Source organism: Pleurodeles waltl, chromosome 11 (assembly GCF_031143425.1).
Source record: "Pleurodeles waltl isolate 20211129_DDA chromosome 11, aPleWal1.hap1.20221129, whole genome shotgun sequence".
NCBI lineage: Eukaryota > Metazoa > Chordata > Amphibia > Caudata > Salamandridae > Pleurodeles > Pleurodeles waltl.
Window position 1 is genome coordinate 14447942 of NC_090450.1, and position 144179 is coordinate 14592120.

Genomic DNA, 144179 nt, shown 5'->3' on the forward strand with positions numbered 1-144179 from the left:
AGTGGATTGCCATGGTCCTGGTGGCTGGAGACTAGGGCTTCCGTGACAGTTTTTCTGGTGATGACGGGGAGCCGTTTGAAGATGTTCCAGAGTTGTGACTTCCTTAAACACAAATTGTTATCTTAGTTAACTTTGAGGAAATCTAGGGGATTGTTGGGTAGGGGGGAAGATGGATTTATTCCACTATAAGCTAAAGCATCGTGGGAGTAGCGGGAAGCAGTATCTCACTGGTAAACTCTGAGCCTTCTCTGTCCCTGGGATCAAGCCAACACATTCTCATAGATGCCACAATCCAGGATCCTAAGGTTCACACTGCCCGAATCAGGACCATCAGCACCAGGTCTGCTCTCTCCCTAAACACGGTAACATTGCCTCTTACCCAATTGGCATATTTAATGTACTTATAAGTTCCTACTAAAGCACACTGAATGTTGCCGGGCCTGTAAATTAAATGTTACTAATGGGGGTGCAGGGCTGATTGTGCCACCCAATTAAGCAGCCCCTTAACCATATCTCAGGTCTGCCTCGCAGAGCCTGTGTGTGCAGTTTACACCACTTCGACCTGGCAAGATAAACCACCCACCAGGACTAAACCTTCCCTTTTATACATATGTCATCCCTAAGGTAGACCCTATATGGCCACAGAGCAGGGTGCAATGTATTTAAAAGGTAGGACATGTACTTTTAAGTTTTACAATCCCTGGTAGAGAAAAACTCACAAATTCATTCTTCACTACTGCAAGGCCTATCTTTCCTATAGGGTAACTTTGGGATTGCCTTATGAGCGTAGGATAATTCAGAGTGTGTTATGATGTACCCTGACTAGTGCTATGGTCCCTACTTAGACAGGTTGCATACCTCTGCCAACTAGAGACCCTATTTCTAACACAGAGTATATGGTGTAATGTCTACTGGGGTTGAGTTGTTGACCTTGAACCCTCAATGGAGAGGTGGAGGGACCCAGGCAATGATACCCAGTTAAGCAGGAGGGTCATGTCTCTTGCTTGGAAGCACATCTAGAAGTAGTGAATATCACTACCGGGATGGCAGTGCTTGTGTCACAGATGTCAGTGCTTGAGACAGGGATGCCAGTGCTTGTTTCATGGATGTCAGTGCTTATGCCAGGAATCTCAACACTTGCACCAGGAATGTCAATATGTGCTTCAGGGATGTCAGTACTTGCATCAGACTTCAGCACTTGCACCAGGGATCAGTGCTTGCCACAGGGACGTTTGTGCTTGCACCAGGAATGTCAGTACTTGCATCAGAGACGTCAGTACTTGCACCAGGGATCAGTGCTTGCCACAGGAATGTTCGTGCTTGCACAAGGGATGTCAGTACTTGCCTCAGGGATGTCAGAGCTTGCATCAGAGACGTCAGTACTTGCACCAGGGATGTCAATGCTTATGCCAGGGATGTCAGCTCTTGTGCCTGAGATGTCACTGCTTGCACCTGGTGTGTCAGTGTTTGCTCCCAGAGACTTCAGTACTTACACAGAGGATGGCAGTACTTGTGGCAGAGATGACAGTGCTTGTGCCTGGGATGCCACTTCTTGCACCAGGGATGTCAGTGCTTGCATCAGGGGTGTTGGTGCCCACACAAGAGATGTCAGTCTTTGCATTGGGAATGTCAGAATGTACAGCAGGGATATCAGTTCTTCTATCAGGGATGTCAGTGCTTGCACCAGGGATGTCAGTTCTTCCACCCAGTATGAAATTGCTTGCAACATAAATATCAGTGCTTGCAGGAGGGATGTCAGTCCTTGCTCCCGGAATGAAATTGCTTGCATCAGGGATTTCGGTGCTTGTGCCAGGGATATTAGTGGTTGCACCAGGGATATCAGTGCTTGGTCCAGGGACATCAGTACTTGCCGTGGGAATGCCAATGCTTCCACCAGGGTTGTCAGTTCTTGCGTTTGGGATGAAATTACTTGCACCAGGGGTTGCGTCAGTGCTTGAGCCAGGGACATAAATTCATGCACTAGGGATGTCAATGCTTGCACCTGGTGTGTCAGTGTTTGCTCCCAGAGACTTCAGTACTTACACAGAGGATGGCAGTACTTGTGGTAGAGATGACAGTGCTTGTGCCGGGGATGCCACTTCTTGCACCAGGGATGTCAGTGCTTGCATCAGGGGTGTTGGTGCCCATACAAGAGATGTCAGTCTTTGCATTGGGAATGTCAGAATGTACAGCAGGGATATCAGTTCTTCTATCAGGGATTTCAGTGCTTGCACCAGGGATGTCAGTTCTTCCACCCAGAATGAAATTGCTTACAACATAAATATCAGTGCTTGCAGTAGGGATGTCAGTCCTTGCTCCCGGAATGAAATTGCTTGCACCGGGGATTTCGGTGCTTGTGCCAGGGATATCAGTGGTTGCACCAGGGATATCAGTGCTAGGTCCAGGGACATCAGTACTTGCCGTGGGAATGCCAATGCTTCCACCAGGATTGTCAGTTCTTGCGTTTGGGATGAAATTACTTGCACCAGGGGTTGCGTCAGTGCTTGGGCCAGGGACATAAATTCATGAACTAGGGATGTCAGTGCTTGCATCAGCGATGTTGGTGCTTGCACCAGGGATGTCAGTGCTTTTAACAGGAATATCAGTTCTTGTCCCTGAATGAAAGTGCCTGTGCTATTGATGTTGGTGTTTGCGCTGTGTATGTCAGTGCTGGTGCGAGGGATGTAATGAACGCACCAGCGATGTTAGTGCTTGTTCCAGAGATGTTAGTGCTTGCACGAAGGATGTCAGTGCTTGCGCCAGGGAGGTTAGTGCTTATGTCAGGAATGTCAGTGCTTGCCAGCAGCAGCAGCTGCAAAACTTTAAAATAAAACGATAATAAACAATGTTTATTATCATTTTATTTTTATAGGGGCAGGGCCATGGGGGGCGGCCGTCTCAGGATGGCTAAACACACATGCGCACTGAGCTGTCTACAACCGGAGGTGCGTTGCCTGGTTGGAGACAAAAGGCACAGGCTCCTAGTTTACCGGGGAGCGCAAAGCCAGGTTGCTCAGGCCAATCCTGATGCTGCTTTCATGCTGCCAGCAGTATGAGAGCAGCATTAGGATTGGCTGCAGGGCAGGTTGGAAGCTTGTGCCTGCCTGCAGTAGTGACCTGAGTAGCAACGGTGCAGCAGTGATCGAGGTAAGTTTATTTATTTTATTTTTTTGTTTCGTTCACCCCCCACCCCGCCTACACCCACCACTTTGCCCCACCGCCAGCCTGACTGAAGCTTGCACCAGGGATGTCGATGCTTGTCACAGTAATGCTTGCACCAGGATGTTGGTGCTTGCACAGGGATGTTGATGCTTGCACCAGGGATGTCGATGCTTGTCACAGTAATGCTTGCACTAGGATGTTGGTGCTTGCGCAGTGATGTTGATGATTGCACCTGGGATGTCGATGCTTGTGCCAGGGATGTTGGTGCTTGCACCAGGGATGTTGGTACTTGAAGCAGGCATGTTGCTGCTTGCACTCGAGATGTCGATGCTTGCGCCAGGGATGTTGGTGCTTGCACCAGGGACGTTGGTGCTTGAATCAGGCATGTTGGTGCTTGCACTGGGGATGTCGATGCTTGCACCAAGGATGTTGATGCTTGCACCAGGGATGTTGGCGCTTGCACCAAGGATGTTGGTGCTTGCACCAGGGATATCGATGCTTGCCTCAGGAATCTTGGCACCAGGATGTTGGTGCTTGCACCAGGCTTGTTGGTGCTTGCACCAAGGATGTTGGTTCTTGAAGTAAGCATGTTGGTGCTTGCACTCAGGACGTCGATGCTTGCACCAAGGATGTTGATGCTTGCACCAGGGATGTTGGCGCTTGCACCAGGGATGTTGGTGCTTGCACCAGGGATATCGATGCTCGCCTCAGGAATGTTGGCACCAGGATGTTGGTGGTTGCACCAGGCTTGTTGGTGCTTGCACCAAGGATGTTGGTGCTTGAAGTAAGCATGTTAGTGCTTGAAGCAGGCATGTTGGTGCTTGCACTCAGGATGTTGGTGCTTGCACCAGGGATATCGATGCTTGCCTCAGGAATGTTGGCACCAGGATGTTGGTGCTTGCACCAGGCTTGTTGGTGCTTGCACCAAGGATGTTGGTGCTTGAAGTAAGCATGTTAGTGCTTGCACTCAGGACGTCGATGCTTGCACCAAGGATGTTGATGCTTGCACCAGGGATGTTGGCGCTTGCACCAGGGATGTTGGTGCTTGCACCAGGGATATCGATGCTTGCCTCAGGAATGTTGGCACCAGGATGTTGGTGGTTGCACCAGGCTTGTTGGTGCTTACACCAAGGATGTTGGTGCTTGAAGTAAGCATGTTAGTGCTTGAAGCAGGCATGTTGGTGCTTGCACTCAGGACGTCGATGCTTGCACCAAGGATGTTGATGCTTGCACCAGGGATGTTGGCGCTTGCACCAGGGATGTTGGTGCTTGCACCAGGGATATCGATGCTCGCCTCAGGAATGTTGGCACCAGGATGTTGGTGGTTGCACCAGGCTTGTTGGTGCTTGCACCAAGGATGTTGGTGCTTGAAGTAAGCATGTTAGTGCTTGAAGCAGGCATTTGGTGCTTGCACTCAGGATGTTGGTGCTTGCACCAGGGATATCGATGCTTGCCTCAGGAATGTTGGCACCAGGATGTTGGTGCTTGCACCAGGCTTGTTGGTGCTTGCACCAAGGATGTTGGTGCTTGAAGTAAGCATGTTAGTGCTTGCACTCAGGACGTCGATGCTTGCACCAAGGATGTTGATGCTTGCACCAGGGATGTTGGCGCTTGCACCAGGGATGTTGGTGCTTGCACCAGGGATATCGATGCTTGCCTCAGGAATGTTGGCACCAGGATGTTGGTGGTTGCACCAGGCTTGTTGGTGCTTACACCAAGGATGTTGGTGCTTGAAGTAAGCCTGTTAGTGCTTGAAGCAGGCATGTTGGTGCTTGCACTCAGGACGTCGATGCTTGCACCAAGGATGTTGATGCTTGCACCAGGGATGTTGGTGCTTGCACCAGGGATATCGATGCTTGCTTCAGGAATGTTGGCACCAGGATGTTGGTGGTTGCACTCGGGCTGTCGATGCTTGCACCAGGCTTGTTGGTTCTTTTACCAGGGATGTTGATGTTGGTGCTTGCACTCGGGATGTTGATGCTTGCGCCAGGGATGTTGGTGCTTGCACCAGGGATGTTGGTGCTTTAAGCAGACATGTTGGTACTTGCACTCGGGATGTTGATGCCTGTGCCAGGCATGTTGGTGCTTCACCAGGGATGTTGGTGCTTGAAGCAGGCATGTTGGTGCTTGCACTCAGGATGTCGATGCTTGCGCCAGGGATGTTGGTGCTTGCACCAGGGACGTTGGTGCTTGAATCAGGCATGTTGGTGCTTGCACTCGGGATGTCGATGCTTGCACTAAGGATGTTGATGCTTGCACCAGGGATGTTGGCGCTTGCACCAAGGATGTTGGTGCTTGCACCAGGGATATCGATGCTTGCCTCAGGAATGTTGGCACCAGGATGTTGGTGCTTACACCATGCTTGTTGGTGCTTGCACCAAGGATGTTGGTGCTTGAAGTAAGCATGTTGGTGCTTGCACTCATGACGTCGATGCTTGCACCAAGGATGTTGATGCTTGCACCAGGGATGTTGGCGCTTGCACCAGGGATGTTGGTGCTTGCACCAGGGATATCGATGCTTGCCTCAGGAATGTTGGCACCAGGATGTTGGTGGTTGCACTCGGGCTGTCGATGCTTGCACCAGGCTTGTTGGTTCTTTTACCAGGGATGTTGATGTTGGTGCTTGCACTCGGGATGTTGATGCTTGCGCCAGGGATGTTGGTGCTTGCACCAGGGATGTTGGTGCTTTAAGCAGACATGTTGGTGCTTGCACTCTGGATGTTGATGCCTGTGCCAGGCATGTTGGTGCTTCACCAAGGATGTTGGTGCTTGAAGCAGGCATGTTGGTGCTTGCACTCATGATGTCGATGCTTGCGCCAGGGATGTTGATGCTTGCACCAGGGATGTTGGTGCTTGCACCAGAGATATTGATGCTTGGCTCAGGAATGTTTGCACCAGGACGTTGGTGCTTGCACCAGAGATATTGATGCTTGGCTCAGGAATGTTTGCACCAGGATGTTGGTGCTTGCGCCGGGGATGTCGATGCTCGCTCCGGGGATATCGATGCTTGCACCAGGGATGTTGATGTTTGCACCAGGCTTGTTGGTGCTTGCACCAGGGATGTTGGTGCTTGAAGCAAGCATGTTGGTGCTTGCACTCGGGCTGTCGATGCTTGCGCCAGGCTTGTTGGTGCTTTTACCAGGGATGTTGATGCTTGCGCCAGGGATGTTGGTGCTTGCAACAGGGATGTTGGTGCTTTAAGCAGACATGTTGGTGCTTGCACTCGGGATGTTGATGCCTGTGCCAGGCATGTTGGTGCTTCACCAGGGATGTTGGTGCTTGAAGCAGGCATGTTGGTGCTTGCACTCGGGATGTCGATGCTTGCGCCAGGGATGTTGATGCTTTCCCCAGGAATGCTTATGCCAGGATGTTGGTACTCGCGCCAGTGATGTCGTTGCTTGAGCAAGGGATGCTGATGCTTGTACCAGGGATGTTGGTGCTGCACCAGGGATGTTGTTGCTTGAAGCAGGCATGTTGGTGATTGCACTTGGGATGTCGATGCTTGCGCCAGGGATGTTGGTGCTTGCACCTGGGATGTTGGTGCTTGAAGCAGGCTTGTTGGTGGTTGCACTCGGGATGTCGATGCTTGCGCCAGGCTTGTTGGTGCTTGAAGCAGGCATGTTGGTGGTTGCACTCAGGATGTCGACGCTTGCGCCAGGCTTGTTGGTGCTTTTACCAGGGATGTTGGTGCTTGAAGCAGGCATGTTGGTACATGCACCCGGGATGTCGATGCTTGCGTCAGGGATGTTGATGATTTCACCAGGGATGTTGATGCTTGCCACAGGAATGTTGGTGCTTGTACCAGGGATGTTGGTGCTTGAAGCAGGCATGTTGGTGCTTGCACTAGGGATGTCAATGCTTGCGTCAGGGATGTTGATGCTTCCACCAGGGATGTCGATGCTTGCCACAGGGATGCTTGTTTCAGAATGTTGGCGCTTGCACTCGGGATGTTGGCGCCTGAAGCAGGCATGTTGGTGTTTGCACTCAGGATGTCGGTGCTTGCACCGGAGTTGTTGATGCTATGGCACCAGAGATGTCAGTGCTTGCACCAGGGATGTCAGTGCTTTCACCAGGGATATCAGTGCTTGCTCCAAGGATCAGTGCTTCTCACAGAGATGTCAGTGCTTGCACCAGGGATGTTGGTGCTTGAAGCAGGCATGTTGGTGTTTGCACTCAGGGTGTCACTGCTTCTGCCCGAGTTGCTGATGCTATGCCAGAGATGTCAGTGCTTGCACCAGGGATGTCAGTGTTGTCCCCAGGGATATGTTGGTGCTTGCACCAAGGATATCGATGCTTGCCTCAGGAATGTTGGCACCAGGATGTTGGTGCTTGCACCCGGCTTGTTGGTGCTTGCACCAAGGATGTTGGTGCTTGAAGTAAGCATGTTGGTGCTTGCAGCAGGCATGTTGGTGCTTGCACTCAGGACGTCGATGCTTGCACCAAGGATGTTGATGCTTGCACCAGGGATGTTGGCGCTTGCACTGTAGTGTGGTCAGTTTTACGTATATTTTGCGCATTAGCCTCAGGCCTTAGGCCTCTGTGCACTTTGCCCTAAATATATTTTATTCATTTGCTAACAGCTTAGAGCCTCTGTGCACTTTGCTCTAAATGCTTTCTATTAGGCTTCGTACTGTTATTTTACAGAATAGCCAGTTCTACGGTGTTGTTTTTTATTCATATCACACTGTTTTGCCTACTTCAGCACTGGAGTTCTTCATAACATATTCACTCTGTGCTTTAGTCAAGGATACAGTCTGGTACATTGCCGATACACGTGGTAGGAGTCTAGACTTGCCATTCCTGCGTAGGAACATTTTGTGATCACGATGACATGTTAGTTATAAAATCACTTCCTTGTCCCAATACATGCGAGAGGGAGATTCCGACCAGGGAACCACAACTAGACGCTGACTGCCTCGTTGCAGATGCTGAACCAGATCACAGGCCTTTGCTCAGGTATGAGTGTGTCCGTCTCCCTAGTGATACAGAAAGGCAAGCTGAAAGCTTAACATGCTGTGCTCTAAATAGAACAAGCAGAGGGAGAGTAGAAACGGTTAGGAATTATGATAGCTTTATTTCTATGTTTTACTCTCCTGGTTACTATATCAATCCTACTATGTTGTATTGTTCTGGTTACTGCGGCTCACGCCTTAATATCTAAAATACAGTCGTTTTATTAAAACATTATATAAAACTTATACTGTCTTTGTCATTTGTATATGAGACCATATAGTGAATGAGAGAGTTGGTTTGGATCTGAGTGACCACGACTTCCCTGAGAAGTTCCAAAGATGTCATGCGCTCGGCTGCCCAATCATTTCTTCCCCGTGGGAGAAATGAGGCACTGCTAGTTAGCCGGAGCAACAACCGGATTTAGGGTGACAGAGTTCCTTACACGTGGGTCAGACTCAGTCCCCCACACCGTTATCGATCCTGCTGCCTAGAAATCCAGTAGTCTCATTTAGGATAATGAGAGCCCACGCGACATGGTGCCGCCAACGTTTGGTCTGGCTCTAATGTTTGGGTCCGACTGACTCTCTCGGTCTCGTATATATTTTGACTCCTCGGTTCCGTATGCGGAGACGTCCGTGGGGCTGAGGGTTTCCGCCACCACAGGTTGGGTACATCCTATTACTTAGTGGTTGGTTGTTCAAGCTTGAACTTTGAAAGGAAATACCCCGATATTGGTGTGCCTTCTCTGTCCTAGAGCTATTATTGTTATACTAATGGCGAATCCACTTGTAGTAGATATACCGCTTAATATGCGATTTCCGCTCACGGGTTATCTGATAGCACATGGACTGACGGTCCAGGGGGGTCCGGTCACTTTTGTGGTGGACGCCCATGCAGCCTATAGATCAGAACTTTTTTATTCTTGGGTCGTATTTCCAGCAGCTGATGGGGGTACAAATACTTTTCACGAATATACTGTTGCGAATGTCCCTGGACAATACAGGGCTTATGCATACTTAGAAATACCTTTATCTTATCAAGAACACCATAATTGGCTTGATGGCGCCCTCCCACATTCAGTAACACCAGTACGGTCCGTTGAGTAATGATGGTCCGACCTGGCCTTTATTGGCTACATATACACCATATCCTGGAGTGGCAAATGTGGCAGTGGCTGAAGTGCGTCGTTTATATGTGGAATTAACTGCAACGTACAGACGATTAGTTCAGTTTGTGATGCAGACATTAAATACTAATGCAGCGCATGCTGCTCCAGCTCATCCACATGCGGTGGTGCCGGGAATAAATCCGGCCACTGTACACTCTGTAATGGGCAAGGTACCGGCTAAACGTGAGGAGACTCCATTTTGGCTGGCGCAAAAAATTAATACGCTGGAAGCAGTATTTCCCCATACGGGACCTCAGGATAAGCATAGAATTTTGACGATGTGTTTGCCGTATGGGATGGTTCCTACGGTGGATCTTTGTAATACTTGGGGCACGGTGTTTGCCGCTCTCTATACTACAGCACACGGTACACCGACTTTGGCTAATTTGCCGGAGGTGCTTAAACAAATTCAGGATGAATATGGGGCTGCCCCTGCCTTGGATTTAGGCATGCAATTGATGGGTAATTTTGACGCGGTTTCTTCTATTATTTTGAGTAATCTCAAGGGGGAGGCTGTAGCACTAGCAGTGCGAATGCATCTTCGGGACGTTCCGCAGATTAATCAGGAGCGGGAACTTCCGAGAATAATAGCTGAAACATATTCTAGTATTGGTCGTGATAGCCTAGGGGCTCGACCGCAGAAACCACAATTGCAGGGTAAAAATAATAAGGATAATTCTAAGCAACAGCAACCTGAGGGTGCGAAAAAGCGCTGGGATAAGAAACAGCAAACACCTAAGAAAGATGGTGGGCAGTCCCCGCAACCGGAGACCCCACAAAATAAGTATAATCTCAGGAATAGGGATACTTTGAAGACGCCTGATAGATATCAATATACTGATACGCGCCAATCTCGTTCCTTTCAGGACTCCTCGGAGAAAAGAAGTGAGAGAGGTGGGCGGTCAGAGCGGAGGACGGAGTACGTGAAACCGAGACAGGATTCACAACGCTCAGCGGAGGTTTCTATTAAACAGGAAGAGAAACCGCTGCAACAAAAACAGCAGTTTAAAAAGAAGAAAGTGGCAGCAGTCTCAGTTAGACATGCCGCTCAAGAAGAGAGTTCTCTTGACGAACAAGACATGGGCGTTAGCGCTGTTAGACAGCGCGGCAGAGGTCACAATAGTTCGCCGGAGTCTTCTAGAGCATCTGGAGGCGAAAGCAACTGATGACTTCATACAAGTCGAGACGGCGGATATGCGAGTCTCTGATCCTGATCAAGTATATCTTGTGACTCTACGATTAGAAGGGGACATTGACCGCGTTGTACACGACATCTTTTGGGACCATATGGTGAAATCATATGATGTCCTGTTGGCCGAACAAGATTGGCCACCTGACTTTGTTCGCGACTGTCCAGTTGGGGAGGAGGTTATTGCGCCTTCCTTTTCACCACTTGTTCCGAGAGAACTAGCGGAGTCATATGGTAAATCATGGGCTCTAGCACAAGCCCCCGCCCTATATAGAAATAATGTGGGGTGGGATAAACAATCACCTTATCATGTAATTCCCATTAAAGGAGAACCTCAGCCACAGCCGCAATATCCTATTAAATTTGAAGCAAGGGCATCGGTTCGGAAAATTTTTACACAATTGGAGTACCAAGGTGTGATTGAGCCTTGTGTCTCGCGGATGAATAATCCCTTATTTCCGGTTGCTAAACCGGACCATTCCTCTAGGATAGTGGTGGATTACAGACATTTGAATAGTCATACACGCACATATGCTATACAGAATTCACATAGCGCTGCGCTTATGAATAATATAGTGCGTAAAAAATACAAAACAACCTTGGATATCTCGAATGGATTTTTCTGCCAGAATATAGCACCCGAAAGTCGGGACTATACCGGTTTCAGTGCGTTTGGCTCTCAGAAAAAGTTTTGTCGTTTACCTCAGGGGTATAAGAATAGCCCAGGACTGTTCTCGGCTCGTGTGACTGAACTTCTGCACGAGTTGGACCCTGAGGCGTTATCATATGTTGATGACATTTATTTGACGGACGATGAGATTCTACAACATCTCAGTCGCGTATCGCGCATTGTTGTGGGTTTTGCTGATATTGGTTATAAGATTAATTTTAAGAAATTGAAGATTGCCTTCCTCAGTGTTATTTTCCTGGGATATGAGTTATCGAGTGAGGGCAAGAGCCTGGCGCCACATTTTTTGGAGAAATGTGCTTTACTACAGCTTCCTAATATGGTTCGGAAGCTCCAGTCTTTGTTGGGGTTTCTGAATTTTGGCAGAACTTACATTCCTGATTATGCTACACGTATAAAACCCTTATATGAACTGATTCGCCCGAATTTTTCAAGTAGATTTTGGACGATTGAGCATACACACATACTGCGAGAGCTGCAGAATGATCTCTTAGCAGTTAAACATTTACACACGCGGGACAATAAAACTCATTTGGTCATCAGGGTGATTCCTGGGGCTCTTGGATTTACGTATGTCACCTTTAATGAAGGGGAGACAGTCCCGATAGCATACAAGTCCCACTTGTATTCTGCTGCAGAACAACGTTTTGCACAGACTGAGAAAATTCTCACTGCAGTACAGATGGCTGTGATCAAAGAAAGACCGCTAGCCCAGGGCCAACGCATTATTGTCGTTTCCCCAATTCCAGCCTTGGAGGCTGTTACAAAAGCGAGTGTTCCTAATTCGAAAGCTTTACACCCGCGGTGGATACAATGGGCTACGTCTTTGACGGCCACTGATGTGGATTACATATTTGACCCTAAGCTGCAGACTCAAGAATTTCTTCAATATGAAATAGAGTACCCAGTTCCTGCTGGCACATTGCCTATTGACCAATATGAAGTGGTCATGTATACCGATGGCTCTGCGCAACCGGCGGTTGGGACTAAACAACAGTATTCTGCTGCATGTGCGGTGGTGAGCGGGACTATGGAGGGGGAAGTCTTCTGCCCCCGACATACTTATACTAAAACCTTGGGAGATTGCACGGCGCAGCTGGCTGAGCTCAAAGCTCTTTTGTTAGCGTTGGAGCATGCAGAGCCGGCGATATTGACCTTGCTGGTCTGTGACTCCTACTACTGTGTGCAATCCTTCAATGAATATCTGCATTATTGGAAAATGAATGGGTTCAGAGATTCTAAAGGCAACACCATTAAACATAAATTGTTGTGGGGTAAGGTTGCGGGTCTGAAAGAGACGCTTCCTAAAGTCCATGTTGTACATACATTTGGACACCAGCGCGTTGGAATACACGTTGCTGGGAATACTTTGGCTGATGAGGCTGCAAAGTCGGCAGTGGCTATCGCCACTGTAGCCGCGGTAACTCGTTCGAGTTCAAAACCAGACATAGAGATTTCGGCTGCCATAAAAGCTACGGCTGATGGCACGCCATTTCCTAAAGGATTCCCTTCTAAATATAGTTACTGCTTGAGTGGTGCACTAAATGCTGTTGTTAATATTCCAGGCGTTGGTGTACGTGAGTTACCGAATAAGATTGAGAGACCTCGATTAATTTCTGCAGCGCATGAAGGGGTGGCATCTGCGCATGCTGGTGTGGCTGCCACGATTTCGCTTTTACAGGCCCGTTATTGGTGGCCTGGTCTCTATAAGGAGACAAAGCAGTATGTCCTTTGTTGTGACGTCTGTCAACAAATTAAAGCATCGTCGGCTAGACGCCCGCAGCAGACTCCTCTTCTGATATCAAATAGACCATTACAGTGTGTGTACTTGGACCATTGTGGTCCACTGACACCAGATAGTGCATACAAATACATATTGGTTGCTGTAGATTCGTGCTCCAGATTTGTGTGGGTCTGGCCACAGCGCTCGGCTGACGCTCGGACTGTTATTAAAGATTTGCGTATCTTTGTCGATACATTTGCAGTTGCGACTTTTCATTCGGACCAGGGCCCTGTTTTTGCCTCTAAGGCATTCAGGGACACCATGGCTTCGTTGGGGGTCCAACTCCAATTCTCGTCTCCATTTCATCCCGAGGGAAATTCTGTCGTGGAGCGTTTAAATCGTGATTTAAAGCAATCCTTAACAGCCAGGGTTATAGGTACGGGTCGTAGTTGGCTAGCCCACCTGTATGGAGTACAGAGAGCACTTAATAACTTGCCTAGAAGGTCACTGGGGGGTCGTACTTCATATGACTGCCTGTTCGGAACACAAATGTATGTTCCTGATCTGGATGGTCCTGGTGTGGAGGCGGCAGATACGCCCTTTGACATAAATGATCGTGTCACTGTTTTGCAGGATTTACAACAATTCCGTGAAGATAACTCTTCTGCAAGTGCTGCCTCCTCTGGAATTAAGGATGAGCCAGTAACACCTACTGGTTGGATACCCAGGATTGGGGATCTAGTGCGTGAAAAGGTCGCAGTAAAGAAAGAATTTGGTCCTTCTTATCGAGCACCTGTCCCGGTGTTGGGGGTAAGCGGCACGAGAACTGTGATTTTGCCGCCGCTGCAAGGGGCCAAAGGAAATCGTTTTGTTTCCATTGATAATGTCAAGTTACAACATGTGGCCGATTCTGCACAGCAGACCAAGAGGGACACCCAGTAGTTCCGTCATCCCTCTCACTACTGGGGAAGAAGTCCCGCTGCAGGTGATTTGCACCGACCCTGTTTCCTCTCCGAGCTTGGGGAGGGTGGAAGATGATCTTGCGATTGTTCCACAGTCAACGATTGATATCGATTCTTTTTCTCAAGTTGCTGTACGTTCAACTGATGTTTCTGAACATGTGATTTATAGCGTACCTAGGAGAGAACCTCCATCAGCTTCCTTGTTCACAGTTGCGCCTTTTGCAAGAACTGCCTCTGGCTGCTTCAACGACGTGGATGCGGCTGTATCCAGCTCTTCGTCTTCGCTGTCTTCAATCCGAGGTCCACGTAAGCTACTAAGTTGGCTTAAACGTACATATTTTGTTGTTCCTTGGAACTATTTGTGGCTTTTTATGGCTGTACTGACTATTTTTTTATGGTTGGGATTTGTGGTTACCTTTTTTCTGGTAATACATGGTCATTTTCTTCCTGATCGATCAGACATTGAGCACGTGGAGACTGTGTTGAGACCACATTTTTCGTCTCATATGGTTCGAAGAGACTTATCCAATGTGAACATTTCTGCAATACCAATTCCGGATGGAATTGTGTGGGATAAAGTAATGTTTGATATATATGGTCCCACTGAATTGATTCAAATACCGTATGTTCTTAAGTTATCAATGAATGATATTGTTATTCCAGGCATTGTTTCTGATGATTGGGATGTGAAGACAGTAGATGCTATGCTAAAAGATTTGCAATATTATACTGTCTATGACGATGAAGATGCTTACCAATTTAAAGATAATCATGGTGATATGTTTTGCTACACCTATTATGGACACCACTTTATTCACAAAGCGAGTAGCCCTAAGTCCATCTTTAATTATGTACAATGGGAACATTGCTCGACTCCTCCACAAGGGAGTTCGAAAACGTATAATGATAAATTTGCATATTTTTCTGGGCATGATCAGCGAAACGCTAAGTCTTACTATTTTAAAGTGACACCGTATTCTAATAAGCAAATTTTGTTGACCGATACTAAATTACTGTATTCTAATTCGTTTGTATCTAAACTTTCGGTCGAAGGATATGAATACTGGTTGAAGACTGTTGACTTGAAAAGTGTTTGGGGTACGAAAAATTGGCAGATGCAAGGCAGAGATACCTTATTTCGAGCATGCATTATCCCTGTGCAAATGATTTTCCTCAATGACACAGTACAACAGACTAGTTGTTTGGGCTTGGCGTCGATTAGAGAATTTACTTTGCCTAGAATACCTGTCCCTTCTAAATTAAATAACTGGCAGCACTATGTGAATGCTACTTTTAGTGAATTTACGCATTGGGTCCAGAATGGTACGCTTAACGCTTCATCGTTACATCCGGGCGGGTGGTTATTGTGGCCTGTAGACACTAATCAGTGTCATCAACGTTTTGTTACCTCTTCTGGGGGGTTCAGGACTAGTAGGGCAGACCCTCGTTACATTTCACCAGAACATGCAGATATAATAACTACATACAGTGTGGGGAAACTTTGTCAACAATGGTTGAAGTACTCCACGCTGGGTGCAGTTAAGTCACACCTCAAGTTACTGTCTAATGGTACTGATTTACAAGATTTCTTGTCAGGTCCCAAGGTGCCCCGGAAAAAAAGGTTCTTATACGAAGTGTATAATGAGTTTTGGAAACTTTCCCAGCAGGAGGCTGCAGCCCGGTTAAGACAGATTGATCAAGAAAATCTGCTGCAGACTTTGTCTGTTGTTGATAATGGCATGCATACCCTTTCTGACCGTGTTTACACGATTGACAGCATTGTCTCTTCTGCTATTGACATTATAAAATCAGACATGTCTTCTTTATATCATGGGCAGAGTCAGACACGATCTATCATGCAGCTGGGTTGGACTCTTCAGACCTTGAAGGCGGGTCGCGTTCCATGGCAGCACATTCGTGCCAGAGAGATCTTTATCTCCTTTAATTTAACTCGTCAACAACAATTGATGGCTAAGAAGGAAGCGACGTATGTTATGTTAAATATTGAAAAGTTGGAGAAACTGCCTTTTACGGTGGCTGAGATTCCGTCAGCTGAGTGGTTGATTCATGGGGTTATTAATTTGCCTATCTCCACTCTGCAATTTACTTCTTGTTTGAAGCACATTCCGGTGGGTAGATATGAACTATTGGGTGACAGTTACATACACGAGGTGTGGGAGCTTCCTTTTCAGTACAGATGTGTTAATGGTTTGCGGGAAGTTTTTCTTAGCGGTAGCGAATGCGAAGCTTCCGTTAGCCATTCCATGGTTGGTAAACAGCTGTCCTTGCACGGAGCGTGTAATGCTTCGATTGCTAACTTAGCTTGTTATCTGAAGGGAGTTCCAGTCCCGGTAATTAAAAACACTTTCCAGGTGCTTTCTAACGGCAGTTACATTGTTCTTAACAGCGAACGCTGCTGTGGCATGCGTGCCGGAATAGTTTACGTCGTTGTCGTCAACAAGGCCGTTACGTGCTGCGGGAATGTGTTGTTTCCCCCTACTGAATTTAGGGAGGTAGCGGACATCTGGCCTCATATTGCTACTTCCAAGGTTGATTTCGACAAGTTGAGTCGGCTGAAAGCTTTATTGTTTCAAAAGCATGTGGCCCTTACATCTGCTAGCGAGACCTACGCACTTCAAGTGGCAAGGTCATCGGCGGAGATACAGTCCCTTTTGAATACTAACTTTCCGAGTCACTTCGGTGAACTTGTGGGACGTATATTTAATGCATCCAGCACTGCTGGTATTGCTCATTTTTTCAAAGCCGTTGGTGTTGGTTTCGTTCACACCTTCTCTTCCATATTCGGTTTGATACCTTCGGCTATACACTCTATTTTCGGAAGCATTTTTGGGGGTTTCCCAATTACTTTGGCTTTATTGGCTGGAGTTTTGCTATTGTTGCTATTTTTTCGCAATGGCTGCCCCGCCGCAACGAGATCCTGTATTGCTGCTCCCGTCAGCGCAGCTGTGTCGTGAACACATGATGCAGTGTTTTGGAGCAACACTCCTGGCTCATTTGGAGTGTGACTGGTCTTTGTCGTTCCGACCGGTTTTGGATTGTGTGCAACCCGTGTTTCGATGCCTTTGGTGCTCGTTTGAACATGCACTGGCTTTCTGTCTCTCACTGCAGCGCTCTCCAGTGGTTGATCTTGATCTGTTGATGTTCCCGATTAGGGCTCATTCCCAGACTTGTGCACTGCGGTTGCGTTTGCTTCGTGAAGCGGATTATGAGATTCCCTTCCTGGAGGAAGATGGTTTTGTCTCTTTCCGTGGCACTACACGGGGTGCCGCCCTGAATGGTTTTGGGGCTTTGGTACACACCTGCTCCATGGTACTTTGTGGCGTGGATCTTCCGATATTGACATATCTCGAAGTGGAGGAGCTTCTACGTTCTATTGCTTCTGTTTGACAATTGGATTATTTTTCTCTCTCTCCCGACTAAATTGACACTATATTGCAATTCGCTCTATCGTCACATGTTTCCTAAATTTATGACTTTGTTGTCTTCTCATCTTGTCGAAATGTTGGGTTTAAATTTAGGTCATGTTTTTTTTTTTATGTTGTTGGAACCACTTGCTTCCGACAAGGGGAGGGTGTAGTGTGGTCAGTTTTACGTATATTTTGCGCATTAGCTTCAGGCCTTAGGCCTCTGTGCACTTTGCCCTAAATATATTTTATTCATTTGCTAACAGCTTAGAGCCTCTGTGCACTTTGCTCTAAATGCTTTCTATTAGGCTTCGTACTGTTATTTTACAGAATAGCCAGTTCTACGGTGTTGTTTTTTATTCATATCACACTGTTTTGCCTACTTCAGCACTGGAGTTCTTCATAACATATTCACTCTGTGCTTTAGTCAAGGATACAGTCTGGTACATTGCCGATAGACGTGGTAGGAGTCTAGACTTGCCATTCCTGCGTAGGAACATTTTGTGATCACGATGACATGTTAGTTATAAAATCACTTCCTTGTCCCAATACATGGGAGAGGGAGATTCCGACCAGGGAACCACAACTAGACGCTGACTGCCTCGTTGCAGATGCTGAACCAGATCACAGGCCTTTGCTCAGGTATGAGTGTGTCCGTCTCCCTAGTGATACAGAAAGGCAAGCTGAAGGCTTAACATGCTGTGCTCTAAATAGAACAAGCAGAGGGAGAGTAGAAACGGTTAGGAATTATTATAGCTTTATTTCTATGTTTTACTCTCCTGGTTACTATATCAATCCTACTATGTTGTATTGTTCTGGTTATTGCGGCTCACGCCTTAATATCTAAAATACAGTCGTTTTATTAAAACATTATATAAAACTTATACTGTCTTTGTCATTTGTATATGAGACCATATAGTGAAGGAGAGACCTGGTTTGGATCTGAGTGACCACGACTTCCCTGAGAAGTTCCAAAGATGTCATGCGCTCGGCTGCCCAATCATTTCTTCCCCGTGGGAGAAATGAGGCACTGCTAGTTAGCCGGAGCAACAACCGGATTTAGGGTGACAGAGTTCCGTACACGTGGGTAAGACTCAGTCCCCCACACCGTTATCGATCCTGCTGCCTAGAAATCCAGTAGTCTCATTTAGGATAATGAGAGCCCACGCGACAGCACCAGGGATGTTAGTGCTTGCACCAGGGATATCGATGCTTGCCTCAGGAATGTTGGCACCAGGATGTTGGTGGTTGCACCAGGCTTGTTGGTGCTTGAAGTAAGCATGTTAGTGCTTGCACTCGGGCTGTCGATGCTTGCACCAGGCTTGTTGGTTCTTTTACCAGGGATGTTGATGTTGGTGCTTGCACTCGGGATGTTGATGCTTGCGCCAGGGATGTTGGTGCTTGCACCAGGGATGTTGGTGCTTGAAGCAGGCATGTTGGTGCTTGAAGCAGGCATGTTGGTGCTTGCACTCAGGACGTCGATGCTTGCACCAAGGATGTTGATGCTTGCACCAGGGATGTTGGCGCTTGCACCAGGGATGTTAGTGCTTGCACCAGGGATATCGATGCTTGCCTCAGGAATGTTGGCACCAGGATGTTGGTAGTTGCACCAGGCTTGTTGGTGCTTGCACCAAGGATGTTGGTGCTTGAAGTAAGCATGTTAGTGCTTGCACTCGGGCTGTCGATGCTTGCACCAGGCTTGTTGGTTCTTTTACCAGGGATGTTGATGTTGGTGCTTGCACTCGGGATGTTGATGCTTGCGCCAGGGATGTTGGTGCTTGCACCAGGGATGTTGGTGCTTTAAGCAGACATGTTGGTGCTTGCACTCGGGATGTTGATGCCTGTGCCAGGCATGTTGGTGCTTCACCAAGGATGTTGGTGCTTGAAGCAGGCATGTTGGTGCTTGCACTCAGGATGTCGATGCTTGCACCAGGGATGTTGATGCTTGCACCAGGGATGTTGGTGCTTGCACCAGAGATATTGATGCTTGGCTCAGGAATGTTTGCACCAGGACGTTGGTGCTTGCACCAGAGATATTGATGCTTGGCTCAGGAATGTTTGCACCAGGATGTTGGTGCTTGCGACGGGGAAGTCGATGCTCTCTCCGGGGATATCGATGCTTGCACCAGGGATGTTGATGCTTGCGCCAGGCTTGTTGGTGCTTGCACCAGGGATGTTGGTGCTTGAAGCAAGCATGTTGGTGCTTGCACTCGGGCTGTCGATGCTTGTGCCAGGCTTGTTGGTGCTTTTACCAGGGATGTAGGTGCTTGCACTCGGGGTGTCGATGCTTGCGCCAGGCTTGTTGGTGCTTTTACCAGGGATGTTGGTGCTTGAAGCAGGCATGTTGGTGCATGCACCCGGGATGTCGATGCTTGCGTCAGGGATGTTGATGCTTTCACCAGGGATGTTGATGCTTGCCACAGGAATGTTGGTGCTTGCACCAGGGATGTTGGTGCTTGAAGCAGGCATGTTGGTGCTTGCACTAGGGATGTCAATGCTTGCGTCAGGGATGTTGATGCTTCCACCAGGGATGTCGATGCTTGCCACAGGGATGCTTGTGTCAGAATGTTGGCGCTTGCACTCAGGATGTTGGCGCCTGAAGCAGGCATGTTGGTGTTTGCACTCAGGATGTCGGTGCTTGAGCCGGAGTTGTTGATGCTATGCCAGAGATGTCAGTGCTTGCACCAGGGATGTCAGTGCTTTCACCAGGGATATCAGTGCTTGCTCCAAGGATCAGTGCTTCTCACAGAGATGTCAGTGCTTGCACCAGGGATGTTGGTGCTTGAAGCAGGCATGTTGGTGTTTGCACTCAGGGTGTCAGTGCTTGTGCCCGAGTTGTTGATGCTATGCCAGAGATGTCAGTGCTTGCACCAGGGATGTCAGTGTTTTCCCCAGGGATATCAGTCCTTGCTCCAAGGATCAGTGCTTCTTACAGAGATGTCAGTGCTTGCACCAGGGATGTTGATGCTTGTGCCAGGGATTTCAGTGCTTGCTCCTTGGATCAGTGCTTGCCATAGGGATGTCAGTGCTTGCACCAGGGATGTCAGTGCTTGCCAAAGGGATGTCAGTGCTTGCACCAGGGATGTCAGTGCTTTCACCAGGGATATCAGAGCTTGCTCCAAGGATCAGTGCTTCTCACAGAGATGTCAGTGCTTGCACCAGGGATGTTGGTGCTTGTGCCAGGGATTTCAGTGTGTGCTCCATGGATCAGTGCTTGCCACAGGGATGTCAGTGCTTGCACCAGGGATGTCAGGGCTTGCGGCAGGGATGTCAGTGCTTTCATCAGGGATTTCAGTGCTTCCTCCATGGAGCGGTGCTTGCCACAGTGATGTCAGTGCTTGACCAGGGTTATCAGTGTTTGCTCCAAGGATTAGTGCTTGCCACAGAGATGTCAGTGCTTGTGCCAGGGATATCAGTGCTTGCTCCAAGGATCAGTGCTTCTCACAGAGATGTCAGTGCTTGCACCAGGGATGTCAGGGCTTGCGGCAGGGATGTCAGTGCTTGCGGCAGGGATGTCAGTTCGCGCACATTTCCCATTCTGTGATTTGTGGCTCTTCAAGATGTCCTCACTCGTGCTCCAAGCTCAGGGTCCGACACGTTGAAACTACCTCTAGGCGCTTCTGAAATTCCAGCCCAACTCCCACTGCACTGGGCAAATTAGATCACCGCACAGTTCACTGTTGCAGCAAAGATGCAAACGAGGCACCGCTCAGTTGGGGGGGGGGGGCAGAGAGCAAGCAATAAAGAAACTGCAAAGCGACGGATTCATGAGATTGCACTATTCTAAGGGCACTTAAATCTTCCATTAAAAAACTTTCCAGTGCAAGGCCCGGCCAGGACTTTACTGAGCTGAGGCTTTCTGAAGTTTTGAAGGCAGGCCTATGCCATGGTGCACATGCATGACCTGTGTTTGCCAATGTGAACAAAAACCACCATTAGATATCAAGGCATCAGTACAGTTGGGCACAGGCAGGGAGGTCTTCGGTTTTTCTTCCCCATCTTGCAGTACTGAAGTTGGAAAAACTTTACTCTGGCACCCCAAAAACTGGGAGTCAAGGTGTGGCAACAAAAATGGGGTGTGATCACACGGGGCGGAGCCATGAATACCAGATTCTGACAGTCAACTTAAATGTTTACTTTTTAATGACTGCCACAAAGAAATTGGCAAAAAGGGCAAAAGTGAATGGAAATCTGTTCTGGTTTAATTGCTTGATGAAGCTGCATTTTAAAATATCTTGTGAGGTTAAGGCACATAATTCAGAGAGCTTTGTGTGCCTGGTAAATCTCAGGGAATGATAAAACTGCGAATACTCTGGTGGTTAATGCACTTGCTGCAGAGATCTGTGTTTTGTCGAGTCAGTTTTGACTCATAAAATAGCGTGGGCGTTACAATAATTAATATTAAATGTATATGCTCTTACATAAAATACATTTGTAAAATGCACACTCACCACTTGGCGCTGAAATAAGAGATGTTTATTATTAACTAACTCAATGGTGCTCAACCTTGGAAGTAAGAGGGGACCAAGCAGAATTTGAACCTGCAACCATGATGTAACAAATACAGGTTTGTGGAGCGGACGCATTAACCCACTGAGCTACCAAGACCCATCTTTTGCAGTGTGCCTTTGCGTACTACCTCTATTGCGATCGAGTAATATTTCCTATGCCAATTACTCCACCCACCACCCATTTTTAGGAATTATTCCCTGCATTTCGGGTTCAAGGGAGAGCAACTTTGGTGCCTGATGCTGGTGGGTTTGCATTACCCAAACCTAATAAATGAGGGGTGCACCCACAGGTTGGAGTATGCCACAAGCATCATCCGCAGGTCACGTTCAGCATCTGGCCTCGGTGTGGCTGGCCACATGAGCTGGTGTTGGCCTCCACTAATACTGCAGGGATCCCACCTCTGAGGGATGGAGGACCTTTCGGAGTAATGAAGATTACCGGTAAGAAACCAGGCTCAGAATGTGCTCCAGGATAAAGCAGAGATGCTACAAAGCATGTTTCGTACCTCCTGTTACTGCAAAGGCTGTGTGTGGGGCTAAGCATGCTTCAACAGCGAGACGCTCTCCTGCTCATTGTGGAGTCGCTGAATAGAAGATGCTTTGGGTACAGAGCACAATGCGATTGAGAGAGCAGAGTTTTTTATTCTTTGTGAAATTCTCTAACAGGCTTCCAAGAAAGAACCAGAACATACAGAGCGGCCATTGTGAGTGCCCTAAGCGGTATCTGCAAGCTTGAAGGTGTTTAAAAAATATATATATATATATATGTTTGGCATATTGTGTTCCAAGCTCCCACATCAATCAATCAATCAGTTTTTGTAGAGCACGACTACTCACCCGTGAGGGTCTCAAGGTGCTATCAAGACTTCCCACACACATAGAAATTAATTTAGTCAGTCACAAGTGCCAGGAAGATGAGACAATCAGAGCCAGTCTGTGGGCACCCATTTGCATCAAGGCTGGGAATGTGATGGGCAAGCATTGTGCCATTCTGCCAACGCCGGGCTTGTTTTAACGAGTAGTGTAGCAAGATTGCCACTGGTCCTGGTGCAAGCAAGGAAAATGGCTCCTTTGACTGCTGCTCGAGTGGTAAAATATACCAACTATCAGGGTTCAATCGACCCTCAGGGCTCGAGGGCCTGGTGCCACTACACCTGCTCCACCCATGAAAACTACATTCCTGTGTGCTGCGACTGTGGCAAAAGTGCAAGCAAAAAAATAGTGTTACTCACCACTGACAATGTGTGAAATCATTTGTCCTGGGGCAGGGCGTGGTGTCCAGTGTCGTGGCAGTGGCCTGGCAGGACTTTATCCAGCAGGGGCATAGGGTTCTTATGTCGTGCCACCTTAGACACACCTCTGAAGTGACAGCTTCCCCTTTCTTGTAGGGGGTGACACAACACCACAGATGAGGTTCCATCTCTCTGGATGCTAGTAGGCCAGGATATCTCTGACTCTGCACATGTGACTGGGGTGACCGCTAACTGTGACTTCTGAAGAAGGTTCTACCCTGCAACCCTCATGGACGCGCACCATGGTGGTGGCCTCTTCTGCCCTACGGAAGCTCGACCACTGCCACAGCTTCTAGTGGTCTCCAAGACTACCCCTTGGAGGTGCTCAAAGGATGCAGGACTTTGATTCAAGAGTGGTTGGAAGGCTTCTCAGATATGATCATGTGTCAGAAGCAGGTAGACATCAGCACGACAGCCTCAGATCACTGCATGGGTCTTCCACGTCATGGAACCATCCGAGCTCTTTCCTGATACATTAAGTATGTTCTTTCAGGCTCTTTGTGTACTGCAACCCTATGCGGTTTTGGGCTGCCACGGATAAACAAAGATCACACTGGATGACATTTCCTCTTTTTATTTTCTGCAGTTTTATATAGCGCAAACTTGATTAGAAGGTATTAGAGCACTTTACATGGGCACCTGTCACATTAGACGATGACGCATCCATTGTTTTGGTAGCACGGGGAGATTAAGTGATTTGCCCACAATCAGAGGATGCCCGAGCCGACACCAAGACTAGAACCTGGTTCCCTAGTTCCAAAGTTGGCAGCTCAGGCCATTAGCCACATCCTCTCTGCCATCCTCTTAGTAGACCCAGCACCATCTGCTTGAAAATCTCTAAAGAGGGAAAACATCTTCCAATTTGTGAAGCTCTTCACATCTTCCTCCCATGTTAAACAACTATTCCATCAGAAGTGCTGCACCAATCTGATGTAGGCCAAGAGTGAGTTAAGCACACATCAGTGGAACTTTTAAGGTGAGTGAGTCTGTAGGCCTCACTCCAATGACACAGGGTGATAAAAAAAAGTCCTGTTCATTTCTCCTGATCAGTACACGGTGTGCTGCCACCCCGCTCGCGCTGTTTAACTCCTGGTGCACATGCAGCATAACGGATCCAGACATCAGTACAGTTGGGCAGTCAAGGCAGGGGTGCACGTCTCTTACAATTTAGAGGACTTTTTTGTCCCAACACAACAAAGGAATTAATTCTGTGTTTTAATACAATTTAAGAGGATAACTTTACAAGCACTCTGACACGAGTTGCAAGCATTCCCCAAACGTGCCAGTGGGCCGCATCAGACGTGCAGTGGGTGGAAGGTCCTTTTTGGCTACTGACTCTAACCCACGCGTTTTGGGTGACCATGCGTCCCGGATTTGCCAGGACAGTCATGGTATTTCAGCAGCTGTCCCAGCAGGATTCGGCAAATTTGATTTTTAGAGGGGGCGAAAACAGTAAAAGGCACCTTGTGCTAGTTAGCAGCTTTATAAGTAAGCAATTTAATTAACAGGTATGATGCTGGTTTTAAAGATTACATTTTTTTTCTATTCATAGTGCATCTTCTGTGTTCCTATGTTGACGAGAGCTGCTACATTGACATAAATTCGTAGTCCTTCTTCTATTTTTGCAAAATGTCCAGGCAGTAGTGGCTGCTAGTGATGATAGGTGGCGGTGCAGAGGGTGGGAGGTTGTTGCGGGGCATAAAAAATAAATCAAATTTTAAAAAGTACTTACCTGCCGCTACTGTCCGCCGTCTGTCTTCTTCGGCTCCTGATTCCCCAAAGGCTGGAACACACAGCGCAGGCTCCCAGATGCCAATCACGACACTGCTCTCATGCTGATAATACTGTTTACCAGCATGAGAGCAGTGCTGTGATTGGTCTGAGCAGGCTGGTTTAACGCTTGCTCAGGGCCTGGATGCCTGTACCTCTTCTACACCAGGCTGTCAGCACAGCCGGGTGGAAAGAAACAAGTACCCATGTCGGTTTGGCTGCCTAAGGACAGTCTTCCAAACCGACATGCGCACTTACTGTGCGCACTACTCCTCCCCCTGATGTATAAAGGCCCGCCTCATCCCAGACTAGGCTGACTCTAGCCCACTACAATAAATAAAATTATAATAAAACGTTTTTATTAGCATTTTATTTTTCACTTTTTTCACTTTTTTCCACAACGGAGGTGTCGCTGCTGTGTCCCGGTTTTCTGTTCTCAAATTCTGGTGACCCCAACACTGTCACACACATTCCCATGAGCTCCCCACACAGGCACTGAATGCACACACTGGAAGGAAGCCTGTAAAGGGAACAGAGAAATGCACACACTGGAAGGAAGCCTGTAAAGGGAACAGAGGCTCAATTACGCCTCCTTCTAAGAAAATGCAAATCAGAGTCCCCCCTTAACTCCCCCCCACCCCCCATCGTTGATTAGACGCTGACCCTGCATCTAATCCCTTTTAATAGTGAGAGAAGAAGTGATTTACTCCTTTGAAAAGAGACGCCTGTAATAAGAAAGTGCGCCAGGTGGTTACCAGGGACAAAGGCTTCTCTGCGTAAAACAAAAGCGCACAGATTTCAGGGGTTTCGCGCTCCCACAAAAGAAGTTCAGGAACCCCCTGCGGTACATGACGCCGCGGAGACAATGCCACACTCTGGAGCACAAAGCAACGGGAATCTGATATCAAACGAGGGAGATAAAGCGCCTTGAGGAGAAAATTATAGTCCTTCTTGGAACACGGACACGACAGGCAGTTTCTTCGTTGAAGGGTGTTACAACCAGAGTGGGAGGGATTGTCAGCAGTGTGGAGTAACTGATCCGAAGGTAGGGAGTGAGTACAGATGTGATTGCACGGGCCTCTAAGCGCTGGCGAAGTGTAGACTAAATATTCAGTCCTTCGGGGCAGAGGTAAGATGAGCCATGGCACAACCACCAATATTAACGACTTGCTTGAACTACATATCCCAGAATGCACTGGGAAGTCTGACACAAGTTTGTACACTGTGCGAACCACATCTGCGAAACCTGTTTACGCCCTGCTGCCAGCAGGAGGGAGCTCTCCTTGGTTGTCTGTGTTGGTAGGACGTCGCTGAGCCCGGTTTATAGCTCATCAGACACTTAAATGAAACGTTGTGAATCCCAGAAAGGGAGTGCTTTCCTCGGGGGAGGGGGGCGCTGTACCAGATGATACCCAAATAAGCGATTTACATATCTGCCAAGTTACCCAGGGTATAATGGATTTCACATGACTATACAGGTCCCAGAATTCAAAGGAAAAGACCTGGACTTGAGCAGCACATCACACATGGACCTGGGAAACATGGCAGGGCTGGATCTACAGTGCTCTCTGTGGAAATGCTGACTATGACAATGTTCCTGTGAGTGAAATGACGTGTTGGAACTGACTGTCCCAGCATGCATTGGGAATACTAGTGCAAGGACGCAAAGTGTGAGAACCAGAACTGTGTAAAATGTTGAAAGTCGAATCCTATCAGGAGGGAGGTGTTGCTTGTCCGTTCTAGTGGGTGCCCCTGAGCTCGGCTTTGTGTTCACCAATACATGCTGTGCACCCCTGTGATGAGTAGAATTTACCCATAAAATAAATGCAAATAACTACCAGCACTCACTACGCATCAATCAATCATTCATAGCATTTGTAAGGCGCGCTACTCACCCGTGAGGGTCTCAAGGCGCTGAGGCACTTGACTGCAAGAACCTCCGTACTGTGAGTCAAATGACGTGTACAAACTGCATATACCAGAATGCATTGAGAGGACTGCTGCAAACCTGCAGTTTGGGAACCCAACTTGCGTGAAGCTGCTCCATATCTAGGTGTGAAATGCTGGGCATCAGCACCGGACTAGTGAATGGTCAGAGAGTGAGGTCTGTAGGCTGGCTCCCAGCCCTGGGGGGGTGGGGGAGACATGTAACGACAAAGCCATGGGGCCAGACCGTCAGATAATGCTCAATGTGTGAGGTTCTGGGGTAATGACACCCATCCCACGCAGGTCCATCAAAATATCAGGGGAAGCATAAATGACATCCCTCACACTGACTGTCTGTGACGTCACAGAAGTGACCCCTGAGCCCTGCTGCAGGGGTCACTATGGCCCCGGCGGTGAGTGGAAATGTGGCAGTAGTACCACCAACAGGCTGGCAGTACATACCGCCACATTATGAGAATGGGGGGTTTGCTGCAGCCAACCAGCCACTTCTCCACTCATACCACCATGGCGGTATCAGCTGCCGGGGATGTCAATCTCCAGCCTGGCGGCCGGCACAGTACCACCGGCGGAATTATGAGCCTGCCTACCACCATGGTTTTCGTGTTGTTAGCAACTCCATGAAAACCATGGGGGTAAGGCCTACCAGTGACAGGGAATTCCTTCCCTGTCACTGGTAGGGAACTCCCCCACCCCCCAACACTCACCAGACGCCCCCACCCTCACTCCATCCAAACTCCCCCCCCAAACCCCCTCCATCCAAACTCCCCCCACCCCCTCCAATCAACACACATCCCTCCACCCCCTCGATCAACACACACACACCCCCACCCCTCATACACACACGCAGACACACACCACGCATACACCCAATCACTCACACAGGCATACACACATTCATACACGTATCCTTCCAGACATGCTTGCGCGCATTCTTACACACAATCACAATGATATGCAGACACGCACTCACTTCACCATTCTTACACGCATTCACTCACACGCATACAACCACGCATGCATCACAACACACACAGACGCATACACACACATTCATGCACACAACCAGACATACACAAACACAACACCCCCCAACCCCCTCCCCTGTCGGAAGCCCGACTTACCTTTGTCGAGGAAGTCTTCCGTCAGGGAACGGGAAGGGGCGCTGCTACCGCCAGCAGCACCCCGCCAGCAGAACACCGCTAGGCCGTATCACCGTTCATGATACGACTGGCGGCGTTCAACTGGCGTGGCAGTGCTGGTGGTAGCAGCGCCAGCTTACCACCGTCCACCAGCATGATCGCTGCCGGATTTCCACCCTTCTTGTGGTGGAAGTCCGGCAGTGATCGTAAAATGGGGGACGGATGGTAGCCGCGGTGTTGGTATTTTGGCGGCCGTCACTGCGGCGGTAGGCGGTTTTTACCACCAATGTCAAAATGACCACCATATTGTCGAGGCACATATATGTGGAGTTATGTATACTAAAACATTGCTTTCCCATAGAAACCTACTATCACAATATTTTTGTCCGGGATATTCTTGACACAATATTTTGTCCACTCAGTGTTCTTTTCCGATGTTTTTTCTAAGCACCAGTGGTGTACTGTGTGAGGTGAGCGGAGAGGACAGGGCGGCTCCTCTGCTATGGCGGAGAAGCGTCTCCCCCTGCAAGCAGCAGCCGAGGCAAACCTTGAACAATAAAACGATAATAAACTGTGTTTATTATCATTTTATTGTTAAAGGCTGAGCCATGAGAGATGATAGGGACCAAGGGGAATGCACAGCACTCCCCCTCAGTGCGCATGTATGTTTGGCCGGCCAAACACACATGTACATGGTGCTCTCCCTGTGTTGCCAGGCTGGAGAGAGTAGGCACAGGCTCCCAGTTTGTCTGGGTCCACCCAGCCGGGGGCTCCATCCAATCCCAATGCTGCTTTCATGTAGCGTTTGGATTGGCCGCAGGGCAGGCTGGGAGCCTGTGACCAGGAAAGAGGAGCGGCGCGGTGGCAAGGCAAACACGTTTAAAAAAAAAAAAAAATATTGAGTGTTTATTTTGTTCCCTGCCCCTTCACCGCGCAGCGAGCCGCAGTGGGAGAGGAGTCTGCCTGGAGCGTGCGGGTGACGGATACAGGAAGTGAGGTCATCTCTGTTGTTATGCTGAGAGAGGATGGTGAGGATTGACTCGCATGTGCCAAAGAAGGGTCCTGCTGTGGTTTTGGATGTCCACCGTATTTGTGTGTGTTATCCTGAGGGAGCTGAAATGTTGTTCAGAACAGTCTATGGGCATCTGGTACTAAGAGTTAAAGCAGGGTCAAATCGGTCTCCAGGGGTCTTATCACACATAAGGCACATTTTCCTTGTTTGCAAACAGAAAATGCACCGTATCTGGGAGCAGCGCATTCATGAGAAAAATGGAGCGTCAGCCGTAAAGCCGCTATGTTTTTCACTGTGCAGGAAGAAACCCACCTGCACTATTAAGGGGGATTAGAGATCCCCTTGCAGATGGGTGCAGTGAATGACTGCACCTGCCTGCATGGGGATGTCTGTGGGAGCCATGAGACCCATTTTCCCCCCTCCAGAGGGCTGCCATTAGAGTGCACACTGACAGTGCGCCCACCTCTATAATATGGCACGGGTGCACAGGCAAAGGGATTCACTCATGTGCAAGGGGCCATGCCCCCATGCACATGAGGGATCACCCTCTGGTGTTAGCGCTGGAGCTATCTGTGCGCCTGCGCTATCAGTCTTGTAGAAGGAGCTGCACAAGCACCTGCGGCCCCTTCGTGTAATACCAAAGTGCCGCAGGGGCAAGCAAAGCAGAGGCACATGCCCGTTGTGCCCCCGGGGCACATCTGTAATGCGGCCCCAGGATGTTACCTTTTGAGGGAGCTGGGGCGGTTACACGCAGTGTGAGCTCTTGTGACTTGATGACAAAAGCAAAGGCATGTTTTGTGCATTTTGTGGTTGTTAGAATTGGGGTCTCTAGTTTGCAGTTCGTTTACACCCTGTCCAAACAGGGACCCTCACTCTAGTCGGGATAAGGGAGATACCTGCTCAGATAACCCCTGCTCACCCCCTTGGTGGCTTGGCACGAGTAGTCAGGCTTATCTCGGAAGAAATGTGCAAAGCATTTGCACATAACACACAGTAATACAGTGAAAACACTACAAAAGCACACTACATCAGTTTTAGAAAAATAGACAACATTTATCTGTGTTAAGAGACACCAAAACGAGAAAAATTCAACATACAATAATAAAGATATACATTTTGCAAGAATTGACTTAAAGATAGAGTTCCATAAAGTTGATAGCTCCGTCTAGGGCTATCACAGCGTCATGAACAACAAATCCAACACTTCAGTCCAGCCGTGGCATTGCAGGCCAGCTACTAAGTCAGGAAGAACTGCAAACAGTGCCTTGGAAATGCAGAGTGTTGTGATCCTTGCGATGAGATGCAAAGTGCGGCGTCACTAACATCGCAGGCGTCGGTTCCGTAGGTCGGTGAGGGTGTCATTGGGCCCTTGAAGTCACACGTGTTGCAGAACAAACTCTGGGCTGATGATGAAGTCAGGAGTGCTGGCGTGGATGACTTTGGGGCTGCAGTGCGCAGTGCACAGAGCACTCCCCGCAGAGCGCATGTGTGTTCGGCAAGCCGTCTCGGGGCGGCCCAACACACGTGTGCAGTAGGCTCTCTCCAGCCCAGCAACACAGTTGCCTGCCAAGGCTCCCAGTCTGCCTGGGAACGCCCTGGCTTGGGAGCCTGTGCCTGCCTGGCCCGGAGACTAAGCAAAGGAGCGTCACGGCGCGGTGGGCGGAGAAGGTAAGTGTAAATGTAATGTCTTCCCCACCCCTTCACTCCCGCGCTCCACCCCTCCCCTTTAGCGACCCTTGAGCCACAACTGCATGCTACATTAAAATAACCACTGACTTCTTGGTGAATATCTCCTCTTCGTATTCATGGTATGTACATTTATCTCATGAGGACATCCCAAAGATTTGTCTGGGCTGCAGCCCTCATGGACCGCTGTCCAATATAAACACTGTAGAAGATCATGGCCCATAATTATTGTTTACTGCACATGAAAAGTATGGAATAGAATTTATAACAGCCTGATTCTATTAGTAAATTAAGTTTTCCAACTTGACAGAAAGTAGTCTTCCAAAACAGCTAGGCGCAGGCTCTCAAAGCAAGTAGCATTGTGTAAAAGTTCCAATACACAAAAAAATGATGATATTCAAAGACACTATTGAGAGGCCTTCATCAGAGCGTCTTTAAGAAAGGATCTGACTATAGGTGCCTGGCAACAATGGAGCCGAAGGGAAGGTAAGTGGGAAACGAGCGGGCCAAGAAACAAAACCCAAGTACCGCAGGCACTTCAAGAAGAAAAGATCACGATTCCGCCATCGAGCGCGGCACCGACAAGCGGCGGCATGTTTAGTCGCTTCTGTCAAGTCCACCAACACTCTTTATACAAGAACATGTTTCCTGCCTCCAGACATCTTCTGAATGAAAATCAGGTTTAAATGGAAAGGCTAGAAGAGAATGGTAAGAGCTATGGAGGTGGATTCCTCTGAGATGGCTTGAAAAAAGAGAAGCTGGAAGACATCTGTGGGATAATGAAGAAACAGAAAAATGTGAATTGTAGACTAAGATTATGGGCACTTATTTAGCTTTTTCTATAACACAAACACCATTGAAGAAGGATGTTAGAGTGCCTTAGAAAAGAAAGTACAACCAAGGCCCACGATGAACAACCACCGGGAAGAAGGAAAAAGTTGCAATTTTAAGACATTTTGACTGGGTAAAAGTCACAGGAGAGGTATAGGTTCGAGCAATAAGGAGCATAAAAACAGAGCAATATTGCAGGCCTAGGGTACAACCATGTACATCATAAGATGCAAGTGGGGGTTCATAGCTAACTAAATAGATTCAGGCAGCAATGGTGTGTCTGGAGCTTGGTTAAATGTGGAAGTAGCGAAGGGCAGGTGGATTGAGTGTACACAGAGTTAGTGCACTTAGGCGTAGTTGCCACTTTCCGCAAGAAGTGGTGTTTCAATACATTGTTTCAATGTGTTTTTGAATATTGTTAAAAATGGGTCTAGTGTGATGCTTAAGGGGATGTAATCCCAGACCTTTAAAGAGAACCTTGAAACTAATCTGATTAGGGGGAAGATTTTTTATTTTTTTATTTATTATTTACTTTCAGATTTTTCTAGAGCGTGGACACGGGCCATGGGTATCAGAGCGCAGTACGAGACAGCCAGCTTCAACTCACACAATATTCAATTGAAGATCAAAGTTTGAGAGAAGGCAGTAGTGAGATATTGTAGAAAGTAGCAACTGAACAGTTATGCTATACAATACGCAGCAACCATTGTGCCATTGGTATAGAACAAGTAAACAGCCCATGGCATCCGGCAATGTGTACCACACCTCGTGATCCTTGAGTCGGATGGAGCACCAAGTGAACTTCTGTTGTGTAGCTTACTGGGGGTGAGGTGATGCAGGAGCCTGGATCCTCCATCACTGAGTACATTGGTAGAGCATCAGTGTGGGAACATGTGCTGGCCATCCATCATTGTGTACTTTGACTCGTGAATCCTAATTTAAATGGGGTCATGTGGCTTTCTGAAAGGGAAAAGGATGCTGAGGGATTCATACCTCTTTCCTAGTTGGTGGGGCAAGATGAAATCCCAGGGATGCTTGGCCATGGGATCTTCATTGAAGCTGGAGGTTCAGACAGGGAGGACTCTGTTCAACAAGATATTTGTGGCTTCCTCTTGAATGTGATAGCAGGTAGGTAGGTGTGAATGTTCAGTTTGAGGGAGTGCCAGATTCCCAGAGCTGCACCGGAGAAAGTGTGAGTGTGGGTCCTTTTTTTTTAATCTCTTAGGTTGGAGTTTGAGGGAATTGAAAATGCATAGCGAGTGGCTGCAGGAGTACATAGCAAAATTTGCGTGCTAGGTATTTGGGGGTATCCGCATGTAAAGCTTTATGGGTTAGACATCTTCTTGATCCATAAGAAGCCATTGGAGATTTTAAAGAGTTGGTTTTCTCCCAGCAGTGGTAGAAAAGGTAGAATATAACTGAGAATTTCCTTGCTGAGAAGAGCTCAACTTCCATGTATTCAGAGGTGGGAGGGCGTCCACGCCAAGGGGGTGATATTTAGGGAGTGTCAGTGTATGACTGCAGCCCTCCTCCTGGACAATCTTCTTGTTCAAGTTGTTTGATAGAGAAATTAAGTGGTGCTACGATATCCATTAAGGGAGCAGAGGAATGACTGTGCCACGTTTCAGACCAAAATATGATGTCTAACCCATTTAAGATGATCAGCTCAGCAATGTCTGAAGCATCTGTGACAGTTCATCTGCAATTGTACAGCATCCATTTGAGGCCGGGAAGGAAGTGTGAGCTCTGGAATCAGAGGGATTGTGATGAGATTTGTAGGGTTATGTCTGTGGCCTCCTCCCCAGCCCGGGAGCGACACACGCGGAGCTCGTAGTTAACATCTTTATTCATCAGCGTACAACATCCACACGTGGACCTCATAGTTAACATCTTTATTCATCAGCGTACAACATCCACACATGGACCTCGTAGTTAACATCTTTATTTCATTCGCGTATAACGTCCACATGCGGAGCTCGTAGTTAACATCTTTATTCATCAGCATATAACATCCACAGGCGGAGCTCATAGTTAATATCTTTATTCATCAGCATACAACATCCACACGTGGACCTCATAGTTAACATCTTTATTCATCAGCGTACAACATCCACACGTGGACCTCGTAGTTAACATCTTTATTTCATTAGCGTATAACATCCACATGCGGAGCTCGTAGTTAACATCTTTATTCATCAGCGTACAACTTCCAACTGACTTCTCATTATCTACTAACTGTTAATAACCACACCTTAACACCTCCCAGAATGGTTTGCATATCCCTTCATCAAGTTCACCCTGGGACGCCAGGTACTAATGCTCACAGTTCTAAGATACTACAATGTCCAGTTGTACTCGTGTGGGGTCTACCCATCTTATTGTTGGTAATGTACAAGATGCCGTGTGCTGAGGGCCAGAGAGGGATTGCTCTAGGATTGTAAGAGAGTCAGTGGCCACTTCTGTGAGTCAGAATTGCAATCGTGTGGGTCATTGGGTGTTGTTGGGTGTGGGTATGGGGAGCCAGGGCTGAGAAGGAGATTTATTTCCATGGGACAGAAGCCACAAGGTTCTGTATGTGCTGACTGTAGAGTCATATTTTACTGAGGGTAATGGAAATGTCCTTTATCACCCCACTAAGCCTGTCGAATTTGTTTTCAAGGTGTGTGCAAGGGTATTGTACAAGGACAGCTGGTGTGTGACACTCACTGAAAGTCCAGAACTGGTTTGGGTTGTCTGGTGCATAGCTTGTTGAGAAGGATCATAGACCACTCTGGGGCCAACCGATTGTTTTGTGTCCCTGACTGACACCATGTTGGGTGGGATAAAGGGCTTGGGATAGTTTGACGAGTGAGATGGGGTTGGTGCGGGACATGGTTGGGAGTTGCACTTGGAGATAGATGCTAAGTGTTGGGAATTGCCCAGGTGGGATGATGCAATACAGTGGTGCTTGGGGCTTGGAACATGGACATTTTCCAGGTAGGACCCAAAGAAAGTATGCTCCCTTTAGGAATTGCCCAGAGCCAGTAAAGGAGGTGGAGGGGCTGAAGCCCTTGTTTGAGTGTTCAGCCACATTTGTGATTCACAAAACCTGGTTTTGTACTTTTACAACTATTTAGTCATAAGAACTTTATGATTGAGTACATCTTCTTTCAGAAATACCCTGGAACGTTTGGAAGGTACTTGCTTGTGGGTGCATGGGATTTACCCCTACCAAGGACAGGGACAGATCCAAACTTCGATTACATCCCTTGGAGACATTTTCCCATAAGTCAATTTAAACTGTGAACATTGGTGTACAAGACAATCTCTCCACATTGTCATAAACCGTGATCCAGCTAAGGTTACCCGAAGTAAGCCTAGGACTCTACGGCTACTGCAGATTCCCTGTCATATCTTCAAAAACCTTCACAACAAAGATGAGAAATGTTCTCGAAATGTAGAAGGAAGTAAATTTCCATTTTGGTGAGTGATACTGACCCACTCTTTTCATTGATAGGGCTGTTAGAAGTCATCTGACTGGTGGTTTTTAGCTGAGGTTCCACTAACAGACGTTGCAAAGAGGAGGGGATTGGGACGTATGTACACAAGGATGCACAGGGGAAGGTGGTCGGGTACTGTGCCGGCGTTCTTATGGGAGAGCTCTCTGAAGAGTGTGATGTGGGGGAGCTCAGAGTAGGCCAGGTGAACTGGTTGGCCCGCTCTTCTACATCTCAGTATGCTGTGCAGAGGGGCGGTGAGATGTGAAGTTGGGAAGTCTGACCTGCTGTGGGCACCTGCCGATGAAACAGTAGGTTTGGTAAGGCAGTACCACTGACACAGTTGAAGTTAGCCCCTCCTGCCCTACCGAAGGGTGATATTGAAGGATTAGCTTTGCTTGGCCTGATGTCACACTTTGCACTGATGAGTTGCCAGGCTTGTTGAGGGTGAGGGATGAAGGGATAGTTAGAGGGATGGGTAGTGGTGCAGCTCCTGGTAGGTCAAGCTTTTGGCTGACTGGTACGCTCAGCGAATGTGTAGTCAGAGAAGTGGTTCAAGGGCGAAGCATCTGGTGCCCTGTCAATGTAAGAGAGGCTTTATCAGTTTCTTTCCTTTAGGCAGCTTCTTCTCTTAAGGGAGTGGCTGGGCCTGTTCCTGGGAGAGGATCAGGCAGAGGACCCTCCTGTGGTCGGCCACTTATCTAAAGACAGAGCAGATGTAACCACAGCCATCACCTTTCATCCCGGAACCACAGCCCTTTGGGCTACAGAATTCCTGTGACTCGTGCCACCATCATCGGGGATTTCATGCAGCCCATGCACCTCCCTTTGACTGACTGTCTGCTTGCCCTACGTTTGGGTGGACATCGGCTTTAAAGGATGTGTGGGTAGCTCTTTCGGTGCAGAGTCAGTTTGTAGCAGGTGACCAAAACCTCATAAGCACTACAAATTTAACAAGGAGCATAGAAGTACAAAATTCAACTGAGGATGCAAAAAGGTACTTTGACCGTTTGAAGTTTAGCAAGAGGGAGCACCAGCAAATGAGCGACTGTGATTGGGCGTTATGCTTTGGTCTCCTGAGGAACATGAAACAAGCCTTCGAGAGACTGAGGGGGAAATGTATGAGGCCGATTGCGTCACTCTTGCACCACGCAACGTGGGGCAAGAGCGACGCAAACCTTAAGACAGATTTTTGATGCCACGCAAAGCCACTCTGTGTGGCCTTCTGTAGCTCCTAAAATCTGGACTAACATAACACAGCACAAATTGCTTCACTATCAGAGTTTAGTGCAATGTGATGGTATTTCTGTGATTTGAGGCTCAAACTCACACCCTCTCCGTGAGAGGCCTTTGGCTGCTCTGTCTCATTACCAATGAGGGTCGGTGTCAAAGTGGGGCACCTGGTGATTCCATCTGGGATCCAGTGGTGAGGTGGACCCAGGACCCCAGGGGTAAAAAACACCACTTGCTATAGTTGGAGCACAGGAATGCTCGATGGGCCTTGGACTACCCAAACCAAGTCCTACAGAGTCAAGCCGGGGGGTTTGCCAGCAAGTGTCCTAACCCTACCCAAATAAAGTTTAATTCCCCCCTCCAATAATTACAGTGTATAATTGACTTATTTTCAAGTGCCCTGAAGTAACCTATAGATGACAAGTCATGGTTTAGAAGGCGTCCAAATAAAAGGTCCAAGCAGCCCACCTTGCTAATTCAATTTATTTTGAAAATAATGTGGAATGAAGTTTGGCGGAGTAAGTTGCCTCACAAGGTTTTTATTGACATTACAAAACACTGCGCTTTATAATACACTCGTAGCCCACTGTCGAGGCCTATATAGGTTGTTAAAGGCCCTGAACCTGAGTGATAGTTCAGGCCACAATCGCGAGCGTCTATCGGGGGGGATTTAATCAACTGGTATACCCTGTGGGCAAAGGACTATAATACTACTATTTTAACTATTGAGGGTAGAAAGTTCTAAATTAGAAAGGAAGACGGTCACTGGAATGTCAGAGTGAATGGGCAATACCAAATATTATTGGCCCTGCGCCACATTTTGTCCTTGTCACTGAAGCTCTCGACATTACAGTCTTCTAATGGGGATTAAGCCCGCAGACACTCCATTGTTTTCAATCGTCACAAGCGCTGCAATTATCATAAAATATCCCATCTTAATAAGTGACATAACAAAACTTGAAAGGGTCCCCTGCAAAGTACATGGAGGGGGCCCCTACCACCGGACCCATTCTGGAGCCTGATGCCCGTGCACAGGGTACTATGCTGAGGGGACACCCTGGAGCTCGGAGTCCCCCCCACTGCATGGGCTGCGGGGGCCTTTGTTATGCCACTGATCTTGATAACTATTACAACATTGAACAATGGAAGGATAATGAGAATAATATTAGAATAGCATGGTTTGAGTCTCTTTGCGACTGAAAATTATTGTCTTATCTGCTACTCATGCAACTCTTTTAAAATACCAAACCAGAAGGGCGGCCAAAGGAATAATGTGAAAAGATTGCACTCGGGTGCCATTTTCCTGCTCCAGAGCGCGCGGCAGTGTGATCACATGAGCTCTAACTGCTCAGCCTGCACCAATCAATAAAGTTAAATATTGACATTGCTGGGTTCCAAAGGACTCTCCGCCTCATCATTCACAATTAAGGGCTGAAGTGTGAGTTTACATAGAGGGGCACAGCTGTGTTAATTCGGCAATGATAAGCTGGTGTGGCTTCCAAATGGAGCATCATGATCTGCTGGGAGTCGCGCGTTGGGCCTGTGTACACCACAGCGCGCGGCTCTTCAAACATGGCCGACAGATAACGCCGCAGGAGGACTCCATAATACAGTGTGTTCACCTGCTTCTGCTGAGAAAGAAAACACGTGGCCAGCTCCCGCTAAAGAACCATTGCAATTTATAAATTGAGCGGGTAGAGGCACGCCGTTCATGGACACGTTTCCTACAAATGCCTTCAGATGAAAGGGTTGGCTCCCCGCTGAAACAGAGACCCAGATTTACTAATTTTTCATGCAACGCAGCACAGCACCCAAATTTGATACGCTGTATTAATCAAATAAGAAAATGCAGTGCAGAGCCACATCGGCTACGTTTGGCCTTCAGCTGCTGCCAACACTGTCCGCCGTGGCGCTCAAAGAGGACCGCTTGCATGGGGCAGCCTCACCCAGTGGCAGGGAGGAGAGTGTGTGATGTCTAGCACAGGATTTGTACTCGAAGCATACCCTTCTTGCATGAATTCATACGCCTGCTGCACACATGCAATGCCTCTGTTTTTTGGTTAAATTAATACATTTGTTCATGTCGGATTCCTGTTGAGATTAATTGTTTTGCACAAAGCTTCATCTGGGTATATCGATTGGCCAGACTTTGACTCAAGACCTTCAGTTGTTTGCGCTGATGCGCCCCAGTAACTCCCACCTGGCTACTCGCTCAAACATGACAGCCACCACGGCAGCCTTCCGGCTCACAATACCAGGATGCTGGGATGATATACCCCATAAATTATGTTGTGTTCTGTTGTGTTATTGTGAGAAAGTAGCCTCTTTCTAGCCTTGTTACCCCCACTTTTGGCCTATTTGTGAGTGTATGTCAGGGTGTTTTCACTGTCTCACTGGGATCCTGCTAGCCAGGGCCCAGTGCTCATAGTGAAGACCCTATGTTTTCAGTATGTTTGTTATGTGTCACTGGGACCCTGCTTGCCAGGACCCCAGTGCTCATAAGTTTGTGGCCTATATGTATGTGTTCCCTGTGTGATGCCTAACTGTCTCAATGAGGCTCTGCTAACCAGAACCTCAGTGGTCATGCTCTCTCTTTACAAATTGTCACTAACAGGCTAGTGACCAATTTCACCAATTCACATTGGCATACTGGAACACCCTTATAATTCCCTAGTATATGGTACTGAGGTACCCAGGGTATTTGGGTTCCAGGAGATCCCTATGGGCTGCAGCATTTCTTTTGCCACCCATAGGGAGCTCTGACAATTCTTACACAGGCCTGCCACTGCAGCCTCAGTGAAATAATGCCCACATTATTTCACAGCCATTTTTCAATGCACTTAAGTAACTTATAAGTCACCTATATGTCTAACCTTCACCTGGTGAAGGTTGGGTGCCAAGTTACTTAGTGTGTGGGCACCCTGGCACTAGCCAAGGTGCCCCCACATCGTTCAGGGCAAATTCCCCGGACTTTGTGAGTGCGGGGACACCATTACACGCGTGCACTATACATAGGTCACTACCTATGTATAGCGTCACAATGGTAACTCCGAACATGGCCATGTAACATGTCTAAGATCATGGAATTGTCACCCCAATGCCATCCTGGTATTGGGGAGACAACTCCATGATCCCCCGAGTCTCTAGCACAGACCTGGGTACTGCCAAACTACCTTTCCCGGGGCCTCACTGCAGCTGCTGCTGCTGCCAACCCCTCAGACAGGTTTCTGCCCTCCTGGGGTCCAGCGAGGCCTGGCCCAGGAAGGCAGAACAAAGGACTTCCTCAGAGAGAGGGTGTTACACCCTCTCCCTTTGGAAAAAGGTGTCAGGGCTGGGGAGGAGTAGCCTCCCCCAGCCTCTGGAAATTCTTTGATGGGCACAGATGGTGCCCATCTCTGCATAAGCCAGTCTACACCGGTTCAGGGATCCCCCAGCCCTGCTCTGGCGTGAAACTGGACAAAGGAAAGGGGAGTGACCACTCCCCTGACCTGCACCTCCCAGGGGAGGTGCCCAGAGCTTCTCCAGTGTGCTCCAGACCTCTGCCATCTTGGAAACAGAGGTGCTGCTGGCACACTGGACTGCTCTGAGTGGCCAGTGCCAGCAGGTGACGTCAGAGACCCCTCCTGATAGGCTCCTACCTGTGTTGCTAGCCTATCCTCCTTCCTAGGTAGCCAAACCTCCTTTTCTGGCTATTTAGGGTCTCTGCTTTGGGGAATTCTTTAGATAACGAATGCAAGAGCTCATCAGAGTTCCTCTGCATCTCTCTCTTCACCTTCTGCCACGGAATCGACCGCTGACTGCTCAAGACTCCTGCAAAACTGCAAAAAAGTAGCAAAGACGACTACTGCAACCTTGTATCACTGATCCTGCCGCTTTCTCGACTGTTTTCCTGGTGGTGCATGCTGTGGGGGTAGCCTGCCTCCTCTCTGCACTAGAAGCTCCGAAGAAATCTCCCATAGGTCGACGGAATCTTCCCCCTGCAACCGCAGGCAACAAAAGACTGCATCACCGGTCCTCTGGGTCCCCTCTCAGCATGACAAGTGTGGTCCCTGGAACTCAGCAACTCTGTCCAAGTGACTCACACAGTCCAGTGACTCTTCAGTCCAAGTTTGGTGGAGGTAAGTCCTTGCCTCACCACGCTAGACTGCATTGCTGGGTACCGCCTGATTTGCAGCTGCTCCGGCTCCTATGCACTCTTCCATGATTTCCTTCGTGCACAGCCAAGCCTGGGTCCCCGACAAACTAACCTGCAGTGCACAACCTCCTGAGTTGTCCTCCGGTGTCGGGGGATCTTCTTTTGTAACTTTGGGTTCACTCCGGTTCACTCCTCTTTGTAGTGCCTGTTCCGGCACTCCTGCGGGTGCTGCCTGCTTCTGAGTGGGCTCCTTGTCTTGCTGGGCGCCCCCTCTGTCTCCTCACGCAATTGGCTACATCCTGGTCCCTCCTGGGCCACAGCAGCATCCAAAAACCCTAACCACGACCCTTGCATCTAGCAAGGCTTGTTTGCGGTCTTTCTGCGTGGGAACACCTCTGCAAGCTTCTCCATGACATGGGACATCCATCCTCCAAAGGGGAAGTTCCCAGTCCTCTTCGTTCTTGCAGAATCCACAGCTTCTACCATCCGGTGGCAGCTTCTTTGCACCCGCAGCTGGCATTTCCTGGGCATCTGCCCAATCTCGACTTTGTCGCGACTCTTGGACTTGGTCCCCTTGTTCCACAGGTACTCTCGTCTGGAAATCCACTTTGGTTGCATTGCTGGTGTTGTTCTTTCTTGCAGAATTCCCCTATCACGACTTCTGTGCTCTCTGGGGAACTTAGGTGCACTTTACACCTACTTTTCAGGTTCTTGGGTGGGCTATTTTTCTAACCCTCACTGTTTTCTTACAGTCCCAGCGACCCTCTACAAGGTCACATAGGTTTGGGGTCCATTCGTGGTTCGCATTCCACTTTTGGAGTATATGGTTTGTGTTGCCCCTATCCCTATGTGTCCCCATTGCATCCTATTGTAACTATACATTGTTTGCACTGTTTTCTAATACTATACTGCATATTTTTGGTATTGTGTACATATATCTTGTGTATATTTGCTATCCTCATACTGAGGGTACTCACTGAGATACTTTTGGCATATTGTCATAAAAATAAAGTACCTTTATTTTTAGTATATCTGTGTATTGTGTTTTCTTATGATATTGTGCATATGACACCAGTGGTATAGTAGGAGCTTTGCATGTCTCCTAGTTCAGCCTAAGCTGCTCTGCTAAGCTACCATTTTCTATCAGCCTATGCTGCTAGACACCCCTCTACACTAATAAGGGATAACTGGACCTGGTACAAAGTGTAAGTACCCCTTGGTACCCACTACAAGCCATGCCAGCCTCCTACAGTTATGTTAAATAATATTTCTAAAATGCATCATTTGTCCAGTGTTATCTTGGCACTAGCGGTGTCATAAGGAGGGCAAGTGGTAAGATGGCCCACATAAAAAAAGTTTATTCAAATACTGCTTAAAAAGCCATGTCTTAAATGCCCTCCTGAATGGAGCCGGCTCAGTGATAGAGACATGTCTCAGGGAGAGCATGGGCAGTCCACTCCTAGGAACAAGTACTGAAGAACGTTGTCCTCCCGCCCTAACTTTCTTGAATTTAGGTGCCACCAAGAAGGCTAGCTGATGCAGATAGAAGACTCCTTTTAGGAGAATATATTAGCAACTGATCTTTCGGAAACTCTGGAGGCACTGCCTTAAGAGACCTTGACCCATATGTATGAAAGTATTTAGCATTACTTAATGGACTGAATCACTTTTCTGGGCTGTTAAAAGTTGCTAAATAGCCTTTGCTGCTGTACAAAAGGTAGAAACGCAGTCGCAAATTGCGATTTCTACCCTGTAGAAATTGCATTTTGCGAATACCGAAATTGGAAATCGCAAATAGGGTTTTCCTATTTGCGATTTCGCATATTTGCGATATGTATATAGCATTTCCTCAATGCAAAATGAGAATTTAAGATGTGCTATTATCATCAAATCCAGTCCTATGGTAACCAGGTGCAAATGTAAACAAGCATTTGCAATGCAATCGGTCCGCGTTTGCTCGAGTCAGAAATGTTAATGTTGTAAATTCCTAACTGATCTTTTTCTTGCCACTTAAATTGAAAATGAAAAGTAAAACAGTTGGCATAAGCGAGCTGATTCAAAGCGCCATGGCCACCATGAGTGTGAGCACGAAGAAAACACACAAAAGGAAAAAGAAATTAGCTCTCAGTCAAACATATCGGCAATTGTGCAATTATTCATGTAACAGGGTTGATGTCCAAGGCGGTAACCAAACCCCCCCAAGCAGGGACAAATGTAAAGCATTTACCAATGATAACAAAGAATTTTTGAAAGGCAAGCCCATTGACGAGCGATAGAGATGGGTGTGCGGTGGGCGTGGGTAAAAGCCCACAGATAGATTACAACAGGTCAGAGCACTTGCGCGTTCGACCTAACACCTTTGAAATCAATACGCTGTTTGACTGGCAGCCAGTGAAGGCTCTTTAGATGGGGACATGTGTGTCCTTTGATATATTCTGAAGACCAACCTGGCCGCCACATTCAGAATCAGCTGTCATCTCTTGAGATCATTGTCTGGGAGGCCAATATATCTGCTGTGAGCACAGAGCAATCTAGCGCCTATACAGGTGCCATAACGGACTTCAGATAGAGAATACCACAGGAGTAACCCATACACCCAATAGAGACCTGGGTAATCTTTGTATCAGACAACTATATCCCAAAGGGCATCAAAAGAGAAGAAACTATTATATAAATCCTGACAATACTAAACAAACATATATTGTAGAACCAACTAAATTATGACACAAACAAAGAGTGGATACAGATATAGCCAGGTAAAAAAGAGTCAAATGTATTTGATCTGTTTTCTGTATAAAACTAAGAGAAGTATCAAATATGAATCATGATGTCCATATGGTACCGTCCATCTGTGTGTGTGAGGGACGCTTGTACAGCTGATGCCAATGTGGTACCATCCATCTGAGTGTGTGGGCAAAGCTTGCATTACTGATGCCCATGTTGTGCCATACATCTGAGTGTGTGAGGGAAGCTTGGATTACTGATGTCCATATGGTACCATCCATCTGAGTGAGTAAGGGAAGCTTGCATTACTGGTGTTCAGGTGTAATCATCTCATAGAGGGAGCGAGGATTGCTTGTGCAGCTCATACCCGTGTGGTACCATCCATCTTACTGTGTGTGTGAGGAAAGCTTGTGTTACAGATGCCCATGCTGTACCAACCATCTGCTTGTGTAAGGGAAGCTTGCATTACTGATGTCCATGTGGTACCATCCATCTGAGTATGTGAGGGAAGCTTGCATTACTGGTGCCATTGAAGTACCATCCACCTGAGTGTGTGAGGTAAACTTTCATTTCTGATGCCCAGGTGTAATCTTTTCAGGGAGAAAGAGAGGAAAGATTGCACAACTAAAGCCAATATGTGGTACCATTCATCTGAGTTTGTAAGGGAAGCTTGCATTACTGATGCCCATGTGTTACCATCAATCTGAGTGTGTGAGGGAAGCTTGCATTACGGATGTCCATGTGGTACCATCCATCTGAGTGAGGGAAGTTTGCATTACTTATACCCATGTTGTACCATCCATCTGAGTGTGTGAGGGAAGCTTGCATTACTGATGCCCGGTGTAATCACCTCATAGAGAAAAGAATGCTTGCACAGCTGATACCCATATGGTACCATCCATCTGAGTGTGTGAGGGAAGCTTGCATTACTGATGCCTGGGTGTAATCATATAAAGGGAGAGAGGAATAATTGCACAGTTGATATCCATGCGGTACAATCCACCTGAGTGTGTGAGGGAAGCTTGCATTACTGATGCCCATGTGCTACCCTCCTCCTGAGTGTGTGAGGGCAGCTTGCATTTCTGGTGCCCATGTAGTACCATCCACCTGAGTGTGTGAGGTAAACTTGCATTTCTGATGCCCAGGTGTAATCTTTTCAGGGAGAAAGAGAGGAAAGATTGCACAACTAATGCCAATGGGGTACCATCCATCTGAGTTTGAGGGAAGCTTGCATTATTGATACCCATGTGTTACCGTCAATCTGAGTGTGTGAGGGAAGCTTACATTACTGATGCCTGTGTCCTACCATCCGCCTGAGTGTGTGAGGGAAGCTTGCATCACTGATGCCCATGTGCTACCCTCCTCCTGAGTGTGTGAGGGAAGCTTCCATTACTGATGCCAATGTGCTACCCTCCTCCTGAGTGTGTGAGGGAAGCTTGCATTACTGATGCCCATGTGCTACCCTCCTCCTGAGTGTGTGCGGGAAGCTTCCATTACTGATGCCCATGTGCTACCCTCCTCCTGAGTGTGTGAGGGAAGCTTGCATTACTGATGCCCATGTGCCACCCTCCTCCTGAGTGTGTGAGGGAAGCTTCCATTACTGATGCCCATGTGCTACCCTCCTCCTGAGTGTGTCAGGGAAGCTTGCATTACTGATGCCCATGTGCTACCCTCCTCCTGAGTGTGTGAGGGAAGCTTGCATTACTGATGCCCGCGTGTAATCATCTCATAGGGAGAGGAATGCTTGCACAGCTGATACCCATGAGGTGCCATCCACCTGAGTGTGTGAGGGAAGCTTGCATTACTGATGCCTGTGTGCTTCCCTCCTCCTGAGTGTGTGAGGGAAGCTTGCATTACTGATGCCTGTGTCCTACCCTCCGCCTGAGTGTGTGAGGGAAGCTTGCATTACTGATACCCATGAGGTGCCATCCACCTGAGTGTGTGAGGGAAGCTTGCATTACTGATGCCTGTGTGCTACCCTCCTCCTGAGTGTGAGAGGGAAGCTTACATTACTGATGCCCTTGTCCTACCATCCCCCTGAGTGTGTGAGGGAAGCTTGCATTACTGATGCCCGTGTCCTACCCTCCGCCTGAGTGTGTGAGGGAAGCTTGCATTACTGATGCCCACGTGCTACCCTCCTCCTGAGTGTGTGAGGGAAGCTTGCTTTACTGATGCCCATGTGCTACCCTCCTCCTGAGTGTGTGAGGGAAGCTTCCATTACTGATGCCCATGTGCTACCCTCCTCCTGAGTGTGTGAGGGAAGCTTGCATTACTGATGCCCATGTGCTACCCTCCTCCTGAGTGTGTGAGGGAAGCTTGCATTACTGATGCCCGCGTGTAATCATCTCATAGGGAGAGGAATGCTTGCACAGCTGATACCCATGAGGTGCCATCCACCTGAGTGTGTGAGGGAAGCTTGCATTACTGATGCCTGTGTGCTACCCTCCTCCTGAGTGTGAGAGGGAAACTTACATTACTGATGCCCTTGTCCTACCATCCCCCTGAGTGTGTGAGGGAAGCTTGCATTACTGATGCCCGTGTCCTACCCTCCGCCTGAGTGTGTGAGGGAAGCTTGCATTACTGATGCCAATGTGCTACCCTCCTCCTGAGTGTGTGAGGGAAGCTTGCATTACTGATGCCCTTGTCCTACCATCCCCCTGAGTGTGTGAGGGAAGCTTGCATTACTGATGTCCGTGTCCTACCATCCGCCTGAGTGTGTGAGGGAAGCTTGCATTACTGATGCCCTGCTGCACATCTTCTCTCTGTGTTACTGAAGCATGAGAAGATCTTTTTGCTGTATGAAGGTTGCTTATCGAGATTCAGCTGGATTTTCATGGATCCTAACTCAGATGGAGTGAGATCCCTGGATCAGGTGTCCACCAGGGTCTGGTCTACTGGGAGAGATGCTTCTGCAGGGCCCTGTGTGAACGACATTACATGTTGAGTTTGCAGGTCCAACTACCACAGTAGTGCAAACCTGATTTACAACCAGAGCTTGGTGAAGGGCTGGTGTGGGGTGGAAGTCGTGTTAACGCTCCCAAAACTTGGGGCTCTTTCCTGCACCTGAGACCTGCCTCTCCCTGTGCCCTTGTGGTGCATACAGATCGAAAGTGGAGGCCCTTACACCAGCCAGGTCCCCCCTCTCCCCTCGAACACCATATCAGCCACCACTCTTCACCCAGTGCTTAATTTGAGCCAGGGTTTTCCAGTGCTCGATACTGGCACTTAATTATCAATGCCCCCTCCCTTTCTGTAATGTGAAGATGAGCAGATCACCGGTTGTTTATTCATTCGAGTTATTTTATTTCACGATTTGGAACTCCAAAGAGGTCCACGTGCACACTCATCATCAGCACAAAAAAATGAAATAAGAATAGAAACGAAGTCCATAAAAAATATATATATATTATCTTGAATACTATACTTAATATACATAAAATCAATGAAAAATGTAAAACGGGCTTATCTTTAAAATACAATATAATCAGGTCTCCACCCATCCCTTGTGACTTAAAATACCGTACGATATTTACATGAAGGAAACAACAATCGCAGAGAAAACTACAGTTTGATCACTTTAGTTCTCAACCCCCTCTAACAAATTACACAAATAGAATCTAATGCGGAACATTGTGATATAAAAACCCAGCAACAAAAGAACAATCCAATACCAATCTACAGAGAGTTTAGTGCATAATCCAGAGAAAACAGCTTATTGGGGGGGGCAAAAAAGCACGTCCCAGTTTGTGCTGTTATGCGCCCCCACCCCCCCCCCCCACACACACACACACACACAACAGCATTCAGTTCAACTGATTCAACATACATTAAAATGACTGATATCTGCCTCCCAAGCCATTCTTGTAGCTCTCGGTGCCCGGAATAGTCTGAATTGTCCCACTGATGGTTAGAAGCTGCGTTGGTCCTGCCATTGCAGCGCTAGAAAGGGCAATGGGTGGTGCAAGGCGCTGTGGCCTCCTGCCAACAGACCGATCACTGGTGTTCACGGATTACGCACTGATTCACCCTGGCCTGACATCTAGTCAGCGGGGCTGGGGACAGGTCAGCATCACCACTGTCCCGATCAAGGCTACCCTGTTACAAGGATTCCCAGACCATGGCTCCCCCCGCCCCCGCTGATGACGTCATCATCATGGCACCAGGTACAACCGGAAGCCCCACCGCTCTGGTCCCGCCCTAACACAATCAGTCTTGCTGCGACTTCGACAAACTGGGCACCTGGGACTCCCTCTGCCCCTACTACACTATTACGGATGTTGGCACAGCCCGACTTCGCCTCTCTGGGGAAATCAGGCTGCAGGATTTCATCCCATAGAACAACCGAGGCTGTGAAAGAATTTCATCAGTGTTCATGTTTTCCTAAGATGCACTAAGCATACTACTCCAGATGCCAGAAGTGCCCCCACCCATCCTCTGCCCAACCGTGCCTATCTAAAAAATTATAAATTTCCATTTAATGTTCCGTCCCATGAAATCTGTACCTGGTTAGTTCCAGAGAAGCTGAATTGTGATTATAATAACGACATTTGGAATTTGTCAGATCTGCTTACCTTCAATTTTGCCTTGTCGCACCCCATTACCCCGCTAAGCCCGGGCAGCGGCCAGGATGCTGAATCCTGCGCGGACTAGACAGAAGAGGAGGCGTTAAAAATTAATTTCCTGGCACAGTAGCGCTGCGTGATGCGCCGCTAGGCGCGCCTGTAAGATTCTGGGAAGAGCGCGTCTCGCTTCCGCAGCGCCACAAAATTGTGATGACTTCCAATATGAGAGGCGGCCTCGCAGGAGACCCTTTGCCCGGGATTGTCTCGAGGAACGTGGGCATCAGTGTCACGGTAATTGGCAATTTTTTGCGACTTGTCTGAAGGCGGCACAGGTGTCATTTTCACATTCCTTATAGATTTTTAACACGCGCTGCGGGAGAATTCCCGAGACCTGAGTGCGTAAAGTTCCATGTACTGTGGGCCTCGCAAAGGCACCCCTGCACAATGGCGTAACAAAGGCCCCCGCTGCTCTCGGTGCGCGTGGGAGGGGGTGGGGCGAGCCCCACGGGCCCCCCTCAGAACAATACCCGGCCTGATAGCTCATGAGTAAGTTCGAGGGCCCCCCGCAACGTACTTTGCAGGGGGCCGGCTCAAGTTTCGTTACCCCACTGGCCTGGCACCGTGTTGGTTTTTTTTTTCTCACTAAAATAAGGCTAGAAACTCTTCAGACTTCGATGCCAAAGATTCCCCCATTTAAAGGATCTGGTCGCCCCTTACTCCAAACAACATAACTGATCATTTTATTTTTAAAAATTATTATGGCCAATGTCAGATTAGGCGAGCTCGGTAAACGTTGTGGCAAATCTAGGAATTGACTCATAGGAATGTGAATACAAACTTTTCTTCAGTAGTCACTTCTGATTTCTCCAAAGAAATTGATGTAATTAAAACCACTGCCAACAATTCAAACTTCCCAAGTGTGGAGCCGCCGGGGGTTATATTAGACTAAAAGCTCAGAAACATATTGTCTTAAAATTTTATTAATATTGGTGTTTTTTGTGTTATAATTTTGTACAATCATTGCAGCTGAGAATTTGAAGCAGAAAATATTGCAATCAATAAGTCAAAATAACTAAGACACTCTGGAACAGGCAGGGTGATCTCTTCTATGAAATTTTGACAAAGATTTTTGTTTTTTAATAGTTTGTATTCTCTTATCATAACACATGTAACATTTTCGTTCACACATTGAAATATTGTTTAGTTCTCTCGCTTAAAAAGAAATATTTTTGCCAAATGTGTGCGATCAATCTTAATATTAATCAGCGACACCAGTCAAAGTGGCTGAGGTGCCCCAGAACTTCTTGGCAGGACCGTGTGTCCCCGTTCTTTAATGCCCCCACGTGGTGAGTGGGGTTGGGGGCTGGGTGGACACCAATGGCTGGCACATGCACAGTCTACTGAATGTTTGCGCACACACCTTAGGAAATATTTGCACAGGTAACGGGGGAGGTGTGTGCATTTTGATATATCAGTATTTAAATTACTTTAATAATGAGGCTGATTTCTGTAAGCAATAAAAAATCACTTTGATATTAGCATATTTATTACCATGCAGTATAATTGCCCAAGCCAAAGGCAGTCTAATTTAAGGCTGTGTAAGGTAGAACAATATTTGCATGTTGCATGGACTTCGCTCTGTCTCTAAATGTATTCATTTCCCACCTATTAGCAGTCCTATTGGATAGTGAAGGCTTCAAACTCTGGGCTCATTTAGAAAGAAATTACGCAGTGCGGCGCTGCAAGCCAGCTCGCAGCGCTACGCCGCTCTAATTTGGAAGTGCAGGGGATGCGTCATATTTACAGAAATAAGACGTATCCCTGTACTTTCCTCTGCGCTGGAGCACAAACCGCTGCCTAACTCCAACGCAGACACGCTTACACCACATGCAGGGGTGCCTGCGTTAAAGGGATGATCGTTTCTGTGCAGGAAGGGGCTTCTTCTTGCACATAAACAATCATTAATGGTGTTTTCTTCTTTCTATGTGTGCTGCAGAATGTAGTACACATAGAAAGAGGAAATAACAGCAAGAAATAATCTCCCTGTTGCTCCACTTTAATGCCACCCCTGAGGTGGCATAGGAATCTGACGCATTTCCAGCCTTGTAAATATTACAATGCGTCAGATTCCATCAGGTTCCATTTGTGTTGCGTGGGAACACCCATAGCAACACCCATGGAACACCCCATTCACATAATGTTATGCAAGAAAGGGGGCCATATATACAAGGCCATGAAAAACCACGCAAGGTGGCTTTGCGTGGCCTTGTAAATGTGGGTCGCCACACTGCTCCACCAGAGCGTCAAAAAAACTGGCGCTCCTGTGGCGCAGTGTGCTGCCAGGGCCTTGTAAATGAGGCCCTCTATTTCAGACGCTTTAGAAGTTTCCCTAAAATCAATCACATTGTCTCAAACTGCAAAAAGCACTTAAAATGTTGACATTTCAGTGAAGCTCTTCATTTAGGAATAAACTGTGGGCCGTATCTACAAACCTCTCAGGCAACTCAGTGTAGCAAGGCAACTTCCTGCTCTGTGTTGCGTAGATGGGAGAGAGCAGAAATGCATCATATCTACTAAGATTTGGCTCACTTCTGCTCTGTCATAGCGATGGCACATTTTAGGCAGCCTAGCACCAACGCAGGGCACCATGCACCATAGTTCAAGGGTGCCTGCATTGCATGGAGAGGTTTTTTTAGTGCATGAAGGAACACCTTCGTACAAAAACAATCTGTCCAGGCATTTTCTTCTTCCTATGGGTGCTCAGATTGCAGTAAACACAGAGAAAATAACAAGGCGAATAAAATATGTTTCTTCTGGCTATTCCATCCTCTGGGAGGTGTAACGATTTCATGCAATCCCAGGTTTCCAAACCTTTGTAAATCTGGGACTGCGTGAATTCCATGGGCGGATGCATGGGAACGCCCATGTTCCACCCGTGAAATGCTTCCCAGTGAAATGTAACGCAATGAGGCACAAGCCACTCCATTGCGTTACATTTTTCACAAAGCCATGCAAGGTGGCACAAATCGCCTATTGCGTAGCTTTGTAAATATCGACTAGCATTTTGCATGAAGGATGCCCCCAAAAAAGTGGTGCAACCAAGATGCAAAAATGTTAGTACATCTGGCCCTGTGGCTCTCTGGGTCCACCTGCTTGCATTGTGTCAATGGACCATAGTGGGAAGCCTGGGCCAAGGAGTCTTGTGGCCACTTTCTGCCTGCCATTTCCAGTGGCAAGAGAACTCAAGCCCTCATCACTTCCGGTGCATGGACCACACCGCCAGCCCAGGAGGAGGCCATGGAAATAACCTGGCCTCATTCCCACTTTGGTTTACTCATGGCGGTACCATCAAGGTGATGTGGGCGCGCTTGCTAACAAGTGGAGAGAAGTCAGAAGTAACAGACGCATTAAAATCAATACGGCGCCCCAATGATTGGGATAACTCTCTGCAAATTGGCCTAGCTGTTCCTGAGAACGACACCGTGTAAGTTACAGCACTGCAACACCACCTTATAATGAGACTGACATTCTGCAGATGGCATTTACTGTGATAAAATTACATTTCATGACAAGTGCCACTGGTTACACAGCCCTAGAGAGCACTTAAACCTTCCATGTACATCCCTGCTGAGTGTTCAAGCACAGGCGTTTAGAAACACAGCTCGTAATACTTGTATATTTCATTTGGATAAGGTACCTCCAACAGTACATTATCACAATATGGAACGCCACCAAAGATTTCTCTGAACAATTAGGCGCCCATTACGAGTATGGTGAAGGAATATCCCCGGAAGGATACCCTTCACCTTAATATCAGTCATTCTTTAACTCGGGATCCAAAATTTCCAGATCTGAAAACACTGGACTCAGTATTACAGCATGTAATGTAATGGATACCTGTAGAGTGCACGTCACCCGAGAGGGTATCCTGGCGCTGATAAGGGGGGACTGCGCTGGCCATGTCGGAAGTCCAGGCGAAGAGCCACATCTTCAGCTTCTTGTGGTATTCAAAGTTTGAGGGTTCACAATGTGCACGGAGAGGTTATTTCAGGCTTTAGGCGCAAGGTATGAGAACGCTCGACTGCCGGCACTGGCTTTGCGTATTCAAGGGATGTGTGCGAGTAAGAGGATGCCCGAGCAGAGGATTCTGATCGGGTGTGGTAATTAATTCGGCTGTTGAGGAGCCTAGGTTGTGCAGGGCTTTGTAGGCATGTGTTGTGTGTGAGGAGTGTGAGCGGGGCACACCTGTGAACGGAGACCCAGCAGAGGTCTCTCAGGTGTGCGGAGATGTGTGCGGGGTGGGAGCCCGAGTCTGGCTGCTTTGTGTTTTGTAAGGTCTGAGGTCTTCTGGTCAGTTTAGCGGTGTTGCCATAATCCAGTCTGCGGGTGATGAGCGCCCGGTTTACAGTTCTGTGTATGTTGAGCAGCCGCTATTTAAAGACTGTTTTTCAGGATCTTGTGGAGGTAAAAGCAGCAATTGACTAAGTAAGTCCACTTTAAATGAGTGGCATAGGCAACAGGCAGAGGTACATCCTGGCTCCTTCTGGCCACTCCAGCCGGAGCTCCATGTGGGAGTATACAACTCTTTCCCCAGCATTGGCATGTCCTAGTCTCCACCCAACCCAGAGACCCCACACACGCATTTGCTCGAGTTAGAGCTATTAGCATTGTAAACTCCTAACCGGACTTTTCTTGCCACATAAATTGAAAATGAAAACTAAAAGTTTCATGTAAGCGAGCCGATGGCCGCTATGAGTGTGAAGGCGACACAGAAAAGGAAACAGAAGTTTGCCAGCAGTCAAACGTATAGGCAAAAGGGCAATTATCCATGTAACAGGGTCGATGTCATGCAAAGCGCTTGCCTACTGCCCAGTGAGATCGTGCTGCGTAGGAAATAAAAACAAAAGGTAGTCCAGAAGCCATGCAAAAAACACAGAGCCTTGTATGTTTTCATTAGTTTACCAGTGCTCTTGAGGAGGGCTAAACACTGGTAAAGGCATGACATATGCATGCCTTTCACTGATTAAATCAAGTGAATTTAAAAAGGCAAGCCCACGAACTACCCAAACTGATGGGGGCGTGACATGGGCATGGTTAAAAGCTCACAATGAAATTACAAGAGGGCCCAGAACGCTTGCGTGCACAATCCTAAAAATAGTCTGTTATTCATCCTGGAAGGGGAAATTTCACACAAAAATGACCTAGTCGGTCCACATGTATTATTCAGTCTGGGTGGAATAAACAGTAATGTCTGTTATTTGGGGGGGTCACTAAGTGGAACAGGAGATGCTGTCCCTCAGCTGTCACCCCAAATGATGGGCAACTTGTAATGAAGTCCGTAGAGACCAGAGGCCAGGGTTAATCTAGGCTCAAGGCCATGTTCAAGGTACATTTAAACTGAAATGAGTGGAACAAGTGCGCTGTCCCAACCCTTGAAGCAGTGCTGATTTCACTGTGAGCTAGTTTGAAGGTTGGGAGATCAATCAATCAATCAGAAATTTGTTAAGCGTGCTACTCACCCGGAAGGGTCTCAAGGCACTGGGGTGGGGTACGGTGGGGCTACATCTCGAAGAGCCAGGTCTTGAGGCACTTACTGAAGGTCTGGAGGTCCTGGGTCAGATGTAGGTTGGAAGGGAGGAAGTTCCAGGTTTTGGTGGCAAGGTGGGAGAAGGATCTGCCGCCGGTTGTGGTACAGTGTATGCGGGGGACAGTTGCGAGGGTGAGCTTGGCAGAACGGAGCTGGCGTATCGGGATTTGGAAGTTAAGACGCTCATTGAGGTAGGCCGGTCCTTTGTCGTGGAGAGCTTTGTGAGCGTGGATTAGGAGTTTGAAGACGATCCTTTTGTTGACAGGTAGCCAGTAGAGGTCTCGGAGGTGGCCAGAGATGCGCTTGTGGCGAGGGAGGTTGAGGATGAGCCGTGCTGAAGCATTCTGTATGCGCTGGAGTTTCTTCTGGAGCTTGGCTATTGTTCCCGCGTAGAGGGCGTTGTTATAATCCAGTCTGCTGCTGACGAGGGCGTGGGTGACCGTTCTTCTGGTTTCCACGGGAATCCACCTGAAGGTCTTGCGGAGCATTCGAAGGGTGTTGAAGCATGAGGACGAGATGGCGTTGACTTGCTGGGTCATAGAGAGCGAGGAGTCCAGTATGAAGCTGAGGTTGCATGCGTGGGTGGTGGGCACTGGGGCCGACCCCAGAGTAGCAGGCCACCAGGAATCGTCCCATGCTGATCTGTTGGGGCCGAAGATGATGATCTCGGTCTTCTCTGAGTTCAGCTTGAGGCGGCCTGCTTTCATCCAGTTGGCGATGGCGTGGAGTCCGGTGTGGAGGTTGTCCTTAGCCGTTGTGGGGTCCTTCGTGAGAGAGAGGATGAGCTGAGTGTCATCCGCGTAGGAGACGATGTTGAGGCCGTGGGATCGGACGATGTTGGCAAGCGGAGCCATGTAGACATTGAAGAGGGTGGGGCTGAGTGAGGATCCCTAGGGAACTCCGCAAATGGTTTAGGTGGCCTTAGACAGGAATGGGGGGGAGGCACACTCTTTGGGTTCTTCCCGAGAGGAAGGAGGTGAGCCAGTCCAGGGCACTGTGGCAAATTCCGGCGTCAAAGAGGCGTGTGCGAAGGGTGTGGTGACAGACGGTGTCGAAGGCTGTGGAAAGGTCAAGGAGGATGAGGGCCTGTATCGAGCCTGCTCCTGATGACGTCGGTGCAGGCGATAAGGGCAGTCTCGGTGCTGTGGTTCTTTCAGAATCCGGACTGGGAGACATCGAGTAGGCTGTTATCCTCCAGGAAGCAGGAAAGTTGGTTGTTGAATATCTTCTCGATGACCTTCGCAGGGAAGGGAAGTAGGGAGATAGGATGGTAGTTTTTGAGGTCTTTGGGGGTCAGCTTTGGGCTTTTTGAGCAAGGCGTTGACTTTGGTGTGTTTCCAGCTCTTCGGGAAGATGGCAGTCTTGAAGGAGCTGTTGATGATGGTCCAGGGCTGGGGAGCGATGATTTAGCTAGCTTTATTGAAGACGTGGTGAGGGCAGGGGTCAGCGGGAGAGCGGGAGTGGATGGTGCTCATGGTCTTGGTGGTTTCCTCCTCGTTGGTGGGGGTCCAAGTGCTCAGTACGTTGGTGTGGATGGGTGGGTTGGGGTCGGCCTTGGCAGTGGTGGGGGTGGGGGGCGGCGGTGCGAAGGTTTCATGGATATCTGTGATCTTGCGGTGAAAGAATGTGGCGAGGGAGTCGCAGAGGTCTTGCGAGTGGGGTGGGTCAGCGGAGCAGGACTTGGGGGTTGGTGAGTTCCTTGATGATGCTGAATAGCTCCTTGCTGTTGTATGCGTTGTTGTCAATTCGTTCTTTGTAGAAAGATCTTTTGGTGGTCCGGATGAGCTGGTGATGTATGCGGATGGCTGATTTGAGGGCGGAGTGGTTGCTTTCTGATTGTTCCTGGCGCTAAATCTTCTTGGCTTTCCGGCATTCTCGTTTGGAGGCCTGAAGGTCTGCGGTGAGCCATGGAGCTTGCTTGTTGGCATGGATGTTGGTGGTTTTCTTGAGTGGAGCGAGGGTGTTGGCGCATTCGTCGAGCCATTGTTTGAGGTTGAGGGCGGCAGTGTTGGGGTCGCTGGTTTTGGGTGGTAGGGCGTGGGCGAGGGCGATATGCTGCTGAGGCGTCATTTCTCTGTCTCAAAAGACTCAAACTGACAATTTAAAAGCATTGAGACATTTGGCGGGAAAATGAAGAACAAAAGACTGCAAAGTGACTGCTAAGCCTTTGGCTCGGTGGAGCTTGAATGTGGGGAACTCTACTGGGAATTGGCAGACGTGGTGACCTCTGGTGAGAAGGTTCTGAAGACCACGTATGATGGGTGACTGGTTGAGGTAGGTAGAGTCCGGGTGCCTGGATTATCCGTGGCTCCTGTCGATGCTGTGCGTAGCTAGCGGGCTGGCAAGTGGCACGTCTCTTAGCAGCATCCCGATGCAAGTTAAGCCATCTCAAATGCTAGCATGACGTAGGGAATGCTGATGGGTTGAAAGTTTTAGGGATAAGTTGCCAGGTCTAGTATATCATTTGCAGTTCTTCTCTCCCTTGCAACTCGGCTGTGTTTGCACAATTTAAGCACCATCACAGGCATGCACCAACTGGACACTGCACAGCCAGTGTTGGAAACCAAGTGGTCCTCATTTTGTGATGGCAAAGCCGGCTTGTTGTACCCATGGATTCTCTTCCTCCTCAGCTGTGCTGTGTGTCACATCTCCACACCTGCTCGATGCGCCTCTTCACCAAGGTCCACCTTGTAAAACATCCAGGCAGAAACACCAGCAGTTCAGGGACCATGGAAAGGGCAATATCCTTCAATTTTTATGCCATTATCTTTAACTACAAAGACACGGTCTTCAGTCACAGTGCGTGTAAGGACTGATCTTCTGGAAAGGAATGAGAGCGAGACCGTGAAACCCCCCTCAGAGCGGCGCATGCTTTCTAAAAGCCTGTTCAAGAAGGAAAGTTATCCCTGGGGCTGGGCACTGGGGATCCCCGCATCCTTCTTGTCTGTATTTATTTCTGCTTTATATAACCTCCAACCAGATAGCCTTCCACCCACTTCCAGAGCCTCTGAGGAAGGTTTATTGAGGCAAAGTGACCAGTAGAGCTGAGTTGGTGCCTTAGAGGCATTGTGGTGATGTGTGTGAGCTGCCCCGAGGGGCGTCAAAAGGGGCAGCTGCCGGGGCTTTATGCCCCAGGCCCCACTTTTTCAGGGCCCCGACCTGCTAAATTTGTTTATATACCCCGAAATAATTGTCTATTGGCAAGTAATCGTAGCTGCCACTCAGGGGGCATTAGGGCAGTGCAACTGGTGGGGACTCACTGGGCGCTGACCTGTGGAGGGGGGTACTGACCAAAGGGGGAGGGACGCTGTGTTTAGCAATAACTTGCGATTTAAAAACACCTACTGCAGAGTTCCTTGCGCATCCAGCTTTCGGCCAGCAATAATAAATATCAAGATAACTCATGTGATTAATGTTCCTGCTAGAGCAAAAAATCGGGGTTTTGTCCAGTGGTAGTTTTGACTCAGTGGCAATTTTATTTTATGTACTAATCCACGGTGGTGGACATCACTTAGAGAGGTCAAAATAAAATAGTGAATGTCACTTGCACAAAAGAGCATTTCTTTAAGCAGAGAGGCTGGCAGCAACATGGAGCTGCCAGCCACTGAAATAGCTAAAAAATAATCAATGAACTGACACCATAGTATTTTTGATAGGAGACCACACTTCTTCTGTCCCATACTTCACTCCGTTCCACCATAACATGCTCGACTTTAGTCTCCACCCGTCAGTGGTTGAAGGCATTTTGGGGGCCATTTTATAGTGTCTGCAACCCATCCCAACTGTAAAGGGTCATCATGCCCTGGCCACCAATGTCCCATCCTGTGCCAGTGAAAAGAACACATGACTGAGGTCATGCTAGAGGCAGGACACAGAGTGGATGTGCTCCAGAGCTCTCTGTGCTCAGGTGATGTATCAGGTGATGGGACCCATCCAGGCTTCATATCCAGTCCACACCCCTGTACATGCCTTAGTCCAGGTAAATCTTCCCAGCACCACAACTGTACGAGAACCAAGTCCTGACTCCCTCACTAGGAATGTGGTTTGCAGTTTGGAGCCTATAACTGTGTTTACTTATTGGTACAAAATTCCACGTCTTGAATCTTATCTTCTTGTGTTTGCCAGCCACAAAACCACGCAGAGACTGAGTCTTATCAGCTGTTTCCACACTTCAGCTAACAGGATGGCACAGGGAGCTTTTCAGCAAGAGAGTTCAGCAACTAAAACATAACTTTGTCACTTTCATGAAGAAAGGATTTATTTGCACCCCAGAGGTTATTGTTATTTAATTCAGATTTCTAACACACAAATCTACATTCATTAAACTGGGTCCTAATAATCAATCCAAACTTCTCACAGAACTCACAGTGTGTCCTCATGTTTACAACACTGTTAGCCACCCAGATGAGGCAATGATGAGCTTTAAGGCTTATATATATCTTTATCTCGTGGTTAACAGAAAGTCTATGCCGCTGATCATCATACATACATGTATGTGGGTGTAACAACGTGCAGCCCTCATGATGTCCGTGGCTCTTATAATCAATGAATGCAGCAACAATAGTCTTATGTGCCTGATCACAGCATAGGTACACTGCCACAGTTTCGTGGCTGAACCTATTTAAGTACATGTTTGTGGCCCAACACGTGTTCCAGGACATATAGTTGAGAATCATGCTGGAGATTCATCCTGGACATAGTCTGCGGTCTGTAATGTGTATGTGGAACCACTTCTAAAGTCCAGTTCAGACACGCCCCAGGGTAAAAGGATCTTCACAGGTACAGCAACACTTTCCCGCTGTCAGAGCACAAGCACATGTATGTACTCAGGACTACACCTGCGAGACATGACAGTCTTGGACCCAAAATTAACCTTGTGCAAACTTTACAAGTAGAACACAGATACACAGCAAAGTAAGAGGGTGAGTAGAGCCAGCAGAAGAAAAGAAACCTTCTTTATTCTAGGTCTTAGACATTCACTACTATGTCAAGGTACACACAGCAACAAACACAATTCAAACATCGCAGTGTAGGGCTCACTAGGCCTCATATACCTAGACTTTACTTGAACCAATCGTTAAATCAGTCAATCAATCATATTGATAGAGCGCAACTACTCAACCGTAAGGGTCTCAAGGCGCTGAGGGGATCAGTCCTTTGTGCTTCAGTCGAAGAGCCAGGTCCAAAGGTCCTTCCTGAATTAAGGCAACGAAGGTGACCGCCTGAGGTGAAGAGGTGAGCTGTTCCAGCTCTTTGCCTCTGCCGAAGTCTTCCATCTGCGGAGTACGGTGGCTGGTGCTTGTCGAGCGAGTGGAGAGATCTGGCGGGGGAGTAGACGGTGATGCGGTGGTTCAGGTAGGTTGGGTCCTAGGTCGTGGAGAACCTTGTACGTGTGGACGAGGAGTTTGAAGTTGATCCTCTTCTCGTCTGGGAGCCAGTGGAGGTCCCTTAGGTGTCTGGTGATGTCTTTGCAGCATGGGACATCCAGGATGAGGCTGACGGAAGCATCTTGTATGTGCTGCATGTTCTTCAGGTTCTTTTGGGTGGTGAACCCGCATAAATATGTAATTAAAGAAGCTGCAAGGACGATAGATCAGATTTATCATAATCACAATTTGCGAAGATTCCAATGGACCCTCAGTCTCAGAATTTAATCTCAACACTCAGTGCACTGCTAGGATACGTATCAATTTATCGCTAATCCTGGCTTGCCAGTGTCACATGTGTCTGGAACTGGCAAGGAGAAAAAAAGCACTGCACTGTGCTTCAAGTCTGCTGGATCAATGAACCACCAAGCCACCACAGAACCACAGGACTCAAGAAGCTTACAGAAACACAACCTGCAAAGATGATATTGTGAATCAGCTGGTGCCTTCCTGGACTTGTTTTCTAGAGACAGAGACCAAACATGGCCAACAAATGATGAGATCCCCTGATACACCGGATCAAAGCTGCCCATCAATGATGAACCGATGGACCGTTTGAAGATGGCCACCAAAGATAATAGGAGAACCTATTTAAAAATGCCCGCCAAGGACAAAATGAAAACCCTTTTCAAGAAAGTTAGTTATTAGGAGCTAGGCTGGCCCGCTAGCACTGACCACCTTTTGCTGTGACTTTGGCCATAGGATTTAAAGAGCAGTGATCCCATGCACCGCAGGTTGCCGCCGTGCACAGGACAGAATTCTGGCCAACTACCACACCCATGTTGCTCCTCAAGCATTTGTAAGTATGGTGAGGATGATTTGGTGTGGGAAATTTTGAATTAAATCAAGTGAAACAGATACTACCCAGGCTGGACCCATTTTGAGTCTAGGAGTACAGTAGATACTTGGAAGTAGGCATCTGTACATGATCAGGCACATATATGTGTTTACATATTTACAGGACCCTCACCCACAACCCTTTCCCACTCACACATACATGTCTCCGGTTACGCCTACCAATGCCATGAAAAATCAGCTTATGGAAACAAGTTTACTTTGTGCTCATGGGCTTTGACCATCATTACTGTCAGGTTTGATCCTGTGTTTTTAAGAGCGCCTTTTACAACGACGCACTGAGACAACAGAACGGCTTTACTAAGTGCCCCTGACTGTACATCTGACAGCTTTGCTTCTCTCCCTCGGTCATGGCTTGGACAGTCAATAAGCGTTTACTCCCTGCTGTGGGGGCATCTTAAACTGTGCATCACATGTGGCAGGGATTCCAGAGAGGTGTGTTTGAAATGTGAACCTCAGGGCGTCAGAGCTACATACAAGGCGGGAGATGAGCAGGGAGTTCAAGTACTGGGGTACTGATAGTAACACCTGCTGTTAGGGGGTCAAAGGTAGTGATGGATTTACTGGGACCGAATAGTCCTGGCCAGAACATGCACCACTTTACAGGTTGTGGAGGTCTCGTGATCCACCTTCACGTGAACATGGATGCTTTTAAAGGTGGCAGGGCTCTGTGCGCCCCTTCAATAAAATAGTCCAAACTCTCAAACATGTCAGGGGAGGAACAAGGGGGTATGTTGAGGTGCAACCTGCAGCATTATCAATGGAAAGCTCATTGAGGAGGCATGCAGAGGGCACATCGGCTAAACATCTGTAGCTGCCAAGAGTTTCCTAGCAGTGTATTTGAACATATATTATAATAATCATGCGCCAAGAAACTGACTGGTGTACGTGTGCTATAAAAATGCTTATAACATAACGTAATGTAACGTAACATGACATACTATGGAGGTGGTATCTGTAAAGCTGTGACTCTTGTTTGGAAAAGATGTTTTGTTCCTTGTTGTCATCAACAAGCCTTTAAAAATGGTCATCAGCTTGGGCATGGATCAAGGGATGAGTCCACCTGTACACAGAAAGAGAGCTCGCAGCCTTAATACCTGCAGGAATGTTTTCCTCGTTAGCTAAGCCTACAAAGTCCACAAAGTGGTTTACCAAGTTGGATTTAGAAGGTGACTCCCATGATTACTGAAAAAGTTGTGGAACGTTTTTTTAATCAATCAATCAGGATTTATAAAGCACAACAAATCATCCGTGAGGATCTGAAGGCGCTGGAGTTGCTAGCTGCTTCGCAGTTTATAATTGTACAGCAGAACAATCACCTCTTCGACACTGAGTTTTCCATCAGTAGGCATGCATAATTAACAATTCTGTAATTGTATTTATATAAGCTGGACAATTATTGCAGACGCTCTACAAAGAACCATCTCTTGCATTTAATGCTGGAATTATCAGACCGTGGACACCGTGAAAGGACTGATCAGGCGTCTGGCATTCAGTGGCAATTTCAATGAATTCAAAGAAATCTTGAAAATGAGCAGCCCCTTCTAGTGAGAAGCTTATAACAATCCATAACCTGTATCCATCCAACTGAACTAGGATATCTGAATCATACTGAACATTTAGAGGTCAATTATCCACTCTATCCAATATAGTCCTGAAGATGGTCCTATTCATTCATTAAGACAGAGACCGAAACGTCGCCGGTCATTCCACTTCTTGTTTAAAAGGGAAACAGCAGTCTCATCCATAACCGATGTGATAAGCTCTGTGGACTATCTTTTTAACAAGCGTAGAACAGAATACACATGTATAAAAGAGATTTTTGAACCTAGGTTTATTGTGCTATTGTGAAATTATTCATGACAAGTATATGTTGCATGCTAGAAAATGTTCTGTGTTGTCATTTGCGTGTTTCCTGATGGAACCCTGCAGTTTATTAATTGCACACCTTTGCATTTGTACACCTACTCTTCCATTTCATTTTCAATAAAACATTAACTGCTTGATTAATTCTACTTATCTAAAAATATACGTATAATAGAGACTTGAATAACTTTTGAATATTTTTTATGAATTATCCGCTGGTTTGATATTTACCCCACCGAGTATAAATCCTGCAAGCCACTCAGCACATAAAAATCCTTGTTACCCACCCCACGCACCTGTGGCTTTGTAAAAAAAACACCCCCTGCTGCAAGGGTGCCAGTGCTGCAAACATTGGCACACTGGACGCCTCTGTGGTCTACCTTGAGCGGGCCAGACAGGCTTGCTGGGCTTTGCCTGCTGGCACACAGGCCTGTCCCTCTTTGATGGCAGAAGGAGGGAGCGGAAAGGTCCGTTTTCCCAGGATTTTGCATTTTTCAGGCCACTCTGGCTATCTGTATAGTGAGTGGGTCCCAACCTATGGTCCAGGGACCCCTGGGGGTCCACGAAGCGTACTCAGGGGGTTCGTGACTGCTGAGAAAATGAAATAATATTGACAGATTAGGTCCCCAGCTTTCATTAAGGACTCAGTGGTGGGTCCCCGGGTTCCAATAATGATTCAATGGGGTCCCCGAGTTCCTGTATTGATAAAGTGGGGGTCCACAGAAGTCAAAAGATTGGGAACCACTGGATAGTGCAGAAGGCTCTCCACCAAGCGAGTCCAGCTGGAATCAGGGAGATGTTTCATCAGTACAACCCAGGCAGAAAACTCTGTTCAGCTCATCGCAATCTGGTTCTCTCGCCTAGAGTTCGCAAGAAGAGATGGGGGGCAGAGCCTTTTCGATTGCTGCTGCCAGACTCTGGAACCCAACCAGTCTTTAACTTCAATAAATGGACACTAGCCTTTTAGAAAGGCACTTAAGACCTGGTTGTCCACTATTTAGGCAGCTCCTACTAACATACACAGGTGATTTGCAGTCGACTGCATCAGACTGCTTGATTATAGTGCCTTGATGCCTAGGGTAGTTGTTGTGCTTTATAAATTTAAATCAAATTACTTGTAGTGTCAAAAAAATAAACTGCCTTAAATATGTTTCTGTTTTTTATATCTGAAGATATACCTAGTATTCACATGTGTTCATTCATATAACTCACAGCTTGTATCACATTTCTGGCTGCAAAAATAGGACCTGTCCTATTAAAGTGAGGAGTGTGACAGGTTATGGCGTCGTTTCCTGTGACGTCACTTCCCGTGACGTCACTCCACAAGGTGTTGTTCAGCACAATCGCCTTTGCTCATTGGTTTACTACACTTGCTTCCTGTGTCCTGGAAGCAAGCCATGTCTACAGCCTCCAGGACATGTATGGTTCCCATGATTGCCCAGGTCTGAACCCAAAGCATCCTGACAACCTGAAGCGAGGTGGCAGCCCTGGGTGGGGCACAAGGGTCTCTTCTTTCCTGCAGAGTCTGGACTTGAACTTGCCCGGGTGTGGCAGCTTTAAGCCATCTCCCAGTCAGAGGTCCAGCTCATGCAAGGTGTTTGCTCTATGTGGGGCTCCTGTGGCTGGCCTGTGCGTTGGGCGTCAGGGCCTTCAGCCTTTGCTCATGCATGGATGGTTCTTTTTGTCTGAAGTGTCCTCGGGTGCCCGGTGTGATTGCTGCTTGTTATAGAAGGTGGTCGTGGTGTGAGGTGATTACTGCAGTTAGGTGGGTTAATGTTGCGTGCCTAACCGTGGGATTGTGCGTGAGACAGGTTCTGCTGGCGCACATGATGCGTGTCCTTTTCAGAACAATAATGATCGCCGCTGATGGCACTTGGAGCGTCTTTGGCCTTTCACTTCGCAGCCTTGCTGTGAGCACAGCCGGCGGTGCGGGGGCGCTGTGCATCCCTTGGCTACCAGTTCGCACTGCAAGGCCTGGTCCTCCTTTCTCTGAGGCCTTAGGCATGGAGGCTGCACCTTCTAAGAAGTTTGTTCTTTTCTTCCATTGTATATTTGACTTTGTGTGTTTTTGAAAAGTGCTAGAAGTGCGCAACACTAGCAAACAATGTGTGTGTCATCCGTACACTTCTGGCGGCGTCTCCAGGTGTTCTGTTGTGTATGTTGCTTGGTGAAGGTCTGTACTAAAGGGTGGCCTTGTGCACGCCCACCGTTACCCTGGCAGTATGTACTGATGGGCGACCTGGTGCACGCCCACCCTTACCCTGGCGGTATGTACTGATGAGCGACCTGGTGCGAGCCCACCCTTACCCTGGCGGTATGTACAGATGGTCGACCTGCTGCACGCACACCCTTACCCTGGCGGTATGTACAGATCGGCGACCCGATGCACGCACACCCTTACCCTGGTGGTATGTACTGATGGATGACCAGGTGCACCCCTACCCTTACCCTGGCGGTATGTACTGATGGATGACCAGGTGCATGCCCACCCTTACCCTGGCGGTATGTACAGATCGGCGACCCGGTGCACGCCCACCCTTACTGTGGCGGTATGTACAGATGGGCGACCTGGTGCGAGCCCACCCTTACCCTGGCGGTATGTACTGATGGGCATCCAGGTGCACGCACACCCTTACCCTGGCGGTATGTACAGATCGGCGACCCGGTGCACGCCCACCCTTACCCTGGTGGTATGTACTGATGGATGACCAGGTGCATGCCCACCCTTACCCTGGCGGTATGTACAGATCGGCGACCCGGTGCACGCCCACCCTTACTGTGGCGGTATGTACAGATGGGTGACCTGGTGCGAGCCCACCCTTACCCTGGCGGTATGTACTGATGGGCATCCAGGTGCACGCACACCCTTACCCTGGCGGTATGTACTGATAGGCGACCTGGTGCACGCCCACCCTTACCCTGGCGGTATGTACTGATGAGCGACCAGGTGCGAGCCCACCCTTACCCTGGTGTCATGTACTGATAGATGACCTGGTGCACGCACACCCTCATCCTGGCGGTATGTACTGATGAGTGACCCGGTGCACACCCACCCTTACCCTGGTGGTATGTACTGATGAGCGACCATGTGCGAGCCCACCCTTACCCTGGTGGCATATACTGATGAGCGACCTGGTGCACGCCCACCCTTACCCTGGCGGTATGTACTGAGGGGCGAACTGGTGCACGCACACCCTTACCCTCGTGGTATGTACTGATAGATGACCTGGTGCACGCACAACCTCACTCTGGCGGTATGTACTGATGAGCAACCTGGTGCACGCACACCCTTTCCTTGGAGGCATGTACTAATAGATGACCTGGTGCAAGCCCAAACTTAGCCTGGTGGTATGTACTGATAAGTGACCAGGTGCGAGCCCACCCTTACCCTGATGGTATGTACTGATGAGCGACCAGGTGCGAGCCCACCCTTACCCTGGTGGCATGTACTGATGAGCGACCTGGTGCACGCCCACCCTTACCCTGGCAGTATGTACTGATGGGCAAACTGGTGCACACACACCCTTACCCTGGTGGTATGTACTGATAGATGACCTGGTGCAAGCCCAAACTTACCCTGGTGGTATGTACTGATGAGCGACCAGGTGCGAGCTCGCCCTTACCCTGGTGGCATGTACTGATGAGCGACCTGGTGCACGCCCACCCTTACCCTAGTAGTATGTACTGATGTATGACCAGGTATACGCCCACCCTTACTGTAGCGGTATGAACTGATGGGCGTACTGGTGTGAGCCCACCCTTACTGTGGGTATGTCTGATGGGCGACCTGTTGCACGTCCACCTTCTCCCTGGCCGTATGTACCGATAAAAGACCTGGTGTGAGCCCAACTTACCCTGGTGATATGTACTGATGGACGGCCAGGTGCACCCCTACCCTTACCCTGGCGGTATGTACTGATGGATGACCAGGTGCATGCCCACCCTTACCCTGGCGGTATGTACAGATCGGCGACCCGGTGCACGCCCACCCTTACTGTGGCGGTACGTACAGATAGGCGACCTGGTGCGAGCCCACCCTTACCCTGGCGGTATGTACCTATGGGCATCCAGGTGCACGCACACCCTTACCCTGGCGGAATGTACTGATAGGCGACCTGGTGCACGCCCACCCTTACCCTGGCGGTATGTACTGATGAGCGACCAGGTGCGAGCCCACCCTTTCCCTGGTGGCATGTACTGATAGATGACCTGGTGCACGCACACCCTCATCCTGGCGGTATGTACTGATGAGTGACCCGGTGCACACCCACCCTTACCCTGGTGGTATGTACTGATGAGCGACCATGTGCGAGCCCACCCTTACCCTGGTGGCATATACTGATGAGCGACCTGGTGCACGCCCACCCTTACCCTGGCGGTATGTACTGAGGGGCGAACTGGTGCACGCACACCCTTACCCTTGTGGTATGTACTGATAGATGACCTGGTGCACGCACAACCTCACTCTGGCGGTATGTACTGATGAGCAACCTGGTGCACGCACACCCTTACCCTGGAGACATGTACTAATAGATGACCTGGTGCAAGCCCAAACTTAGCCTGGTGGTATGTACTGATAAGTGACCAGGTGCGAGCCCACCCTTACCCTGGTGGTATGTACTGATGAGCGACCAGGTGCGAGCCCACCCTTACCCTGGTGGCATGTACTGATGAGCGACCTGGTGCACGCCCACCCTTACCCTGGCAGTATGTACTGATGGGCAAACTGGTGCACACACACCCTTACCCTGGTGGTATGTACTGATAGATGACCTGGTGCAAGCCCAAACTTACCCTGGTGGTATGTACTGATGTGCGACCAGGTGCGAGCTCGCCCTTACCCTGGTGGCATGTACTGATGAGCGACCTGGTGCACGCCCACCCTTACCCTAATAGTATGTACTGATGTATGACCAGGTATACGCCCACCCTTACTGTAGCGGTATGAACTGATGGGCGTACTGGTGTGAGCCCACCCTTACTGTGGCGGTATGTCTGATGGGCGACCTGTTGCACGTCCACCTTCTCCCTGGCCGTATGTACCGATAAAAGACCTGGTGTGAGCCCAACTTACCCTGGCGATATGTACTGATGGAAGGCCTGGTGCAAGCCGACCCTCACCCTTGCTGTATGTACTGATGAGCGACCTGCTGCAAGCCCACCCTTACCCTGGCGATATGTACTGATGGACGGCCTGATGCAAGCCCACCCTTACCCTGGCGATATGTACTGATGGACGGCCTGGTGCAAGCCCACCCTTACCCTGGCGATATGTACTGATGGACGGCCTGGTGTGAGCCCACCCTTACCCTGGCTGTATGTACTGATGAGCGACCTGCTGCACGCCCACCCTTACCTTGGCGGTACATACTGAGGGATGACTAGGTGCACGCACACCCTTACCCCGGCGGTATGTACGGATAGATGACCTGGTGCACGCACACCCTTACCCTGGCAGTATGTACGGATAGATGACCTGGTGCACGCACACCCTTACCCTGGCGATATGTACTGATGGACGGCCTGGTGCAAGCCCACCCTTTCCCTGGCTGTATGTACTGATGAGTGACCTGCTGCAAGCCCACCCTTACCCTGGCGATATGTACTGATGGACGGCCTGGTGCAAGCCCACCCTTACCCTGGCTGTATGTAGTAATGAGCGACCTGGTGCATGCTCACCCTTACCTTGGCGGTACATACTGAGGTATGACTAGGTGCACGCTCACCCTTACCCTGGCAGTATGTACTGATGGACGGCCTGGTGTGAGCCCACCCTTACCCCGGCTGTATGTACCGATCAGCGACCAGGTGCGGGCCCACCCTTACCCTGGCGATATGTACTGATGGACGGCCTGGTGCAAGCCCACCCTTACCCTGGCTGTATGTACTGATGAGCGACCTGGTGCACGCACACCCTTTCCCTGGCGATATGTACTGATGGACGGCCTGGTGCAAGCCCACCCTTACCCTGGCTGTATGTAGTGATGAGCGACCTGGTGCACGCACACCCTTACCCTTGCAATATGTACTGATGGACGGCCTGGTGCACGCCCACCCTTACCCTGGCGGTATGTACTAATGGACGGCCTGGTGTGAGCCCACCCTTACCCTGGCTGTATGTACTGATCAGCGACCAAGTTCGGGCCCACCCTTACCCTGGCGATATGTACTGATGGACGGCCTGGTGCAAGCCCACCCTTACCCTGGCGATATGTACTGATGGATGGCCTGGTGTGAGCCCACCCTTACCCTGGCTGTATGTACTGATCAGCGACCAGGTGCGGGCCCACCCTTACCTTGGCGGTACATACTGAGGGATGACTAGGTGCACACCCACCCTTACCCTGGGAGTAAGTACTGTTGCTAGTTGACTCCCGCATGACTGCAATCACCAACTCATTGCACCTCAGCCGTGTTTTTCAAATCCTTTCTGAGATCATCTCTTTAAATCCAAAGTTCTGACAGGTGCTCTGTAGTGCAAGGGTTGGTCCTCACTGGAGCAGATGGGTGGACCTCATCCCTGACTTCCACCTCCCCTGCTCCCTTTCCACCCTAAAAGCTATCCTTCCTGACACTCAGCATCTTAACCTTGATATATGGATGTTGCGAATACACCTCAATCTATGCCTCTGAAGGCAATCAGTGCTTTCAAAATCAACTGCTGTTGTCTTCAGTGTCACTGAACTACGTTGCCTGCGTCCTGCTTCAGGGATGGAGTTTTGCTTCAAATCTTAGCATAATTCAGAAAACCAAAGACTATGGCATTTGCCGCATTCATTTTTGGATTTGACTCAAGAGACATCCAGTCTCAGAGATCAGTCAAGTTAAGTGGAGCATCCCCGGATGTTCACTGAATGGTTTATTGCATGGACCCTTTGGGGACTATTCCATAGGACCATTTTGGAAACCTCCAGCCGGAGATCTCTGTCTCAGGCTCGCCTAACTTTTCTCTTCAGGCGAGATCTCTGCACATTGAAGTTTAGATGTTAGTAATAAATGTGGGAGGAACTATTAGGAATGGTGTGGAAAAGGGAAAAAAAAATACAAATAAAAAGGTGGAATTTAGGAAATTTAAAGGATTTAGGTAGGGACATACCAATGCAAAAACACTCCTTCAAATACGTAAGACAATATCAATTCACAAAATACACACTGACATCTACTGCAAAAGAAGCTCAAACTACTCCAGCCAAGACAAAGTCAAGTATCACACAAGACCAACCACACTCTTGTAGAAATCAGTGGAGGCAGGGAATAATATTAAAACATATATCGTAGTAAGTGTTCGATAAAAGCATATAAATTACATTTTGAATAATTCATTTCTACATGCTGAAATCTTTTTTTTTAAATAATATAATAGCATATTATAATACAACATATTTATTTTTTCAACTAATACATTATATTTGTATTTATTTTAAATGGCAACTTAATGTAAAATTAATTTAATATAATGTTAACTTAAAATATGCATTCCAATTATGCTTATAATAAATTTACTGTACCTGATACCATAAGAGGAATTAATACTGTAATTAACATAACATGAACGTTAATTTACAATATAATTGAATGGGATTCAGAGATGTTTGAAGGCATGGGTAAAGTGGGCTCTGGCCCAGGGCCTCCACCCATCTAGAGGCTAAATCATTAAGCTTTGAGGACAGTCCCAGATAGAGGTATAACTCAAAGATGATGGGTGTCCCTGCACAATATGAAAAGGGGCTCCCAGGTCTCCAATAACTCATAAGTATTCAAAGACTTTGCACTGAATGGGGGCCCCCTGAAGAACTGAGGTCCCCCAGTGGTTAATTTGTCAATAAAAACGTGCCGGGACCCAACGCCCTACTCTTAAACATGCGGCTGCTGCAATTAAATGTGCAAACAGGCAATACTGAGACAGCGTAATCCTGAATCCATTTCAGTCCTCTGCAATCCATTTAAAGCCACTCCCTGCCCCTTCAGCTCACTCTTGCAGCTTTCTGCTTTCTCCTAATGTGACACTTTTTCGTTTTTCTCTTCCTCTGCCTTTCTCATATGTGTCTTTTGCTTGCAGTAGATGGCTGAAGCAGAGAAATAAGCCCCGGCCCTCAAAAATAAGTGCTGGTGCTCCGCACCAGAAACAACAAGCACAAATTAAGCACTGTGTCCCCCTAAAGGTTTGAGGGCCAACAAAGAGGATTGTCAATTATCAGACCATTGTTGCTGAGGGCTTCGATGAGCTGACAAAGGATAATAGATTCAGATTAGCTCAGAACAGGGGGATCAAATTATGTTTGGCCCGGGGCCCCCAAAATTCTTAAGATGTCCCGGATGGGATGTTAAGTTTTTAAGCTGGTGTGTTGTGTCTTTTTAGTGCCATAGTCCTATGTTGAGAGGAGGTAGCTAGGGGGGCTGGAGGGTATATGTTATATTAATATTTATTTTTATTTTTCCCTAAATGTAGTAATTGTCCCTGTTAGGAGCTCTAGAGTAGTAGTTCCCAACCTTTTGACTTCTATGGACCCTCATTTTCTCATTACTGGAACCCGGGGACCCCCACTGAATCTTTCTTGGAATCTGAGGACCCCCACTAAGTCATTGCTGAAAGCTGGGGACCAATCTGTTAATATTATTGAATTTTCCAAGCAGTCGCAGACCCGCTGATGAGGCTTCCCAGATCCCCCGGGGTCCCCGGACCACATGTTGGGAACCACTGCTCTAGAGCCACAACAAGGGAAGACTCATCATGTCTTTTGAACAAAATACACTTAGAGGAGCAATAACACGAGACTCATTGTGCTTTTTGACAAAGGAGATCTTGAGGCACAATAAAGAGAGACTCATCATGTCACTTGAAACAAAGGAGATCTAGAGGCACAACAATGGGAGACTCATCACATCATTTGAACAATAGACACTTAGAGGCATAATAACGGGAGACTCGTCGAATCTGTTAAACAAAGGAGCTCTAGAGCCAGAACAATGGGAGACTCATCGCATCTTTTCAAAGGAGATCTGGAGCCACAACAATGGGAGACTCATCATGTCTTTTGGACAGAGGAGATCTAGAGACACAGTAATGGGAGACACATCGCATCTTTTGAACAGAGGAGATCTAGAGACACATCAATGAGAGACTCATCACAGCTTTTGGACAGAGGAGATCTAGAGACACATCAATGGGAGACACATTGCATCTTTTGGACAGAGGAGATCTAGAGACACATCAATGAGAGACTCATCACAACTTTTGGGCAGAGGAGATCTAGAGACACATCAAGTGGAGACTCATCATGTCTTTTGGACAGAGGAGACCTAGAGACACATCAATGGGAGACACATTGCGTCTTTTTGGGCAGATGAGATCTAGAGACACATCAATGGGAGACTCATCACAGCTTTTGGACAGAGGACATCTAGAGACATATCAGTGGGAGACACATTGCATCTTTTGGACAGAGGAGATCTAGAGACACATTAATGGGAGACACATCGCGTGTTTTGGACAGAGGAGATCTAGAGACACATCAATGGGAGACTCATCACAGCTTTTGGACAGAGGAGATCTAGAGACACATCAATGGGAGACACATTGCATCTTTTGGACAGAGGAGATCTAGAGACACATCAATGGGAGACTCATCACAGCTTTTGGATAGAGGAGATCTAGAGACACATAAATTGGAGACTCATCATGTCTTTTGGACAGAGGAGACCTAGAGACACATCAATGGGAGACACATTGCGTCTTTTGGACAGAGGAGATCTAGAGACACTTCAATGGGAAACTCATCACAACTTTTGGACAGAGGAGATCTAGAGACACATCAATGGGAGACTCATCACATCTTTTGGACAGAGGAGATCTAGAGACACTTCAATGGGAGAGTCATCACAGCTTTTGGACAAAGGAGATCTAGAGACACATCAATGGGAGACACATCGCGTCTTTTGGACAGAGGAGATCTAGAGACACTTCAATGGCAAACTCATCACAACCTTTGGACAGAGGAGATCTAGAGACACGTCAATGGGAGACACATTGCATATTTTGGACAGAAGAGACCTAGAGACACATCAGTGGGAGATTCATCATGTCTTTTGGACAGAGGAGATCTAGAGACACATCAATGGGAGACTCATCACAACTTTTGGACAACGGAGATCTAGAGACACATCAATGGGAGACACATCGCGTCTTTTGGACAGAGGAGACCTAGAGACACATCAGTGGGAGATTCATCATGTCTTTTGGACAGAGGAGACCTAGAGACACATCAATGGGAGACTCACCACAACTTTTGGACAAAGGAGATCTAGAGACACATCAATGGGAGACACATTGCGTCTTTTGGACAGAGGAGACCTAGAGACACATCAATGGGAGACTCACCACAACTTTTGGACAGAGGTGATCTAGAGACATATCAATGGGAGACTCATCACATCTTTTCAAAGGAGATCCAGAGGCAGAATGATGAGAATCCCATCGCGTTATTTGGACAGAGGAGATCTAGAGGCAGAACAGTGGGAGACTCATCACCTCTTTTGGACAGAGGAGTTCTAAAGGCAGAACAATGGAAGACTCATCACCTCTTTTGGACAGAGGAAATCTAGAGGCGCAATCTATGTTTCTTCATTATGTCATTCATGAGTGTAGCTATCAAGAGTGCAGCAGGTGCTATGGTGCTATCGAACCAAGGGATGAGGGCCAGTTGTGTTGCTTGCATTGGGACACATCACTCCTTTGTTAAAAACGGCCTTCATCCCATCATCTCTCCATCCCTCTCAGCCTCCTTTCCTCCTGGTCACTTTTTGCCTCCCTTTTTTCTATTCTCTCTGGTAAGTGTCCTTTAATCTATTCTTCCAGTGTCCCTCGGTCCTTGGTCCCTTCTTCCTGCCTCCTCTCCTGTTCCCCCCTCTTCCTGCCTTTCCCTAAGGCATTCTTTCCTTCATCCTTTCCCTCTCCAGCCACACAACCCTCTTTACCTCCCTCACTTTCATACTTCCTGTCTTTTTTCTTTCCTTCCTCTTTCCTACCTCATTTCCTTCGCTCCACCTTTGTGCTCTCTCGATCACCCTCCCTTCCTGTTCTTCCCCTACCAGCCTTTCCTCTCTCCTCTCCACCCATCCTGCTAAGCCAACTCCTTTTCTTTTCAGTGTTATACCCTGGGTACTTGGCTTGAGGGCATTAAAGTGCTTTACATGAGAACCAGACTACAATAATTTTTTTTTTAGGCACAGGGACATAAAGGGTCTGATTTATATTTTGGCAGAAAGGCCGCTCCGTCACAGTGGCGACAGATATCCCGTCTACCAAAATCTAAATCCCACAGGGCATAATGGATTTAGATTTCAGTGGATGGGATATCCTTCACTGTTGTGACAGAGTACCCCGTTCACCGAAATTTAAATCAGGCCCTGAGTGATTTGTCCAGAATCACAGGATCTTGTGCCGAGACCGGGATGACTCAAACCTTTGTGTAGTTCCTAATTTGGCAAATCTGCCGTCAACAACACTTCCCCTCTGTTCATTTCACAACAATCAGAAGGAGCACTTTCCAGTTCTCAGGCTTTCAGGACTGTCCTGTCTTTTTCTGTGCGGAGACTTCACAGTCGTAAAGACACTACTAGTAAAATTCCTCTGTGAATAACAAACAATTGTAAACTTACACAAAGGTGTAAGTTTATCGTAGTGTATCAGGCCCTCAGGACAGGATGATTGTCAACTCCCTGGCTCTAGGAAACAATGCTGGCTACGGATACTGCAAAGCGCCGAGATACCCGTAACCTGCGGATGGCAGCGCATCGAATTAAAGAAGACGGCGAGCCGCGGACTGGTTTCCAGCCTGACACCGTGTGTCATGTTTGTGTCAGGCTGTGATAGGGAAAGCGTTGTCAAGATGGGGTTTCAGTGAGTCATTCATAGCTATGGTTTTCATATCACATTGGAGAAAAGAACACCTATGCCAGGTCTTATTCAAGCAGGACCTGAAAGCTACTGATAATGGTCATGTAGTCATAATGATGGGTGAAATCATTCTCAGAAATGCTAATGTAGTGGAATCCGCCTTTTTAGGTCTTGCTACTGCCAGCTTTAATCATCTGCTGAACTCATGCAACCAACACAAAAAACAAACATGGAGAGAGACGTTAGGCCAGCTCCCTTTACCGTGGTTTCAGGGGACGGAAAAATTGCGGGGTCTCTAAAAGGGCGAGAACCAAAGAAGCCGAACCAGAAATCCTTTACAAGAGGTATACCATATGTAATTAAGTGTATGTCCCAGAACTTGTCAACTGGAACCCTCTGCTTGACAGAGTGTGCCACCTGGCTGGGATATGGGTGCACCTATGTGTGTTTTATATTAGTGCAGCCAAACATATCCCACAAGAAACCGATGCTACAGCAAAGAACGTATAGAGATGTGTCTCATGCTCTGTGAACTCTGCCCGGTTGCCAAGGATCGGATGAGCATGACATCCGACCAGTGTAATGAAACAGTGACAATGAACCGAGAGAAACTGTCACTGCCTTCATCCTGAACTTCCGGGCTCGAGGTCGTGGCCAGTCGTGAACACCAATCTACACAATGAGGTCCAACAGACACCTGAAGGCCAATCAGTTTGTAGTGCATGCTACCAAAGATTCATATGTTGCATGAAACACAAACTCCAAAAACACATTAGGGATGGTGAAATACTCTTTGGCAACAGGAACTCATATCCCGTCCACCAGAGGTTCCTAAACTGGGGTCTGTGGACCCACAGGAGTCCGCAACACCGGGCCAGGATGTCAGCGAGTGTTTAGAAAGTTAAATTATATTAGAAGATTACCAATGAATATAAACATAAGGGAAAACATGATTGAAAAATGAATAATGTAAAACACTCTAAATGTGAAGAAATTTGAAATTGGAGGCTAAAAATTAAGTTGACATGCTTACTTCATAGAAGCAGTTCAAATACAACAAACAGAATCCGGTATGGATGATTGGTGGTCTCTGCTGGAGCACTGGAATTGCCAACAATAGGACAGCAAGCAGTAGGAGCAAAAATAACAGTGATATGTTAGAGTCTAGCACATTTCTCTTCTTTAGAAAAGTAACTAAATTGTAAAAAGCTCCAGCCTTCCCATTAAAATAAAAATTTCGATATTTGTGTTTTTCTTATTTGTAAACTAAATTATTTTTTATTTGTGTATTTTATTGTTGTAAACATAATTATTTCTGGGTGTTTGTGTATTATATTGGGGTTTAAGTCATAGCAATTGCTTCAGTGGGGTACCTTGGCTTCCATTAGTGATTCTGTAGGGGTCCTTAGAAGTGAAAACTTTAAGAACCACTTCCCCATACCATGAAACATGACATAAAACGTGAAATGTAAACAAGGACTGCGTATCTTATTAGCATCACTTTAAGTGCTCCCACGCTCATTGCCAAGAGGTGAGTGTCTGAAACGTGTCCTGAAATCTCAATTTTACGTTGTTTACAATTCTGCCCATTTAAAAAACTGGGAGCATCTTAAGGACCCCACTTTATTTTGCGTCAACTTTGGCAAAGTTAAGTTGTGTCAATTCTGTTGTGTAATGTCTACTTTAGTGTGGGGGGTGGCAGGTAAATATTAATGAGAAATATTTTCAATGTGCTTCAGCCTAGAAACATTCATTTTAGTTTCTAAAATAGGCGCAGCTAGACCGCCCATCATGCTGTCAAAAATCAGTAAAACAAAAACACTGCTCAGACCCCTCTGCCTGGAAAAGTGCTCATACACCATGGACGAAATGCCTGCAAATCACACACACTGCTTTGTCATCGATACTCCAAGAGCTAAGGAGCTGTGTATCAGGGGAGAGAGGCCAGGCTCTGATGCTGAGCACTGGCGGGGCCTGCCCAACTTAAAGTCCTGTCCTGTCAGCCCTTGGCCCGTTTGGGTCAGGCTTGTTCAGCCAGTGTTTGAACCAAGAGGCATTCATATTCTGGTTCAGGATGAGTATTTCAGTCTTGTCGCTAGCTATTGGGAGTGTACATCCACCCCCCTTGAAAAAGCTTCCCATTGGAGTGCATGGCCAGTGAATCAGAGGGCCATGCATTGCAATAAAGCTCCATTTATACTTGTAAAAGTGTTTCCAGACTCCTGTTAATGCTGCACCACGTGACATTTTGCTTTTAAATGTGATTTTGGTCGTAAATGCACTTATGCTCCTAGATGGAACTTGTAGTTCCTAATTGTTTGCACATTCCTGCTGGTCTTGTACTGAGGGTGATTCTGTTCTTTAATCTGATTTTGTACCAAATGTAATTTTGCTCCTAAATGTGATACCAAAATAAAGCTTCTTGTTTGTAAACACACTGCTTTTGCTCCTTATTGTGTTTAACACCTGAATGGAATTTTGCTCCTGATTATGATGTGCCAATGGTGCGTACCTTCTGCCCCGGGTGAGTTTTCAGAAACAATATTTAATACCTATATGATTTTACACCTAAATGTGATTTGGTCATCTTAAATCTTTCCCAGCTCATTCTGAGAGTACTGATTTTTCACCTTGATGTGGTCTCCAGCTATATGATATCACACTCAGCCACACCTTTTGCGCCTGGTGTTATACCAAGGGCCACTGGAATTATGCGATTGTGCGGCCATGGCGATTTTCACATAATTGTAGATTGGCTGCATTTTCAACATAATCCATCATCTGCCACATAATCTGCAGATTAAAAAAAAATAGTTTTTAGCTCAAACGTTCGTAAAAATGCAGCAACACGTCTTCAGTGGGAGGCCCTTTGCAAAGCTGAACTGGTCGCCTTTCTGTAGCCAACTGCTATGTTTGGGTGTTAAACAGATACTAATGAGGTGCAGCCAATGCCCAGACAGTGTCACCAAGTGTAACAAGCATTTGCAATGCAGCGGGTATTGCGTTTGCTGGAGTTAGAGCTATTAGCGTTGTAAATTCCAAACTGGACATTTCTTGCCACATAAATTGAAAATGAAAGTAAAACAGTTGACATAAGCAAGCCGATTCAAAGTGCCAAGGCTGCCATGAGCATGAGCGCGAAGGTGAGGCACAAAAGGAAAAAGAAGTTTGCTCACAGTCAAACATATTGGCAAAAGTGCAATTAGCCATGGAACAGGATTGATGGCCAAGGCGGTAACAAAACATCCCCAAGGAGGGACAAAAGTAAAGCATTTACCAATGGTAACAAAGTATTTTTGAAAGGCAAGCCCATGAACGAGTGATAGTGATGGGCGTGCGGCCGGCATGGTTAAAAGCCCACAGATAGGTTACAACAGGTTAGAGCACTTGCATGTTTGACCTAAAAATGAATATATAATGAAGTAATACTGTTACAAAATGTGCCACATATTGCTGCATAATTTGCCTTTTCTTGCAGCATAATTTACTCAACCCTGCCACATAATTTGACCCCCTCCCACAGAATTCCAGAGGCTCTGATGACACCTTACCGGTGCATTTTCTCTCCGTCCCAAGTGAAACCCCAGGCCTGCCTGTTGCAGCTGCCGCATACTGAATCTGCTTCTGAAGATCAGGCCTAAAACAAGTTTCAAACCAATCAGTCCCCATAATGCATGGAATAACACCTCAAATATTATACCCCCCCCCGGCTTGTCCAAAACTGGCCTCAATTACCACAAACACCAACCCTCATGCCAAACCGGAAACCTTCATTGATGACAAATGCCAGTCTGTCAGACTGAGATTCATTGAAACTGGCTTCCTCTTTTTATGAATGGCATACAATCCTGGCACAGTGTTTTATGATATTTCGTTTTAGTCTAAAGAAAAAAACATTATGTAATATTCGCACCTTCCATGCCCTAACCATATTGATACCCCAAAAACTCATGGTTCTACCGTAGCCAGGGATTATACCATGACGACCACATAGGCCCTGGAAGTAGGGGTGCTGGGTGTGCTTCAACCCCCCTCACCCCCCCGAAATAACTGTTCTGGAGTTCAGAAACAAGCCAGGCATCAACATACATTTAAATTGTGTTATTATCATGTCACATTTGGTGTGTGTTCAAAGATACAGGTCAAATGCTCTTTCATCTGACAAACAACTTCCTATCCTTTTGAGGGGGAGTTGGTGTTAAGTTTTCTTTCTCTGATTGCAAAGTGAGAAGAATGTTTTAAGTGAACTGTGTGAGAATCTTCCTGGTGTTGAAAGAATGGGTGCAGTTTGTCATGTTTTTCTTACACAGCAATATTATTTAAATACCTAGAAATGAACTGTACAGGTTTTCAAAAATACATCAGCAGTTAGGAAACACAAATAAATTGTTTAAAAAAATTCTGAGGTGTAATGGAAACAAAGATTTTAAAACGATCAAAGCAAATCAAGACACTTTAGGCCTGATTTAGAACTCGGTGGATGTGTTACTCCATCACAGCAGTGACGGCTATCACATCTGCGGAAATCTAAATCCCATTCTATCCTATGGGATTAGATTTCTGCGGACGGGATACCCGTCACCGTTGTAAAGGAGTAACTCATCCGCCAAGATCTAAATCAGGCCCTTTACTTGGTGAAGCACTACAAATATTCGCTGAAACCTGCTTTCCACACATTATCGTTTGTGTGCTGTGTAGATTTCTCAGTAAAATTGTGCAAAGTTAGTGCCCATTTCAATGGAAGATGTGCTGCCTGTAAATGACAATGTGCTACTGTTGTGTAGCCATTTTAGTTATAGCTCCATGCATGTTATTTTAACACACTAGGCTGCTGTGCACTTTAACCTAGATATATTTTATTCAGCTTCACGTTATTATTATTACAATAACCATTTTTACGGTCTTGTTTTATTTTCATCTATCTAACTGTTTTTGCCTAGGCCAACACTCTGTTCTCAAACAAGACATTCTTGATCACTCTGTGCTTCATTCAAGGCTGCAGTTTGATATATTGCCGGTGAACGTGGTAGAAGTTTAGTCTCCAACATTCGTAGAAAATACACATCCTTACGTAGGGACATTTTCTCAGAACATCAGTTGTGTTATTATATAAACACTTCCTTGTCCCTTAGACGTTAGAGGGAGATTCCAGCCAGGGAACCACAACTGTATGCTGATTGCTGAACGCTTCGCTACAGATGCTAACGCAGACCACAAGCCTTTGCTCAGGTATGGGGGTTGATGTCTTCCCAGGGGAACCTGAAAGGCAGAATTAAAGCTTAACATGCTGTACTCAAATTACAACCTAGATAGGAAATAGTTCATTGATCATAGTGACAATATGATTGCGTTGTTTTTGTGCTTCACTCTTCTCGTCACAATTTTAATACTGTCATGTTGTGTCGTGCTGGTTATTGCAGCTCACGCTTTGCTATCTAAGATGCAGTTGTTTTATAAACTCATTATTGAAACACATACTGCTTCTGGTTGTCATTTATAAATGAGACTAAGATGTAAATGAGAGAACCGGATGCGACCTGAGTGACCACGACTTCCCTGAGAAGCCTAGTAGGTCATGCGCTCGGCTGCCCAATCATCACTATCCTTTCCCAGAGATGAGGCACTGCTAGTTGGCTGGAGCAAAACCCGGAATAGAGTGACAGGTGTCACCCGCAGTGGGTTAGACTCAGTCTCCCACACCGCGGACGATTCTGCAGCTCAAAATCCAGTAGTCTCATTGGAATAATGAGAGCCTGCGCGACATGGCGCCACCAACGTTTGGTCAGGCTCTAATTTTCGGGTCCTCCAGAGTATCTCTGTCTCATTATACATAATGACGCCTCAATACCGTATGCGGAGACGTCCGTGGTAGTGAGGATTTCCACCCCAGCTGCGTAGGCTATCCTATTTGCAGCTGGAGGTTATTCAAGCTTGAACTTTAAAAGGAAAGCCCTATTTGGTGTGCCTTCTCTGAACTCATAGTGTCACTACAATCGCGAATCCACAGCAGGTACAAATAGCGGTTAATATGAGACAACCTCTCACTACACATTTATTAGCGAATGGCCTAACGGCCCGGGGGGTCCAGTCACATTTGTTGTTGATGCAGATGCAGCTTATAGAACAGAACTTTTTTATTCTTGGGTCACATTTCCAGCAGTTGATGGGAGCACAAATATATTTCACCAATATACACCTGCAAATGCACCTGGACAATACAGAGCATATGCATATTTAGAAATACCTTTATCTTATCAAGAACATAATAATTGGCCTGATGGCGCCCTACCCCACACAATATTACTAGTAAGGTTAGGTCCTCTAAGTAATGACGGTCCTACCTGGCCTTTATTGGCCACTTATACACCACATCCTGCAGTTGCAAATTTAGCGGTAGCTGAGGTTTGTCATTTATATACTGAATTAACAGCGATATATAGATGATTGGTACAATTTGTAATGCAAACACTAAATACAAAACCCAGCACGTACTGCTCCAGCGCATCCACATGCAGCAACGCTAGGTATAAATCCTGCGACTGTACATTAGATTATGGGTAAAGTACCCGCCAAACGAGAGGAAACTCCGTTTTGGTTAGCATAAAAGATTAATGCGCTGGAGGCAGTATTTCCCCATACGGGACCTCAGGATAAACATAGAATATTAACAATGTGCTTGCCCTTTGGGATGGTCCCTACAGTAGATAACTGTAATACCTGGTGCACGGTGTTTGCCGCGCTCTATACAACCGCACATGAAACACCGACACTCACCAATTTACTGGAGGTGTTGACACAAATTCAAGATAAATACGGGGCTTCCCCGGCCCTAGATTTGGGGATGCAATTGATGGGCAATTTTGCCACAGTATGCTCAATCATTTTAAGTAATCTTAAAGGGGAAGCGGTAGCGCTTGCACTGCGCATGCGGCTCAGTGACGTTCCTCAACAGGATCAGGAACAAGAGCTGCCCAAAATAATCACTGAAACTTATTCTAGCATTGGTCGAGACAGTTTAGGGGCCATACCATCTAAACCACAATTTCAGGGTAAATCGAGTAAAGATTCCCCCAAGCAAGCACCAGAGGGTAATAAGAAACGCTGGGATAAAAAGCGACAAACTCCTAAAAAAGAGAGGGGAGAATCTCAGCATATGGAGACCCTGCAGAATAGATATAATCTCAGAATTCGAGATAATATAAAAACGCCTGATAGATATCAATATACTGATACACGCCAATCTCATTCCATTCAGGACTCATCGGAAAAACAAAATGAGAGAGGTGGGCGGTCAGAGCGCAGGACAGAGTACGTGAAACCGAGACAGGAATCACAACGCTCTTTGGAGGTTTCTGTTAAAAAGGAAGAGAAACCTGCCCAACAAAAAACGCAACTGCCTTCATAGCACTATAATGACCATTTCACCCCTGGCGGATTGAAACCAAACAGTATAATGCCAACATATGTGAAGGGAGTATGGGCCATTTGTGAAACAAAGCGACTCTTACCTTGACACTGACTGACATGCTGTTAAGCCACAGTCACCTGCTATCCACATCTCAGGATTCATTACATCCACTTGTTCCTAGCCAGAGGACATGTATCTCATCCAACTCCTCAAAATGAGCTGCTTGACATCAGATTGAAGGTGGGCCACCAGCATGAGAGGATACAAAGTCTGCAAACCACAATCTAAGTATCTGTCCACAAGGCCTCTGTGCCGAAGGACTGCCCTCCTAATGTCCCACCATTGCATCTCTCTTGATGCCCCAGTCTCTAAAGAACCCAACACATGGAACAACCTCAATGCTGCAGAGGGTTCCTCCATACACCTTACATATAAACATTGCAAACACCCTAATGCTCTATGACCACAAAAATCTCAACACACAAACTCCAGAGTTGGAAATCCCAAGCGCAATCACAGATCAATCTGCCCCAGCAACCTCAGAAGAATCCCCTCCACTGAACCCAGTTACCCGTCTCCTACAAACAGCGTTAAAACTGCCCTCCTGTACCGTACGTCTATGGTATTTAATGCAGCTTCCATGAGCACACGCAGTGGACAACCCCACCCTGAGGAGCACTTCTGTCGGGGTGAGGGCTCTGATGGCAAATGGGATGGAGCCCACGACACATGTTCCTGAATGTGCAGGAGGGCGTACTCTAGCTCCTTGAGGCTGACATCTACTGCCAGCTCTGCCTGTTCCAGTGGATAATAGGATTTTAGAGTGGAAATGGCCTTGTTGGTCGTCCTCATTCGATTCCCATGAGGAGGAGAACTGTAGGAGCTCACGTGGTGGGCTGTGGGGGATTTCAGATTTCATATAAATCAGTTAAAGCAGATTTCGGTAGCCAATTAGTGATACATATTCCACTTTCATCAGGACCAGCGGAGGTCATTCAATATATATAAACAGGGTCAAAGATTCCAGGTAGAAATCGCCTCTCTGAAATCAAATTTTGTTCAGAAAGGAGATAGCCACTGAACGAGATAAGGGTACGAATCGCTTGTGAAGCACAAAAGGAACCTTATCGCTGAGTTGAGGAGATCTGTACAAAGTAGCCAATACGTTAAGGGCCACAGACTGTGCCCAAAGGGCAGAAGCATCTCTAAGCCGAAAGTCACGAAAAAAATGAATCCCAAACAGAAATGGGTGATGTGTCTCATTATAGGAACTACTCCGGTAGTAAGTAATTAGGGGCCACATGTAGCAAACTCCGAGATTGCGACTCAGAAATTGCGAGTCTGTCCGACTTGCAATTTCTGAGTCACATTCTCGGATGCAGAACGGTGTCTCAGACACCGTCTGCGACTCGCTATGGGGTCGCAAAGACCCACCTCATCAATATTAATGAGGTGGGTCGCATTTTGCGACCCCATAGCGAGTCCTTGCCCTCACAGGGATGGTGGCCTGCTGAAGTCAGCAGACCTCCATGTCTGTGACTGCTTTTTCAATAAAGCAGTTTTTTTATTTATTTTGCAGACCGTTTTCCTTAAACGAAAACGAGTTGCAAAATGAAAAAAATACCGAAACTATTTGGTTTCGTTTTTTCAGTGTAGGCAGTGGTCCATTGGACCACTGCCTGCTTAAAAAAAACATTCTGGGCAACATTCACAAAGGGGAAGGGGTCCCATGGGGACCCCTTCCCTTTTGCGAATGAGTTACCACCAGTGCCACACTGGTGGTAACTGCGAATTGCTTTTTCTGAATTGCGATGCGAGTCGCAAATAGGAAGGGAACACCCCTTCCTATTTGCGAGTCGCATTCACAAATTGCGAGTCGGTACCGACTCGCAATTTGTGAATGTGCATCGCGTTCGGCCGTTTGCATGGCGTAATCTGCGATTTTCACAGTTTACACCATGCAAACGGCTTCCTACATCTGGCCCTAAATGTGGTCACAAGAGTTGTGAGACATGTAAAGACTAGAATCAAAGCGTGGATATTCCACCGTCTCGACATGCCAATGTGGGGACTCGAACGAGTGGCTCGTTTAAAGAACTGGCTCTCCTCGCTTTCTCTCTGGTGTTCACATGTCTAACTCACAACTTCCGTGACCACATTGGATTGCTCGCTCACGGTACCCTGTTCATTCAATATACTTTATAATAGTTTGCTGTTGTTCATGCATCTCGTTTGTTCCATCAACTCCGGATGACATTATCATAGGCGGGTAGAATAATTATTCATGAAGTGGGATAGTGCGTGGGCACTAAAGCAATTCAATGTTTTATGAGATTGTGCTCTGATCTGCTGCGAATGTAAGCTTTTCAGTCACACTACAATGAATGTGTTCCGGTCCCAAGATGCTCGTTTGCGATCCAGGGAGGATCTGGCTGCACTGCTCTCTTGGGAAGCAGGGTCAAGACTGATTTTCATATGGCTGGGTCCGAACTAGGGTGGCATAGTGAGCAAAAACTGATGGATTAAACCCAGATCTGTGACTGGGGTGAATGTTTGATTTGTTCTGAATTCCGTCCATCATCTGTTCTTTATGAGTTCTTTTTGACTTTGCATTCCTCTGTATTGACCTATTATTTACTGAGATCCTTCTGGGATTGAGTCTCTATTGCCTAACTTTGAAATTTTGTGAAAAAACATTGAATTATTACGATGACCTAGAACTCAGTTTTTGAATGGCCCCTATAAATTGATTGTGTTTTTGATATTTCTACATGTCACTTTACTCAGAGACACATTGCCTCATGAGCTGAGGTCCAACACCCTCTACAAGTCATCTAATTGTGGACATTCTGATTAAGGTAAATTCTGGGTGTCAAAAATGTCTGGTTCCCTGGGGCCGCAATGTCCAGTGACTATTATATGAACAAGCATTTGCAGTGCAACGGGTCTCACATTTCTCCGAGGTAGAGCTATTAGCAGTTGTAAACTTCCAACTGGACTTTTCTTGCCTCATTAAATGGGAAAAACAGGCGTGATTGCGCTGCTAAACAAGTGAGATCGCTCTGCAAAAAAAGAGAAAAATTAGCCCACACACCGGACGGAAAACAGCGAGCCTCGTATGTTTTCAGTACTTGGTCACTGCGTTCGAGGAGCGCTAACCACCGGAAAAGGCATGACGTATGCATTCCTTCCACTAATGAAAGCAAGCAGATTTTAGAAGGCAAGCCCACGATCCAATGAAAGACACTGACATGACATGGACGGGGCCCGAGCCCTTTTCTAACTACTACAGCGTCTCGCAAGCGATACGCAGGCACGACCCTAACAACTGACAAAAAAGAGAAGTGGAAATGGTGCCAGGCAGTATTTTCCAAAGTCTTTAATTATACATCTCAGGAGTTCGATTTTTATGTGCCTGGGCCATCCATTAATAAGGGCAGGAAAGCGAATGCAGAGGCGGGTGACGTTCATATCACTTGGGCATGATTTGTAATGAGGGGTTACATGGTAGAGCGAGGAAGGAGTTTGCTTTGGAGGAGAATTCATTTGTTTTAATGAGTCTACAGTCAGTGCCGGGAGCCTGCAGCCCCCTCCTGGTATGGATGGGTAAACTCCTGAGTTTTAAAGATGCTGCTGGAATTATACAACATGAGCCGAGCAATTTATCTCACCTTTTACAGAGTAGACGGGGGTGTAGGAGAGGTGGAGGGTGCAGTCCACCTGGCCCGATAGGTTGAATGCAGCGGCAAGAAACCTGCCTCAGATTAGAGACCTTCCAACCCCAGCTGCAGTAAGCAGTGAGGCGCTATACCACTTCTTCCAGTAGCCTGACATCCCACCCACCCCCTTCCTGGTGCTATGGTTAAGATCTGGTATTCACAGTCCCCAATGCACAACAAGTTTAGGCACCATTAAGATTAATGTGCAAATTGCTCAAATACTTTCAAAGGTCCAATATGCAACTCAGTTCCATGGGCCAGATGTAGCAAAGGGTTTCCGATTCTGTGTCAATGGGAAAAAGTGTTTGTACATATGGCCCATGTCTCTTCTCCCCTGCAGCAAAAAATCCCTAGTCTATGGAGCAGACTCTGTTTTTGTAAAGCCTCTCGCCCCAGTGCAGGCTGAGACTTGCATCTTATCTTCTGGTTATTGTAGGAGGTTGGGCAGTGTAGTGGGCGGAGTCCAGGCCCAAATCTGCATCCCCCACAGTGGTTTCTCCACTGTGGGGGACACGCGGCAGCCTTGTTTGAGACAAAGTTTGCTTTGGTTGAGACATGGCTTTCACTCACAACGTTGGCATCACCAGTCTCTGAAGACTTCGACAAATGTCTGGGTGATATGGGATGATAGTTCTAGTTCAGTCTTAAGCAACTCACATGGAAACTCTAAAGAGGGACCGCTGGGGGGATGGGTTATGACACGTTACCTCTGTCGTCACTCTCTGAGCAAGTCAGCTTTCTCTAGGTGCTTCTCACGTCAGGAACATGTTGAGTTTCTCCTCCGGGACCTCCTCATGGCGTGGGTTAGTCTTGGCTTCACTCTCCGTGCAAGCTGGCTTTCACTAGGTGCTCCTCATGCCAGAAACATAGCGAGTCCCTCCTCCGGGACAGTATCTCCTCCTGCGTGGACGGTATGTCCCTTCCACCTCACACCACGCAGACACACTTCTAGGCGCTTCAGGCAGAGCCTCATCTCCTGCAACAGAAAGCACAGCTGACTGGAAATATCCCCTCACCTCTGGGAAATGGGCTGTTGGGCAGACACCATCCCTATGCTCAGAGCAGCTCTTCATGTAGTCTGCGGGACACTCCCTTCCATTGTCAAGATGTGGGAGTGGAATAAAGTGTGGTGGTTTGGATCACACTTCATACACATCTTCTAGCCAGGGAATGTTGATCCAACGTTTAAGGTTTCAGAACTGGTCTGCATTGGTTCCTATTGAAATGCCAATATCTAGTTGCCCTCTAGACACAGCCTCTGTGCACAGGGAGGGCTTCCACAGCAGGTAGGAATGATGCTGGTTCCAGCAGGAGGATCCTAAATAGAACCACAATTGAGTATGTGGTCTTTCCACTGGACTGCCACCAGCCATTCTGAAGTAGTAACTGAGAACAGACAAAAGGACAGGCCATACTTAGAAACCTCCTTCCGTAATCTTGCAGGGAATCTGCCAAAAGACTTGTGACATGGGTCCCTCACGCAAAAAAGTATACTAGGTCTGCTGAAGCAGACCAATGAAAAGAAGGTTGTCACAATGACATGCGCAGTGCTTCCCACATACAAGGGACGTTATCTGCATTTGTGCCTACGGTCGCGGATGTGTGGATGAGCGTGTGTGGTTGCGTGTGTTTGGATGCATGTGTGCGTGTGTGTACCCAATGCATCAGCATTCATGTTTTTCATATTTTTTCACAGAGCGTTCCACTTCAACCTCAGCCGTTACCCGAGCCAGCCCCATCCAACTCTAATAGGCTTTTTATGAGACCTCTATAAAGTAATTTCTATATCAAATCTCAGTAACGTCTGCCCCGAGGATTGACAGCAGCTTACCAGGGTGTGACCTCATTGACCCGGAGCAACAGCACATGCGCACTGGCTCCAAACTGCACTCCGGGACTGAAGTGGACCTTTTACATGGAAAGTAATGAAGCAGTAATGAGATTGAATGCGGGCTCTATTAGCCTTTATTAAGCACCAATATTTAATATGACCCAACTGGAGGGTTCTAATAACTGTAATCAGTCACGGCAGCCTGGCAAAAGGCAAAGAAACTGTGAAAGAGAGACTGAAATGAAGAAATTGCTTTCTGCGAATAAATTAGGATCATAAATTAAAAAGGCGCCTGGACGTCAGCCACGGGCAGCGTTTAGAAGCCAGCAATGATGATGTGCCAGCCCAGACTAGTGTGAGTTCATCTGGCTACTGCACATGTGTCTTCCATAAACAAGTTAGATGCCATAAAAAAAGGCACATTAAGGGAGCTACATGATTTCAAAAACACGAACGTCAATGTATTATTATAGCTCGACATTTCCCTGGAAGCAAGCTGGGGGGGGGGGGGGGGGGGGGGGGGGGGGTTCTTCTGCACCCCAGTCAACTTGCACCGCCATAGACTTCAGATGTCATCAGTGGTGTAATGTGTGAGGTCATTAGCAGTGCATCACATTAGTTCAAGGTATACATAAAGTCAGTTATGTATAACTGGTGAATATAAGTGTTTTCTGGCTTTTAAACCGTGGTGCTTATTCAGTCAATTTCTAATGGGTTTTTCTTTTATAGTAAGTTAAAATCTTAATACCTTCCTCACCTATAACTTCTTTGTAATTGTTGGTTCTTTCAGAGAACTTCAATGGCTTTTTGTAACGTAAAGTAATGTATTGTTGTAGATTTTCAGCCAACCCCGACACACACAGCCTTTGTCCAGTTAGAGATACACAGCCAGATAGAAAATAGTGCACAGTTAGTGTGGTGTCTGTGGCACCCTTTAGAAAGTGGAATGGCGAACACCCTGGAACCACCCCAAGATATCTCCAGCAGGGGGGGCTGCAATGGCAGAGAGGAGCCCCTTCCAGAGGTCAATTTCCTCTAGAAATAGTCAATGTCCTCTAGCAATAGCAGACAGGAGCCCTTTCCAGAGGTCAATGTCCTCTAGCAATAGCAGACAGGAGCTCCCCCCAGAGGTCAATGTCCTCCAGCAATAGCAGGCAGGAGCTCCTTCCAGAGGTCAATGTCCTCTAGCAATAGCAGACAGGAGCTCAGGATCCCCTCCCAGAGGTCAATGTCCTCTAGCAATAGCAGGCAGGAGCTCCTTCCAGAGGTCAATGTCCTCTAGCAATAGCAGACAGGAGCTCCTTCCAGAGGTCAATGTCCTCTAGCAATAACAGACTGGACCTCCTTCCAGAGGTCAATGTCCTCTAGCAATAGCAGACAGGAGCTCCTCCCAGAGGTCAATGTCCTCTAGCAATAGCAGACAGGAGCCCCTTCCAGAGGTCAATGTCCTCTAGCAATAGCAGACAGGAGCTCAGGATCCCCTTCCAGAGGTCAATGTCCTCTAGCAATAGCAGACAGGAGCCCCTTCCAGAGGTCAATGTCCTCTAGCAATAACAGACTGGACCTCCTTCCAGAGGTCAATGTCCTCTAGCAATAGCAGACAGGAGCTCCTTCCAGAGGTCAATTTCCTCTAGCAATAGCAGGCAGGAGCTCCTTCCAGAGGTCAATCTCCTCCAGCAATAGCAGACAGGAGCTCCTTCCAGAGGTCAATGTCCTCTAGCAATAGCAGACAGGAGCTCCTTCCAGAGGTCAATGTCCTCTAGCATTAGCAGACAGGAGCTCAGGATCCCCTTCCAGAGGTCAATGTCCTCTAGCAATAGCAGACAGGAGCCCCTTCCAGAGGTCAATGTCCTCCAGCAATAACAGACTGGACCTCCTTCCAGAGGTCAATGTCCTCCAGCAATAGCAGACAGGAGCCTCTTCCGGAGGTCAATGTCCTCCAGCAATAGCAGACAGGAGCCCCTTCCAGAGGTCAATGTTCTCCAGCAATAGCAGACAGGAGCCCCTTCCAGAGGTCAATGTCCTTCAGCAATAACAAACAGGAGCTCCTTCCAGAGGTCAATGTCCTCCACCAATAACAGACAGGACCTACTTCCAGAGGTCAATGTCCTCTAGTCCTCTAGCAATAGCAGACAGGAGCCTCTTCCAGAGGTCAATGTCCTCCAGCAATAGCAGACAGGAGCCCTTCCAGAGGTCAATGTCCTCCACCAATAACAGACAGGAGCCCCTTCCAGAGGTCAATGTCCTCCACCAATAGCAGACAGGAGCTCCTTCCAGAGGTCAATGTCCTCCACCAATAACAGACAGGACCTCCTTCCAGAGGTCAATGTCCTCTAGTCCTCTAGCAATAGCAGACGGGAGCCTCTTCCAGAGGTCAATGTCCTCCAGCAATAGCAGACAGGAGCCCTTCCAGAGGTCAATGTCCTCCAGCAATAGCAGACAGGAGCTCCTTCCAGAGGTCAATGTCCTCTAGCAATAGCAGACAGGACCTCCTTCCAGAGGTCAATGTCCTCTAGTCCTCTAGCAATAGCAGACAGGAGCCTCTTCCAGAGGTCAATGTCCTCCAGCAATAGCAGACAGGAGCCCTTCCAGAGGTCAATGTCCTCTAGCAATAGCAGACAGGAGCTCCTTCCAGAGGTCAATGTCCTCCACCAATAACAGACAGGACCTCCTTCCAGAGGTCAATGTCCTCTAGTCCTCTAGCAATAGCAGACAGGAGCCTCTTCCAGAGGTCAATGTCCTCCAGCAATAGCAGACAGGAGCCCTTCCAGAGGTCAATGTCCTCTAGCAATAGCAGACAGGAGCTCCTTCCAGAGGTCAATGTCCTCCACCAATAACAGACAGGACCTCCTTCCAGAGGTCAATGTCCTCTAGTCCTCTAGCAATAGCAGACAGGAGCCTCTTCCAGAGGTCAATGTCCTCCAGCAATAGCAGACAGGAGCCCTTCCAGAGGTCAATGTCCTCCAGCAATAACAGACTGGACCTCCTTCCAGAGGTCAATGTCCTTCAGCAATAGCAGACAGGAGCCTCTTCCAGAGGTCAATGACCTCCAGCAATAGCAGACAGGAGCTCCTTCCAGAGGTCAATGTCCTCCAGCAATAGCAGACAGGAGCCTCTTCCAGAGGTCAATGTCCTCCAGCAATAGCAGACAGGAGCCCTTCCAGAGGTCAATGTCCTCCAGCAATAGCAGGCAGGAGCCCTTCCAGAGGTCAATGTCCTTCAGCAATAGCAGACAGGAGCTCCTTCCAGAGGTCAATGTCCTCTAGTCCTCTAGCAATAGCAGACAGGAGCCTCTTCCAGAGGTCAATGACCTCCAGCAATAGCAGACAGGAGCTCCTTCCAGAGGTCAATGTCCTCCAGCAATAGCAGACAGGAGCCCTTCCAGAGGTCAATGTCCTCCAGCAATAGCAGACAGGAGCCTCTTCCAGAGGTCAATGTTCTCCAGCAATAGCAGACAGGAGCCTCTTCCAGAGGTCAATGTCCTCTAGCAATAACAGACTGGACCTCCTTCCAGAGGTCAATGTCCTCCAGCAATAGCAGACAGGAGCTCCTTCCAGAGGTCAATGTCCTCCAGCAATAGCAGACAGGAGCCCTTCCAGAGGTCAATGTCCTCCAGCAATAACAGACAGGAGCTCCTTCCAGAGGTCAATGTCCTCTAGCAATAGCAGACTGGACCTCCTTCCAGAGGTCAATGTCCTCTAGCAATAGCAGACAGGAGCTCCTTCCAGAGGTCAATGTCCTCTAGCAATAGCAGACAGGAGCTCCTTCCAGAGGTCAATGTCCTTGAGCAATAGCAGACAGGAGCTCAGGAGCCCCTTCCAGAGGTCAATCTCCTCCAGCAATAGCAGACAGGAGCCTCTTCCAGAGGTCAATGACCTCCAGCAATAGCAGACAGGAGCTCCTTCCAGAGGTCAATGTCCTCCAGCAATAGCAGAGAGGAGCTCAGGAGCCCCTTCCAGAGGTCAATGTCCTCTTAACGAAGGCTAGCCAGGTGCACAGTAGAAGATGGAAGAGCGGTTTGAAGTGTCACTTTGTCACTAAGTAGGTTTACATCGAGATTTAAATATTGGTCTACAAATTATAGTGGCCAAAATATTGAGCACTAGAATACTGTGAAGGTGTGAGTAAACATGGGTTTACGATAATTGATTTCAGGTCTATATACCTTGACAATATGTATTTTATCAAGGTACGGAGATGTGTTGTTAGGAATAGTAAATCTGTACTTGCCTATGTTTCCTTATATTCATGATATTCTGTTAGTCCATACTTTTAGGCATGAGATTTTAGCAGGCCAACATTTTTATCCTCGATATGGTGCTATACAGCCCTTTCAGAGCTGCCTTACCCCAGTGCATGATCGGATATGTAATGCACATACAGCAGTGGTCATTTTTTGTATACTGAGGCACGCTTCCCGGTTTGTGAAGGGTGTACATAGGGAAGGTGTATAGTGATGCAACCCACTCCCAACCCAAGTGCGGGAGCTGTGATGAGGCCTCAGGTGTTTAGAGAGGCGATAGAAGTCATCCTGTTGAATGTACAGTGAAACCACCTGTTCAAAGGTAACCCAGTGTATTACTTCTGTCCAGGTAGTCACTCTCCTACGTACAGTCAATTTCACTATCATGCTCACCCTGTAAATCATGGTGTAAGAATTTGCTTTCTTCCTCTAGTAGCTTTTCACTGCCACGCGCAAGCTCTTCAGCCCTCTGTACCATGACCTCCTTCTTCAGCTGTGGCCTCTAGTCTACACTGATCTAAGGGGGCTTCAGAGAGTTCTGAGGTCAGCCAATAAGGCCCGTGGACAAGGTATATGCCTATAGTGTCTTACCATAAAGTATACTATTAGGAAGACAGATGAAGCCCATGGGCTTGCACTGCCAGTTCTGACGTATGAGTAGTGTATCCATATGACAAGGCCGATGCCGCTAATTTCTCGTACCCATCTCCTGCCGTCAGATTGTGGGGTGCTTGGTTCTAGTCCAAAGTACTTCATCTAGAGCAGCGGTCCTCCAGCATGCAGAACATTGTGTATAAAACATAGGAAGGGCCCGATTCATAAGGGTAAACTTAGACCAAAAGTCGACGTTTACGACTTATGGCATTCACAAAGGTAAGTTATAAGTAGTATCTTTACGTGCACACTCGGGGTGGAATCTCTGCACTCAGGCGCAAACGCCACCCTGAGTGCAGAGATTCCACTCTGCACCCAGAGTGGACTGTCCGCCCCTGGATTGGAATCTCCACATTCGGGCCAGAATCTCCACGCTCAGGGCGGATCTCTGCTCTGAGTGTGGAGATTCTCCCCTGAGTGTGGAGATTCCACCCCAAGTGCCAACGTAAAGATACTACTCATCACTTAGACCCAAAGTCTAACTTTACCTTTGTGAATCAGGCCTGAAGTTTCCAAAAGCATTCTTCCAATGCAAATAATTGTATTGTACTGTATTTATTAGTGCTTTATGCCCAGAGGTGATGGGAAAGTGCTCTGATTCTCCTTAGTTTCTGGGCACCCTTTCAGAGTGTTAGAAATAAGTCACAACATGTCAGAAAGCCTAAGGTCCAACTAGAGTTTAATGTAAAATAGTAAGCAACACAGCAAAACGATTAGAGACTATGGCCCTCATTCTGACCCTGGCGGTCGGTGATAAAGCGGCGGCCAAGCCGCCAACAGGCCGGCGGTCTAAAATATGCAATTCTGACCCTGGCGGGAACCGCCAACACAGCCCGCCAACTTAACACTCCGCCCGCCACAGCGGTACAAACAAACAGCGCGGCGGTTCCCGCCAACAGCCAGGCGGCAGACAATGTACCGCCCACCCTATTACGACCCACCAATCTGCCACCTTTTTCGGGGCGGGAGCACCGCCGATAAGAACACGGCGGAAACAGACTACGAACGGGAAAACGCTCACCTCTACGCACTCCACGCGAGATTCCGGCAGTATGGAACCAGAGTTGCAGGTCATCCCCGCACTCCTATTCCTGCTCATATACCAGGAGCACGCCCGGCGGCGCGGAAGACATCGGTGAGTACTGCACCTACGACACAGGGGAGGGAAAAGATTACCGGCACACACCCACCCACCCACACCCACTACAACACACACATCAATGCATTCCCACAGATCACTGTCACAACCCACAAACCACCCCCCTCCGAAATAATGCAAAGACCAAAAGAAGAGATCATAAACGGGCAGATATATTGAAATATGTACACCAGTAATCCCAATAAATAAATAAACTATGTACAAAATATATACAGCTACTAAATGTAGTCCAACCACTGTCCGTGGATCACAGGCGTCCTGTGCAAAGGGGCAAGGCCCAGTCCCACGACAAGAACTCCACGGAGAGAACACTGCAGGGGCATCAGAAAGAAAATAGGACAGGCACCTCAGGGGGAAGGGAAGGGGGGGCACCTCAGCCACTTGAGTACACGACGCCAGATCCACGAGGGGACTCCATGACCACTGGGCCATCCTGGGGAGAGAAAAGCCACAGTCCAAACAGTCCATACAGTGGGTGGCCTGCCCACTGGGCCATCCTGGGGAGAGCAAAGCCACAGTCCATACAGTCCATACAGTGGGTGGCCTGCCCACTGGGCCATCCTGGGGAGAGCAAAGCCACAGTCCATACAGTCCATACAGTGGGTGGCCTGCCCACTGGGCCATCCTGGGGAGAGCAAAGCCACAGTCCATACAGTCCATACAGTGGGTGGCCTGCCCACTGGGCCATCCTGGGGAGAGCAAAGCCACAGTCCATACAGTCCATACAGTGGGTGGCCTGCCCACTGGGCCATCCTGGGGAGAGCAAAGCCACAGTCCATACAGTCCATACAGTGGGTGGCCTGCCCACTGGGCCATCCTGGGGAGAGCAAAGCCACAGTCCATACAGTCCATACAGTGGGTGGCCTGCCCACTGGGCCATCCTGGGGAGAGCAAAGCCACAGTCCATACAGTCCATACAGTGGGTGGCCTGCCCACTGGGCCATCCTGGGGAGAGCAAAGCCACAGTCCATACAGTCCATACAGTGGGTGGCCTGCCCACTGGGCCATCCTGGGGAGAGCAAAGCCACAGTCCAAACAGTCCATACAGTGGGTGGCCTGCCCACTGGGCCATCCTGGGGAGAGCAAAGCCACAGTCCATACAGTCCATACAGTGGGTGGCCTGCCCACTGGGCCATCCTGGGGAGAGCAAAGCCACAGTCCAAACAGTCCATACAGTGGGTGGCCTGCCCACTGGGCCATCCTGGGGAGAGCAAAGCCACAGTCCAAACAGTCCATACAGTGGGTGGCCTGCCCACTGGGCCATCCTGGGGAGAGCAAAGCCACAGTCCAAACAGTCCATACAGTGGGTGGCCTGCCCACTGGGCCATCCTGGGGAGAGCCAAGCCACAGTCCATACAGTCCATACAGTGGGTGGCCTGCCCACTGGGCCATCCTGGGGAGAGCAAAGCCACAGTCCATACAGTCCATAACAGACCCCACTGCCACTGGAGGAGGCAAGTTGGCCAGAGGACATCCTGCAGCCCTGCCCGAGATAGATCCTGCCCTGCCACGTCTGCCAAAGGGCCAGCGGTTCTTGCCTTGAAGGGCCCAGTTCAGCGGTTCCTGAGACGGCGGGGCCCAGTTCAGCGGTCCTTGCCCTGAAGGGCCCAGTTCAGCGGTTCTTGAGACGGCGGGGCCCAGTTCAGCGGTTCTTGAGACGGCGGGGCCCAGTTCAGCGCTCCTTGCCTTGAAGGGCCCAGTTCAGCGGTTCTTGAGACGGCGGGGCCCAGTTCAGCGCTCCTTGCCTTGAAGGGCCCAGTTCAGCGGTTCTTGAGACGGCGGGGCCCAGTTCAGCGGTCCTTGCCCTGAAGGGCCCAGTTCAGCGGTTCTTGAGACGGCGGGGCCCAGTTCAGCGGTTCTTGAGACGGCGGGGCCCAGTTCAGCGCTCCTTGCCTTGAAGGGCCCAGTTCAGCGGTTCTTGAGACGGCGGGGCCCAGCGGAGCGGTTCTTGAGACGGCGGGGCCCAGCGGAGCGGTGCTTGAGACGGCGGGGCCCAGTTCAGCGGTCCTTGCCTTGAAGGGCCCAGTTCAGCGGTTCTTGAGACGGCGGGGCCCAGTTCAGCGCTCCTTGCCCTGAAGGGCCCAGTTAAGCGGTTCTTGAGACGGCGGGGCCCAGCGGAGCGGTTCTTGAGACGGCGGGGCCCAGCGGAGCGGTGCTTGAGACGGCGGGGCCCAGTTCAGCGGTCCTTGCCCTGAAGGGCCCAGTTAAGCGGTTCTTGAGACGGCGGGGCCCAGTTCAGCGGTTCTTGAGACGGCGGGGCCCAGTTCAGCGCTCCTTGCCTTGAAGGGCCCAGTTCAGCGGTTCTTGAGACGGCGGGGCCCAGTTCAGCGCTCCTTGCCTTGAAGGGCCCAGTTCAGCGGTTCTTGAGACGGCGGGGCCCAGTTCAGCGCTCCTTGCCTTGAAGGGCCCAGTTCAGCGGTTCTTGAGACGGCGGGGCCCAGTTCAGCGCTCCTTGCCTTGAAGGGCCCAGTTCAGCGGTTCTTGAGACGGCGGGGCCCAGTTCAGCGGTCCTTGCCTTGAAGGGCCCAGTTCAGCGGTTCTTGAGACGGCGGGGCCCAGTTCAGCGCTCCTTGCCTTGAAGGGCCCAGTTCAGCGGTTCTTGAGACGGCGGGGCCCAGTTCAGCGGTCCTTGCCTTGAAGGGACCAGTTCAGCGGTTCTTGAGACGGCGGACGGTCTATGGCCAACTGCTAATTGCCTGGTGGTGCCCTCCTGGGCAGCGGGGATGGTGCTCCTTCACTGCCCACCTGGGCTGTGGGTGGTGGGGCCCTCCTGGCCAGCTGGGCTGGGTCCTCCCTGGGCAGCGGCTATGGGGGTGGTGGGCTCTCCCGGGGCAGCTGTGCCGGTTCCTCCCGGGGCAGCAGCTATGGGGGTTGTGGGCTCCTCCTGGGCAGCAGGCCTGCTGCCTGACCTCTCCGACTTGCTGCCCTTGCCCTCCTTAGTCGTCGGCCTGTGGCCCTTTCCTCCCTTTGGAGCTGTGGCTGGTGACTGTCTCTGGGTGGTGTCCGGGGGGGATGTAGAAGGCGGGCACCTGCGGCGCCCCTTCCGCCTTCTGCTCCTCTTCCCAGGGGGTGGGCTGGCTGTCCCCTTGCTGCTGGGCGAAGATCCAGACATGCGGGCTGGCGGGCTCCAATACCCCTGCACCCTTGTCAAGGGGGCTGCAGGGCTGGTGGTGGCTGAGGTGCTCTTCTTACCCCGACGAGAAGGAGGGGGGGGCTCAGGGTCAGGAAAGAAGTTAGTAGTGGCGAGGAAGAGCTTCTTGGGACAATGGAGAGTGGTAGGTACAGTGGGAATGGGAGTGGAGGGAGAGGATGTGGTTGTAGGTGAGTCACGTTTGCTGTCTTTGGGTGCAGGTGCAGGAGGGATAGGCTGTCGTGAGGTGGATGGCTGTTGGGTGGGTGGGTGGCTGCGTTTGTGTGGTGTGGAAGAGGGGGTGACAGACACAGTGGGAGAGGACACAGGGGACGTGTAAATGGCAGTGGGGGTGGTGACTGCACGTGTGCGGACTGGAGTGGAGGGTGTGCTGGTGATGGAAACACTGGCTGATGGTGAGGTGAATGGAGGTGTGAGTGTAGACGTCACAGGGAGGGAGGAGGGAGACGAGGAGGTGGGGGTCACAGAGGTGGTAGTGACTGTTGGCATGTCTGCATCGGAATGTTGCGTGTGTGAATGTCTGCGTGATCTGTGGTGCTTATGTTTGGATGAGCTTCTCTTGGGTGTTGAGGTGTGTGCAGGCTGGTCTGATGGTGTGGGTGGGACAGGCAGAGGAACAGGAGACTGGGAGGAGGGAGTTAGTAGAGGCAGGCAGGAGACAGGGACAATGGCTGCCGTCAGTGCTGAGGCCAGAGCCTGGAACGATCGCTGATGGGCAGCCTGACCCGAATGAATGCCCTCCAGGTACGCATTGCTGCGATGAACCTCCCTCTCCACCCCCTGGATGGCATTCAAAAGGGTAGTCTGCCCAACAATGAGCGTTCGGAGGAGGTCAATGACCTCCTCACTGAGGGCAGCGGGGGTAACAGGGGCAGGGCCTGAGGTGCCTGGGGCGAAGGAGATGCCCGGCTTCCTGGCAGAGCGGGCACGGGGCGAACGCGGAGGGGCTGCTGGGAGGGCGGAGATGGTGCGCTGGGTGGCGGCTGTACCTGTAATGGCGGGGGGCACGGATGGTGCCACCCGCGCAAGGGAGCCCCCTTCCGAGGACGTGTCCGTGTCGCTGCAGGGTCCAGTCGTCCCCGTCGTGGAGCTCCCCTCGCCCTCCGTCTCACTGGTCCAGTCTGACTCTGTGGCATGGCCCTCCTGGGCCATGTGAGATGCAGCTCCCTCCTGCCCCGATGCCACTTCTCCTCCGCCTGATGATGCTGATGCACACAAGCACAGAAAGACAAACAAAAAGGGGGGGGGGAGAGAGAAATAAAGGGATATTGAGTACATGGATCTCCGGTACAGTTAGCGGACATGACAGACACAGATGCCCCCTGCACTAAGTTGCGCACTTGGGGTCCGCTACGCATTCCGTGGAACATGCCCTACACGCCTAGAGTTGACAACTGCACCCATGGATGACACGGCCCAGGGATGGCTGTACTGACAAACTACTGAGGGTGGTGGCTGGGGACACAGGGGCTTACGGGGGTGCCCAGCCTACAGATATCGCCCTGGCCTAGGGGGACCCCCAGCCCTCCTCCCCCAACCAGACACCTCCACTGCGCGACAACAGAGTAGATAATGCTTGTACTCACCCCCTTGTGTCTGCTGTGCTGCCCTCACGCGCCCATCCAATTCAGGGTAGGCCACCGCCAGGATCCGGAACATCAGGGGGCTCAGTTGACGGCAGGCACCCCGCCTACGTTGGGAGGCCATCCCCAGCAGAGACTCGGCGGTCTTCTTGGTCCCGCGGCGGATGTCCTCCCACCTCTTGCGGCAGTGGGTGCCCCGTCGATGGTGGACCCCCAGGGTCCGGACTTCCTTGGCGATGGCACGCCAAATCCCGATCTTCTCATGGGCGCGGACCTATGTGACACGTACAGGGAGGGAGAAATACCACGTTCAAGTTTGTCAGCATTTTCCTTTCCAGTGGCCCAACGCCCCCCATCCCCGCCAGGCCCCCCGCCAGGCCCAACATGCCCCCCATCCCCGCCAGGCCCCCCGCCAGGCCCAACATGCCCCCCATCCCCGCCAGGCCCCCCGCCATGCCCAACATGCCCCCCATCCCCGCCAGGCCCCCCGCCAGGCCCAACATGCCCCCCATCCCCGCCAGGCCCCCCGCCAGGACCCCCGCCAGGCCCAACATGCCCCCCATCCCCGCCAGGCCCCCCGCCAGGCCCCCAAGCCAGCCAGTGGCCCCAAATCCATATTGAATTAAACTCACTTGTTGGTCTGGAGGACCGTAGAGTAGCGCATACTGGGGGAGGACCCCATCCACAAGTTTCTCCAACTCCTCTCCAGTGAAGGCAGGGGCCCTTTCCCCAGGTGCAGCAGCCATTGTCCCTTCCAGACCGAGGTCACAGCAACACTTGCAGAATAGGTCCTCTCCTGTGAAAGTTCAAGTCGCAAGTGGATAAGTAGATAGAAAATGGCGGTCACGTCCGCGGCGGTGCGTACCGCGGCGGTGCGTCCCGCCACCGCCGGCGCCCTTCGCCATTGGCTCCTGAAACCCATAGGCTTCAATGTTAACCAATGCGGCTTGGCGCCGCGGTCTTGGCCCGCCGCCCGCCGCGGTGTGCCACGCCAGCGCATTGACCTCACATCCCATTGTCACACTTCACAGGTCAGGCAGCCGCCATTTCCAGGGCCCACATGGCTCAATTTCAACTGCGTCACACAGGCCTAGGCCTTGCTTAGCCACTCAGACACGCCATTCACTGCATAGAGAATCGTTTACTGTGCTAGCTGTGAGTACGTACCTGTGGGTTGCTTGACTGTGTGCTCCATGTTGTCCTTCCTAGGCACCGTCCGCTGGGTTGGGCGAGGAGACGGATGAATCCTCCCGTGTACCGACCGCTGGTGGACCTGTCGACAATGGAAGAACGCCACATTATCCTGACCTACCGTCTTAACCGTGCCACTATCCATGAACTGTGTGCCCAGCTGGAGCCCGACCTGATGTCCCCCATCCGCCAACCCACAGGGATTCCCCCTCTGGTGCAGGTCATGTCAGTACTCCATTTCTTGGCAAGTGGGTCATTTCAGACAACCGTGGGAATTGCTTCTGGGATGTCTCAGCCCATGTTTTCGAAGGTGTTATCCAGAGTGTTGTCTGCCCTGATGAAATCCGTGAGGAGCTACATCATTTTCCCTGAGGTGGGCGAATTGGCTACAGTGAAGGGTGATTTCTACGCCCTTGGACATATTCCCAACGTAATTGGTGCCATTGATGGGACCCATGTGGCTTTGGTTCCCCCAAGAGACAGGGAGCAGGTGTACAGGAACAGAAAAAATTACCATTCAATGAACATCCAGGTGGTGTGTTTGGCTGACCAGTACATCTCGCATGTAAATGCCAAATTCCCTGGGTCAGTGCATGACGCCTACATCCTCAGGAATAGCAGCATCCCTTACGTGATGGAACAGCTACAGAGACACCGTGTATGGCTAGTGGGGGACTCTGGGTACCCCAACCTGTCGTGGCTACTGACCCCAGTAAGGAATCCCCGGACCAGGGCAGAGGAACGGTACAATGAGGCCCATGGGCGTACTAGGAGGGTGATCGAACGCACCTTTGGCCTCCTAAAGGCCAGGTTTAGGTGCCTGCATATGACAGGTGGATCCCTAATGTACTCACCTAAGAAGGTGTGTCACATCATCGTGGCCTGCTGCATGCTTCACAACCTGGCTTTGCGCCGCCAGGTGCCTTTCCTGCAGGAGGATGGTCGAGACGGTGGTGTTGTGGCAGCGGTGGAACCTGAGGAGAGTGACGAGGAGGAAGATGACGGGGCTGAAACAGACAACAGGGACAGAATCATTGAACAGTACTTCCAATAGGACACAGGTAACATTTCAAAGATAATTTAGTAAATGTTAACTACTCTCCAGCATCTCTGCTGCCTGTCTATTTGCCCCAGTGTATGATGACTGAGTTTTGGCTTTTCCCTCCCTATTTCAGATCTGGGGTCCCCACTACGAGTCCTGTGCTTCGTTTCCCCATGGACTACAGCTTTGTGGCAGCTGTTTGTTGACTTCACCATGTACAAGGACATATTTGAACTGTCATGTCAATTACAATCTATTGAAATCACAGCCAGACTCCAGATATTTTGGTGCAAAATAGGTGTTTATTTAAGTGCTCAAAATGGGATGGGTGGTTTCAAGTGGGTGGGGGCTATGGTGAAGGAATGTCCATGGCAGAGTCCAGAGTAACAGTCACACAGGTGCATTGTCCAGAGGCCTGTGGAGAGATGGAGCATGGGCAGTTCAAGGATGGACAGGGTGACAATGTGGGACAGTGGGATGACATCAGGTGGTATCCATTGCTGGCGGGGGTCTTGACATCCTACTCTGTCTTCTTGCGAGATCTCAGGGCCCTCTTGCGGGGTGGTTCTTCTCCTGCAGGAGGTGGGGGTCTGGTGGGCTGCTGCTGTGCGGGGGCCTCCTGTCCACTAGCGCCGGCGGAGGTGGTTGGCTGTTCTTGGTCCAGGCTAGTGGCAGGGGCCCTTGGGTGTTGTTGAGTGTCCGCCCTGTTGTTGACGAGGTCCTGCAGCAGCCCTACCATGGTAACCAGGGTGGTGTTGATGGCTCTGATGTCCTCCCTGTACCCCCGATAGTGTTCCTCCTGCAGTACCTGGATCTCCTGGAACCGGGCCAGTACCGTCGCCATCGTCTCCTGGGAGCGGTTGTATGCTCCCATGATGGTGGTGAGGACCTCGTGGAGAGTGGGTTCCCTGGGCCTCTCCTCCCCCCCTGTCGCACAGCTGCCTTCCGAGTTCCCCTGTTTCCCTGGGCCTCTGCCCCCTGGCCGGTGTGCCCACTACCACTGCCCCCAGGTCCCTGTTGTTGTTGGGGTGGTGGGTTATCCTGGGTGCCCTGTAGTGGTAGACACACCGCAGATTGACGCGCCCTGGAGACAGAGGCATGGGCCCGCTGGGTGGGAGCTGTGCTGGTGTTCCCAGAGGGGTTTGGGTCTGTAGTGGCCTGGGCCTGTGTGAGGGGAACCGACTGTCCAGAGGTCCCCGATGGTCCGGGCTGGTCATCGGTGTCCAGGTCGACAGAGCTGCTGTCATCGCTGACGGCCTCTTGGGTGGGGGGTGTGGAGAATTCTGGCCCCTCCGCCGCGGTGTGTTGACGGTCGGGTCCTGCAGGGGTATAGAGGTATGGTTATAGTTTCAATGTGTGGCATATGGGTGTATCTGTGGGTTCTCGTGTCCCCAAGTGCTGGCATTCGTGTGTGGGGGCTTTGGTGAGGGTGGCTTGTGGGGGGGATGTGTATATGCATTGGGCATGCTTTGGTGATGGGTGTCCATGCTTAGTGGACGCATGCAGGCCTAGGTTTTGGGATGTGTGGGTTGTGATGGTGAGACATTGGCGGGGAATAGGTGTGCTGGGGGTGGGGGTGAGGATGGTGGTGGGGGTGGGGGTGAGGATGGTGGTGGGGGTGAGGATGGGGGTGGGGGTGAGGGTGGGGTTCGAGGATGGGGGTGAGGGTTGGGGTCTGATTTGGCATGCAGGTGGGGGGGAAGCAGTATTGAAGCTTCAACTTACCAGTATCCATTCCTCTGCCGACTCCTGCGAGGCCGTCAGGATGCAGGATGTTCAAGACTTCCTCCTCCCATGATGTGAATTGTGGGGGTTGAGGTGGGGGTCCTCCGCCAGTCTTCTGCACGGCGATGTTGTGCCTGGATACCATGGAACGCACCTTCCCCCGTAGGTCGTTCCATCGCTTCCTGATGTCTTCCCGATTTCTGGGGTGCTGTCCCACTGCGTTCACCCTGTCGACAATCCTCTGCCATAGCTCCGTCCTCCGGGCAATGCTGGTGTATTGTATCTGTGTGCCGAACAGCTGGGGCTCTACCCGAACGATTTCCTCCACCATGACCCTGAGTTCTTCGTCTGTGAAGCGGGGTTGTCTTTGGGGTGCCATGGGGTGGTGTGTATGATGTGTGGGGTGGAGTATGTGTATTTAAGTGAGTTGAGTGTGGTGGTGTGTGTTGTTTTGTGTGTGGATAGTGTGTGGGTGATGGTGTTGAGTGGCTGTGGCTGTTATTTTTTGGATGCTGGTGTCTCGCTCTTGCCTTCTTTACGAATTTTTTAGCGTAGGGGTTTGTGGGTGATGTGGGTGGGTGTTTTATATCGTATTGTGTGTGTGGGAGTGGTGTGTGTATGTGTATCAGGTGTGTGGGATTCAAATCGTCCAATGTGGCTGAGTTTTGTTCGTTTGTGTGTATTCTGACCGCGGCGGTGTGTCCCGCCAATGGAATACCGCGTTTGAATGACCGCCGCGTGGATTCGTGGGTCGTAATGGCATGGGCGTATTTCTGTTGGCGTGACGGTGGAGGTTTTGTCACCTCCACCTTTCCGCCGACCGCTGGTCTGGCGGTCTGTTGTGGCGGTCGGATTTTCGGAGGTTTGCCTTCTGCGGGTCAGAATGACCGTGGCGGGTTTCCGCGACCGCGGCGGGATTATGGAGGATTTCTGACCGGCGGTAGGCGCCTTTTACCGCCGAGGTCAGAATGACCCCCAATAGCATTTGAACTGACCAGGGCTCTTACTAGAAGATGATCAGTTGGAACATATTGCTAAAAATGCGTAACATTTACACTAGTATATTTATGCTTTCTCTCAGTTCAAGTCTATGGGACCTAATCACATGACAGACACCTGTTACCTTTATCAAAAAGCAAATGGCGTGATCTTCACAATGAGGGAGAGCAAGGAGTCCGTGAGGAGGACATATCATTCATAAACGCAATACAGAACTCATTACTCTTCTAAAACTTTGCTTCAATTCACCAGGTTTGAAAGCTAGGTTGTGCTTCTTGGAAATGTGCAAATGTACAACCCTGGATAACATGACTTCAGGGCCTACTTAAACCATGAAACTTAGCAAGCATACTCAGAGCTACTGAATGTTCTAAGCCAATGTGAAATGACACCCACATTTGATTATAAAATATTGATACCTTCTTGGTCATATTTGTAAATTAACAATAATATCATGTATGGGAATATATGTGTATGACACAATGCATGGTTAGTTTTTCACCAGAGGTGTGTGGACGCAGAGGTGTGTAGTTGAATGTGGAAGATGTTAGCTGAAGAACGAGGTTTGAAGTCATGCTCCAGACATGGTGAGCCTCGTGTTGCAAAACATTTTCATTAAGTGCTGATGAGAGTGTGACCTGAAATGCTGCCTCCCTTCTGTCATATGACTGTGTCCATTAACATGTATGTTAAATGAAAACACTGTTGTACTGTGCTCTGCAAGTCTCTGGGGTCTACTAGTGCCATGTGAAAACACAAGGAAAGAAATAAGAATGGTGGTTATTGGTGAGGCCGATATGTGGGCACATGATGTTCAGAGGGTCTGTAGATGATCTTGGTGTGTTTTACTGAGCAACGTGTGTGTGTGCATGTGTGCTTGGTGCGTGGTGCATGTGTGTGAGTCTGTGTATGTGTGCAATACTCATATGTTCAATGGAAGCCCAACTGATTCCACTGACTGTTCATGCACTGGGACCAGGTGGGAAGAGTGCAGAGCCTCCCACACTATCACTGATCCATGTACTGCACATGGCCAGGCTATGGTGGCTGCTCATGTAGCTCAAGCTTGATGTTCCTGAAGATTTCTAATCTGAGACAGAAATGTTTTAAAAGGTTTTGCAGTCTTGACTTGGATTGATGAACCCTAAAACCAGAATATACTGCATGTTTGGATATAAATTAAGAGTTTGATTCTCAGATAAATCTGTTAGTGAAGACGTCAAGCAAATTATATTCACAAACTTGAGAGGGAAGGGAGAATAGACAGCCTTGATATTCTTGAGAGGAAGAGACTGAAAGTGTAGGTGGGAGAAAGATGCTTGAGGTGGAATCAAGCTTTGGCAGCCTCGGTATTCATGCGATGAAGAGACAGGAAGTGTAGGGTGATGGACAAGAGAGACAAGAGGTGGCACCAACAATGTCGGCCTTGGTTTTCATGAGATAAAGAGACAGGCAATATAGGATGGTAGAAGAAAAGGCATAAGATAGAATTAAAACCAGTCAGCCTTGGTGTTCATAAGATAAAGAGATGGAAGGGTTGAGCGGAGGAAAAAAGAGGCACATGGTGATTTTAAATTTTGGCAGCCTTGGCATTCATGAGCTAAAGAGACAGGACATGTAGGGTGGTAGAAAAAAGAGGATGAGATTAAATCAAGCCTTGGCAGCCTTGGCATTCATGGGATAAGGAAACAGGAAGCGTAGTGTGGTGGATGAAAAAGACATGAGGTGGAATCAAGGCTTTGCAGCCTTGGCATTCATGGGATAAGGAAACAGGAAGTGTAGGGTGGTGGAAGAAAAAGACATGAGGTGGAATCAAGTCTTGGCAGCCTTGGCATTGATGAGATAAACAGATAGGAAGTGTTCGGTGGTAGAAAAAAGAGGTACAAGGTGGAATCAAGTCTGGGCATCCTTGGTGTTGGTAACATAAAGAGATGGAAGCTTAGGGTGGTGGAAGAAAGGAGCATGAGGTGGAATCGAGTACAGGCAGCCTCAGTATCCAGGAGATGAAGAGACAGGAAGTGTAGGGTGGTGGAAGAAAGAGACATGAGGTAGAATCAAGTCTTTGGCAGCCTTGGCATTCATTAGATAAAGAGATAGGAAGTGTTGGGTGGTAGACAAAAGAGACACAATGTGGAATCAAGTCTGGGCAGCCTTGGTGTTGGTAACATAAAGAGATGGAAGCTTAGGGTGGTGGAAGAAAGGAGCATGAGGTGGAGTCGAGTATAGGCAGCCTCAGTATTCATGAGATGAAGAAACAGGAAGTGTAGGGTGGTGGAAGAAAGAGACATGAGGTGGAATCAAGTCTTGGCAGCCTTGGCATTCATGAGATAAAGAGATAGGAAGTGTTGGGTGGTAGACAAAAGAGACACAAGCTGGAATCAAGTCTGGGCAGGCTTGGTGTTGGTAAAATAAAGAGATGGAAGCTTAGGGTAGTGGAAGAAAGAAGCACAAGGTGGACTCGAGTATAGGCAGCATCAGTATTCATGAGATGAAGAGACAGGAAGTGTAGGGTGATGGAAGAAAGAGACATGAGGTGGAATCAAGTCTTGGCAGCCTTGGTGTTAGTAACATAAAGCGATGGAAGCTTAGGGTGGTGAAAGAAAGAAGCATGAGGTGGAATAGAATACAGGCAGCCTCAGTATCCATGAGATGAAGGGACAGGAAGTGTAGGGTGGTGGAAGAAAGAGACATGAGGTGGAATCGAGTACCGGCAGCCTCAGTATTCATGAGATGAAGAGACAGGAAGTGTAGGGTGGTGGAAGAAAGAGACATGAGGTGGAATCGAGTCTTGGCAGCCTTGGTGTAAGTAACATAAAGCGATGGAAGCTTAGGGTGGTGGAAGAAAGAAGCATGAGGTGGACTCGAGTACAGGCAGCCTCAGTATTCATGAGATAAAGAGACAGGAAGTGTAGGGTGGTGGGAGAAAGAGACATGAGGTGGAATCGAGTACAGGCAGCCTCAGTATCCATGAGATGAAGAGACAGGAAGTGTAGGGTGGTGGAAGAAAGAGACATGAGGTGGAATCAAGTCTTGGCAGCCTCAGTATTCATGAGATAAAGAGACATGAGGTGGAATCAAGTCTTTGGCAGCCTTGGCATTCATTAGGTAAAGAGATAGGAAGTGTTGGGTGGTAGACAAAAGAGACACAAGGTGGAATCAAGTCTGGGCAGCCTTTGTGTTGGTAACATAAATAGGTGGAAGCTTAGGGTGGTGGAAGAAAGAAGCATGAGGTGGACTCGTGTACAGGCAGCCTCAGTATATATGAGATAAAGAGACAGGAAGTGTAGGGTGATGGAAGAAAGAGACATGAGGTGGAATCGAGTACAGGCAGCCTCAGTATCCACGAGATGAAGAGACAGGAAGTGTTTGGGGTGGTGGAAGAAAGAGACATGAGGTTGAATCGAGTATAGGCAGCCTCAGTATTCATGAGATAAAGAGACATGAGGTGGAATGAAGACTAGGCATCCATGGTATTTAACATTCTCTCAAAGAACACATTAGCGGTGGACTCATAAGAAAAACGTTGGGACTATGTTTTTTTTACTTGCAAATTAATCATTGCCACCACTGAATGTCTAGCATCCAATAACCATCCCAGAATGTGGAACAAAGACCGGACAGACATCCTGACCGGACTGTGCTCTGCTCGTACTTAACCCAAGGACAATTCTTTCACACCACACAGGCCTCCTGCTCCTCACAGGCCAGCTACAGCCCACTGCGGATGAGGGGAAGGAAGTTCATGTTTACCCCTCAACATTGCCAGAACATGAAAGCGACTTGCTCTGCCGGTAAACAAATACATCTGTCCCCATCAGCCTAAGTAGCCGACAGAGTTATTGTGATGTAGTCTTTTCACTTTGTTTAGTATAGTCCTAGGCACCACTCAATGAAGGCGTTCTTGCACAACCCAGAAGTTATGCCTCTTGTGCCGACGCGCCCAACTGTCCAAAAGTGCACTCTGAGTGCCAGCACCAAAGCTCTCCAGGCGTGTGGGAGATGAAGAATTCCCACACAGAAGCAATTACACTTGGTTAAATGATCCATGTGGGCTGAAGTAATGGTCTTCCATGCTATGCTCTGCAAAAGATGCTCTCTGCCTGCTTGACAATCCACACATTATCCTGTGCTGATCAATAGACAAAACATTCTAATGGGCAGAGAGATGGATGAGAGGGGGAACACAGATCTGTCACAGAGAAGAAATCTGGCAGCCACAGAGTCGGTCTGCAGATGGCGTGGGACGTGCCGGGTCCTGCCATCTCAATCTTTGGAGATAGGTCTGCTCAAAGGCGGCCATCTTGTTAGAAGTTAGAAATAAAGTCTGCTTCTTTTAAATCACAAAAGAAAGGAGGACTTATTCGTAGAAGAGAAGCAAAGGCAGGGCACTGGCAGCTTGTGAGGACAGAAGGTTATTTTCTCCTTTTTTGTCATTTAATGACCCCTCCCGCCATAGACAGCATGTGAACAAGCATACATCCACCAAAACTCAGTGCTGCACAATAGTCTTGGACTGACAGTGTTCCGCAGCGGTATATTTTAGAGCATTTAGCCGCCCCGTAGGCCCTTGAGGTCCATCCTGGGCAGCCCTTAAGGTTTTGAGGGCCGTGAAGTACATGCCAATATTTGCCTACACTGAAGACTGATATCGGAGGATTTATTTTCAATACTGACTGGCATTGAAGTTGAAGCAATTTTAGACGGCATATCCCTAAATTGACGCCATTATTTTGCTTATTTCTAGTCTCCCACTGAAAACATGTCAGTTGTCATGCATGCCCTGCAGCCTTGAAAGCTCAAAAGCCACTACTGCCTTTTCTCTGGGGTCAGATTGGCCATCCGAGCACTTTGACATTCCCTAGTTGCAGGTTAGAGGACTGGTTTCAAGAATCACATGGTCCAGGACTGAAATCATGCAAGACCGCATCCTAGCCAACAACTCTCTGTAGGTGTCTACATGTTGTCTACAGCTCAGGCTCCAAACTCTATAGGCTAGATGTGGACCTCTAAACTCTGTAGGCTAGATGTGGATCTCTAAACTCCATTGGCTAGACATGGACCTGTAAACTCTATAGGCTAGACGTGGATCTCTAAACTCTATAGCATGGGTACTCACAAACATTTTCCCAGGGACCAAAAAGTTTGGTCTGTGACATGCCTGGGGGCCGCATTGAAGTCAGGGCAGTGGTGGTCGGTGGGGGGGGGGCTGGGGGTTGGTGGTGTAGGAGAAGCAAATTGTATACATCTAGTGGCTGAAAAAAACAACGGGGAACCAGAAAACCTGTAATTACTCCCGGCTTACCCACTTTTCCAAATTGTGTGATCCTAGGCAATTGTTTAGTCTCACTTTCCATCCTTTTTCTGCATTATCACATTTAAGATGACCTCGAAATACATGATTCATGGTGTGCGCTGCACAAAACCTGCTTCTATGTTTGATTTATTAAACTAAAATGTTGTTCATGTATGATAGGAACCCAGGCCACCCATAAAGTGCACATACCAAGTGACTTGCCTCTTTAATATACTATTGGTGGTGTTCTGAGGGTAAGGGAAAGAATTGATGTTTCCAAATTTTTGTTTGAAAACTATCACTTGTAAATGAATGCATCTCAATGCACTGATAAAATACATTGTACTAAGGCGAAAAGTTTCTGCATGTTAACTAAATACACTTTTTTAATTTTGAAGAGATTGTCTTAGTTTTACACTTGTGCTGCAAGATGTCTTTAAAAATGAAGGCGTTTCTAAAGTGAAGTGCAGGAGTCCCTAGTTAGTTACTTTCTTTTTTTAACACTAAATAAATTTGAAATAAATGATTGTGTGTCTACTTAATATTTTTATTGTTAGTGCAGAGTCGAGCAAACAGCTGCCCAGTGCTCCTGTTGCCCAAGGGGCCACATGTAAAGGTCAGAGGGGCCGCATGAGGCCCGCGGGCCGTACTTTGAGTATCCATGCTCTATAGGCTAGATGTGGACCTCTAAACTCTGTAGGGCTAGACATAGACCTCTAAACTCTATAGGCTAGACATGGACCTGTAAACTCTACAGGCTAGAAACGGACTTCCCTCCAGCACTGAAAATGGTGCACTAAAGAGTTGAGAACAAGTCATGCGTAAAAACATAATCCTGGTGATCTAGAAGTTCTGCTGCAGCCAAACTAAGATGATTTCCATCAACTGCAGGAACACACTTTTACATTTCAAATTCTTAAGCAGGTTACTTTGGTCCGTCAGGGGCATATTTATGAGCTCCTTGCATCGCTGTTGCGTCATTTTTTGTGACGCTTTTGTGGCACAAACTACTAAATCATATCATGGATTAATGCAATGCAGCACAAGTCTCTATGTTGCCTTACTTTGACCCAGGGAGGCGTTCCATGGGCGTTGCGGGGGTTTTTCCCATGCAACTCCCTTTGGTTTTGACGCATGCCCAGATTTACAAGACCTTGTAAACCTCTGGATGCGACAAAACCTTACGCCTCCCCAGGGGAGGCGCAAGGAGGAGAAATATTTTTATTGCTCCAGTTTTTTCCTCCTTCTACAGAGAGGAAAAAGCCTCCCAGGTTTGTTTTGGTGCAGTAAGATGTTCCTTCCTGCACAAAAACAATCCTGCATGCAACGCAGGGACCCTTGCACCATGGTGCAAGGGTGCCAACATTGGCACTAAGCTGCCAAAATCGCACAAGGGCAATGGGAAAGGACATGAATGCATCATATTGTTAAATAGGGCACATTCCAGTACTTTCCCTTTGACGTAAGGCAGCTCAACAAGTCACCTCTTTTCACTGCCCTGCGCCAAAAGCAGCGGTGGCCACTGCAAATATCATGGGGAGGGCAGGGAGGGCAGGTGGACGATAGGGATGGGGGAAACAGGGGGAAAAAATACTTACGGTTTCATCGCCCCCACCCTCTGTCTCCTGCTGCCTTGCTCCTCTTCTGGTGTCCCAGGATTCACTGGGATAGCAGCACAGGCTTTCCAGTAAAGCTGGCACTGCTTTCATGCTAAACATAGCATGAAAGCAGCATCAGGATTGGTCTGAGCGGCAGTGACTGCTACTCAGACACAGCCCTGGGGGTCTGTGCAATTTCTCCAGCCCAGCTGTTAAACACAGCCGGGCTGGAGAAACCTAAGTGCGCATGTGTGTTTGGCCGGCCTGAGACAGCCAGTCAAACACACATACACACTTAGGTACACTCTCCCCTCCTCTCCCACCTCCAGTGGCCCAGCCCCTCCCCTCCCTGTACTGCTGGCTGAGCCCGCAGATGAAAAATAAAAGGATATTAAAATATTGTTTTATTTTTCATCTCCTGGATCTTTGACAGGGGGACAACGCTCCTCCGCCATTGCAAAAGGAGCCGCCCCACCCAAAAGTCCATAAATATGTGCCTTTATCTGTAACTGTTTAATTGCTAATATTGCTGTGAATACTATGTGAAAGTTAAAGATTTGGGGGCAAAACATATTTTAGGGTCCCCTTTATGGAGCAAATTCGAATTTTATTGCCAAGCCAATCCCACATGATGCTAAACAATACAAATGTATATGTTAAATGAGAACAAGGTCAAACAAAAACATTTTAAATATGCCTCGCTGGGATCCCAAAATGCACATCACACTGGTGTTCAGAGAAAGTGGTAGAGGGAGGGAGAGAGGTTTAGATAGAGAAATAGAATAGATGGAGGTCAAATTGAAAGGCCACCTTCCTTGGAGGCCAATTTGAATTTGAGGGTCCTGGGCAATTGCACACTTTGCCCATGCCATAAAACTTCCCTGGTCAAAGTGTGCACAAATTATATAATCTGCTGCATATCATATCTTTGCCCACTGTGTATCTACAGAATCTGCCTGTCATACTTTTGTTCAATGTAAAATGCCTACATTTTCTGAACAAAAACTCACCAGCATAGGCAACACTGAGAACGAGGAAGTAATGAGATTAAACACAACTTTTACACACAATACCAAATGTATTCGTTAAATTGATTTCTTATAATCGCTGCTGACTAATTCAGCAGTAAAAATGATGAAAACCTGCCTCCCTCTGTCTGGCTTGGCTGCAGGAGCCTCTGAACGAGCCAGGCCATGAAAATGTTTGCCATGTAAATCGTGCAATAAACACCATGTAAAACTATGTTAAAAAATCTCTTCAAAACACAAAATAAGTCATTAATCAAGTGTTTCATTTTAGTAAATCAGATTATGTCACTGCATTGAAATATATTTATTAAAAGTAAGAGTTTTTAAACATGCCCTTAGAAAAATTCATGTGCACCTGACCACAATGCCATTAGTGAGCTAAAAGGCCATCTGTTGTCAGGTGCACCCTCTCTAAGGCCTGGAGTCTCATTATAGTAGGACAACAGTATAGTGTAACAAATAAAGCACAAAAGAGGTTTTTGCACAGTGCGAAACCTGGCCTGCATATTTGAGGATGCTCTCTTATGTGATAATGCAAAGATGCCTCTGTGAAATGCAACATTCACCTAGGATCACACAACTCGATCAAACAGAGATTCATCTAAGGTTTTTTGGTTTCACATTGTGCACTTGAGCCACTAAATGGGCCTCTTGCTCTCCTGTTTCACATCAAAGGTTAAATCTTTGGGGTCCTCATTTACAGCTTTTTGGTGCAGGGCTGCAAGGCTCCTTGCTGCACGCACTGCATCAAAAAGAAAGGGCAGGAATGCACCGTATTAATGCACACGGCGCATTCCTGTTCTTTCTGCCTGCGTTACCACACAAATTTGGTGCCTAGCACAAATGCAGGCACCCTAGAACCACAGTGCAAGTGTTCCTGCGTTGCACGTAGGATTTTTTTTGTGCACGAAGGGGAACTAAGGGCCAGATGTAGCAAAGTTGGGAATTGCGACTTGCAATTTGCGAGTCGGAGCGACTCGCAAATTGCAAGTCGCAATTTCCAATGCAGAACGGTGTCTCAGACACCGTCTGCGACTCGCTATGGGGTCACAATGACCCACCTCATTAATATTCATGAGGTGGGTCGCAAACTGCGGCCCCATAGCGAGTCTAGGCATTCGCAAACATGGAGGCCTGCTGTAGGCAGCAGACCTCCATGTTCGTGACTGCTTTTAAATAAAGCAGTTTTTTGTTTTTAAGTGTAGCCCGTTTCCTTAAAGGAAAACGAGCTACACTTAAAAAAAATCCAAAACCTTTAGTTTCGTTTTTTTTTCAGGGCAGGTAGTGGTCCTTTGGACCACTACCTACCCTGAAAAAATATTTGTGGGTCCATTCACAAAGTGGAAGGGGTCCCATGGGGACCCCTTCCAATTTGCGATTGGGTTACCATCCACTTGAAGTGGATGGTAACTGCGACACCATTTGCGACCGCATATGCGGTCGCAAATGGTATTGCATACCACTCCGAATCGCAAATAGGAAGGGAACACCCCTTCCTATTTGCGATTCTGAAATGCATATTGCGAGTCGGTACCGACTCGCAATATGCATTTCTGCATTGGGAAACGCGATTAGCGAGTCGCAAACGGCAATTTTTGCCGTTTGCAAGTCGCTATCCGTTTCCTGCATCTGGCCCTAAATATCCTCCAAAAATATTACTCCATTGCAGTTAATAAAAGAAATCCTAAACCCAATCAGACCGCATTTTTGTAAAATGGTATTTAGGACTGATATTTTTGGATATAATATTCTGACACACAAACCTTGGCAGCTCACAGTCATTTAACACTGAGTTCTCATTTTCACACTTACCAGCTGCTGGTGTAAACCACTCATTGAAGTGTCTGGTGAGCAGAGACCTTTTAAGGTACGGGCAAAGTGGGCTCTGGCCCTGGACCACCATTTCAGCCGCCCCAGCCCTTCAGGACCCCTCCCCCGCAGAGCCAGCTCTGTTCTTCAGAGAGTCTTGCCCTGATGAACTTGATTCATTCTTAAAAATATCTGCTAAAAGTACTACTTTCCTTGAATTTGTTTTAAATGTGAGTGATGGGTGAGAGTCTGTTACAGACATTTTGCAGAGAAATGTTGGGGCATACTCAGAAGCCCCTCGCGCCACCTTAGTGCCACCATAGTGTCATTTTTTTGCTGCTAAAGTGGCACTAAGGAGGCTTTTTCTGCTGCGCCATATTTACCAAGTGGCACAATGCTTGCATTGCGCACTTTGTAAACCCTTGCGCCACATTATTCCTGCACCAGGCATAATGTATGCAAGGGGTGCATTGCAGCACAGGGAGGCCCAAAAAAATGCAGCAGTGAAATTTACAACATTTTTATCGCTTGCTCTGAGCAGCCGTTAAAATTACGTTAGTGTAGCACAGTGCCATAATAGCGTCAAAAAGTTTGATGCTATGGTACTAACGATTGTCGTGGTGCACGTACTGAAATTGTGGTGCAACCATGGTGTCGTTAAGTGCCAGTAGAGGGGGGGCAAGTAAAGTTATGCATCATCTTGTAAATATGGCCAAGTGTGTTAATGTTTCATGCAACATCCTGAAAGACGTTAGTTCAAAATAGGAGATGTCATATATGAGAAATGGGGGGTGTCACAGAGATTATCTGTAGTAATATTAGTGAGCTGCTGCTGCTGTGATACAATATTGAAAACACAGGTCACTATCCCTGAATATTAGATGTAAGCACATTTATAATTTGGACCAGTGTCTGTGCACTGACAGTGACCTGGCCAAAGAGGGCAGAAAAGAGCTGAAACTGGATCATAAATTCAAAGCTGTTATGAACAGGGGCCTCCAAAATACTTTTGGCCCAGGGCCCCACAAATCCTAAAGATGTCCCTGCGGGGGAGGCCCCGATAGGGCAGGGGACCCAAAGGGAGGAGGCAGTATTAGAAATCTCCACACAGTTGCTCACCACAGCTCACTGCTCCCAGCTCAGAGGAGCCGATTTACAAAAGCAATTACCCAGATTAATGAAAACAGACACTGTGCTCTTCCCGCCCCCTCCCTCCGTCTCCCTGTCTCTTCCTCTGTTTCCTCCCACGTTTGCTCCCTCGCCCGTCTATCACTCCTCGCTGTCTCCTTGTTCCCAACCCTGTTTCACTTAATCCCCCCTGCATCGCCTACACTCTTCTCTCTCCTCATATGTCCCATTTTCTTTCTCTTTAATTCCACTCGTTACTTCTCTCCCTTTCGTGTCGTGCTTTCTCTGTCCTTTCTATTTCATCCCTCTATTCTTCCCAGTTTTCTGATTATGTAATCGCTTCTCCACTCCTTTGCTTCGCCAGCTTTTCACCCCTTTCCCTGTACTCTCTCCCTTTTTGCCTTTCTCAATATCCATCTGTCTCCTGCTTTTCCTGTTTTTTGCTTGTCTTCCCTCCACCTCACTCCCTCTTTCCATCAATTCCCTCTTTTCTTTTCTCTGTGATATACCCATCCATCTTTAAAAACCTTCGGTCTGCGCTCTGAGACGTTCATGTCACAGTATCACTTGGTTACTTAGCTGTAAACTTCATTACTCCGAGTACAGGTCTTCCTCGTCTCAGTCCTGAATTCCCTCCCCATCCCCCCGGTCCCATCCTGCTTTTGGTTCTTTTGGGCTAGGCTATGTCAGGATGTGGTTAGGTGGGGCTTCCTGTTACCGGGCAGGCTGGGATGGGAGCAGCCATATTGGGTGTATTTTCTGGCTGGTTAAGGTGATCAATTTCTGTGGGAGCAGAGGACGGCTCATGCAGTCAGGACTGCAATGACTACCCCCTCCACATGCTTGTAGAACAGCAGTGAGCCGTCTGATCCAGTATCCTTCAAACCATCTGTTGTTCATGCCAAGATGGCAGTTTTCTGGGTGCACTGCCTCAAGGCCAAATATTTCCAGACATGCAACAGTATGGCACTGATGCCCTGTGCACCACAGCGACATTCAGGGGTAAGGGGATGGCACTCACTTAACTACTTGGATAGTCTATCATGACAAACCACCTTCTTGGGGTTCCACGCCAGCTTGGGGACCACCATCCCGCGGTATCCTTGCCCCTTATGCTCTCACCAATGCACTACATGCACGCAAACATATCTCCTAATACAGAGAATTGAGGGAGTCCCAACCATGACCAACCACACGCTGTCATGGGGGCTCTTCCAATGATACTGGATGGTTTGTGCTCAGCCACAATCTTCTAGGCGGTGGTGCCCCAAACGTTTTCGTTTTTCAAAAGCAAACTCCCAAAGCAAAAGTTTGTTTGTAAACAACAAATAAATAATAACTCTGATGCCTTGACTTTTCAACCCCCCTGGTATGCCGACATTTTGTTTTTTTATTTCTGTTTGTGACTACAAGGTTGTCACTGGCAGTGATGGACATGAAAAAAGGACATAAGACCATCTACTCTAAACAGAGCGGGCCATCTGATGTTCCTGCTTTGATGGACCCTACTCTGTTAGGCCAGCAGAGTAAGCTTTCCGACAGGTGAGGCATCCATGGCAACGGCATCAGAAAGATGACAGTCCATCCAATCATAGTTCAGCAGATGGAGTAGGGAATCAGTGGGCCACATTTGTGATGGAGTGCCCTGTCCGCCAAAATCTAACTCAGGCCCTCCATCTGCTAGGGAAAGCTAAGCCTCCAAAGGACCATTGATGCTCCATGATTGCTTACAAGAGGAGGGAAGGAAAAGCTTGAAGGAAGTAGTGTGAAAACTGAAAACAAATACAGTATTATGTAATTATTACAATCTCAGTAAAAATAGAATTTCAAGCAAGAGCTCTTACTTAACCAATGAAGCATACTGGCACATAAAAATATTGAAGAGTGAACCAAACTAAGAAATCACCCTGTTCAATAAACACTGAGTAACAGCAATGAAAACACGTTATCAACATTGAGTCCCGGAGTTACAACCAAGATGTGCTCCTGCAGCCATTACAATGATCAAATGACTGTCCTGTTTGTCATCTGATGTTCACAAAGAAAGATTCGCCATTCCTCTCATGGGAACCAGAGCAATGGTTCATGACCCTGAGCATCCAATGGGATTCCTGGCCCTCACTGTACTCATTAGCGATGATCAGCAAGCATTGGTCACAATGCACACACAGTGACTCTTCCCCCAAGGAACCAATGGAGGATTTCCATGTCTCCACAGAGGATCTCGATACCTGATCACCATGATATAACCGATGGCACAGAGGCCCGGATTTACTAAAAAGTCACGCAGCGCAGTGCAGCAGAGAAACATGCTGCCCTGAATGAGAAGGAGAGAGCAGGACAGTGCCATGTATACAGAGATATGCCTCTCTTTTCCCTTCTCCCAAGCGCCAGCTCTGGTTTAACTGCTGTGCGTCACACACACACACCTTTGCGCCATAACGCAAGGGTGTATGCGTGAGCATGGATAGGTTTTGTACTGGAAGGGTACACCTCCCCTGCCTAGCAGTAAGGAACCGACGCCTCACGTCCCCTGCCTAGCAGTAAGGAACCAATGCATCACCTTCCCGGTAGCAATAAGGAAACGATGCCGCACCGGCTCGATCGACGCCTCACCTCTCTGACTCCATGCAACGTCTTTGTTTCCCTCATCGTTTCCAAGAAACTATACTCGGGGTTCATGCAGCTCTGTAACTGGCCCACACTCCCCCCGGAGTGGTGCAGAGTAGATTGCCATAGAGTGCAGTGTCATAGAGTGGCGTACAATAGAGTGGCAGAGTGTGCTGTAGTGGTGTATAGTGCAGTGACGTAGAGTGCAGAGTAGACTTGAGTGGCCTAGAGTGCAGTGGTGTAGAGTGGAGCAGAGTACAGTAGCGTAGAGTGGTGCAGCTCAGAGTAGAGTATAGTGGCATACAGAGCAGTGGTGTAGAGTACATTGGTGAAGAGTAGAGTGCAGAGGCATACAGTGCAGTTGTTTTGAGTGCATTGGCGTAGAGTGCAGTGGCACAGAGCAGCGTGGGGCCAGAGTAGAGAGGCATAGAGTGCAGTGGAGTAGAGTAGCATACAATAGAGTGACAGAGGGTGCAGTGAAGTAGAGTGGTGCATAGTGCAGTGGCGTAAAGTTCAGGGTAGACTTGAGTGGCATAGAGTGCAGTGGCATAGAGTGGTGCAGAGCAGGGTAGCGTAGAGTGGTGCAGTGCAGGGTAAAGTATAGTGCTGTAAAGTGCAGTGGCTTAGAGGGGAAAACAGTACTGTATGTTAAAAAGACACTAATTACATTTTATATCTTTCTCGTGTTCTTACATTTTGTTTGTGCAATTTATATCCCAAATATTTTGAAGATTCTATGAGTACTTTGACACTTGGAGATAAGACAGATCACTGGTTTGGCTTTTGTTCAATTGCAAAATTTAAGGCATGGACAGAGTGGGCAATTGCCTTGCACAACCTTGCAAGGGGTCTGGCCCCTGCTCACCCTTCACAGACACAAACAGCGGCCTATTGCACCAGAAGAGTTTGCCAGGGTGGGTAGGTGTTGCTTGTTCAACCACTTGACAGTGCCTCTTCTGTTTCTCTTCTGTCTGCAGAGACAACTCCTCAGGTACCTAATATCTACGATAATCTTGGTGGACCCATCTTGTCTGATTTTGGGAATTGTCCCACTTTGTTCTTCTCTTCCTTATTTATCCAGTTCTTAGCAACACCCCTTTGAATCACTTGCCGTGGATCTCCCATCTGATCCAGATTACATCCTCTTCTTTTAGTATCTTTGATTGGTAGTCCGGGCACACAGCTCTGAGATAAATGTAGAGTCCCAGACATACACTCTAGTGCTGTGATACTACAGACATGTTGTGGGTACCTCACATCCTGACATTAGGTGTGAGACTGTCGCCCACACCATCTGCTCTGCCTCATTCATTTTTTTAGGTTAAAAGTCCATTGGAGGTTTGGGTGAGCGAAATGTTTTTGTTCAATTTGTTTAAACTAGCATAAGGATACTTGCCTTAATGTTTCCCAAATTGTTTGCCATAGGTTTTCAAATGTTTAGAAACATAATCAAAAATTTGCTGTTGCTTTCTCTCCAAGAAAGGTTGGCTAGATTTGGGAATGGGTGATCGCCTTGACACAGTGCTGAAGGGCACTAGTTTACTACTGAACAAGGATGTAATGTGACACCTGAATGTGGCATACCAGGAGACAATCACAAAAAGACCACAGTGAATAAATAGTGCTATGTCAAAAAAGAGTAAATAAATTCACTGATAAAGTAACAGGGTATACCCTCTTTTGGATTTTTCTGTAAAACTGAAGTTTGTTGTTGAATTTTTGTTCTGAATTTTGACCCTTCGTCCTGAATTCTTGTCCTAAATTTAGACTCTTTGTCCTGAATTTTGTACAGTCCTGTCCAGACTTTGCCTCAATGCCATGTGGTCACCCGAGTAGGAATGGCATCTGAATTTTATTTTGAAGTGCTTAGAAGCAGTAGGAGTGCAGTGTGAAGAGCTAGATAATGAACATGTTGTTATAAATTAATCTGGGAGGTGCATCATGGAAAGGGAGGGGGGAGGGGGGCACGGGTTCACCTGGGGGTACTACCACTGCTAAGGGCCATGGACCAATTTCAATGGTCAAGGGGGCAAAAACACACACTGCAAAGTTTAAAAAGTTGAGGCGGGATATTGGGCACTAATGCACAAGTCTTTCCAACTGGGCCATTAATGGACCATTTACAAAAGGAGTGAAATGGGGAGGAAACGGGCTCTTCATGGGAAGGGGAATTCATTCCTCCTGACCTGCCCCAAAACACCAGGAACATCAGGGTGTTTATTCCTGTTATTTATGTATTAAGTGTCAAAGGTGGTTTAGAGCTGTTTTGGGGTTTCCTCAGGGAAAAGACAATCGTTAATGACAGGGAAGCTTGCACAGCCATTGTCTCTGCTGTACCTGTTCTGTGGGTGGGGCCGAGGCCTGCACCGCCACTGTAAGGACTGTAACTCTACAGAAGTGTGGGTAGGAAGCTTGCACAGCTGTTGTCACTACTGTACCTGTTCTGTGGTGCCACAGAGCCTTGCACTGCTGCTGTTAGTGCTCTTCCTGTGTGTGCGTGGGAAGCTTACACAGCTGTTGTCTCTGATACACCTGTCCAGTGAGTGCTACAGAGGCTTGCACTGCTGTTGTAAGTGCTGTAACTCTTTAGAAGTGTATGGGGGAAGCTTGCAAAGCTGTCTCTGCTGTACCTGTTCTGTGAGTGCTACAGAGCCTTGCACTGCTGCTGTTAGTGCTTATACCCTTCAAAAATGTGCATGAGAAGCTTGCACAGCTGTTGTCTCTGCTGCACCTGTTCTGTGAGCGCTAGAGAGGCTTGCACTGCTGTTGTAAGTGCTGTAACTCTTACGAAGTGTATGGGGGAAGCTTGCAGAGCTGTTGTCTCTGCTGTAACTGTTCTGTGAGTGCTAGAGAGGCTTGCACTGCTATCATAAGTGCTGTAACTCTACAGAAGTGTTTATGAGAAGCTCGCACAGGCGTTGTCTCTGCTGTGCCTGTCTTGTGAGTGCTACAGAGGCGTGCACTGCTGTTGTAAGCGCTGTAACTCTTCACAACTGTGTGTGTAGGAAGCTTTCACAGCTGTTGTCTCTGCTGTACCTGTTCTACTAGTGCTACAGAACCTTGCACTGCTGCTGTTAGTGCTTATACCCTTAAAAAGTGTGCATGAGAAGCTCGCACAGCTGTTGACTCTGCTATACATGTTCGAGTGAGTGAGAAAGAGGTTTGTACTGCTATTGTTATTGCTGTAACTCTTCAGAAGTGTGTGTGAGAAGCTTGCACAGCTGTTGACTCTGCTATACATGTTTGAGTGAGTGAGACAGAGGTTTGTACTGCTATTGTTATTGCTGTAACTCTTCAGAAGTGTGTGTGAGGAGCTTGCACAGCTGTTGCCTAAGCTGTACCTGTTCTGTGGGTGCTATAGAGACTTGCACTGCTATTGTTCGTGATGTAACTCTTCAGAAGTGTGTGTGAGAAGCTTGCACAGCTGTTGCCTAAGCTGTATCTGTTCTGTGTGTCCTAAAGAGACTTGCACTGCTATTGTAAGTGCTGTAACTCTTCTGAAGTGTGTGTGGGAAGCAGCTGTTGTCTCTGCTGTACCTGTTCTGTGAGTGTTACTGAGGCGTTCACTCCTACCGTAAGGACAGTAACGCTTCTGAAGTGTGCGTGGGAAGCTTGCGTAGCTGTCTCTGCTGTACCTTTTATGTGAGTGCTACAGAGGCTTGCACTGTTATTGTTAGTGCTGTTTTGCTGTAACTCTTCAGGAGTGTGTGGGGGAAGCTTGCAAAGCTGTTATCTCTGCTTTACCTCTTCTGTGGGAGTTACTGAGGCCTGCACTGCTACTGTAGGAACTGTAACTCTTCAGAAGTGTGTGCGGGAAGCTTGCATAGCTGTTGTCTCTTCTGTATCTGTTCTGTGAATGAGACAGAGCCTGTCACTGTTATTGTTAGTGCTGTAACTCTTCAGAAGTGTGGTGGGAAGCATGCACAGCTGTTGTCTCTGCTGTACCTGTTCTGTGGGTATTGCAGAGGCCTACACAGCTCTTTTTAGTGCTGTACCTCTTCAGAAGTGTGTGTGTGTGGGAAGCTTGCACAGCTGTTGCCTGTGCTGTACCTGTTCTGTGAGCTTGGCAGAGCTTTTCACTGTTATTGTTAGTGCTGTTAGTGCTGTAACTCTACAGAAGTGTGTGTGGGAAGCAGCTGTTGTCTCTGCTGTACCTGTTCTGTGGGTGTTACCGAGGCCTTCACTCCTACTGTAATGACGGTAACGCTTCTGAAGTGTGCGTGGGAAGCTTGCGTAGCTGTCTCTGCTGTACCTTTGATGTGAGTGCTACAGAGGCTTGCACTGTTATTGTTAGTGCTGTTTTGCTGTAACTCTTCAGGAGTGTGTGGGGGAAGCTTGCAAAGCTGTTATCTCTGCCTTACCTCTTCTGTGGGAGTTACTGAGGCCTGCACTGCTACTGTAGGAACTGTAACTCTTCAGAATTGTGTGCGGGAAGCTTGCATAGCTGTTGTCTCTATGGTACCTGTTCTGTGAGTGAGACAGAGCCTGTCTCTGTTATTGTTAGTGCTGTAACTCTTCATAAGTGTGGTGGGGAGCATGCACAGTTGTTGCCTCTGCTGTACCTGTTCTGTGGGTATTGCAGAGGCCTACACAGCTCTTTTTAGTGCTGTAACTCTTTAGAAGTGTGTGTGTGGGAAGCTTGCACAGCTGTTGCCTCTGCTGTACCTGTTCTGTGAGCTTGGCAGAGCCTTTCACTGTTATTGTTAGTGCTGTAGCTCTTCAGAAGTGTGTGTGTGGGAAGCTTGCACAGCTGTTGCCTCTGCTGTACCTGTTTTGTAAGTGGTACGGAGGCTTGCACTGTTATTGTTAGTGCTGTTAGTGCTGTAACTCTTCGAAAGTGTGTGTGGGACACTTGCACAGCTGTCTCTGCTGTACCTGTTCTGTGAGTGCAACAGAGGCTTGCACTGCTCCTTTTAGTGCTGTAACTCTTCAGAATGTGCATGGGATGCTGTATCTGTTCTGTGAGTGCGACTTAGGCCTGCATTACTGCTGTCAGTGCTGTAATTCTTCAGAAAGGTGTGTGGGCAGCTTGCACAGTTGTTGTCTGTGCTGTACCTGTTCTGTGGGAATTGCAGAGGCCTACACAGCTCTTTTTAGTGCTGTAACTCTTCATAAGTGTGTGTGTGGGAAGCTTGCACAGCTGTTGTCTCTGTTGTACCTGCTCTGTGAGCTCGACAGAGCCTTTCACTGTTATTGTTAGTGCTGTAGCTCTTCAGAAATGTGTGTGGGAAGCTTGCACAGTTGTTGCCTCTGCTGCACCTGTTTTGTGAGTGTTACAGAGGCTTGCACTGTTATCGTTGGTGCTGTTCATGCTCTAACTCTTCAAAAGTGTGTGTGGGAAGCTTGGACAGCTGTCTATGCTGTGCCTGTTCTGTGAGTGCGACAGAGACTTGCACTGCTCCTTTTAGTGCTGTAACTCTTCAAAAGTGTGTCGGAAGCAGCAGTTGCCTCTGCTGTACCTGTTCTATGAGTGCTACAGAGTCTTACACTGCTATCGTTAGTGCTGTAACTCTTCAGAAATGTGTGTGGGAAGCTTACACAGCTGTCTCTGCTGTACCTGTTCTGTGAGTGCGACAGAGGCTTGCACCGCTCCTTTTAGTGCTGTAACTCTTCATAAGTGTGTGTGGGTATCTTGCACAGCTGTTGTCTCTGTTGTACCTGTTCTGTGAGTGCGACAGAGGCCTGAACTGCTCCTTTTAGTGCTGTAACTCTTCCAAAAGGTGTGTGGGTAGCTTGCACAGCTGTTGTCTCTGCTGTACCTGTTCTGTGATTGTGACAGAGGCTTGCACTGCTCCTTTTAGTGCTGTAACTCTTCAGACGTGTGCATGGGAAGCTTGCACAGCTGCCTCTGCTGTATCTGTTCTGTGAGTGGTACAGAGGCCTGCACTGCTATTGTAAGTGCTGTAACTCTTCAGCAGTGTGTGTGGGAAGCTTGCACGGCTGTCTCTGCTGTATCTGTTTTGTGAGTGCGACTTAGGCCTGCATTGCTGCTGTCAGTGCTGTAATTCTTCAGAAATGTGTGTGGGCAGCTTGCACAGCTGTTGTCTGTGCTGTACCTGTTCTGTGGGTATTGCAGAGGCCTACACAGCTCTTTTTAGTGCTGTAACTCTTCAGAGGTGTGTGCGGGGGAGTCTTGCACAGCTGTTGTCTCTGCTGTGCCTGTCCTGTGAGTACTACAGAGGCTTGCACTGCTTCTTTTAGTGCTGTAACTCTTCAGAAGTGTGCATGGGAAGCTTGCACAGCTGGCTCTGCTGTATCTATTCTGTGAGTGGTACAGAGGCCTGCACTGCTATTGTAAGTGCTGTAACTCTTCAGCAGTGTGTGTGGGAACCTTGCACGGCTGTCTCTGCTGTATCTGTTCTGTGAGTTTCACATAGGCTTCCACTACTATTGTTAATGATGTAACTCTTCAGAAGTGTGTGGGGGAGGCTTGCACAGCTGATGTCTCTGTTTTACTTGTTCCATGAATGCCATAGAGGCCTGCACTGTTGCTGTCAGTGCTGTAACTGTGTGTGGGAAGCTTGCACAGAGATTGCCTCTGCTGCACCTGTTTTGTGATTTCTACAGGGGTTCGCGTTGCTGCTGTTTGTACTGCAATGTTCTCATGTGTGTGGGAAGCTTGCAGAGCTGTTGTTTCAAGTGCACCTGTTCAGTGAGTGCTACCAAGGATTGCACTATTGCTGTAAGTACTGCAACTTTTCCGAAGTGTGTGTGGGAAGCTTGCACATCAGTTGCCGCTTCTCTACCTGTTCTGTGATTTTTACAGGGGCTGAACTGCTGCTGTCTGTACTGTAACTCTTCTCATGATTGTGGGAAGCTTGTTTGGCTACTGAACAAGTTGTAGCTACTTTGTGTGTCACAAAGTGTGCACTTCTGCTGTGCTGTGTCTGTGTTAGAAGCTTTCTTTGTGCTGCATCTGTGCTCTGTGAGTTATTGAACACTTTTAAAATATGTTCTGTGTTCTAAGTAGAGGTGCGCAAACCAAAACAATTAAATGGGAGAGCCAAGCCAGAGCCCAGCCATGGTTCCGGCTCGGCTCTTAGAGCCCAGGCACGGATAGAGCCCTGAAAATGTTTGCTATAGGTTATATAACATCTCCTCAAAATTCATAAAAGTGTATTTCTTTCACCTGCGGAAGGCTTTAATTTAATATGTCATAGTATAGCACTGCACTGAGAAGTACTTATTAAAAGGGTTGGTTTTTAAACATCATTCTTAGTGAACAAAGAGGCAAGGCAGTTGTCATGTAAACCCTCTAGGTGGCCAAGATCATTATAGAATCAAACACAATAGTTTTTTGTTCAACTGGTATCCTGAACTATTTTTTTTTAAAATCCTTTTATATTGGAAACAAAGGGAAAGGAGTTTTAGTGAAATAAAATATGTGCCTAAGCAGGTGAAGCACGACTTATCCAGGTTTTTAGTTTTCACTTTGTAGAAATTACTCACTAAAAGGCTATTTGTCTTTCCTTCTTTCTGTTAATGCTTTGTTTTTACCTCTCCCTTCATTTCTTTGCAATTTGTTTTTACAGCAGGAGCTCGATTCGAAGGCCTTTATGTGAGCACTGGTTACATTACACAAGGTCACATCCATATGTTTTTAGGCAATGGAGATTTTGGGGCATATTTATGAGAGACTTTCATCCCAACTGCACCACTCCAAGTGGTACATGTGTGACGCAAGACTCTGAGTCAGGTTTATGAAGCCACACAAAGCCACATTGCGTGGCTTTCAGTGGCCTGAGTAAGACAACGCAGCGTAAGTTGTTGCGTCACCTAACACTGCGCAAGGGAGGCATTCCATGGGCTTTGTGATGGGAGTTCCCACACAACACCCATAGAATTTGACGCATCCCCAGGTTTACGAGGACTTGTAAACCCAGGAATGCGTCAAACTCTTACGCCTCCCCAGGCCAGGAATATCTTTAATTCTCCTCATTTGTTCCGCCTCTTGGTGTGCTGCATTCTGCAGCACACATTAAAAGAGGAAAACAACTTTCAGGATTGTTTTAGGAAGGAGCCACTCTATGCACAAAAACAATACCGTATGCAACGCAGGCACTCATGCACCATGGTGAGAGGGTGTCTGTGTTGGCTCTAGGCTGTCGAAGATGCACCAGCGCAGTGGGAAAGGACAGGAATGCCCGTTATTGGATAAGTACAGTGCATTCCTGACCGTCACGAAGTCCCCACACACGAGGGCCCATGTGATTTGGCCAGAATCACAGGAGGTTGATCTGACAATGGTTCTCCGGTTCTAAAGACGGCAGCTCTGGCCATGATGCCACATCCTTGGTCGAGGAAGAATAGCGGGCAGAAGTCATTAGAAAGCACGGCTGGCTATGGGCCCAGGCTCCCAACAGGACATCTAGGTGAGCCAAAGCCAGGCTTCAGGCTCGAACTTTCAGTGGCTCGCCCACATCTGGGTTTAAGCTATAACACCTTACATAGCAGACTTGTTTGTAGAGCACTCCCACCTCCAAGGAGGTATCTTTGTTTTTGTTTATTGTTATTCAACTAATGGTACTCGTTTTACCACTCTCATAAGTATAAAGGGCTGAGTGGATATACTGGAACTCAAAATTGTGACAATAGGCTCAAACAAAGATGTCTGGAAATATGTATTGCTGCACTGAACAACCAGACCCAGAATGCTCGGTAAATTATTTCAGTGAGGTGACTGGTGCAATACAGAGGTGTGATTTCACAATTTTCCAATGTCTGCCCCTTTCTTTTTTCCTGTACTTGGCACTGCACAGAACATTGTATGAGCTGCTAAGTTTGGCTCTTTCAAGCAAATGCAGGGCACTCTCGAACACTCACGGGCATATTTACAAGAAATGACGCATCGCTGCGTTGCGACAGCAATGTGTCAAAAATACTTACGATCCTCAGAAATCCGTTACAACACCATGGATGCTCCATATTTACAATATGGGGCACCATAGCGAATGCACTCAAGGTGCTTCAGAAGTTCTGATGCATTTGTTGGAACTTTGCCATAAGAGACTTGCCTCAAAAGTGACGCATCACTGAAGCTGGCCTCAGAACTGACGCAACTTCAGCGATACCTCAAAATTTAGAGGTGCAGCATCAGCTTTAAATGATGCTAGTAGCCTAATGCTTTAGGACCAATGTAAAAGATTGCAAAATGGTGGAATGTCACCTTATACACTTTTACGTTGGTCCTGGATGGAAGATGTGATGTGTGCAGTATGATAATGTGTCACATTACAGTTGGCATTGTGTCTTTATGTGTATGTAGGGACCTGAGTATGTTTGACATAGTGAGTGGCAGAGTGATGTAAGTGAATACAAGTATTTGTTGGAATGTGAAGTGGCAATACACGTATTACCTACCTAATGTGTGTACTTACCTGTTGTTCCTTGCTCTATGCAGGCCTGGGTTGGGGATTCCTTCGTCCATGGAGAAGTGACAATCCTGGCCTGTCCCTTGCATAACGTGCACAACATCAGATTGCCTTGCTGCAGAGGATGAGGGAGTCATAGGTGCCATGGTCCCAGCTTGGTCATGGGGTCCTAGAACATGACTCTCACATGTGTAGACACACTATTAATAGAGGGGAAGTGAAGTACAGATATATTTGAGTGTGTACAGTGAATGCAGCTGGTCCAATTCCTATTGCAAAGCCAATGTGTCATTTTTACACCTGGGTTAAGGAGGCGTAGGAAATTTGGCATGTTTTAGACTCTGCATGTCATTTGCCAAAGATGTGTCACTTCCATGAAAACTTGCAAATTTAGATTCATCAGTTCTGTGTGGGATTTTCATAGGGAACACCTACCTTGCATATGATTGACTTAACCTGACGCAGCTGGTGTAGTGCAGGTAAAAAATAACGCAGGGGAGAAAAGTGACGCCTAGCGTGTCACTTTGTAAATATGGAGCACTGGAAACGTCGCCGCTGCGTCAAAAATAATGACGCGCCCAAACTCCTTGTAAATATGCCCCTCAAGCTTTAGCCTGTTAGGCAATATGTTTGATAACATGTGCAGTAAAGTCCAACAAACTGTTCCTCTATGGAACATCATTCGGCAGGGAACACCTTCTCAGGGACAGGACAGTCAGCAGTGCAGCCGGTGCAGTGGCACCAGGTCCAGATTGGTGATGAGTCTACGTACCACCACTTCTTGCGGTCTCCAGTTAAGCCTGCCCGCTTTCCTCTGTTTTCTCTCCATTCTTATCATCTTTAAATCCAAAACTTTTTGATGCTTCTTAACCTCCTCTCTTGTCCCTTTTTGTTTCAGTCTCTCCTTTTGACTCCTTCCTCCGCACTCTGTTCCTCACAGCAGCTGGCATTGAATTATTACGCTTTTCCCCCTCTTTGTCCCGGCTTTTGACATTTCTCTTCCTCCGCATTCTCCCACTGCTCACCCTTTCGCCAGTCTCCCACTCCTTTCCCTTTATTTTGTTCTCTTTTTAATGTGTTCCATTGCTAGTTCCCTATTTTCAGCTTCTCGCTTCCAGTCCCATTACCTTTTCTTCTGCCCAGTTTACATCATTGCAAATGCAAATATATAAAAAAGAATCCTTTTCTCTTGTCAAACAGGCAGCAATCCAAAACAGATCCATGTTCTGTTCTTCCTTTCAGTGTTTGCAGGTGGCACTCGATGATTCTGTTTGCTGCCTCCCTCTCCCATTCAAAGATGGCGCCTCCCACTGCTTGACAGAAGCAGCAGCAGGGGACAGCTTTAGTTTCTGCACCTGCCACTCACAGCACATGACAAAAGGATGCTTTTTCTCTGAGAGAAGCTCACAAACCTGCCAAAAGTGCAGAGGCACCTGTTTCATGTCCCTACGTAGGTTCTCTGCAGTTACCCCTCCTCCTTACCCTGGTGAAGCCTTCACAATTCTCAAGGCTGCACTGCACAACTAGACTTCTCCAACCTAGGGGAGGTATAAAAATGACAAATAAACAAGCATTTCAAAGCCAATGGGTCTGGCTTGACAGCTGCTGTGATGGTTGATTTAAAATAATAATGGTAGGTACACACCACAAATATAAGAAAGAATAGAAAAATCAAAATAAGCTCTGCCCCAAAATGTTGCCAGATGCTTGCAATAAAAATGTTAAGTTAAATAAAAAAACATGTAACTTTATTAGAACAGCACAGGAGCTCCCTACTAGGCAGACAGGTATAGACATCATGGTGTTTTCGTGCGCAGGAAAATATGGCTCTTAGTGGAGCAAAGAAAACGTAATATTGCCTTAGAATTACTGTATTCTAAAAATACATTTAAAATAAACAAGGATTACAAAAAATAATGAAAACATGGTGGTTGAAAGAAAAGGTATTGTGAAAGAAAGTTATTGGCCCTCAGCCCTGGGACTGAAGTGTAACTATTAGGACTGAGCCTGTGAGTGCATGTGCTAGAGCTTGTGTCTCGCTCGCGAGACTCAGTTTTTTAACAGTAAAGGTCTTGGAGTCCACCTGTGGCTTAACATTTCTTGACTTGCATGGTACTCATCTTTCCAGCCTCCTAATTGGTCACTACAGGCCAATCATCATTCCCGTTCCTCTGTATGGAGCAAGGGCCAAGCGCTGATTGATTCAACTCAATCAGTGCCTCTCTGCTGCTCCTGACATGATTGAGATACTATTTTGCTCTTTTTAACTTCTAGTACCCTGCAAACAAAAGGCGTGTGATCGGCAAAAACATGCCCAGCAGGATAAACAAAATTGCAAAGTTTTATGCTTCCTAGCTAACTTTCTCTTCTTTTGCTAAGTCGTCTTTTCTCACTTTGCACTCACGTTTTCTTGCTCATGGGTGCTGTTCGCAAAAAGATGAGAATTCTCTTGTTCTAAATACTGCAAAGATGCTTTAAAACATAATCGGTCAGTAAACCCCAATCCATCCCATTCCAATCCGCCCCACAACAATCCATGCCAATCCACCCCACCTCATCCCAACACCAATCCACCCCTCTAAATCCAATCCACCCCATTCCAATCCAAACCACTCACCCAAATCCAGTCCACTCCAACCTTCCCAACCCACCACAATTTAATCTGCCCAACGCCACATCACCCCACTGCAATCCAAAACAATCTGCCTCACTCCAGTCCAAAACAATCTGCAATACTCCACAACAATCTGCCCCACTCCTATCCAAAACAATCTGCCCCACTTAAATCTGCCGCATTGCAGTCTGCCCCACTCCAGTCCAAAATAATCTGTCCCACTCACATCCAAAACAATCTGCCCTACTCTATTCTGCCCCAATCCAATTCAAAACAATCTGCCACACTCCGATCCAATCCAATCTGCCACACTCCAATCTGTCATTCCAATCTGCCCCCATCCATTTCAAAACAATCTGCCACACTCCAATCTAAAACAATCTGCCCCACTCCAATCAACCAAACTCTAATCCAAAACAATCTGTCCCCCTCCAATCCGCCCCACTCCAAACTGCCACACTCAAATCCAAGACAATCTGCGTCACTTAAGTCCTCCCCATTCCAATCCAAAACAATCTGCCCCATTCCAATCCGCCCCACTACAGTCTGCCCCACTCCAATCCAAAACAATCTGCCCCACTCCAATCAGCCCCACTTCAATCCAAAACAACCTGCCCCCTCCAAACAGCCCCACTATAAAATGCCATACTCCAAACCACCCCACTCCAATCCACCTCACAGCAATCCATTCCACCCCAATCTATTCCAATTCACCACACTCCAATCCACCACAATCTACCCCACCCCACTCCAATCCAATCCACCCCACACTAATCCAACCCACCCCAATCCAGCTCAGTCCAATTTCCCCACTCCAATCCAATATACCTCACCGCAATCCAATCCAACCCACCCCACCCAAACTAATCAACTTCAATCCATTCCCCCCACTCCAGTCTAATCCATCCCGCGCCAGTCCAATCCACCCACTCCACTCCAATCCACCCCACTCCACTCCACTCCAACTCACCCAGCTCCAATCCACCTCACTCTAATTCCCTCCACTGCAGTCCAATCTACCCCACTCCAATCCAATCCAACGTAGTCCACCCACTCAAATCAAGTCCACCCCATTCCAATCCCATCCACCCCACTCCCATCAAGTCCACCTCAACCCAATCCACTTTACTCCAAATTGAATCCACCCACAACACCCTAATCCATCCCACTCCAAACCAATTCACTGTAATCCCCACCACACCAGTCCAAGTCATTCAACCTTAATCCACCCTACTCCAAACCAATCCACTCAACTCCAAACCACCTTAATCCACCCAACTCCAATCAATCCACCCCATACTAATCCAATTCAGACTACTCCAATCCACCCTACCCCAATCCAATCCACTCCCACGCCAGCCAAATCCACCACAATCTACCCCACTTTGCTCCCACCCATCCCACTACAAACCATCCCACCTCAATCCAATCCACCCCATCCCTATCCAATCCACCCACCCCTATCCAATCCACCCCAAAGTACCTCATTCAATCCAATCCACCCTACCCCAATCCACCCCACTCAATCCAATGTACCCTACTCAATCCAATCCACCTCACTCCAATCCAATCTAATCCACTCACCCCAATTTGATCTACACCAATCCAATCCAATCCACTCCTTTCCAAGCCACCCCACTCCATTCCACCCCAATCCAGTCCAACCCAGTCCAGTCCACCCCACTACAATCCATTCCACCCCATTGAATCCAATTCACCACATGCCAATCCAGTCCACTTTGGTCCAACCCATCCCACTACAAACCATCCCATCTCAATCCAATCCACCCCATTTCTATCCCATCCACCGTACCCCTATCCAGTCCACCTCAAAGTACCTCATTCAATCCAATCCACCCTATCCCAATCCACCCCACTCAATCCAATCCACCTCACTCCAATCGAATCTAATCCACTCCACTCCAATCCATACACCCCAATCCGATCCACACCAATCCAATCCACTCCTATCCAATCCACCCCACTCCATTTCACCCCAATTCAGTCCACCCCACTCCCGTCCACCCCATTGAATCCAATTCACCACATGCCAATCCAATCCACCCCACCTCAATGAAATTCACCTCACTCCAATCCCCCCACTCCAATCAACCCCACCCCAATCCGACCACCCTAATCAAACCCACTCCACTGCAGTCCAATCCACCTCACTCCACTCCAATCCAATCTGCCTCATTCCAGTCTACCCCACCATATTTCAATTCACTCCACCCCACTCCAATCCAACCCACCCACTCCAATCCACCCCACTCTACTCCAATTCCCCCCCTCTCTACCCAATCCAATTCACCCTACCCCATCTCGCTCCCTCCACTGCACTTCAGTGCAATCCATCTGGCCTACCTCACTGTAATCCAATACACCCCACGACAATCAATCCACCCACCTTGATGCAATCCACCCCACTTCAATTCATTACACCCCAAACCAAACACCCCCACCCCATCCCAGTTTAGTCCACCCCACTCCAATCCATCCAGCCTTCTCCACTCGAAACCACCCAGCTCAATCCATGTCACCCCACGCCAATCCAATCCACCCACCTCAGTGCAATCCAACCCACTCCAATCCACCCCACCCCAAACCACCCCACCCCAAAACAATCCACCCAAATTCAACCCACCCCAATCCAATCCAATCCAGCCCACTCCACCCCAGCACAGTCAACTCCAATCCAGCCCACTTTACCCCAATCCAAACCACCCTACCCCATCTTAGTTCAGTCCACCCCACTCCAGGCCAATCCATTCAGCCCACCCTTTTTCAACCCACCCCACTCCAGTCCAATCTACCCTACTCCAATCCAGTGAATACAATCAACCACACTTCAATCTACCACACCCCACCCCACTACAGTCTAATTTAATCCATCCCACCCCACTCCACCCCACTCCAATCCACCCCAACCAAACCCTCCCCGCCCCAGTCATACCACTCCATTCCACCCACCTTAATCCAATCTAGCCCACCTTACTCCAATCCACCCAATTCAATCCACCTCACTCCGTTTTAATCCATCCCATTCAAATCCACTCCAGTCCAATCCACCTCACTCCACTTAATCCACCAACTCTATCCCAATCCAACCCACTTCATTCTACCGCAATTAATCCGCCCCACTCTACTTCAATCCAATCCACCCCACTACCTCAATCCACTCAAACCTACTCCACCCTATTCCACCTCATTCCACTCCAATCTACAACACTCTCTGCCACTGAACCACTGAACTCTACTCCCTACCAACCAAAGACTACGACACTCTACTACTCCCAATACTTCACCCTAGGGCACTCCAACAAATCCACTCTATTCCTCCACTCCACCCCATGACACTCCATGACACTAACTTTTAGCCATGCTGAACAGCCGCCACACTGGTGTACAACATGGCAAAAACACACTGCCAAAGCCAATAGCTCTTGTATAGGTGAGCCCTATTATCTATGCTAATGCTTGCTTTAGGTAGAAGTCTCACTCCTCACACTGCAGGGGAGCCTATGGCTGAAGTGAGCTGACCTGTTGCCCTATGTTGCACACTGTAGTGAGCGGAAGCCGAATGTGAATGACAGCTGAACAGACCAATGGATGACAGGAGCTGACCGTCCTTCTACGTATGCTGGGAAGTACGTATATTGTATTTTTTTTTTTTTTTACGAAATCAGGTGGTGAGGCATTAAAGCTGTTTCTAGACCAGACCTAAGATCACAAACATGAAAGGTTAACGGAGTTTGCAGGACTATTGGCTGCTATAGGATGGCAGAAAGTTTAAATGTAGGAGTCTGTCTACAACTGACTCATTTTCTAAGTGCTATTGCTTTGGGCAGCTGTGAGGTGCTCATGTCAGCTAACAACTTCCCCTATTCGCATTGGAACAAAAAGAAAGAATTAGGGCCGTCCGCCGTATTACGATTCCCATAGGATATAATGGGATTGTAACACAGCAGACAGGAATCCGTCACATTTCCGATGGAGTAAGCCCGTCCGGAAAACTCTAAATCAGGCCCTAAGTTTTTAAGTTGTTGGTATGAGATTCCATCTCAGACTTAGGGCCTGATTTAGAATTTGGCGGGGAGGTTACTCCTTCACAAATGTGACGGATTTCCCATCCGCCGTATTATGATTGCCTGATGATGTATAATGGGATCGTGGCACAGCGGATGGGCTATCCGTCACATTTGTGATGAGGTTACCCCATCAGCCAAACTCTAAATCAGGCCCTTTGTCCTTATGTTTGGGAGAGGGTGAGGATTGCTGCTCTGGCAGTGTGAGTAGGAACCCAACCACCTCCATTCACCTTCGAGGGCGCTCTGATGACAGGTTCAGGGGGCTGCCCACTCCACCGTCTTCCATCCTCTTCCGCACTGTGAAAGTACAACCCTGTTTGGCAATTCAGCTGTTCATGAGAGAACCAAGATGTTTCTCAGGGAGCTAGGGCCAGACCGGGAACTTTAAACAGTCCTGGCAAAAATTATGAATTCAGCCCCATGTGCAGACATGTTAATGCGCACTAGCACCTGAGCAACTCTTTCAAGTTGCCTCCGGGATCGCATAATGTGCACCACCACTCCTGGCAGCCAAAACCAGCCTCCAAGTGTCAAAAGTGACCTCCTGGGGCTCCAATGTCCAGGGCGATTGCCCTCTTGCCCAGCTGGCCCGTCCAGCCATGCAGAGAGCTAATGAAAAAAACACCATGCGACAAAACGTTTCTAGCAAATGATTGTGGTTGTGGACCATACACTGCAACAGAAGTAAACTGACATATTGCACCCATTATAGCATCCTAGGGGAACTTGTGGCTGAGGCAGGTTGCCTAGCCCACCCTATAAAACTATATAGAATGTGCAAAGACTGCGTCTGCATGTTCATACATTGGGCAGTGGGCGGTTCCCTCACAGCAGGGGTGCATTTGCCCAGGAAGTTAGGAAGGTCCCATTGCATCTGAGCATGCGCACGTGCACCAGGTCCCTGGGAGAGGCAATAAATGTTCAAAGCAGTTGGTTTGGTGGGAATTTAGTGCCTTGCGGCCTTCAGGATCCAAAAGACTCTCCTTGGCACCTCCAGGAGTGCATGGCAGTTTAAGTCTGTAGGCCCCGGTCTTTCTTGCAAAATCATCTCAGGGCATCTACGTCAAAAGAGTCAGTGCCGCAGGTACAATGGACCGGCCCTTGGTCAATACACCCGTGCCCATTAGAAGGTCTGAGGGCCCACGAGGATGGAAACAGTGCGGTGCTTAATTTGTAAAAAAACAAAAAACTGAAGTGCAGTGGCCCAAAGCTTGTCTTAGCAGCACATCAGCAGCGCTGCTGAATGTGGGGTTGACATACACCGAGGCTGTTAGTCTTGGCTCCAAGGGATGCCTCTTTTTTCCCCACGACCTACATTTGCTGCCTCTTTCTTTCACTCTTGCAGGTTCGTTCGCATCCTGCTTGTTTTGTCTCTCTCTGTTGCTCTGGGTCAAAGTTGACAGTGCAAAAAACAAGCACTAATCCCCAAAAACAGTGGCTCTGTCCAGCACCTGAAACCTCTGGGACAAATTAAGCCCAACTGCTTACAGTATTCTCCCAACCACCTCGAGGTGATGGGCTGAGCTTCTACTCAGGGACTCTTTTCCTACGACAGACCTTTCCTTTCTCTGTAACAGAGTTAAGTTCTGGGTGACGGACACAGCACCCAGAAGCAGAACTTTATCATCTTTTTAAGTTCATTTTAGCAGTTTCATATAGTGCGAAATCTGCCCGTACTTATTGGAGTCCTTTACATGAGCACCAGTTATACTACACAAGGACACATTCATTCTTTTTAGGGACGGGAAGGTTGAGCGATTTGCCCGGAATCACAGGAAGTTGAGCCGATGCTGAGACTCAAACCTGGTCCCCCAGTTACAAAGTCGGCAGCTCTGGCTGTAAAGAGGTCTGTTGCTGCCACACCCAGACTGAACCCACTGAGCTGCACTGCACTTGTGCATTAAGGGTGGCCCTCTAGTGTGTCCTCCATATGCGTGGCGCTTTGTATTCAATCAATCAAACATTTATAGAGCGTGGCTAATCACCGGTGATGCTCTCGAGGCGCTGGAGTTGCATGCTGCTGTGTGGAGGTGTCATGCTTCCAACATCCAGGTATTTAGTTCTCTTATGAATCGCTGGAGTGATGGTGCGGTCCTGACGTGCAAGGGGTTGTTGTTCCAAGCCCTGGCTGCCAGGTGTGAGAAGGAGCGTCCTCCGCCGTTGGCTCAACAGATCCGTGGGGTGTCTGCGAGGGAGAGGTAGGCTGATCACAGGTATTTTTGGCAGATCCAGCAGATACTAGCATTATAGTCAGAACAAGAGGCCTAGAATGGAGGAACGGAGCAGCCGTGATAAAGGACAAGTCTCTCCCTTTAAGAAGTGGCCCGGTCTCTGTACGAAGCAGGAGTATGTGTGACTTGTGACCTTGCTCAATATATTTCAAGCAGGGGCATGTGCCCCGGGCAGCTTTGTCTGGTTTTGTGCAAGTCTGGAGTAGGTGCCTACTTCCTGGTCATGAGATGTGCTCTGAATATGTTCGCCCACCTTGAAGCTGCACGTGTGTTGTGTCATGAAGGGGGGAGCTGATTAGAGTAGCGTGTTCTAAACTGAAAACATTACCTCCTCGTCTGTCTTGCTGGATGCATTCCTTATGCTTGAGAGGCCTCTACTCTCCGACAAGGAGTAATATTGCTTACCGGTAAGTAACCGGTAATCAATAGTTACCAGTTACTGGTTTTGCGATGGGTATGGTGAACCACTCTGTTGGAGCTTGTCCACAGTGGTGCAAGCCATAACTTGTTATTGTACTACTATGTCCAACACTATTCGAGCCAAAGCTTGTGTATTTAACTTCCTTACCTGATTAGGTCTGCTCTTTGCTGATATATGCACGGTAGATACCTGATTTAAACACAGCCTCGACTTTACCAACAGTTTCCTGCTGGTATCTAAATAAATAAATACATCCAGGATTTGTAAAATGCGGCAAATCACTTGTGAGGGTCTCAAGGTGCTGAATTGTAGATACTGGGAAATTAAGAGCTTGATTACGAGTCTGGCGGTCCTAGGACTGCCAGACTCGTGGGGGAGGTCGGACCGCCGTGGCTGCGGTGATCCAACTGCCACATTACGTCCCCGGCAGTCTGACCACCAGCGGACCGCCTTTTCCGCCAGGATCTCCACCCTGCAGATTACAACCTTGTTCTCTGCCAGTCTTTTCATGGCTCTTCCACCGCCATGAAAAGGCTGGCTGAGAACAAGTGCAGGGGGCCGCAGGGGGGCCCTTGCACTGCCCATGGTATGGGAGTGCAGGGGTCCCTCTGCCCAGCACCCTTGAAAGGTATGGGTAGTGTCTATTATGAGCCGGCAGGAAAGCTGCTGCACGTTTCCCACTGGGCTGACAGGCGGAAACCTTGGTTTCCGCCGGTTAGCCCATTGGGAAAGTCATAATGGGGCCAGCTGGGAGGTCACCAGCACCGTGGCGACCTCCCCATCAGGAGTCTGACGGGCAGATGACTCATAATCAGTCCCTCAGTGCTTTGCCCAGAATCACAAGATTTTGAGCTGACACCAAGACTTGAGCCTGGTTCCCCCAGCTCTGAAGTTGACACCTCTGGTCCTTACGCCACATCCTCTCCCTCTAAAAAACATGTGCTGCTGTGTAAACCTCAGAGGCTCTTGGGCCCATTGTGTGCTCCTGAAGGCCGGTTCCCATGTAAGGAACCACATGCTCCTTGCACAGTCTGAAAATGGCAAAGTGCAAAACTGTCCACATGCCTTAGCTAGACCCACAGAGGTGGTTAGAAGCAGACACTGACACCTTCAGGATAAACTGAATATCAGCCTCCATTGTTGCAAGTCCTTGGTCTTCCTGTGGCAGCAATCCATAGCAGCCAAAAGTTGCGGCTCCGCCTGGCCACAGCAGCACCTTCTCAGACCTCGCTTCCAACCACTAGATGCATCTGCTGCCCAGTGGCGCAACGAAACTTGAGGGCCCTCCTTGCAAAGTACGAGGAGGGGGTCCCCTTTGAACTCATTAAGGAGCTTTCAGGCCATGATATTGTGCTTAGGACTCCCCACCCGCTGCACAGCGGGGATCTTTGTTACACCACTGCTGCTACCGAAAATGTGGCTTGATCCCTCCTACATAAAGCATGGTGCACTTTGAGAACCCTTCAGTCGCCTAAGATTTGTCCTCCTTCCGTGGGTGATGTGTATTCCAGGCTCTACCGGCATTTACATATACATATTCCTTCAGAATGTTCTGGAATGATGCATGGCACAATTTCTACAACAAACATTGTAGAAAATGCATCAATGACCAAAATAATGTAAAGTATATTTCTTTGAAGATACATTTGTTATCAAGGTAAATGTGGAGTTTAGTACAGTAATTGTTTTTGCTTTCTTTATAAAGCTAATATGACAATATTGTAGTCACTCATGTTTGTGCTTTCATATTTTTGTGCCTCAATATTTAGCACTCAGTATTCTGGTACCAGAGCAATGTTGTACTTTACATTCCGATTCTTTTTTAATGCTCTGGGGCTTTAAAGGGCAGCAGTTGCCAGACAATCATGTGAGCATCATTAGAGAGGCGCTTTGGCTCCACCCACATGTTGGGAACCAGGAGTACAATTTTTTGATTGGGCAGAAGGTGTGCGCTTCCAAAAAAAAAGTGCTTGCCCTCCACCAATCTGAAATTATTTTGTTTATTTATCCAGCTGCCTGAGTTTGAACTTTCAGGGGCACACGCATGACATTGGGTTGTGATTAAAGTGTCTTAGATAACTATATAATTTATGGTGTTTTTCTCTGGTAGCAACACGGAAGGAAGGAGGAGAGACACAAATCTACATGGATGTTTAGGTCTGGCTGACATTACAACTCTCACTTGGCCTTTTAACCTCCATCAATATTATTCTACAGTTCTTCGCATATATATATATATATATAAATCCGAAAGCATATCTATTCCAATGCTACTTACTTGTAATGTTTCCCATTACCATCCAACTTCCTTTAAAGCCAAACCTATTGGAATTGCCTATGCTTGTTGAAAAGTGAGTCCAATCTATTAGTGAAATGGGACGAGGTGTGTTAAATGATATAAAATAAAATGGAAATGTCTGGCTACAAAATGCCCAGGTGACACAACAGTAACCTACTTTCAGTTGTAGCGCCTACCGTGCTGAGAGCGGGGAGAGGACTCTTCGTGCCACAAGACACCACACGTTGCCAGCCTCGCTTTCAAATCGGTCTGAAAATGGCGCTCACTCACATACTCTGTTGACAAAAGGATATTTTACAACTCACCTGACCGAAAATAAATACACTCATAGATCTTCATATCCAGGAAAAGGTCACCTGGTACCAAATTAGTCAGAATTAATTCTGTTTTTTTTCCTGGAGCTCCGCCTGAGTACTGCCTCTCACAACAAGTGATGACAGGGCCAGCTGGAAATACGTTGATATGTTGGGACGTGCACACAGGAGCGCCATTAATATGAATTAGTATTATTCAGTGCCTGACCTTTACTTCATAAAGACCCCCTTTTCTTAAGATAGAGCAATTTCTGTCATGCTTAATTAAAGAAATATGGTTAGACAGATGAGGGTTAAGGCGCACAAAATGGCCTGAAACTCACTGCCTCATTTGCGTTTGAGAAACCATAATTTTGGGGCTGACTATTTAGAAAATTAAATAATATTAACCGATAAATAAAGTGGCTAAATGTACAACTGAACATTTTAAAACGTGCTGTAAATGTCATGGAATTTGAAATTGGAGGCTAAAAATTAAATTAGTATTCTCAGATTAATTCGTGGGAGCAGCGCGGGTGCATCAAAGAGAATTTTGTATGGACGATGTGAATTTAGAAAAGCTCCAACCTACCTATTAAAATATTTTTTTATTTTGTTTAGATTTATTTGAAAATTAAATAAAAGGTGTTATCATTTGTGTGTGTTTTGATGGAATGCGTGCTTCTTTATTTTTTGTGAATTGTTTTGCGCTTCAAATTATCAACAATGTTTAGGCCTGGATCCCCCGCTTCCAGTAATGACTCGGTGGGGGGTCCCTGGATTCTAATAATGATTCAGTGGGGGTCCCCAGGTTCCACAATGATGAAGTGGGGGGCCACAGAAGGCAAAAGTTTGAGAACTATTGTCATAGAGTATCTCCTGGACAAATCTATACATTCAATCACCTAAGAGCTTCAGTAAGGAGTCATGGTTGACCACCCAAAGGCCCTTGTGGCAAAGAAAAGATACTTTCCGGGTTGGATGGAGGAGCATGGGTCACGTCGGCAGGGACACCCAGGCAACAGCGTGGTTAACAGGTATGGTTCCCCCCTTCTTAACCTGTCCATATGTCCGTGCAGGCCTCCCAGGTGACCCCAGTGACCCTGTGGGTTGACCCACAAAATTTGAAAGAAGAGCTGGACGTTTGTACCCCTTGATCCAGTCTGGAAGTAAATGTCTGCATGGCTGTAGCAGAGACTTCTCTTCTGGGTCAATGACTCCTTCCCAGTTTGTTATGGCCCCAAGCATTTCAGTGGGATTAACTGGTAGGATTGCAGAGTGTGTTGAACCCCGTACTGCATTGAATTGCGTGGAACCTGCAGGACACTGGTTTGCGCTGAATTGGGCCTAACCCTGGTGTAAATCCCAATCGACCAGTTGAAAATGCTCTTCACCGGATCCAGTTCCTGCTTATCAGTTTTTTGTGCACGTAGAGAGCTCTCCTGGAAAGAAATCCAGTGTTTGGCAATTATTTGCATCCTGGAGGTGATTTTAGTTTGTATGTACATTTAAACATTAGAATTTCCTTGCCATTGCATTAGGGTTCTCTAGTTTTTCCATGAATCCCAGTGTTCTGCACTGGATCAGAACAAATGTTGCGTTAAGCCTCAGAGGTTGGCAAGCCACTGGAAGCTCCAGCAAGGCTTGAGCCTGAAGCCTGGGTCTGGCCAGTGCTTTTTTCGAAAATGTTGAGTGCTGGTGCCCGAAGCACTGCTCAGAGACTTGCGACTGACACTATAAAATGTAAAGCGCTGATAGCAAGAGTGCGCAGTCCTGAATCCACCTCAGGCATCTTTAATTCACTGCCAGGCACTCCCGTCCCCTTTATCACACTCTTACCGGTTTCTGCTTTCTCCTTTGATGACAGATTTTCTGTACTTCTTTTCCTCCCTCTTTTCGTTTTGTTTGTTTTTCCCTCTCTTGGTCTCGAGAAATGTCTGATGTGGAGAATTAAGTGCTGTGCCCCCCACCGGCAACCACCAGCTCAAATTAAGCACTGGGTCTGGATCAGATGGAGGTCCTCTTGGAACCTCGAGCCCATAACTAGCAGGACTTTCATGTGGCTTCTGCCTCCCTCCTCCCACCTGGGATGGGGTGTCACAGCCAGAGTAGACAACTGTGGAACTCGGGACCAGATCTGAGTCTCGGCATCGGCTCAACATCATGTGATGTCTATAAACAATGCATGTGACTGTGTGTAATTAATGTAACTGGTGTTCATGTAAAGGGTCCCAGTACCTTTGGGTCGAGTTTGCGCTGTATTTAAAAAACTTCAGAAGAATACATTAAGGGGTGAAAACAAAGCTTTTACATAAGGAAAGACAAATAGATACCCATCTACTGTCGAATTTGTACAGAGTGAAACCAAAAAACATAGATAAATGATGACTTCCCCCTGTAAATTGTGTGATGTTAGGCAAATATTTTAAAAACTCTTTTTTTTTCTTCTTTATCCTGTGTGAAAGTACTTTCTTGAACATTAGATTTCAAACTACCATCTGTACAAAACGATCACTTTTAGTAAGTGCTTCTCAGTGCAATGCCATAATGTGCCCTATTAATGTTGAATCTTCCACATATTAAAGAAATATTTTTTCTCGACTTTGAAGAGACTTAAGCATATTATACTTGGTTTACTGTATGATTTACATAACTCATATTTTCAAGTTTCGGCTTGTGCACAGACTCTAAGCTCTGATCCAGACCCCTGGCTCGGTCCGGCTCGGCTCTCCCTGTTAAGTTGTTGGCTTATCCACTTCTATTCAGCCTTTTGACCTCAGACATAAAAACAATAGCATCAGAAAGTCATTCCTGGAACATCATCTCACATGAATACTGTGCCCTAAATATTGTTTGCAAAAAAAATATCAAAAATTTGACCATGCCATCCAACAACATTCCACCCCAGGGAGCAGATTTACGAGCCCCTTGCGCTGCTGGTGCGTCACTTTTATATGGTGCAACAGCAGCAAAAACCTTGATCTTCTATCTAGGAGGCAACGCAAAGCGCCTTTGCATGGCTTCGGGTGGCCTCACTGACATGGAGTTAGGCAAGGCAGCGCAAGTCACTGCGTTTCTTTACGCTCGGGAGGCGTTCCATGGGCGTTGTGGTGGGTGTTCCCATGTGACCCCCATGGATTTGGAAGCATCCGCATATTTACAAGGCCATGTAAGCTGGGGATTCTGCAAAATCTTACACCTCACTAGGAGAGGCCGAACGAGGAAATGTATTTTTATTTCTAAGGTGTGCTTCATTCTGCTGCACACATAGAAAGAGGATAAAACCTCCCAGGAATGCTCAAAAACAATCCTGCGTGCAACACAGACACCCTTGCACCACTCCTTTCACTTGCTGTGCACATGAGGTTATCATAGCGCCTAGTTCTTTCAGTGGTGCAGAAGGCGCTAGTCTCTCACTGAGTTAAATGTGTCTTCAGGGCACAGCATATTATGCCTGCAGAAGGGGGGCGCCCCCTCCGTCTGACAGGTGTCACAGCAATGAGTTTCACCAGTCAAGCACCTCGAAACCGAAGGATACAGAGCGCTGTAAGAATTATACGGATCGAGACAGGTGTGAAAAGGCATTAAAAGCCGACAAAGGGAGATTTATTGTGTTAAAGAGGGGCTTGGGAGACAGACAGGGCGCGGGGGGGGGGGGGGGGGGGGCTGCTCGGCGGTAATTAAATGCATTCTCCTGATTATTGCGCTGATTGTGCCTCTAAGCACTTGTCTCCCCCGCCTGGCTCCGAGCGCCCCTTTGATTAATGGCATCTCGGCGGGTTCTGGCTCTGCTGCAGCGACCCCGGCCTCAGGGCGCACGTGGGCTGTGGTTACTGCCGGAAACACGTCTTAAAGTGCACTGGGGGGGGAGAAAGCTCTCGAAACTGGAAGTTTTTAGTGGAGAAGGAGATTGCAACATTCACAGTAAAAGTCAAACTTCGGAAATATGTGTTGGGAAATGACATTCACCTCAGGGTAGGCACTCTGTGGGCTGTGTGAGTGCCACTTACAACAAGAGCACATTATGTGGCTGTACGTGGCATGACTCCCGAGGGTGGGGGAGGGAGCGTGGGGATAGCAGTGAAAAGAATGGACTTGGGCATACTCGTAAAGCCAATAGGTCTGGGCTATTGATGGTGACTGTACGTTGTGTGTGCGTGTACACACTGGTCCCATAAAAAAGGCAACACATCCACGCACACAGACAGATACACCTTAATGCTGTGTGTGCGGCAAACAAGATGTGACAGTCAACAACACAAACTGTGGACCCCATTCACAAAGGTAAACTTAGAGGTTAGGTCTAAACTTGGATGAAAAGACTAAGGCTCATACTTATACTTTTTTTGCACAGCATTTGCGTCACTTTCTGATGCAAAAGTGGCGCAAACTTACAAAATATAATTATATTTTGTACGTTTGTGCCGCTTTTGCGACAAACAATGACGCAAATGTGGCGCAAACAAAAGTATAATCATGGGCCTAAGTTTAGGAGTTTGGGAATTCACAAAGGGCATTTACGAGTACTATCTTTAGCCAGATGTGGGTGGAGGCGCACACTGCTGTGTGGGTGAGTGTGTAGCGCCGTGAGTGGACCCTTTAGGTACTGAGGGATGACATTGCAGTGAGATGGTAGGAGTGAGTGAGCTAGTCGAAAAGACTGACGCTGTGTTAATCGGTGTGAACAGTTGTTCTTTCTCTGAGTGGTTGTTGATGTGAGTGTGTGTGTGACTGCTGCTGATTGGTCATTTTTGGAGCCTAACGTTGGTGTGTTGCTCCGAGCACTTTTAGGTTATTTGTAGATGTGACCAGAGGGCGGAACCACCCTCTAGCGCACCAGGAAGACCCAGGGACATTTTAAGGATTTTTGGGGGGCCTGGGCCAAACTATTTTGGTGGCCCCTTTTCTAGGGTGATCAGAATTTTAAAGTCGAAAACCGGGACATTTCATAAAAAATAGAAAAAGGACTACCATTTTACTTCAATCGAGTGCACAGAATGACAGCGCTCATCAGCATAGAATTACAGCAGAGGCCCTAAGAACCTATATAAGATGAAATTTATAAAGCCAATATCATGGCTGATCATTGCTTTTTTATAACAGCTGCTAACCATCCGAGCTTCGGAAAACATACAAGGTATCGCTCACTGTTTTCAGTCGACCCTCTCTAAAAACTGGGACACGAGCTAAATGTTTGGAAGGGACACCTGGTCACCCTATTTCAGAACTGGTTTTAATTTATCATTCAATTTCAGCTCTTTCGTGCCCTCTTTGGCCAGGTCACTGGTGGTGCGCAGACGCACTCATCCACACTCTAAACGTGTTTACATCTAGTGTTCAGGGATAGTGACGTGTGTTTTCAATATTACAAAACAGCAGCTGCTAATTAATATTGCTGAAAATAATCCCAGTGGCCCTCTCCCATTTCTCATATACAGGTCCTGTAGGGATGTAGAAGAAACCTTTTTTATGGATGTTTCATGAACAATTACATATTTCCTGTAATAGACTCTCACACATCACCCACACTAAAAATATATTAAAGGAAAATGTATTTAAAACAATCTGTTTAAGAATTATTCGAGGCCATCAGGGCAGGACTCTCTGCAGAACAGAGCTGGCTCTGTCAAGGGCCCCCCTGAAAGGCTGGGGCCCTGGGCCAGAGCCCACTTTCCCTTTGCCTTAAAACTCTCTGGGAAGACCCAAGACAAGAGATCGAAGGGGACTGGGGAATACATTTTTGAAACTAGTGACCTACTTATTCACAGTGCTTTCTGTCACAGCTTCGCCCTCTTAGCGCTATAAATACACGTTTCTATTTCCCAACTAGGATTCAAATCAGTGAACATCCAGGTATATATTCAGACATCTGAAGTGATTGCATTAACCAGCCGAGCTATCCTACTTTACAAATTCATTTCTCACGGATACTTTTAACGTAAATCTATTTTTCATTTAAGATATGTGCATTACATGTTATATGCAGATAGATACTTATAGGTGAAAGGGCAACAAAAAAGTTAAAGAACATTTTGTTCTTTGAAGCCACATCTCGACCCACACCCCACAGCCTGACCATGCCCCCATTATAGCTCCCATTCTTTCCTTTATGCACTTCGAGCGCTGCCCAAGACGCACCTTCCTGGGTGGGTGTCACCACCCCAAACCGTGGATGCCATGTGACCAAAGGACAATCCAAAGGGGAGAATGGACAGACATGTAACCCCAGTCCAGACAGGGTGAACAACCCCAGCCCAGACACAGGGTGAACAACCCCAGACCAGACACAGGGTGAACAACCCCAGCCCAGACACAGGGTGAATAACACCAGCCCAGACACAGGGTGAACAACCGTAGCCCAGACACAGAGTGAATAACCATAGCCCAGACACAGGGTGGATAACACCAGCCCAGACACAGGGTGAACAACCCCAGCCCAGACACAGGGTGAATAACCCCAGCCCAGACACAAGGTGAATAACCACAGCCCAGACACAGGGAGAATAACCCCAGCCGAGACACAGGGTGAATAACCACAGCCCAGACAAAGGGTGAACAACCCCAGCCCAGACACAAGAGGAACAACCCCAGCCCAGACACAGGGTGAATAACCCCAGTCCAGACAGGGTGAATAACCCCAGCCCAGACACAGGGTGAACAACCCCAGCCCAGACACAGAGTGAATAACCCTATCCCAGACACAGAGTGAATAACCCCAGCCCAGACACAGGGTGAATAACCCTATCCCAGACACAGGAGGAACAGCCCTAGCCCAGGCACAGGGTGAATAAGCCTATCCCAGACACAGGGTGAATAACCCCAGCCCAGACACAGAGTGAATAACCCTATCCCAGACACAGGGGGAACAGCCCTAGCCCAGGCACAGGGTGAATAAGCCTATCCCAGACACAGGGTGAATAACCCCAGCCCAGACACAGAGTGAATAACCCTATACCAGACACAGGGTGAATAACCCCAGCCCAGACACAGGGTGAATAACCATAGCCCAGACACAGGGTGAATAACCCCAGCCCAGACACAGGGTGAATAACCCTAGCCCAGACACAGAGTGAATAACCATAGCCCAGACACAGGGTGAATAACACCAGCCCAGACACAGGGTGAACAACCCCAGCCCAGACACAGGGTGAATAACCCCAGCCCAGACACAAGGTGAATAACCACAGCCCAGACACAGGGAGAATAACCCCAGCCGAGACACAGGGTGAATAACCACAGCCCAGACAAAGGGTGAACAACCCCAGCCCAGACACAAGAGGAACAACCCCAGCCCAGACACAGGGTGAATAACCCCAGTCCAGACAGGGTGAATAACCCCAGTCCAGACACAGGGTGAACAACCCCAGCCCAGACACAGAGTGAATAACCCTATCCCAGACACAGAGTGAATAACCCCAGCCCAGACACAGGGTGAATAACCCTATCCCAGACACAGGAGGAACAGCCCTAGCC